This window comes from Furipterus horrens, unplaced genomic scaffold (assembly GCF_987537825.1).
Source record: "Furipterus horrens unplaced genomic scaffold, mFurHor1.1.pri manual_scaffold_1, whole genome shotgun sequence".
NCBI classification, from domain to species: domain Eukaryota; kingdom Metazoa; phylum Chordata; class Mammalia; order Chiroptera; family Furipteridae; genus Furipterus; species Furipterus horrens.
Window position 1 is genome coordinate 122,538,625 of NW_028327171.1, and position 144,179 is coordinate 122,682,803.

Here is a 144,179-nt window from a genome sequence, read left to right on the forward strand (position 1 = left end):
GGGTGTTCCTGTGTTGGGTGCATATATGTTTACCAGGGCTATATCTTCTTGATGGATTGTTCCCTTAAGTATTATGAAATGCCCTTCTTTGTCTCTTTTTATGGACTTTACTGTGAAATCTGTATTGTCTGATATAACTACTGCTACCTCAGCTTTTTTTTCATGTCCACTTGCTTGAAATATATTTTTTTCCATCCCTTCACTTTCAGTCTGTGTAGTTCTTTTGTTCTGAGGTGGATCTCTTGAAGACAGCATATATGTGGGCCATGCTTTCTAATCCATTCAGCTACCCTATGTCTTTTGATTGGTGCATTTAACCCATTTACACTTAAGGTTATTATTGATAGGTACTTATTCATTGTCATTTTTCCCTTTGTACCTGTGTTCTTCTCTGTCTCTCTCTGTTTCTCCATCCTCTTAAAGCAGACCCTTTAGCATCTCTCGCAATGCTGGTTTGGTGGAGATGTATTCTCTTAGCTTTCTTATGTCTGGGAAACTCCTTATTTCACCTTCTATTTTGAATGAGAGCCTTGCTGGGTAGAGTCGTCTTGATTGTAGGCCTTTGTTTTTCATTTCTTGGAATATTTTTTACCATTCGCTTTTGGCTTGTAGTGTTTCTGTTGAGAAATCTGATGATAACCTTATCGGAGTTTCCTTGTATGTTATTAGCTATTTCTCTCTTGCTGCTTTTAGGATTCTCTCTTTGTCTTTGAGTTTTGCCATTTTAATTATGATGTGTCTTGAAGTGGGCCTGTTTGGGCTCATCTTAATTGGGACACTCTGTGCTTCCTGGACTTGTGTGACTTTTTCTCTCATCAAGTTAGGGAAGATTTCTGTTGTTACCTTTTCAAGCATGTGTTCTATATCTTGCTCCTCTTCTTCTCCTTCTGGTATCCCTATGATACAGATATTATTACATTTTATGTTGTCCTGCAGCTCTGTTAAAACCTCTTCATTTTTTTTCAGTCTTTTTTCATTTTGTTGCACTCTCTGGTAATTTTTTTCTATGTTGTCCTCCAGCTCACTGATCTGCTCATCTGCTTCCTCTAGCCTGATTTTAATTCCTTCTACTGTGTTCTTCAATTCAGAAATTTATTCTTTATTTCCTCCTGGCTTGTACTGATAACTTCTACATCCTTTTTAATGCTGGTATAATTTCCAGTAAGTTCATTGTAGTTTCCCTGGAGTTCTTCATAGTTTTCTTTGAGCTCGCTGAGCTCATTGAGCTCCCCTATAATTGATATTTTGAATTTCATTTCTGATAGTTTGCTTTCCTCTATTTCATTTAGCACTCTTTATGGGGATTAATTCTTTCCTTTTGATGGGGTGTTGTTTCTCTGTCTCCCTCCCCCCCCCTTTTTTTGTGATGCTTCTTGTTTGTTTCTGGTTCTTAGATTTATATGCACTTTCTGGGTCTGCCCCTGGTGGCATCAGATTGTGTCCCAGTCTGGGCCTATGCAGCCTATTGGAGACTTCCAGGGATCTCCTGCTTTTGTCTGTCTCTTTTAGTTGTTAATCTATTCAATCTGTGATTAGCTGTGGGGCTTAAGTACTGAAGGTGGGGCAGATTAATTCCGGTGGGAGGGGCTATTGCTTCCCCTCATGCTGATGCCCCTTGGAGGGGAGTGGTCTGCTTGCAGTATGGGGAATGAGTCAGCACTGGAACCTGGTCAACTGCTCCCTCAGTTCTCTCCTCAAAGCTACTACCCCAAACTCCTTAAACATCTCTAGTCCTCTCTGCCCTCTCTCTGCTTGAGTGCAGGGTAAGTAGGTGCCAATATATTTTTGTATGTGGTCCCTGTAAGAATTCTTTGTCTCTAGCTGTTTTAATCAGGACAGCAAAAACAAACAAACAAAGAAACAAAAAAAAACCCTGCGTTTTTTTACTTTTTAAAGCTGGATACTATCTTACTTTCTGCTCTGTTGCTATAGGCTGGGAAGCTCAGCTGGGTGTTTAAACGCTGCCCGTCTCAGAGGGAACCCCAGGCTGATAAGCTGTTTCTCAATTTCTTCAGATGCCACTAGTGGGAACCTAGCCAGCCCTTTGGTGTCTCAGCACTTCCTACCTGTCATGTTGTGATGAAGCAGCCTTTTCTGTCTCTCTGTGATTATAAGTCTTTTCTCCAGCTAGTGTTCAATTGGTTATTCCAGATGATTTCTCCACAATTAAGTTGTAATTCCAGATTGGTCCTTGGAGGAGGCTAGTGTAGCTTCCACTTACTCCTCCGCCATCTTAGATCTCCTCTTCTTTCTTTTTGATGGGGATCAGTCTTGGTATTTTTCTTCATACACACATGGCTGTAGAAATTCCAGGACCTGTGAACTGTGCTTTAATATAGGTGGTTCAAAACCCCAACTCTTAGCTTTCTCTAAGTCTGCAGTCAAATATTCAGGGTCAGATTGTGACAAGTCTAGCATAGGTACCAAAGGCATTATAAGTGTTCCTTTAGAAGCCTCTTTTGCTGCTCAATCAGCCAGATGGTTTCCTTAAACCACTCCAGTGTCCTCTTCCTGATGCCCAGGGCAGTGCATAGCTGCCACCTGTAAAGTACCTGAATAGCTTCTAAGAATTTTAAATTTTTGTTGCATGCCTAGTTTCCTTGTTTTGGACGTTAATAGTGCTCTTTCCTTTCGGATCAAGCCATATGCATACAAAATTAGAACAGCGTACCTAAAGTCAATATACATATTCACTCTCTTTTCACGTGTCAATTTCAGTACCCTCATCAATGCAATCAGTTCAGCTTTCTAAGCAGAGGTTCCTGGTGGTAAGGACTTGGCCTCTACTATTTCTTAAAGAGTCACAACTGCATATGCAGCCTTTCTATTTCCTTTGTTCACATAACTGCTTCCATCTGCATATGGAGTCCAGTGTACCTCTTCTAGAGGATGGCCCTGTCAAAAATTCCCTGCTTAGAAGAGGAAAACCATATCTCCCATATCACATTCTAATGGTTTCAAGAAAAACTGGCTTTCAGGGCTCCCAGAAATTCCAGTTACAGTTTAGTTAGCGGTCTATTGACCACAGGATATGTCACTCTGGTATCAATCAAAAAGATCTACAATTTGTCTCCCACTGTTAGTTTTACCTGAGTTCTCAGACTCTGACCTCCTTTTCCCTTATTTGGGTCACTCATTTTTTCCAGTATCCTTTTCCCTTGAAGTATGATTGCCCTGCCTCAATAGGGGCTTGTGGTCCACCAAATCTGGTCTCCTGATGGGTTCAGGCTCACCTTCTTTGCTCCCTCAGCCAAGTCAGGAGGGTCCCCCAGGGCTTGAGGGGCCATGGTAAACCTGACCATGCTCACAGCAGCCATCCTGATCTTTCTGGTCCCTCTCTTCTGAGCTTCTGCTATCTACCACAGGAAAATTTCCTTTTCTCTTGACCATTTTCACATTCCTCTGATCTTTGACAAAACAACTCTAATTGCAGTATAGTATAGTAGTTTAAAGACCCATTCAGTGTCCTGCATTCTCCTGAGTCCAGATTATACATAAGTCAAGCAGTATTACAATAATTAAAAAAAAATTTTTTTTCTTAGGTTCATAAGCATAGGTTGGTCAATTAGCCAGGATTTACCCAAAAGGGCTGTTTCCCATAATGGAGGCTCCCCCCATTCTACCAGACAGAACTCTGTAATATAGACTAAACCAGAAGGAATTCATCCCCCAAAGCACTTCCTGGAACAGCTCCTCCTCCTCACAGCTCCAGACACCATTCTATCAGACACAGCTCTGTAATATACCAGACAGAGCTCTGAAAACCAGAAGACACCAGAATTCATCTTTTAAAACCTGGGACTGCAATCCTGAACCAGAAATCATAGTAATTTAATTAAAGTGAAAATGATGGAGAGTGCTGAGAAACAGAGAAGGGGAGTACCCAAGTGAAATCACTTGGCAGTTGCTATAAAGTTTCCAAATACACACACCAGGGCCTCTCCATTCAGGCAGCCAATGGGACTCCCTGACAAATACTTAGACTTACCAGAGAGTCCTGAACATATCCCACTAGAGTTGCTAGAATAGGTCAGTGTTTGTGCTGTCTGTCACTACCAGAATCATTAAGTAGAGACAAAGCTTGAATCTTTATGGGCATTTAATTCAGATGGCTGGTGATTTGGGGAAGACAGCAGGTTATGCATCCTCAAAAGCTATCTTAACATCTCATTTCAAGCTGACATTTTCATAAGGAGAAGAAAAGGTATGTAAGGGGTTGGAAAAAAAGTTAATTGGGTAAGCGTTGCAGTCCAGCAGTGATTTTCCTACTACTTTATCTGTTGATCAACAATTTTTTATCTGCATCACAGAGTGTTCCCTCCCTGGAACACAGTGGCTCAGATACCATATCCATGGCTTGCAGACATACCTGGGGCACAAAGGTTGAATTTATTTTTGACCTGATGGAGTTATGGGTGGTCATGCATTCCAGTTCCTGGAATAACAGATTTCCACATGTGTTAATCACTTAAGGTTATCAACTAAGGCTGAAATATTTAACTCTTGAGTTCCACTATCAGATGTGGCTTAGAGGAAGAGTGAGCATGACATTTGAAACCATTCTTATAACATGGGTAAGCCTATTCTACCAGGAAGCCCACACTGAATGTCTGAGTTATGCTCCTGGGTGTCTGTGGCCATTTCCTTGTCCAGTCAAACAGGGCTTGTCTTTGAACTTTTCAGGAAGTCTCAGTTTCGAGATTCAATCCCTTTGGCAAAACCCAATTTCTGATTTTTGAATTTAATAATAGGGCACTGAGAAGTGGGAAAATTTTCCAATTTCATTCTTCTAGATGGTAAAATAGAAACAGGACAAGGAAAACCAGAAGGGGAGAGTGGGGAGGGAGGGGTGAAGTGTTAGGATAATGGGAGGAGAAAGAGAGACCAATGTGAACCTGGCTCTATGCCCAGGGAGAGGGGGCTGCAGCATTGTGGTCTGGCGAGCATATTTTACATAAATCAAGGAATGGGAGGAAAGAGCCAGTCAACAGAGTCTACTGAATGCTAAACCCCTATATACCTCCTTGCCTCCCACTTGCCCATACTGATACCAGCATGATGCCAGGAAAAAAAGGGAGGAACTGTAGGAGGAGGTTGCCCAAAGCAACAGTAAACAAGCTGGTGTGGCCCATGACAAATCTCCCTACCCCCAGCTAGAGATGCCACAGGCTGGTGACTCCTGGAACATGATAGCAAGGGGAGGTGCTCCTCTGCTAGAGTGCATGGAATTATGGACTGGAAGATTTACATGGAGGAAGGATGGAGACTTGCTCTCTTTCTTTTCCTTGGGGATCCACCTGGATGATCATGCTGTAGTCACCTGCATTTCCCAAGGGATGATATTTTTATTTATTTATTTTAAATATTTTATTTATTTTTAGAGGGGAAGGGAGGGAGTTTTACAGGAGGCAGAAGCCTACCATTCTTCCATTATTGTGTAGCTTTTGATTAATGACCTTTCCTTTTTCACCAGACCTTTGCCTCTGGAATTTTGCTTATGGGCAGTGGGGAATAGGACCCCATATTACTGTTGTGTAACAATGCCACTCTTTGGTTCCACCACTGGTATCCGACCTGAAGCCTTGAGGGAGATTGTGACCAGCATCTGCCAGGGACCCTGGACCTCCCACCAAGATCCTGGGGAGAGACTTACTTGGTTGAGAAGGGGTCTATGAGGGCCACGGTCAATGCATATGCCATAGTTAATTATTCTGGACACCTAAGGTGTCCCACTTTTGTTACAGAAACAGAAGTGTCCAAAAACAAACCCCAGAGTTTGCAGCTAGGGGATGGGGAAAAGGAAGCAGCTTTTAAGATGCCTTTGCATGCTTGGGGCTAGTTGCTAGTGTCTTTGTTATGCAAAATGGCTTTGATACTTCCAAGGCCCAAGAAGATGGGAGGAGTCTTGAACTGTGGGATGGTACAGAAGGAGCCTACAGAGCCTGCGTAGGGTTCTGTGAATGGTCAGAACTGGTTGCAACACCCACTGTGTCAGAGGACACAGTCAGAGATATATAAGCAGCTGTGGACATTTTAGCTGGGTCTCACGCTCTCTCTCTCTCTCTCTCTCTCTCTCTCTCTCTCTCTCTCTCTCTCGCGCGCGCGCGCGCGCCCACTCCATTCGGCTTGGTGAAGGGGCCTTCTCCATGCGGATTAAAGAAACTGAGTTCTCCATGCGGTTTTGAGAGGGCTCTCCAGGCCGCTTTAAGAAGAGGCTCTTGTTATGCGGTTTGCAGGAAGAAGGCAGTTTACAAGGAGGCTGAGAATCCAGGCAGTTCTGCATTTGAGAGCTGGAGGGCACCACAGCACAGAAAGGACCTCCCCAATCAGAATTGAGTGATTGGCATCTACCGGTAAAGCTGAACTGTGCCTAGGAAGTAGGGAAACGGTGTTTCCGACTTCTAAGACTGGCCTGGTTTGGTAGGGGGAGGCAGAACTATGTGTTTGTGGGTATTTTAAAGAACATAAAACTCAACAGCAGAAATCCGCAAATAATCTAAATCTATTTAACTGTTAAATAAACAGTTCTTATTCTTTTCACTGAACTCTAGTACTGAGAGTTGTAATTCTGGCAGCGGGCAATCGGGCCCCTAACTAAATGGCCTGTGGGTTCTGTTTCAATCAGAGCAGCCCAGAGGTTCTGTTACACTTTCACAGTGTCTCCTGTGCTTATCCACAAAGAGAACCTCAGAGGCAGATACTCTTTCCAAGAGACTTAGAAGAATCCTCCCAAGGGCAAGAATATTGTTTCCTACCTCAGCCTAGAACTTTTAAAAGAGTAAAATGAGGGTTTTGTCATTCTCAGCTTCATGCTTTCAACCCATTCCCCATTTCATCACACATCCTTACGTACTATGAAACTTGGAATATTTTAAAAATATTTCCTTCCCATTTCTGTTGTTCTGCTGTTGAACTGATTATGCAGAACTGTGTATTGATGTCTATGTGGCAACTGTCCTCTGGGGCTGGAGCTCTGCCTCCTAAACATTACCATTAGTCCTCTCATGAAGGGACACTGAACCAGCGTGCTCACCCTGTCCGTCAGGGCCTGCTGAGATGGATACTTTACAGGGGTAACTTGCAATCTAGTCACACAAAACAGGAGGTTTCAGAGGCACCAAGATTCCAAGTTTATTGCATACCCTTCTAGCGATCTGTCTCAGCTGACACTGGTTAAAAGAGACACACAAAAAAAATGACAATTAAGCCCGATCTGCCTGCAAAAGAGAGTAGAATTCAAATAGGCTATGGGTTGTCACCTGGAATCTATTGGGAAGTGTTGAGTGAACCTAAGATGAAAGGCAGAGAGGAAGCCTCACCAGCAGCACCTCGTACAATGAAACTTCAGGTCAAAGTGAAAACAGATTCTCTGCATTGGCGCCAACCTATCAGTGTAAGATTTTTCACTCTCAACTCAGGGATGCCTGTGATAAATAGATTGACACAGGAAAACCTGGTTTCATTCTTCAGTTACATGTGCTGCTCAGGACACCTCTTACTTTTCTAACTTTTTATAGCTTAATGGGCTTTCTGGAACTTTCCAAAGCATATACTCTTACTGGTACTGGAGATAATTCCAGGTGGTAGCACAGTGAGCAAGTTGTTTCAGTTCTCTTCCAGGTCTTAGAGTTGAGTGGAGGAGGTGGCCTCAACTCGCTGTTGCCCTGTCCTTAGGACTTTCTTAGCCTCATTCCCTCCTCTCATTTTTATATTTTTATTTATTTATTTTTAAAAATAACTTATTTATTTGTTTGCTTATTTATTTTATTTTTAGAGAGAGGGGAAAGGAGAAAGAGAGGGCAAGAAACATCGCTGTGTGGTTGCCTCTCACTGGCGCCCCCAACTGGGGACCCGACGTGTAACCTAGTAATGTGCCCTGACTGGGAATCGAACCAGCGACACTTGGTTCGCAGGCCGACGCTCAATCCACTGAGCCATAGCAGCCAGGTCTTTTCTATATTTTTAAACAGAGACCAGGGCTACTCCACTAAACATTTTAGCCGGTAAATATATAGCTAAAATTTAATAATGCTGTCAATGTAAGGAACTTCTAAACCCGTAAGAATTTTTATGAGTTTATTTGAAGCAAACTGATGACTATTACGAGGAAACAAAACCTCAAATGATTGAGAAAATGCTCCAGAGAACAGCAGTTTTACCTCTTACATTATACGTAACAATCAAAGCATAAGTTGGTTACATGAAATTCATTGGTGATAATTAGGGAGGTGGGAGAAAGAAAAGCTGGGAAATCTCTAAGATTGGATAAAAAGTAAAACAAATAGACACATACTACTTTTACATTTGTGGGTATAGGATAGTTAACAGTCAACAATTAACATGATAATAACAATGAGGGGTTTGGTGGTCTCTGTTCTGGTACAGTGGTTGTGCTTCGAGGGATCTGGAAAGAAGGAAATTACTTTGTTATTCCAAAGGTATGTTATCAGGTATATTATCATAGGTGGAAAAAAAAAAAAAGACAACAGGTTCAGTTAAGATTGACCTTTGTTAGGGAAAAATGCTACCTTAGGACATGATTACCTGCCATGAAGTGCTTTTAGTTAGAAAGATTAATTTCAGACCATCCTACATGGTTACTTTCAGTCTCTGAATTTGTAAATCTGCCATATAAGCCTCTGCTGAGCTTGTCAGGGTTAGTATGCGACCTTTTTTTTTTTTAAATCCACAACACCATTTTGTTTTTACTTAATGTTTTATTTGTTTTAATATTATTATGGCAAGTAATTCTGGTTTTCCATTTACATTAGAGGTGTTTGTTAGCAAATACTTATAATACTGTGGAAGGCCTGTTTCAAACACTTTACAAAAAGAAACTTCTATAATCCTCATAACCTAATTATAAACCTCTATGACAAACACTATAATCACCCTCTTTTATATATGGGGAAACTGAGGCATGAGGAGTTAGGTTAGAAGGCTGTGGAATCAGTGTTAAAGACCTGGTAATTTGGCTCTAAACTGTTCTTCACCTCTCTGCTCTGCTGCCTCTACACAAGGACACTTTAAAAATTAATGTACTCAAGGAAAAAAGTGAGTGAATTTGAAGAAAACATTGATATAAAAAATAGGTTCATGCACTATTTGAAAGTGGCAGAAATTGTGAAGGTGAACTAAAATGAGTATGGCTGGCCTACAGAATGAATGAGTGATTCACTGATTAAACATTTGACCTTGAACACAGCATACTGCACCAGAGGATCCCTGAAGCTTCAGATAAAACTGCTTACAGGTTGATTCTGTAGTAGAGGCATCTTGCAGGAGTAAAACAAGTAGAATAAAATGTTCCCAAATATTGCTCCACTGAGTCAAGCCCTACCAGAACTATGGCAGTCATCAAAAGTAGCTATAAAACAATGGTCCAGGAACTAGCCTGATTTCTTTAAAAAATTTTTTTTATTAATAATTTTTATTTTTACTTTTTAAATCAAGTACAGTTGTGATTTTTTTCCCCATTGTGCTCCCCTGCCCTTCCCACACCCTCTCCCACAGTCATCTTTTTGGTTTGTTTTTCAGATATAAAGCCAAGCCATAAATCACAGAGACAAACTCAATACCTGGTTAGGAAAGTCCCTTTCTGCACTCCATAATAAGTGCTGCACAATCCCAGAAAGTCCCTTTCTGCATTCCATAATAAGTGCTGCACAATCCCAGAATGCTTTGCTTCACTGACATATACCCGGACATCAGTGTTCTAAAAAAGGAAAAGCCTACTAACCTACTCTTGATTGGTTAATGCCAGCAAAGGCTGTGTCCCCAAGCCATCAAAGCCCAAAGCCCAAACCCCTACATTTGGGGTGCAGAAGCTGTGGCCCTATCTCAGTGTTCTCTTCCTCTGTAGAGCCTTAATATATCTGCCTTTGCTTTTATTAATGTCCCTGGTGTAAATTCTTTTATATCAGGAGACAAGAAACCAAACATATTGGTAACATTTGGCAACCCTGATGGGACAGTAATTTTGCTGCAAGTTAAAAAGGAACCTGAGGAACCAGAACCAGAAGTGGATATCTCTTCTTAGGACCAGGCTGAGAAGCCAAGGAGGGAAGATTCCTCCAGCCTCTCCTGGGGGTAAACAGACACTTGTGCCATGAGACTGGAGAGTCCTAGGCAAGATTTATTGAATTTTTTTAACTTGTTTTGGGGAATTTCTCTGACTTTATCTATTTTGGCAGTTTGGTTTTTTATTTGTTTCTTGGTTTTGTTTTTGTTTTTGTTTTCGTTTTGCCACCAGAGCAGCTTTGCCATCTGAAGTCCTGAAGTTGCATTCATGCATTGGGTTGCCCCGGTGGGCAACACTTGGTCTACATTTTCCCTTCTTCCTTCCTTCTCTTCTCTTTCTCTCTCTTCTCCACCCTTCTCTACCTCCTCATCCCTGAGGTAACACTAAATCTTTTCCTTAGACTTAGTTCCAATCAGTGTTGTGACTTGTTTCTATGATTATCTATATTATTTAGACCCTGATGTAAATTGGTGTTCTTTCTTTTTAAATCTTTGCTGCTTTATCAGATATTTATACCATGCTCAAAATGACCTAGAGGGTGCAGAACATCTATTCAATTATAAGAAAAGAATTGATTGCAAAAATTAAAAACTTGTCTAGGAATTAGCACTAGAAGAGGAAACCGCTCTTGAAACAATATTAGCCAGCCTATAGAAAATTCTAAGTAATTCATTAAAAAATTATAGGTAATAGATGACTTTGGTAAGGTTATAGGATATAACCTTAAGGCACAATGAAAAATCCAAAGGACTTGGAAAAGCAGGTGTTTATAGGCAAGGCTTAATGCCAGGTATGTGGCTCAGCTTCTGTGCCCTGAAGGGCAGACTGAAGGTCACCCTAAATGTTCCTTGCATAAGTTCCAGCAAAGCAAAACTGAAGATCATAAGTGATCATTTGCTGCTCTTGTTGTGTTTATAAAAATGAACAGGATAAATTAAAAATGGACTTAATGCAGTCCTTTTAATGACAAAAAGGGTAATCTTAGGGAGAAAAATTGTGATTCAAGGAAAATCACAATGCTCAGTGGTAGACTATAAAATAGTGCAGCTAACCATCTTTAAAGTTTCTTTTCAGTTAAAATATGTTTTCATTTGAAAGTTAAACTATGTCTGTGGTATCATCAAAGATGTTTAATTGACAGGCAAGAAGAATGTCAAATGCCTTGCAACTGGATGTCTTTCCAATAAGACAGTCTTACAGATTTAGAGACCTGTTTGTAGGTTATGTTACATAAATCAACATGTGTTTTCTGTTTTCAAAGGGCATAAGCCTATGATCTCATTACCTGAGGGATTATCTGTACATATAGGCCTCACTTAATCCTGTCTGCATCGCTGCCTCCTGAGACTCAATGGTTTGGCTGAACTAAGTGGCTGGGTTGGTGAAGTATGGGGTGGTCTGTGGGTTTTACTTTAAAACTGCTTTCTCTTTTCTGTCCTAATGGCTTGGACAGAAAGAGCCCAGAGGTCTGAGAGGGGGAAAACCTAAAATATTTCCCTCAGCCCAAACTAAGTATAATGGGCAAAAGGGTTTGGACAGGTGCGATGTGCCTGGCACACCTTCCTCCAAAGAAGCCCTGTTTTTCCCTAATGTGGGACATTAAAAAATTAATACCTGCCTTTTGTCATCTAGTGGTTTTGGATTGAATGATGTCTTTTAACTCTGTTGCCAAGTCTGTTGCCCCCAGAATACAACAAGGATGCCAGCCTGTTAAACCAAGAATGACGGGGTCCAGGGACAGTCAACTGACCTGAGTCTACATGATCCTTCCTCATGTGGGAAGGCCACCCTCCCTTCCACATCCCCACTCTTATTAGGGATTTCTGGACCCAAGGGTAGGTAGGACGATGACCATGTCCAGCTTGAAGCAGCTAGAGAAGCTTGAGACCTTCGCCCATTGTCCTTTGTAAGATTATAAAGGGTCTTAAGTCTGAGAGGGAGGGATTGTTATTTTTTATTGTTAAATTAATTAATTAAATAATTAATTATTTTTTTTTAAAAAAGAAGAAGAAGAATATATGGAAAGGTGACGCAGGAGAGCTTGTATATACGACCCATGGGCATGGACTTGGGGGAGATTGCTAGAGGAGGGGGTGTGCTGGGCGGAGGGTAGCAAAGGGGAAAAAATTGGAACTATTGTAACAATATAATCAATAATATATACTTAAAAAAGTTATAGGTAATAAATGAATTTGGTAAGGTTATAGGATATACGATTAGTAATTTCAACAGTATCATTTATAGTATTTCAATAGTATATTGTCTAACAAAGCAAAAAACCCAATGGAGAATTAAGTTATCTTCATACATATTACTGAATAGAAAATGATGGAGATGATTTTTATTAAGACAGTCAGAATTTACTAACCACAATTATGACATAGTCCAAAGAATGCAGTAACCACCTCATCATGTTAATTAATTGTTCTTTTCCCTTGAAAACCTATTGTGTTGACTGATTGAAAAATACTTCAAATAGAGTGTCCCAGAAAAAAACCACTTGGGCTCCCTCTCTGGAGTCTGGCTGGTGGCTCTGAGCATTGTCAATAATGGCCCCACTCACCCTGACTGTGTGTCCTCTCTCAGGGACCTCACGTTCCACACAGAGTTTCACTAACAGTGGCCTGAAAACAACCCAGAGTTGAGTGTTGCATTTTGCTAGGGCCTTTTGAACATTGTGTCCCAATGAAGTGCTAGATATTATATATGTAAGAATGAGCTTTTTTCTTTTTTAAAAAATAATATCCTTTCAGAAACTTCTAACTACTTTGTAACTGCATGACTTAACCTGGTGGCAAAATCAGTTAAAAATCTACCTTCAAAAAAGAGAATTTCATTAAAAATGCCATCAAAAAGACTAAAATTAGAATAAATTTAACAGAAAGGTTTACATAGACCCTTATCATTTTTAAAGCATTTTCATACCCATTGTATCATTGCCTTCATAACAAAGTTATAAATGTTTAAGCTAGTATTTTTAAAAGTATATTTTATTCATTATGCTGTTACAGTTGTCCCAAGTTCTTTTCTCTTTGCTCCCTTCTGCCCAGTATCCCACTTCCCTCCAGCAATCCCACCCCCCCTTAGTTCATGTCCATGGGTTGTGCATATAAGTTCTTTGGCTTCACCCTTTTCTATATTATTTTTAACAACCCCATCTATTCTGCACCCTCCTACTATGCTTCTTAGTCCCTTCACCATTTCCCCATTTCTCCCCCTTCCCTGTCCCAGCTGACAAGCCTCCAAATGATCCTCATACCTATGAGTCTATTCTTATTCTGGTTGTTTGCTTAGTTTGTTTTTTGTTTTTAGATTCTCTTGTTGATAGTTGTGAATGTGTTGTCATTTTAATGTTCATAGTTTTGATCTTCTTTTTTTTAAATAAATCCCTTTAACATTTCATATAATAATGACTTGGTGATGATGAACTCCTTTAGCTTTACCTTGTCTGGGAAGCACTTTACTTGCCCTTCCATTTTAAATGATAGCTTTGCCGGATAGAGTAACCTTGGTTGTAGGTCCCTGCTTTTCATCATTTTGAATACTTCTTGCCAGCCCCTTCTTGCCTGCAAAGTTTCTTTCGATAAATTAGCTGATGTCAGGGTCCCCCTGGGAAAGTATCAAGAGTTGGAGTCCCACGCAGGCCAGGTGAAGGAAACAAAGCCTGTAAGACCTGATTAGAAAACCGGGAAACCTGGGTGCATATGTGTCTCGATGCTATAGCCAGTGGGCCCCTGTGAGATTTGGGCCATGAGAAAATGCTTTATGTCCTTTGGAGCTTGCCCTGTTCTTTTACCTCACTTTATCACTTTATCGTACCAGCAGCAGTGGTTTTAACTTTAACTCAAAATGAACTCACTCTCCCTATTTTATGGCCATCTGAAGTCTTGTGTCCAACATACCCTGACCTGAGGGAGATCTCAACATTCCTTCAATTGTTATCCCTGAACAGTATCTGTTTTCTGTATTCAGCACTGTTTAACATTGATTGATGAGCTTTACGTGCATGCTATATGACCTTAAGCTTACTGCACTCAATAAAAGACCTTGAAGGAATGCAATCAAGGCATGTGTCTCTCAGACAGTTGCTGGCCTTCTCTCCCCTAACACAAACTGCCTGAGAAGTGTTCATTTCATCATGACACCAGGGGATCTCTGTGGGTCAGGGATCCTCAACAAGCTGATACTCTTATAGGCACCCCTTTGTAGGTAACTCTCTTTTCTCTTGCTGCTTTAACCTTTGGTGTTTTAGTTATGATGTGTCTCAGTGTGGTCCTTTTTGGGTCTAGCTTGTCTGGGACTCTGTGTTTCCTGGACTTGTATGTCTATTTCCTTCACCAAATTAGGGAAGTTTTCCTTCATTATTTTTTCACATAATTTTTCAATTTCTTGCTCTTCCCCTTCTCCTTCTGGCACCCTTATGATTTGGATGTTGGCACATTTAAAGTTGTCCCAGAGATTCCTAAGCCTCTCCTCATTTTTTTCAATTCTTGTTTCCTCATTCTGTACTGGTCAATTATTTATTTCTTCCTTATATTCCAAATCATTGATTTGAACCCTGGTTTCATTCCCTTGACCATTGGTTTTGTGTGGATTTTCCTTTGTTTCATTTAGCTTAGCCTTCACTTCTTTCCTTATGCATTTGCCATACTCAAGCTTATCTGTCAAGTCTGTGAGCATCTTTATCACCAGAGTTTTGAACTCTGCATTTGTTAGGTTGGCTATTTCCTCGTCTGTTAGATTGACTGTCTCCTTGTCTGTTAGGTTGGCTATCTCCCACTGGAACCTTGATCTCTTCCATCTTTGGGGCCATACTTCTCTCTCTCCTTAACTTGACAGGCTCCTGTGTTTGCCCCTTTCTCTTTGGTAGAGGTGCCGCACCTGTTATGTTGTAAGGGGCGGAGCCTTAGGTACTTGTCATTTTGGGATGACCTGTTTCACCATGTGGGGACACTGTATGTGGGGGAGGGGCCTGAGCGGGAACTATGATGCTTCCTCAGCACTCACCCCTTTTCCGGGCACTTCTCCCACCTCCCGTATGGGACTGGCGCCTCTCTGGCCATGGTTTCCACAGTGGGTGAGTCTGTGGACACTCTAGGACCATGAGGGCCCTCTAAACAAGCAGGCTCTGTTGAGAGACCAGCAGTTTCTTCCTCTTCCCCCAACCCCTACTGGTTTTCACAGTCAGAAGCAATGTGGTTTTATATTCCCCAGTGCTGGAACCATGAGCTGCCTGATCTGGTCCGGTGCTGGGAGTGCTCCCCAGGTGTCCCTCCCTACTTTTTAAAAAGGTGTTACTGTGCTTTCTGTGGGCCTGCCACTGCTGCTGCCACTGTCACCACTGCCACTGCCACTGCAACCACACTGTGTCCTCTCCACCCCAGCTCTGCCCCTCCTACTTGTCTGGTTGAGTATTTCTTCTGTATATCTTTGTTGGACTTCCATGCAGCTCGATTTTCTGAAACTTCTGGTTGTCTCAGGTTTTGAGGTAGCTGTATTCTTCTTAGTTGTGGATGAAGGCGCAGTGTGTACCTACTCCTCCATCTTGGTCAGAAGTTGCTAAGTGAGTATTTTTATTATTCCCAATTTATGTATGAGGAAATTTGGATGCCAAAATGGTAAATGACCCGTTCATAGTCTTACATCTATTAGGAACTTACTCCAAGTCTCATACCCCGGTTCTCTGATTACAATTACCAAGCTGTCTTCTTAGTTGTGTAAACTGATATCTGGAGAAATTTTAGGCATTCCATCCACAGCCCATACTGCTCATAAAAATCACACATCACTCTTAGATAACAAGGATGAGATCCTATTAAGAAATAAGACCCCCCCCAAAAGAAGAAATAAGACACCCAAACAGGAGCATGCAGCACAAATAAATTTCTAAATAATTCTGGTAAGCAATTATGATTAAAAGAGCTGCTTTGAGGAATGAGAGGACAAAGCCAGTGCCATTTGCCACTGTGGTGCCTTTTGCTGAGCAAGCTGATGACCTTCTTAAACCTGACTACCATTTTACTCTTCTGAGCTTATGTCCCCAGGACTGAAAGTTTACTGGAAAAACAAGAATGGAACATGGTTAACTGCTCCCCAGAGTTGCAGGTGAAAGATAACACTGGAGCAAACTGCAGCTTATACAGAACCAAACAAAACCTCCTGCGTTGCAATGCTACTAACTGGCTAGCAGCCACACAATAGCAACCCTCACCCCCCCTTTATAACCTAATACAAGCTCACAGCTCCAACGTTTTGGCACTGGTGTATCTTTTCACACTTAAGCCCCTTTGCTCTCTTGGAAAGTAAATATAACTTTGTTTTCTGCATTTTCTTCTCTTTATGAATTCTTTCACAGTCTGTGTCACCAGCCAATTTAACATTTTGGAGGCCTGATGGGGACATTCTCTATTTCTCCCTCTCCTCCACCTCCTGAGACTTATGACTAGGGGAGCAGTGTGCAGTGGAAGTTCACCCCAGGCTTATCCCCTAACCCTGTCTCTGCAAGGTTTGGAGAGGGGATTCTAATCCTTTTCTATCTCTCTGGACTCTGCAGACAGCCTCTCTCTCACCTCCTTACATGGCCAGCAATTGGTAAGTCTCTCTGAATCTTAGGACAAAAACATTTGCTTTGGTGAAAGTGATAGCTTAGTATCCCCCTCCCCATCTCATTGTCATAAGCCCCAGCACCAGGTCTATCACTGTCCCAAGGTTTCAGCCATAAGGGATGCCTCCCAAACATTTCTCTGCTGTGTTCATTCTGCTCTTGGACTCAGGGATGCCTGACTCTGGGACAGATTTTCATGGTTCAGTCTGCTCTTGGTCTTAGGGACACCTGACTGTGGGACATATCTTTGTGATCTCAGCATGCCCTTTGGACTCAAGGACACTAAGCTCTGATGGCAAATCTCTAGGTTGTTAGAGCTGGGGATGCCCTCCTCAAATGTTTCCCTCCCTCCATTTGTTCTTGTCCCTGAGATATCCTTCCCTTTTCTTTTTCGTAGTTCTCGCCGTGAGCAATACTTAATCAACGCCACCCAAAGACTTCCCACTGGGAGGTCTACTTAAGAACTTGAAGGTTCTGAGACTTATTAACCTCAAGCCCAAGCACTTGATTTTCTATTGCAATATGGCCTGGCCCCAATATAAACTGGGTGACTAGGAAGTCTGGCCCACAAACGGATGGATCTCTTAACTACAATGCTGTCCTCCAATTTGATCTGTGCTTTAACCATCTTAAAAAATGGTCTGATGGGGCACACGCGTGGGTGGCCTGCGCCGCTCTCTGTTCTCTGCTGTCTTCTGTCTTCGCTTTCACAGTCGGGGGCTTCTGTATGAAAGGATGAATTTTGAGAATCTTTTCTCCAAACCTCTGAACCTGGCCTTGGGCAGGAAACAGCCCACGGACTCTGATGCCACGGACTCGGACGACAGAATCGATGATGAAATAGATGATACAGAAGTTGAAGAAACACAAGAAGAGAAAATAAAATGGGAAGTAAAACTGGAGTGTGTGCATATTCCAAAAAAAATTAGGCACTTTGGAAACTCTGTAACATCACCAAAGAATTTGCTACAAAGAAAATCAAGAAGGACAGACTATGATGTATATACAGTGATAATGATATCTGCAATCAGAAATCAGAAGACAACTTTGTTAAAGAGCTTCAACAGTATATAAAAGCCAAAGAAATGGCAAAAGCTGCTGAATCCTTACCACTTTTGGAAGAATCCATGAAGAAAGAGGAAGCAAAGTGTACACAGAAAGCCATTAAACAAAAAAAGAAAAACCTTAAAGCTGCCCACAAGAAAGGTAAACAGAAGAAAATGAAGCGGAAATGGCCTGGTGCTGCAGACGACGGATCCAATGCATCACTGAGGAATGGTGGCTCACAGGAGTAGGATGATAAACCTAAAGAGAAGCAGCACATGTGAATGAGTCAGGGGTTCATAAACCAACACACTGTGAAATGCAAGGGAAAACAAGTTTGTAAATATTTCCTTGAAAGGAAATGCATTAAGGGAGATGACTGTAAATTTGATCATGATGCAGAGATAGAGAAGAAAAAGGAAGTGTGTAAGTTTTATGTACAAGGATATTGTACCAGAGGTGAAAACTGCCTGTATTTGCATAATGAATATCCTTGCAAGTTTTACCATACAGGTGCTAAATGTTATCAGGGAGAGTACTGCAAGTTTTCCCATGCTCCTCTGACTGCTGAGACACAGGAGCTGTTGGCTAAAGTTTTCAATACTGAAAAGGCCATGAAAATAAAACACATTTAAAAAGCTTTGTATAGATGAAGAATGCTTATGCATATGTTCAGGACTATTCAAGACTGGTGATTTGGAGTGATTTATGGGATTCCTCATTTAAAGCACCTTGTATCATTATGATGACATGAAGCTTCTTTAATTGATGGCGCCCCTTGTAAGGATATAATCTACTGTATGAGTGAAGGGGTTGTCTTCATCCAGCTGTTCAACTGTTGGAACAGGAGAGGAGATAGATGGTACAGCTCTTGCTGCTGGGTAAATGTTATGATAGGAAATTGCAGAAGTCTGTTTTGATTCACCTAGTTTTCTCAATAAAATAGGAAGAAGGGTTAGACCAAGTGAGGATGAGTGAAGAGGTGAAAGACTGGAGAAAACTTGGGTTTCTCTAGGAAGACATGGGGTAATAGAAGATGGATATACAGTTAGTTTTCATATTGTTAAATACTTGTACAGTATTTTTAATAGTTGCTCAGAATTCTATTTTATGACTTAAATTATGGTTCTGTGATTTTTTTTGGAACCAGTTTCCTGTCATTGCACATTTAAGTTGTTTCCAGTTTCTTATTATTAAAAATAAAAGTGGAACAAAGTCTCTTACTATTAAAAAAATAATGGTCTGATGTTCTTTATGTTCAGGACTCTCTATCATCCTGATCACCACAACTCCTGTTGCATACTCTTACTTACACTTACTTCCTTCCTCCTCCATCTTCCCAAGATTTGGACAAGCTCCCAGTCTTCACACCTCTTCCTCCTCCTCCATATCCCCCTTCTGCCCCTTCACCTGACTGTTTAACAACTCCATTTCTTCTTTCTACTTCTCCTCCTCAGACCTCTCCCCCTCCTCCCACTTCAGATTTGGTTTATTTCAGCCATACCTGTTCCATCCATCTCTTTCAGGAATCCCCTAAGCCTGTGCCCCAGCTCACTCTCCATGAGATTGCTGGATTAGAGGGCATAATTCATGTCTAGGCTCCTTTTTCAATGTTAGAACTCTCCCAAATTGAGGTCAGACGTGACAGTTTTTCAGAAAATTTGGCTAAATTTACAAATGAGTTTGAATATCTCACCCTCTCATGTGAACCCTCCTGGAGAGATATTTACATTATCTTTTCTATATGTACCAATTCAGGTAGGAGGGGCCATATTTGGTCCAAGGCACCTGAGTGTGGGGATAACCTAATTCGGAGGCAGCCTGATACTTATGCCCCCATCATTATGGCTGTCCCTGACCAGAACCCCAAATGGGACAAGCAAGCTAATTCCCCTGACTGCTGTAAACAGGATCAAATGCTCTCCTGCCTCATAGAGGGAATGAAGTAGGCCATTACTAAGCCTGTTAACTATGACAAGGTTAAAGAAATCACTCAAGGGCCAGATGAGAATCCTGCTCTTTTCTCCTCTAGGCTTTCAGAGGCTTTTCACTTCTATACTAACCTAGATCCCCATTCTAGGGAGGGTCAGTCTATCCTAGCTATGCATTTCATCTCCCAGGCTGCTCCTGAGATTCAGTGAAAACTCCAAAAGCTAGAAAAGGGACCTCAGGCTGCACAATCAGAGTTGGTCAGTCTGGCTTTCAAAGTCTTTAACAATGTTGATGAGGATAAATGAGAGGAGAAAAGGGAATGAGACCGACAACAATCCTGACAGCAAGAAAAAGGTTTTTCAAATGGTAATCTCAGCAATTGAGGGGCTCTTCAGGGAGGGACTTATCTGAGGCCCTTGACACAGCAGCAAGGACAGCTATTAGTGTCGCCGGGCCCCAAACCTGCTTCAACTACAAACAAAATGCCCTAAGAAAAAGCAGCAGCTGCCAGGATCAGGCCCATGTTGCAAAAAGTTGGGGCACTGAAAGAGGGAGTGCCCTCTCCTCAAGAGAGGAAATTGAACTTCCCTTCTGGAACCAGCAGGTGCTCCTAGAGGGGCTCCCTCCATACCCATGAACCTCCTTAGCCTTCTCCAGACATCAGACTGATGGCCCCAGCATCGTACCAAGCTCTGCTTCACACCATCGAACTGACTGGGTCTCTGGTAACTCTCTGTTGCAGGAAAGCTCATCAAATCCTTTATCAATACTGGAGCCATTTACTCTGCTCTCCCCTAGTTTTCAGGCCCTTTGTCTCCCTCTCCTACCTCCATCATAGAGATTAAGGGAAGGCCTCAGGCCCTTCTGCAGGAGTAGTCCTACAAAACAGGTGGGCCCTAGACTGGCTAACACAGTCTTTAGAATTAGAAGACTTAATATTGCTGAGGTGACAATATTCCTCAAATTCATTTATAGATTCAATACAATCTCAATCAAAATTCCATCTGGGAAAACTTCCGGCCAAGATAGAGGCTTAGACTGACATGCTTGGCCTCCCTCTACAACTAAGTAGGAATACAACTACCACAAAACAAAAGATAACAAGAAGTTCCAGAAAATAAAACTACATGGAAGCCCAGCGTATGAAGTTATAAACCAGCGGTGCTCGTCTGGATGGGTAGGAGGAGCGAGAAACCGTGGTCCTGTCTGTGGTAGTGGTGGGATTAGTGGTGGGGTTAGCAGCAGGACTGCGAGAAACTCCAGGGGAGTAATTCCGGTTGCAGTCAAGACCCCGCAGCTCGCGATTCCAACGCTGGGAAAGGCAGCCCCCCCCCCCCCATTGCCTCAGACAGTGAGGCCCAGAGGGCGTGGGGATGGATCCAAGTCTCTCAGCAGAGAGTAATGGCAGGAATCCATCTTGGACCCCCACCCCCACACAAAGCGTCACAGTGCAGTGGAAAAGGTTACTGGTCGCCGGGTAGTGATGAGTGCACAGAGCTCCGCCCCCCACAGCCTGCCCAGGAAACAAAGCAAAACACAGTACTGTCAGAATGAAGCAGACAATGATTGAAATCCCAGTTACACAGCTCATCAGGCAGCAGATGCGGGACCTGACAGACAAACAAATAGGAAACCTTTCTGAGGCACAGTTCAAAGCTATAGTCATAAGGCGGCTTACAGAATTAACAAAAGATTTAGAACAAGACAGGGAAGGAATGAAAGCTACTCATACTGAAACGAACAAAAACACATACAAGACAAGTGGTGAGGAAATAAAATCCAGAAATCAAATCAACAAACCAGAACATAAGGAAGAAACGAACAGTCAACCAGTGCAGAAAGAGGAAACAAAAAGTAAGGAAAGTGAGGAGAGGCTCAGAAACCTCTGGGACAGCTATAAGCGAACAAACATTCAAATAATAGGACTGCCAGAGGGTGAAGAAGAAGAACTAGAAATTAAAAAATTATGTGAAAAATAATGAAGCAGAACTTCCTGAACTTGGGGAAGGAAATAGACTTACAGGTCTAGGAAGCACAGAGAGTTCCAGAAAAACTGGACCCAGGGAGAACCACTCCAATACACATTATAATCAAATTGTCAAAAGTTAAAAATAAAGAGAGAACCTTAAAAGCAGCAAGAGAGAAGAAAAGAATCATGTACAAAGGGGTCCCAATTAGACTATCAGATGATTTTTCAAAGGAGATCCTGCAGGCAAGAAGGGACTGGCAAGAAATATTCAAAGTAATGAAAATCAAAAACCTACAGGCATGAAGCTGTGCAGCGAAGCTGTCATTCAGAATAGAAGGGCAGAGAAAGTGCTTCCAGGACAAAACAAATCTGAAAGGGTTCATTAGATCCAAACCACTATTACATGAGATGTTAAAGGGACTGGATTAGAAGAAGGAGGATCAAAACTATGAACATTAAAATGAAAACTGTATCACAACAACCAACAACAGAAGCTAGGGAATCGAAACAAAGGCAAACTAAGTAGGCAACGAGAGTGGAAAAAGAACTATAGGTATGGGGAACATATTGGGGGGAGGTCAGCAGAGAGGGGGAAGGGGGAAAGGGAGGGAGATGGTACAAGAATTAAGAAGCATAGTAGGAGGGAATGGAATAGGCAGGAAGAGGTTGAGAAGAACTATATGCACAACCAATGGACATGGACTAAAAGGGGGGGACAACTGGAGGGAGGTGGGTCACTGGGTGGAAGGGAGCAGAGGGAAAGGAAATTGAGACAACTGTAACAGCATAATCGTTAACACATATTAAAAAAAAATTCCATCTGGTTTTTTGTTTGTTTTTGCAGAAATTGATAAGCAAACCCTGAAATTCATAAGGAAAGGTGAACGGCACAGAATAGCCGAAATGATTTGGAAAAAGAACAAAACTCGAGGACTCACTTTCCAATTTTAAAACTAACTACAAAGCTACAGTATATAAGGAAATCCATGTAGCTATCTATGGTCAATTGATTTTTTTCAACAAGAGTGCAACTGAATGGTGAAAGAATAGTCATTTATCTTATTTCTTTGACACATTAGTATGTTAATTTCTACATATTTGCGAATTCTCAAAATTTATTGCTGTTATTGATTCCAAATTTTATTCCACTATAGCCATCCCAATTCTCTTTTAGTTATTATTTGCATAGTACATCTTTTCAATCCTTTTACTTTAAACCTATTTGTGACTTTCAATTTCAATTGTGTCTATTGCAGCCAATAGATAGTTGGATCATTTTCAAAAAGAAAATCCCATTCTACCAATCTCTGCCTTTTAATTGGAGTATTAAATCTTTTTACATTCAATGTAATTACTGATAAGGTAGGATTTATGTCTGCCACCTTGATATTTGTTTTCTTTCTTTTTTGTTCCTCATTTTCTCTATTACAGTTGTTTGTATGGAAAATAATAGAGTAATTAATAAGTAATACTACAAGAATAAACTCTGTTTCATGTACTTACAACTATAAACCTACTTTAGCCCCACCCTGTATTTCTTAGTGTACTATTTCAATTCCTTTATCATTTATTTTACTATGTATTTTAAATTATTTTCTTAGTGGTTGCCCTTGGAATTATAATTAACATATTAATTTATAACAATTTAGTTTGGGTTAATACTAACTTAATTTCAGTAATATACAAATACTTCATTCCTTTATATTCTATCCCATTCTTCCTTGTTTGTTCTGTTGTTGTTGTAGAAATGACATCTTTATATACTGTGTGCCCATCAAACAGACATATAACTTATTGTTTTATGTGTCATCTTTTAAATCAGATAGAAGTTACAAGTAAAAAATACATTTATGTGTTTACATATTTACCTCTGTAGTTACTTTTTAAAAAAAGATTTAATTTATTTTTAGAGAGAGGGTAAGGGAAGAGAAAGAGAGGGAGAGGAACATCAATGTGTGATTGCCTCTCACACACCCCCTGTTGGAGACCTGGTCTGCAACCCAAGCATGTACCCTGTCTGGGACACGAATCCACAACCCTTTAGTTTGCAGGTTGGGGTTCAATCCATTGAGCCACACTAGCTAGGGCTGTACTTACTTTTACTGGTACTATTTCTTCATGTGGATTTGAGTTACTGTCTAGTGTCCATTTAATTCAGCCAGAACTCCCTTTATGTATCCTGTATGAAAGGTCTGCTGGTGATTAATTATCTATTTTTGTTTACCTGTGAATGTCTTCATTTTTTCATCATTTTTAGACATACTTATAATGAGTTTTTGAAGTCTTTGTGAAATCTGGTATCTGGTAATTTCCATAGTCAGTTTCTATTGCCTTGTTGTGTTTTGTTTTCATGGTGTATAGGTTATATTTTCCTATTTCTTAAATGCCTAATAATTTTGTTAGGTATTTTTCTTGCAGGCCTTATAATTTTTTGTTGGAAACTGGACACTTTAGATGATATATTGTAGCAACTCTAGGTACTGGTCCCCTCCACAGGCAACACACACACTTCCATTTGTTATTTTTGCTTCTTATTGACTGGCTGGATTATTTTAGTGTCTGTTTACTCCCTCCCTTAGGTGTTAAACTTCCGTTTTTGCTCCTCAGGGAGGCTCAATCTGAGTACAACCAGCCACCTTGGGATGAGAGTGGCATCCTAGGATTAACTTTCTCTTTCCCTGACTATACCCAGCTGTTGAACCTGCACTAATTCCTAGGTAATTGTTCCAATGTTTCCAACAATGCCCTGGGGCATATATTGTTCTATAAGTGAATAGTTTCTGAGGTCTGTATTTGATATTTGTTCTGACCTCAGGAGGGTCTGAGAACACCTTCCTTCTATCTTAAGTATACTTTTAAAGAAGTTCTTTAGATAAGAACTATTAGGAAATTTCTAAATTTTTATATATCTTACCTGGTCTTCTTTCTTGAAAATCAGTTTTGCTGGAATCACAATTTTATGCAGACAATTTTCTTCACTTTCAAGATATTAGACCACTATTTTCTAATTTCCATTGATATTGTTAAGAAGTCCATTATAAGTTCACAATTGTAAATAACATATCATATTTCTCTGGCTACTTTTAGAGGCTTCTTAGGTTGTCTAAGTGTGGTTTTAATTTTCTTAATTTGCTTTCCTGCTTGATGATATGCATTGTATTTTCTGCTGTTTTGGCTCCTACTGTTTCATTACATTTGGATAATCCTCAGCCTCCTTCTTTAAAATTTGCCTCTGCCATGTTTTATTTCTAGAACTCCAGTTATTTATATATTAGACATTTTAATTTTAATTTTTAGATTGTTTAACCTCTCATATATTTTCTATCCATTTGTCTCTTTTTTGCATTCTGGGTAATTTTTTTCAGTTCCATTTTAGATTCACTAATTTTCTCTAATCTGCTGTTAAATCCATCAAATTGTTTTTTTCCAATAAATGTTCATTTCTAAAGGTTCTATTTTTTATTATGCTTGTAAGAGTTGGGGAGGGGCCCTCAAAGTTCCCACAGCTCACGGTGTTGGGGATGGGGAAAGGAGATAATATAGCTTTTAAGGTACTTTGCATATCTATGGCAAGCTGATAGCTAGATAATAGCTGTGCTACAATGAGGTGCAAAGGAGCAGATGATAGGTTTAACATACTTTTCATAACAATGACATATGGTGCTCCAGTCAGCATTTTAAATTAGGGAGAGCCAAGAGGATGTGGAGAGAAGCCACACAGTCTGAAAGGGGGTAGACAGGAGTCTGGTGTGTAAGGGGAAGCCAGGCGGTTTGGAGAGAGTCTACCATGAGGCCTGGAGTAAGAAAGAGGAGACCCACCGGGAAACCTGCCTGGAGAACTTGGCAGCATGGCTGATGAGGCTGGAATTGCAGGGATCTGCCTAACCAAGAATGGATTAGTCAGAGAGGTCTGAAATGCTGAACTGTGACAGGGGATACAGAGCTGTGGATTTCTGCTTTTCTGAAAGACGGTACCTCTGATTGGCGTATTCTGAAAGTGACCTGGTTTGACAGGGGGAGGCAGTAGTGTTTTTGAGTATTTTAAAGGGAGTGAGACATAACGGTAAAACACGCCATTATTCTGAATCTGTAAAACTTTTAAATAAACCCCCTTCCCTTTCCACCAAACTTTTGTATTGGAAGTCACACTTTTTGGTGATGGGCAATCGTGTTACAGAGCGAAAGGGGGTTCTTTTACGTGGCGCCTGGGTGTAAAACCCAACAACTAGTATTGAGGAAAACAGGTCTTTATTTACAGTATTCCAACCTGGGAAGGGCAGTGAACACTTCAGCTCAGAGCCCTGTTCTCCCACGGGACCAGCACTTCCCTTGCTCCCCAAAAGTCTAGAAGCCAAAAACATTTCTAGAAGTTCCCCATCCTGTATCTGTCAGCTGTCTCCTTCAGGATCTGGGGTACGATGTGATCAGCCTTTTCATAACAGTTCAGGAAAACATGTCCCATGTTGCATTGGATCATGCATGGTTCTCTCTTTGCCCTTTCAAAGCTGCATGGAGTTCTCCTCTGCCCTCCTTGAAAACCGTGTGGATCTCCTTTCCTCCTCTCAAAGCTGCATGGAGTTCTCCTTGCCAAAATGTCTGCTGCCTATTTTTAAATCCCTGACTGCGTCCTGTGATGCAGTGGGCGTGGTAACCAGTTCTGACCATTCACAGAACCTTGCACAGGCTCTGTATGCTCCTTCCCCACCATTCCATGGTTAAAACCCCTCCTGTCTCCTTGGGGCCTTGGAAGAAGCAAAGCCATTTGCATAACAAAGACACTAGCTACTAGCCATATTCATGCAAAGGCATCTTAAAAGCTGTTCTCTTTTCCCCATCCCCCAACCCGCAGGCTCTGGGGATTTTTGGGGACTCCCCACTCTGTAACAATCGGGCCCCACAGCTGTTCCAGAACAGCAGAGGCTGGGGTTCTGTAACATACCCACTCTACTCCTTTCATAATATCTTATGCTTACCTATATTTATGGCTTTATTTTTAATTTATTTTCTAAATTTAGTATATTTGTTCTCTATTTGATAATTCTATTGTTTGGTGTCCTTGGGAGTTGTTGTGTTTCTGCTGATTCTCAGCTATGATTTGTTGATTTTAGATTTGAGCTCCTATTTGGTTGATCTGAACTGAGGTTGTTTTTCTCCAGAAAGGACTTGAATTTGCTTCTGCCAGGAGCCAATTTGTTTGTTTGCTTATTTGTTTATTTATTTATTTATTTACTTACTTACTTATTCTGTGTGTGTTTTCCCACTTATTTTCTGCCCTGATTTCTCTTAACCTCCTGAGGGTTTGAGACAGACTAGTAAGCCATGACAAGCAGAATGAGGAAACTGAAACAGATAGACAGACAAGCAGTTTACAGTTATCTAGTAAATTGCAAAATCCTATCTTCTGTAACCAAGGATGCTTAAGAGTAAATGATTTACACTTCTCCCCATTTGAGGAGATAGACAGCAGAAATCCAATTAGGGCCATTTGCGAACCACACCCAAGGACAAACGAAGTTAAGGGAATAAATCTCACTTTGGCACATCAGCATAAAGCTGATGAATATTCTATTGAGATCCTTCCCAAGACCTCTCCTAAACCCCCAGCCTTTAAAAACTAATAAATTCTCTAGTTCAGGAGAAGTTTTAACTGTTGAGTAAAATTAGATTTTTCAAGAGTAGGCTCAGTGTTTGATGGAAATAAGCTAGGTTTCTGGTCCATTAAGTGAAATCAACACTTAAACAATGGGTTGATTATTTATATTATGGGAGGATTGTCAGTGGAAGCTTTTTAGTTGCTAAGTGCATCAAGGCTTCCATTTGTGATTATTCATTTCCGAACAGAAAAAACAAAATGAAGCTGAAGCATTTTGAGTAACTATTAGAGATCAAACTGGACTAACATCAGGTATCTGGAATGATTTAAAAAATTGGTGAAGATGGAGGCTTAGACGGACACGCTAAGTCTCCCTCTACAACTAGAAAGGAATACAACTACTTCAAAACAAAGGATAACTAGAAATTCCAGAAAATAAAACTACACGGAAGCCCAACATATGAAGTTATAAACCAGCGGTGCCATTCGGGCAGGTAAGAGTTAAAGAGGGCAAAGCTGTTTGCGGAGCGGCGGGGCGACGAAAAATCCCGGCGGCAGTCAAGCCCCTGGCAGTGCGCGACCCCAGCGCTGGGGAGAGCGGCCACCGCATCGCCTTGAACAGTGAGGCCCAGGGGGGCGGGAGGACGGATCCCGGTCTCCTAGCTGAATAACTGTGTGAATCCATTTTGGACCCCCGCCCCCAAAGAAAGAAAGCACCACAGGGCTGCGAAATAGGTCGCAGACAGGCGCCGGTCGCTGACTTGTGACGCCAAATGGCGCCGGTCGCTGGGTCATTACGAGTACACAGGCACTGCCCCCGACAGCCGGCCCAAGAAAACAAAACGCATCTGTCAAAATGTGGCAGACAACTATAGAAATACCGGTGACACAGCTCACCAGGCAGCAGATAGAGAACCTGACAGATGAACAGATAAGAAACCTGTCAGAGGCTCAGTTCTGGGCCATTGTTATCAGATGGCTTACAGAATTCACAAAAGAGCAGGAAAAAGATAAGAAAGAAGCGAAAAACTTTCATAACGAAAGGAACAAAACCGCATACCAGACAGATGCTGAGGAAAAAAAATCCAGAGTTCATTTCAACAAACTGGAATATGGAGAAGGAACAAGCAGTCAACCAATGCAGCGAGAGGAAATGGGAAGCAACAATGAGAGGATCAGAAACCTCTGGGACAGCTATAAAAGGCCCAACATAAGAATCATTGGTTTGCCAGAGAGGGAGGAAGATGAACTAGAACTTGAAAAATTGAGTGAAAATATAATAAAGGAGAACTTCCCAGACTTGGGGAAGGGAATAGACTTGCAGGTCCAGGAAGCAAGGAGAGTTCCCAAGAGACTGGACCCAAGACACATTATAATCAAAATGTCAAAAATTAAAGATAAAGAGAGAATCTTAAAAGCAGCAAGAGAGAAGAAAAGAATTATGTACAAAGGGGTCCCAATTAGACTATCAGCAGACTTCTCAAGGGAAACCCTACAGGCAAGAAGGGACTGGCAAGAAATATTCAAAGTAATGAAAATCCAAAACCTACAACCACGAATACTCTATCCAGCGAAATTGTCATTCAGAATAGAAGGACAGAGAAAGTGTTTCCAGGACAAAATAAAACTGAAAGAGTTCATTAGATCCAAACCACTGTTATATGAGATGTTAAAGGGACTGGTTTAAAAAACAGAAGCTAAGGAGATGAAACAAAGGCAAACTAAACAGGCAACGAGAGTGGAAAAGGAACTGTGGGTACGGGAAGCATATTGGGGGGAGGTCAACAGGGAGGGGGAATGGGGAAAGGGAGGGAGATGATATAGGAATTGGGGATCAAGGTAGGAGGGAATGGAATAGACGGAGAGAGGTTGGGAGGAACTGTATGCACAACTAATGGACATAATCTAAAAGGGGGGGACAACTGGAGGGAGGGGGGCCACCGGGTGGAGGGGAGCAGAGGGAAGGGAAATTGACACAAATGTAATAGTTTAATCAATAAAACACATTAAATCTGAAAAAAAAAATTGGTGGGGAAAACATAATTTAACTGAACAATAATTCCACTTTGCATACTTCCCAGGAAACACAATTAGTATGTTTCACATTAGACAAAAGAGTGTTATAAACAAGTGGGTTTTTTTTTTCTTTGCCTTTTCTTTTCTTCTTTTTTCTTCTCTTCCTCCTTCTTCTTTTTGGCTACCACTACCATGTTTCTCTGGTCAGCCCCCATTTCACTTTCTCCAGTTATTTTTAACATTTTTCTCTCTCTTCGACCCTCAGAGCCAAACCTTCTTTCTTTCCTGTCACTCTCAGCAGGTGGCACTGACTACTTTTACACAAAGGATGTAGACATCATCAGAGAACTGCCACACCGCACATCACCAAAGCTTAACCCTCCCCTCATTGGCACTTACCTTTTTCTCTTATTTTAAAAGAAAATCTGCCCCCTCCTTGCTAAAGCTACTTGTGCTCATTCTTTCTCATCTTGAACCATGTCTGTTCCTCTTCTTTCCCAGAAGCACTTAAATTATGCTCATGCCAGAACCATAGAAAAAATAACCAACCCACTTTGTATTGCCCTATAGCTTTCCTGTTACAAACTCTCTCCTCTGCTTCACAGCCAAATCTCAAGAGTTGTTCAGAATTAGTCCCCATTTCCTTACTTCTCAATCTTGATTTTACGCCCAACACTCCAGTGAAATTCTCACCATGAAGTTTCCATGTTTTCAAGTTCAGCAAACATTTTTCTTCACCCTACCTGACTTTGTTACAGAACCCCTGGGCTGCTGCAGTTGAAAACAAACCCACGGACTCTTTAGTTAGGGGCCCGATTGCCCGCCGCCAAAATTATAACTCTCAATACCAGAGTTTAGTGAAAAGAAAAAGAATTGTTTATTTAAGAGTTATATAGATTTCGTTATTTGCGGATTTCTGTTGTTAAGTCTTATGCTCTTTAAAACACCCACAAACACATATCCTTGCGTCCCCACTACCAAACCAGGCTAGTTTTAGGGAAGTCAGAGAAACCGTTTCCCTACTTTCCAAACACAGTTCAGCTTTACCAGCAGCTGCCAATCATTCAATCTGATAGGGGAGGTCCTTTCTGTGCTGTGGTGCCCTCCAGCTCTCAATGCAGAACCACCTGGATTCTCAGCCTCCTTGCAAACTGCCTTCTTCCTGCAAACCGCATGGATCTTCTCTCCTTCTCAAAACTGCATGGCGAGAGCCTCTTAAAGCAGCCTGGAGACCCCTTCTCCAAGCCACATGGAGAAGGCCCCTTCACCAAGCCATGTGGAGGGAGCACACGAGAGCGAGAGAGCGAGACCCCGAGAGCGAGCGTGCGAGCGAGAGAGAGAGCCAGCGTGCGAGCGAGAGAGAGCCAGCGCACGAGCGCGCCAGAGAGAGAGAGTCAGAGCGCCAGAGAGCTAGCACGCGAGTGAGAGAGAGAGCCAGTGCGAGAGCGAGAGCGAGAGCGAGAGAGAGAGCGCTAAAATGTCCGCAGCTGCTTATATATCCCTGACTGCGTCCTCTGACGCAGTGGGTGTTGCAAACAGTTCTGACCATTCACAGAACCCCTTGTAGGCTCTGTGTGCTTTCCATACCGTCCCCTGGTTCAAGACTCCTCCCATCTACCTGAGGCTTTGGATGCATTAAAGCCATTTTGCATAAGAAAGACATTGGCCACCAGCCTCAGGCATGTGGAGGCATTCTGAAAGCTGCTTCCTTCTCCCCATCCCCCAGCAGCAAACTCTGGGGATTTTTGGACTCCCCTGTTTCTGTAACAACTTCTCTACAGTAGTCAAGTTTCAAGCACTCACACACACTTCGTGCATACGTTCTCTCTCACACACACACGCACCAAAATTTCTTTGGCCCTTATTTTAAAATGTCAGTTATAAAAAGGATCAATAATATTTCATTGAAAATCATTGTATTTCTCTTAAAACCACTAATTTATTGTAAGATCATTACTTATAATAATTACCATTCATTTTAGTACTGTATATATTTTAGAGTAAAATAATTCATTTCTACTTAATATTTCAATGAAGATCTTAAATTGATTTTTAAAACCTATATGTATAGGTAGTTACATTATTTCTGTATTTCATTTTAAATTAGTAAAAGGGAATTTTCAATGTATTTGTTAGAAAAGGTTGGTGCTGCTATGGTGGGATTGAGTTTTTGCTCTAGTGGTGCCAACTTCCTCATTGTAAAGAGTCAGGGAAAGTGACCCAGTGCAAGGGAGCTTCTGTATTTCCAAGGGCCCACTTCATTGCTTTTGAAAAACATTCAGCTTGTCAAATAGCTGAATGATAATTTGTCTCTTTAACTAATATGAGTTAATTTGATTGCTCCTTAGTTCTTATGTGAGCTACCTGAATAGTGATTGTCATCAAAATATTTTACCACTTCTTTTCGTACTTAACTCTCCCAGTGTTGTGTGTGGGGAGACAAAGAGTAGAAAAACAAACCTCCAAACACAAGATTATATTTCCTGTTGACAATTATTTGTAGTGAAATTGTATTCTGGCCATGGTTTTCTTTAGAAAGTCATTATCACGGGCTCAAAATGGCAAGGCCATCTTTTTTTATTATTGTTCCCAGGAAATGGCTTATAGCCATTAGACTACTTTCTGCACATGGGTTTCTCTTTTTCCCCCTTGCTCAGGAAGACAATTCTGGCTGCTTCAGTTGAAAAGCTTGACTGCATGATGGGTGGTCTCTGAAGAGTTATTGTTTTCCTGAGGGACTCAGAGCCCATGTAGGCGATCACCAGGAGGAACCCTAACAGGGAGCATAGAGTACATGGCCTGGCCTCTAAGAAAACAAGGCAGTTGTGGCTGGCCGTATGGGCAGTATACAGAGTCGTAGCTTGCCAGGACAGCCAGGGCACTAGGTCCTGGGGAAGATTCATAGGGCAGAGAGAGCAGTGTGCACTAGTTTGTGGCTGCCGAATACAGCACAATAGACACAAAAGAATTCATGTAAGCCCTTGTTACTCAAGAGTGTCTGCAGATCAACACCATCCATGTCACTTGGGAGCTTATTAGAAATGGAGTCTCAGGCCTCATCCCAGACCAATGAATCAGAGCCTGCGTGTGAACAAGATCTCTAAGTGACTCTCATGAACATAATAGTTAATGGTTCTAGAAGCACCACTGCTCTAACCTACATTCAAGGCTGCAGTCTTCAGACCACAGCGCGGACACTGCTCCCTCCAGGAAGCCTTCACAGCCCGTGGGCCCTGGGTGCTCCTTTCACATTCCCCTGCACTTTGCCACCTGGATCTTGCAGGTTTCCTTACTGGCCTGTGTTGTAGATCTGCATGTCTGCCCTTCCCCAGAGGTGAGCTCTAGCCCAGGTCATTCTGTGCTCACCTTGCAAGCTGCCTAGCTGAGAGCAAGCTCCAATCACAAGGCTCATCAAGCCAGTAAACAAATTAATGAGTGGACACGTGATTAGCATGACAGAAATAAAAGCCTGAAATTCACAGAAGGGTAGATGTTTATTTTTGCTGCTTCGTAGCTCTACAAGGTAAAAATGAGACTCTTTCAATGGCATACATTTTAACATCAACCTCTGATGTGGCATTTAGGATTCCCAGAGCACATTGGTTCAGGCACTTTTATACCCAGAGGTGCATAGAATTTCCCAGGCTCTAAGAGAGTGACTGGCTCTCTTGGGGACTACTTGGTGAGATAGGGAAGAGCAGCAGCAGACACAAGGTTAAGGCCAAGTCCACAGCCCTTCCTGCCTTCTATGAGCTGGTTATCCATTTGGCAGATTGGCAGGTCCTCTGTTGGATGTTTGTTCCTGCCACCCATCTTGTCATCCTTTCCCTCCCGAGAAGCACCTGCAGCAGGATATGGGTGGGAAGGGGAGGGTGCAGGTGCATAATGGACTTTGCTCTGTGTCAGCATCTTTGGTATAAGGAATAATCCCAAAGCCTGGGGAGGCTTAGAGAAGGAAGGCAGCCAATACTGACTGGGGCTGGCGATCCTGGATGGGTTCCAGCTTGGCCATGTTCTCGCTATTACCTGTCAGCAGGAAACTGCTGGGTCCTCATTTTGTCAGCAAGTGCTGAAACCTCTGCTTCACTTGCCTCCTTTGCAGAGAGCCTCTCTAAGGCCACTGCTGTCACTCCATCAGGGGCAATTTGGGAGACACGCGCCTGCCACTCAATATTGGAGCAGATGGAAAAATATCTGCAGGAAGCAACAGATTCGTGGCACTGCCTTCCCCACACCAGTCACTAGCCTAATGAGATATTCTTGCACTTGGCTTTTCTTTTTTTCTCTTTTCAGTAAAGGACCGTGATGTGCTCCACAGACATGGATTCATGGAGCCTCCCTGGGGAGGCAGGGGCATCCTCTCCCTCCAGCATGACCTGCTCAGACTTTGCTGACTGGACTCTCTTTGTTTACCCTAACACACCCGCCCTCTGGCCCAGGAGATCTAAGAAATTTGAGCATGACCCACAGTCCCCCGTTCAGTGTAGAGTTCAGTGTGCGTCTCACCAATGTCTTCCATCAGGATCTTAACCTCTTTGTGTTCAAGGTCCCTTTTTTTGTAGAAATGACAGATCACCTTGGTTCTGCCAGGAGCTGTGCAGGGAGTGGGGTGGGGTGTTGGGGCTCAGTGGGAAACAATTGTTTGTTCACAGGGGAAGTAAAAACAGTTTCAGTATGAATCAGGGAGGATGGCATGATTCAAGGGCACATGTCCTGTGGCCCTGGCTGTGGTCCAGCCTCTTACGCTTTGAGGCAGAATTTCAAGTTTGCAGCTTTGGTGGAAAAGACACTCCCAACTATTTGAAATGTAACCCTCCTTTAAGAGGAACTTGGACCAGTGTGGTTTTCTGGGTGCTCAGAAGGCAGGCGCTCTGCCCTGTGGCTGCAGAGGACATTTGAAGAGATCCCAGTGTTTTTCCACAGGGCCAACTTAATGAAGACAAGCTGTCTTTCAGCCCCCTGGGCAGCGCTGGAGAAAGGCTCACAGTGACTAAGTGCTCTGCCTTGTGATCCCTCCCCGTGGACTGTAAGAGGGTCTGCTCTAGGCCTCCTGAACATATTCACACTAATGATATAAAAGTGAGAAGGCACAGTGGTCAAAAGAACGGTCATCACCAACTTAAAGGAAGCAAAGAAATTACACTTGTTCTCAAGATGGGGTTCATTAGTGGCTCCGGGAAAAAGGTGACTTCACACTCCCACAGGAGGATCAATTTGCAGCCGCAGTGGTAACTTCTGACTTTAAGGAAAAAAAATCTCCCAGCTTAGGGAGGGTTAGGGGAGCAGCTTCAGCCCCAACCTCCCTCCCTATCACCCTGCCTCGTAAAAGAAGGGCCTTCAATTGGTTCCCAGGGCACAGGCACCAGGAACCCCTCCCCGCCCACCCACTCAAAGGTCGTTGGTCAGGGAAGGGACTGCACCTCCTTCTCACGAGTGACTCTTCAGCCTGGTGCCAGATGGAGTCAGGCTCGAGGCAGAGCTCCTGTCCTCCCTGCCACCTCAAAGCCCCAGCTCTGCAAAAGCCTTGGGAAAGTAGCAAAAGGGAAGTGGGAGGCACAAATGGATGACTCCACCAAATGACAAGCCCCTCGTTGCCTTTTCTATGCAAAAAGTGTGTATATCTCTGTGCAAATGCCACAATAATGGGAGTTGCTGTTCTCCTAACATCTGGCACTTGCTTTTAAATCTACAAGTTGAAATCTCAGGGATTCAACATTTTAGCTAAGTAAGTATAATTGCAAATCCTGTTACATATGAGAAACATATATGAACTTATATATCACACACGTGTGTCATTCTGAATATTAATACATTGGCATCCCAGGAATTCAGACCTCAAACCGCCAATATGTGCACAATTACACCATACTGCACAATCAAGAATAAAAGTCCTGACAGGCTCAGGGCACTGTCCTGCCTGTGTCTGGTTTCCAAAGCCATGGGCAAGTTCCTCATACATGGCTTGTCTTCTGGGTCGGGGCGTGGTCCACTGGCAGCGTGAACTTGACAGCACTGGCCTTCTCCCAGCCCCTCCGGATCTTGGAGAGTCTACGGCTTAAGCAGGGCAGGAAGAGCAGGACCTTGGCCAGGATGACAACGCAGGGCACCAACAGCGTAAGTGTGAAGGTGGGAGGCAGGTAGAACTTGTAGCGGCTCTCCTCGAAGGCACGGGTCCAGCCGTAGGCGAGCGTGTGCAGGGTGCTTAGCACTAAGGCCACAAAACCCAGAGTGGACTGCAGAAGAAAGAAGGCTGGGGTGAGGGCCAGGGGATGACGGACACAGTGATTCCACCACTGGCTCACTGCCTGCCTGGCAGAGGGGAAGGAAGGGGTGTAGCTTTAGCAGGGCTCTGGGTTCAAATTCCAGCCCTGTCACTCAGTCTGTGCATGGTCTTAGCACTACCTAAGTTCCCTGAGTCTCAGTTTCCCCAAAAGAAAAATAGGAATAATGCTTCTATCCTAAAGGTATATAAGGGTTGATTGATTCATGAGGATTCAATAGAATAACTTATTTGTACCTTTGGTGGCTGTGAGTGGACTTCATTTTATTTTATTTGACTTTAAACAATTTTTTATTTTTCAATTACAGCTGACATGCAATATTATATTAGTTTCAGGTGTACAACACAGGGACTAGACACTATACAACCCACTAAGTGATCACCCAGATAAATCCAACACTCACCCTACACCACACATAGTTACTACAATATTATTGACCACATTCCCTGTGCTGTACTTTACACCCCCATGACCATTCTGTAGCTGCCAATTTGTACTTACTTCCTAATCCCTTCACCTCTGTCACCCAGCCCTCAAACCCCTTCCCATCTTACCAGAGGACTTCAGATGTTCAAAGAAGTTTAAAAATATTATATTAGTTTTGTGATGTTTTAGTGTATATTAAACAAGTGTCTACCAGCATACCAAAATCTTCATTTCACAGATGATGTTTGGCGTAAGGCCAGATAAAAAAGGGAATTGGTTTTAAGTTGATTTAGAGGTAAATAAAAAGAAAAAATGTACTTGGCACCTGGACTGGGCATCAATAGTGGCTCACTGGGGCCTGAAGGCCAGGTGACCTGACACTGTATATAAAGCCCAGGACACCTCACAGATGCTCCTTGTGGGTGCTGGTCCCGCACTTCCTGCCTACACACAGAATCGTGAATACCAGGCAAAAATTATTCGCCCAGCCAGAAGGAGCTTAAAGACCATGCGGAGATCAAAATCTTTGCAAATCCTAACAAAACAGTTCAGGTCATGTCACAGCGGAGCACCCCACCCCTTAAGCCACATACAGGTCACTTCCAGCTAAGATTATCGAGTGCCTACAGACAGGACTTTCTGTGGAACCCATATGTGAGAATAGCTGGAAAGTGCTGCTCTGTAACTCCAGCCTTGGGAACCTTTTGCATGTCAGGTTTCTCCTTCTTTTCTTTTTTTAACTGAAAGGTTTATTTGCTCAGTACACCAAATAGGATGCACCCACTGTCATGACAAATATACAGAAATATGCAGGTCAAAATAAAACAGTAATTTAGTTTAAATGAAGGGAAATCTCTTTAAATGACAACATACTCCAAGAAGAATCTTTTCTTCAGTTAAATTAATTATATATTTCAACAAAATAAAGGATAGGAATTAAGTGGAAGTTAGCTTGTGATTTTTTCTTAAAGATAAAACCCCTACTCTATTAATCCATGCCAGTTAAACACTCTAACTAAAATTTCCAAGTAAGTGCAAAAGAAGATGAAGGGGTTAGTTACATTTTTTGCTTGAAGAGCCCGGAGGAAAAGGGTTACAGCAAGTACAGCAGGCAAACAGTCAGGGCTGTCTGATCTAGAGCCGCACTAATTTCAGTCTATGCTCGCCGCTGTGCTCAGTGCTCATTATTACAAGCATAGCACATTTTGGTCCATGATATAATTTAATGTCAAGACAGATCCCAGTTTGTTACAGATACATATAGATTACTGTTCCTTGTTTTGTTTCTCTCTATGTATATGTATGTATTTTATATATATTTAAAAAGCTAGTATACTGCTACATACAAAGGTTTCTCATAGACTACAAATGACGCATTCTAGACTCTACCGCTGATGCTGGTCTTGACTGGTGCTGTGATCCCGGGGGCGAGTCACTCGGCCTCAGTGAGAAGTGGTTCCAAACTGAAGTCAGAGATGTAGGAGCAGCACTGTGTGGACCAGCATTCTTCAGACCCCAGATGAGGCAGGCAGATGGAGAGGAAAGCGCCCCAAGGGGTAGGGTTTTATGGGGGCAGGGAGAAGAGGCATGGGCAAGTCTGACTGACTCTGTAAGCACCAAGCCTCGAGGAGCCACGGAGACATTTGGGGCAGGAGAGACCTGTGTTTATTACATAATGAATGAAAATAGCAGTGATCCATCAAGCAGTGAACACATGTGTATTTTCTCCAAGGACACAATGCAAAGGTTTCATTCAGGGTCCTCCTGTTTATAGGACATTTTTGAGTTTTCCAGAGAAGCTGCAATTGGGCCTCTTGGATTTCCTTCCAGCCCAGCTTCTGTCAGCATTGTTCCAGGGGTTCAGCTGAGAGACGCTGTCTTGTTTGTGCTCCCCTCGGAACATATGTCTAAGTGGGTTTGATTCTGCGACCATGCCTCATGCTCCCTCCTCCCTAGTGTTGGGGGAGCTTTGCTGATACCTGCTCCAGTACAAATACCAGGACAGTGAACTGTGTTAAGTGGAGGAACATGCTTTGGAAGAATTCCTTATAATGCTTTTACTAAATATAATAATAACAAACATTTTCTAATGGCTATTTGCTATGTGTTCATAGACAGGTTCCCAAGTGCAACATTTCTGACTCTAAATAAAATACTAGCTTCCAAAGATCCCCAATCTCTACACTTCCTAGCCCTCTCTGGCCATTCTTGGCTTTGTGACCACATTAAGGATCTTTTTACCCCATCCTTAACAACCTCCTGGCTCAACATGGTTGGTTCTGTGCCACTACTCAATTACTTCATATGTCATATTAAAATGGTCAGCCCCCAAATTGAGATCTCCTTGACTGTGAGTCACATGTAGTCAAATTCTTGTCACTTCCAGAAAAATCTATCAAAAATTCCAAGTCTTCCAGAAAGCTGTGAACAACAACAACCTTTTCTAGGTTCTGATTCATTGATATGGAAGAAGACTGGGCTTCCCAGCTCTGAGAAGATATTTGCAAATCATGTATCTGTTAAGGGATTAATATCCAGAATATGCAGAGATCTCTTAAACTCAACAAGAAAGAAAGTGAACAGCCGAATTCAAAAACAGGCAAAGGAATTGCATAGAAATTTCTCCAAAGAAGATATATGAATGCCCAATAGCACATGAAGAGATGTTCATCACCGCTAATCATTAGGAAAAGGCAAGTCAAAACCACAATGAGGTACCCACTAGGATGGCTACCATAAAAAACAAACAAACAAACAAAAAAACAAACCCAAAACCAACAACAGAAAATTACAAGTGATGGTGAGGATGTGGAGAAATTGGAAACAAGTGCACTGTTAGTGGGAATGTAAAATGGTGCAACCACTGTGGAAAGCAGTATGGCAGTTCCTCAAATAATAAAAACAGATTACCACGTGACCCAGCAATTCCACTTCCGGGTAGATATCCAAAAGATTAAAAGCAAGGCCTTAAGAGATATGTGTATACCCATGTTCATAGCAGCATTAGTCACAGTAGCTAAAATATAGAAGTGCCCATTGACAGATGGATAAACAAAGCCTCCTCTTGTGGATTTATGGGGTTTGCTGAGATGAGATGGTTGGAAAGTGCCTGTTATCCCTGAGAGTTTATCATAATTTGAGACTGTGGTTTTCAACTCCGGCTATACATTAAAATCACCTGAGAAGGTTGGGAAAAATATTAATGCCCAAGGCTCAGGCATCAGAGGCTTCTAGAAGTTTAGTGATGATGCCAATGTGCTGCCAGGACAAAGAACCACTAATTTAGAAGATTCTCATCATGAAGGCCCCTTTAGCTTCAGGATAAGTCCTCACAGCCCCTCTGCTCAAGTCATTAGTTGGGGTGAAGCTGGACCTATCTGCTTCTTTGCTGAAGACCCAATGATATGCCTCCACTCTGCATCCTGGGACTTCCCAGATGCTGCAGCAATAAAAACCCACCCAGGCCTGGGAGCCTAGCCCTGGTGGCCCTAGTGAGGCCTTAGCACCTCCCTCAGTGACATGCTCTGGAACCACCGTCCCCAGCACCTAAGTGGAAAATGGATTGTGCTGGGCATGTGGGACATGCACAAGGAGTAATGGAGATGCTGCTCCCGTTCAGACATCCTCATCCTTTTGCCACCTCAAATCCCACAGTGAGAAATGGCAGGAAGCCCCATCTGGGGGCAATGGTTCACAAACAGTGCTGACAGCCAAAGGCCAGACAGCAACAAAAGGCCTTGTGACTTTCTAGTCCCAACGAAAACCTGTATGATTCCAACAAGTTTGTTTCCCTAAACTCCCTCTCCTTAGGAACAATTTAAAAATCCCAGAACAGTCAAAGGAGGCCAAAAGAAAGAGAGGCATTGTCATAGGGCAATTAATACCCACACCACACAATCTAGGGTCATTAAAAAAAATTATGTTACATATTATATAATTTTTTATTTTTATTTTTAAATTATAGTTTACTTTCAATATTATTGTGTATTAGTTTCAGGCATACAGCACTGGGGTTAGACAATCATATACTTAACAAAGTGGTCCTCCCAATATTTCCAGTACCCACCTGGCACCACACAGAGTTATTACAATATTACTGACTATATTCCCTATGCTGTACTTCACATCTCAGAAATTATTTTGTAACTACCAATTTGTAGTTCTTAATGCTGTCACCATTTTTACCCAGTTCCCCAACCCCCCAACCCTCTGGCAACCACCAGTCTACCCTCTATGTCTATGAGTCTGTTTTAATTTTGTTTGTTTGTTCTTTAGATTCCATATGTAAGTGAAATCATATGGAATTTGTCTCTCTAATTTATTTCATGTGAGGATGTGGAGAAAAGGGAACCCTCATGCACTATTGGTGGGAATGCAGACTGGTGCAACCACTGTGGAAAACAGTACAGAGATTCTGTAACAAATTTAAAATGAACCTAAGTTATGACCTAGAAATTCCACTTCTGAGTATTTACCTGAAGAAACCCAAAACACTAACTCAAAAGAATATATGCACCCCTATGTTCACTGAAGTGTTATTTACAATAGCCAAGCTATGGAAGAAACCCAAATGCCCATCAATAGACAAGTGGATCAAAAAGCTGTTGTACATACATGCTATGGAATATTACTCAGTCATAAAAAAGAATAAAGTCTTACTATATATTACAGCATAGATGGACCTAGAGAGTGTTAGGTACATTTTTATTATACATAAGCTTGTTAGCAAAAAGCAGCAGCCAGGTGGTTGGGTGGTTCCTACTGGTGGTCAATTACTGTGGCATCAAGGGGATTTGGACAACTGCTCCCGCAGCTGGGTTGGAGCTAGTCTCTGCCATTATTTCTGGCCAGTGGCTGGAGTGGGTGAGGCCATACTAAGTTCCTCTATATGTGGTGCTAAGAGCTGAACCCTAATTTCTCTGACCAGGTGAGCTGCACCTACTTGGGTATTTTGCAATCTAATAATTATTTTCTTTCTCTTTTTAAAATTTTACTTTTCAATTACAGTTGATGTTCAATATTATTTTATTTTAGTTTCGGGTGTAGCATAGTGGCTAGACAATTATATAATTTGCAAACCGATCTCACTGATATTTCATGTACCTATCTGGCACCATACATAGTTATTACAATATTATTGACTATGTTTCCTGTGCTGTACTTTATATCCAGTGACTATTTTGTACTACCAGTTATTTTTACTTCCTAATCTCCTCATCATTTTCACCCAGTCTCCCAATGCCCCACCACGCTGGCCACCATCAATGTGCCTTCTGCGTCTACGAGTCTGTTTCTGTTCTGCTTAGATTCCACATTTAAATGAAATCATATGGTATTTGTCATTCTCTGACTTACTTCACTTAGCATAATACACTCTAGATCCATCCATGTTGTAAATGGTAAGATTTCATTCATTTTTAAGACCCTGTAATAGTCCATTGTATACATGTACCAAAACTTTTTTATCCATGATCATCACTTGGGTTACACTTCCATATATTGGCTACTGTAAACAATGCTGCAATGAACACTGAGCTACCTGGCCAGGTCCCTCACTGTGGTTTTAATCTGCATTTCTCTGATGATTAGTGACAGAGCATCTTTTCATATGTCTATTGGCCACCTGTATGTCCTCTTCAGAAAGTGTCTATTCAGGTCCTCAGCCCATTTTTACATTGTGTTATTTGTTTTTTGGTGTTGAGATGTATGAATTTGTTATAAATTGTGGACAGTAACCACTTATCAGATGTATCATTGGTGAATACATTCTCCTATTGAGTGGCTTGTTTTTTCATTTTGTTGATGATTTCCTTTGCTGTGCAAAAATTTTTTAGTTTGATGTAGTCCCACTTAAAATTTTTTTCTTTTTTTTTCCTGGCCCGAGGACATATATCAGAATAAAAATTGCTGCCCTGGCTGGCATATATAGCCTTTAGTATGTTGAGGTGTGTTCCCTCTATTCCCACTTTGGTGAGAGTTTTAATCATAAATGGATATTTGATTTTGTCTAATACTTTTTCTGCAACTGTTGATATGATCATATGATTTTTATCCTTCACTTTATCGTAGTCCCTCTCTATATCGCTGTTCACTTATCATGGCCTCAGTGTATCGTGGGGTTTTAAAAAATATTATATTTAATTATTTATTGCGGCTTTTTCGCTATGTTGTGGGATTTTGCGGTACTGTATACATGTTGTTAAAGTTATGTAGGTTTAAGATTTTAGAATATGTTTAAGAACATAAGTAGTGTTTATAAAGTGTGGAAAAGGTTAATAAGGGAGTAGGAAAGGTTAATAAGGGACTGGGAACGGTTTATAAGTGTGTGGGAAGGGTTTATAAAGCCTTAAAAATATGTAAATACTAAAATAAATGTAAAGTTCTTACTTTGTGGATTTTCACCTATTGGGGGGTGGTGGTGGTCTAGAACATAATACCTGCAATAAGTGAGGGAATACTGTGTTTATGTGGTGTATCACATTCGTTGATTTGCAAATACTGAAACAACCTTGCATCCCATGATTAAATTCCACTTGCTCATGGTGTATGATCTTTGTAATGTATTGCTGAATTCAATTTGCTAATGTTTTGTTGAGAATTTTTGCATCTAAGTTAATCAGGTATACTGGCCTACAATTTTCCTTTTTAAAAATGTAATACCTTTGTCTTGTTTTGGAATCAGGATAATGGTGGCCCTGTTAAATGAGTTTCTCTTGAATTTTTTGGAATAGTTTGAGAAGGACAGGTGTTAATTCTTCTTTGAATGTTTGGTAAAATTCACCAGTGAAGTCATCCAGTCCAGCACATTTGCCTGTTGAGAGGTTTTGGATTACTGATTTGATTTTGTTGGCTGTAATTAGTCTGTTCAGATTTTCTGTTTCTTCTTGATACAGTCTTAGAAGATTACATATTTTCAGGAATTTATCCATATCTTCCAGATTGTCCAATTTGCTGTCATATAATTATTTATAGTACTTTTATATACTCTTCTGTATTTTTGTGGTTTCAGTTGTCACTTCTTTTTCATTTCTGACTTTATTTATTTATTTGGGTCCTCTCTCCTTTATTCTTGGTGAGTCTAGTTAAAGGTTTATCTTTTCAAAGAACCAGCTCTTGGTTTCATTGATCTTTTGTATTTTTTTAGGCTCTATTTTGTTTATTTCTGCTCTGATGTTCATTATTTCCTTCCTTCTACTCACTTTGGGCTTTGTTTGTTTTTCTTTTTCAAGTTCCTTTAAGTGTAAAGTTAGATTCTTTATTTGATATTTTTCTTGTTTTTTTCTGAGATAGACTTGTAATGCTATGAATTTTACTCTTAGGACTGCTTTCACTGTGTCCCATAGATTTTCAGTTATTGTGTTCTCATTTTCATTTGTTTCAAGACAGCTTTTGATTTCTTCCTTGATCTCATTGTTAACCCATTCATTGTTTAGTAACATGTTATTTAGCCTCATGACTTTGTGTGCTTTTCAGTTTTATACTTGTGATTGATTTCTAGCTTTGTTAACACTGTGGTCAGAGAAGATGCCTGATATGATTTCAAACTTCTTAAATTTATTGATACTTGTTTTGTATCCTAATTTGTGGTCTGTCCCCATGATGCAGATGTTGTTAAACTTGAGGCTGTCCCACAGGTCCCTTAAATTATCCTCATTTTTAAAATTATTTTTTCTTTTGCTGTTCTGATTGGGTGTTTTCTGCTACCTTGTCTTCCAAATTGCTGATTCAATCCTTTGCTTCATTTAATCCATTGTTGATTCTTTCTAGTGTATTCTTTATTTCAGTTTTTGAATTATTCATTTCTGACTGGTTCTTTTTGAGGGGAGGGGGGTTTCTATGTCCTTTTTATGTTTGCTCTTTGTTGATGTTCTCACTAAGTTCCTTGAGCATCCTTATAACCAGCATTTTGAACTCTGTATCTGGTAGATTGCTTGCCTCCATTTTGTTTAGTTTTTTTTCTCGAGTTTTGTCATCTTTCATTTGGGCCATGTTTATTTGTCTCCTCATTTTGGCTGCCTCTTTATGTTTTTTTCTATGTAATAGGAATAGGCAGATCTGCTACATCTCCCAGTCTTGGCATGGTAGCCTTATGTAGTAGGTGTCCTGTAGGATCCAGTGGTGTAGTCTTCCTGATCCCCTGAGCTGGGCACTCCGGGAGTCTCCCTTGTGTGTGTTATGTGTGCTCTCCTGTTGTAGCTGAACCTTGATTGCTGTTAGCATATCTGTAGGTGGGTTTGACCCTCAGGTTGGTGGGCTGTGAGGATAGGCCATGATCGCAGTGTATGAGCTACCATGCAGGAGCTGACCCGATGAAGTGCAATTTGCCCCTGTAGGGTCTGGTGCCTGCTGAGATCTCCCTCTGGGTGTGCCGCTTGTGGAACAATTGGGCGGTGCTTTGATATGGTCTGAGGCCAGCCACCAGGTGTGTTGGTGCTGGAGCCTTTTGGGAGGGCCTAGCGTGAGTCTGAGACCCCTCACTGCTTAGTGGGGACCTTTGCAGCTGAGACATCCCTTCGGGTTCTCAACTGGCACACATGGGTGTGGGGCCAACCTGTGTCATGTCTCCACCCCTCCTACCAGTCTCAATATGGCTTCTTTGTATCTTTAGTTATACGACTTCTGTTCAGCCAGTCTTCAGATGGTTCTTCAGGCTGACTGTTACAATTTAATTGTAATTTTGATGGGATCATGAGATGGGGTCATGCAGCTCCTACCTACTCCACCACCTTTGATCCTGTCCTGCAATCTAATGATGTTTAACTGGCTTAATTAGGAGCAGTTAGCACGGCCCAAACCAAAATCAAAATAATACCACTCCACCCAAACAAATAAAAACCAGAATTGAATACTTTGAAAGCAGCCATGGAAACAAAAAGATAAATGTAAGCACAAGTCCCCTCTATGGAATTAACGTATTGTTTTGATGGCTTTTAACTAAATAAGTCAGTAAAAACTCAGGGGTCAGATGAGGCCCATTGATAACCATGGCATCTCCAGAGCCAGTTTATAAGCCCCAGTGACATGCTGCAGACAAGTGTGCCAGGGGAAGGAAATGGGATTTAAATTGCTCCTTGCTGGCAGTGCTAACTTTATGGAAGATGGCAGCTTACCTCAGAAATCATACAGCCACTACTGGGCCATGTGATTTTTACATATCCTCAACTCAAATCCTGGAGATGACCACAGGGGGTGGACACAAACAGAAGTGAGGATACAGATGCTCTGAGAGACCAAAAAACTGCCTAATGGTGCAGGGATGGAGAGTGATGATCTTGGGACTGAAACTCAGGTCTGTTGACTGCAAACCTGTGTTCCCCCAGAGTTTGCCACACAATGACTGCATCGTACACACCTATGAGTCACCCAAGGAGCTGGGAAAAACCTACTTCCAGAGCAATCCCAAGCCCCCCAACCAGGCATATGAGTCCATAGGTCAAGAGAACTATGTGACTTCAAACATTTTTGATGGTGGCTCAGAGTAAGAATCACATTTGGCACTACTGCCCAGTACGTTCCAGGCATAGCACATATGTATATATAACATCTAAAGCAACATAATTTAAAAAATATTTATCCTTACAACATGCTAAGCATTATGATGTTTTCTTTCCCATTCTACTCTATTTCATGTTTTAAAAAGCTGGCTGTGAGCACTAAATTGATTTCATGACCACCAACGAGTATCAATCACAGTTTGCAAACAGTGACGTGGACCATTCTCACCCTGGGGCTGGAGTTCCCTGGTCTCTCTCTTGCTGCCTCCTGGTAACTCAGAAATAACTGACTGGCAGCTTAGTCAGGGGTAATGGAAATGTGGCCACATGTCCTAAGCATAAGAGCAAAATACTTTTTATCTTTCTTTCACACATAATCTCTCACAGCGGCTCACAGCATCTTTGTAGGGCACTAACTCCATTTTACAAGAGGCTCAGGAGTAGATGAGATCCGTCTGTGGTTACAAAGCCAGGCCCAGGCCCCAGGGCTCTCAGACCCTCCACCCATCAGCACTCCTGGGGGACACACAGAGTATTTGTCTTTGTGGACAGAATGCAGGCAATTGATTTCCAGAGTAAAGCCCTGCCTTTCTCCCATCTCCCGGCCTGCCAAACCTCTGCTCTTGCAGTGGCAGGACTTTCATATTTGCCTTTTCAGCTCTTCAATATGTAAAGCAGAGTGTGGCTGCTGAAGTCCCAGTCAGCTTGGCTAAGAAAACAAATCCTCTGGCTTTCCCAGGCAGCCAGAGAGCCTGGCTTGTAATCTGTGGCTGCTTAAGTGAGCAACTTTCTGGTGAGATGGACAACGTGCAGTCTGTATAATTGTGGATAAACCATGCACCCTGGGATACTCCAGGCAGAAACAGGAAAATCTTAGATTTGGGTGTGCGACACATGAGGATTAGTGGCCAAGAAATACAATTCTCTTTGCCTCTTCTAATGCTGGCATGTGTCAGCCCTGAGCACTTGTCCAGGGACCTTCCCGAATGAGCAAAGCCAGTGAGATTCAGAAACAGACACACTTAAAAAAACAAGCAACACAGTTCTGTTGTACTCTAAGGCAGCGGTTCTCAACCTGTGGGTCGCAACCCCTTTGGGGGTCGAACGACCCTTTCATAGGGGTCGCTTAGGACCATTGGAAAACACATATATAATTACATATTGTTTTTGTGATTAATCACTATGCTTTAATTATGTTCAATTTGTAACAATGAAAATACATCCTGCATATCAGATATTTACATTACGATTCATAACAGTAGCAAAATTACAGTTATGAAGTAGCAACGAAAATAATTTTATGGTTGGGGGTCACCACAACATGAGGAACTGTATTAAAGGGTTGCAGCATTAGGAAGGTTGAGAACCACTGCTCTGAGGTATGTAAGTGGTCCCAATCAGGGACAATTAATTTGGATTACATAAGAGCACTACACCGTCCATGTTCCCCTTTGAATCCTGTACTCTGTCTTCGCTGCAAAGAGAAGATTGCAACAGATTTTTTGTTGACAGTGGGGGTGGCTATGATAACTGTTCTCTTCCCTGATAAGATAGCAGGGGCAGAATCCAGTGCTAGTCAGCACCCACCCATGGGAGGGCATGAGTTAATCCACCAGCACTGGGGAGCTGACCCCATAATCTGTATTGGAACAATGGCAGATGCCAAAGAAATGTAGAAAAGTCCATCCCGATTGTCCTTATAATTGAAATGTAGCTATGCCTGTTTTGTTCCCTGTCACATCTCAGGCCTAGCACTATGGCTGGCATGCAGTAAGTGCTCAGTAAAGTTATTGAATGAATAAATGCATGAAGAACCTTTTGTCACTAGCAGTATTCCCAAAGCATATTCTGTGGAATGCAGAGAATGCTAATGCTCAAAGAAGTCTGGTTAACAAGGTTTGTTGTTGAAGACAAAAGTGCATTGTGTCTCTCTCTCGGGAAACAAACTTTTTCTCAAATCCATTTGCCTACAGACCTCCTTTCCTCTGGATTCTTCACAGGAATGGTGTCATGTGGAAATGTTGTGTTTCAGCCCCTATGAACTGGTGATTCCAGGGCTCACCTCCCTCGTGTACTGTCCAAAGCAGGGGTGACAGGGAACAATAGGGCCAGGGGTCGCCGAGGCTTGCTCCCTGGCTCACGGACTCCCAGATAGATCAGTGAGATGTCCAATGACTGCCCGTCATGAGATTTTGTTTGGGAAGCTCAAAAACTGTACAAATTGATAATTGTTTAACCCAGGGTTCAGTCTTCTGTTGTCTTAATTTTTTTGGCATGTTTATATCTGGCTTCCAAGGTTCCAGGAAGATGAGCTTGTCCCAGGCAGCCCCTTTATGGGAGACCCAGAAGGGTCCTCAGGACCTGGAAACCCCTGGCATCTGCCCTAGCAGTGCTGTTGTACGGATGGATCATCACCACAGGCAGTTTGCAAAGGGGAGGCACTGGCCCACGAGAGGTTAGGCGAGGCTAGGCTGTGGCTCACTAACAGAGGCAGACCTACTTTACCTGAATGAAGCTGAACTCCCTCCAGTTGAGCGAGTTGGCAATGGATGGCAGTGAGGTAACAGCCAGTAGGGACAGCACGCCGAGGGCCAGCACTCCCAGGGAGAGATATATCTCCATCCGCCAAACATTTTCCTCAACCCAGAGGTGACTCTTGTTGGTCAAGACCTGATATGGATGGAAGGAAAATCATGAAGTGGTTGGTACTCTGGGATACGGACAAGCGAATACTTTCAGATGTAAGACACAGAGTAATGACTAATATTTCTACCACATGTAGCACATGCCTGGCTCTGTTCCAAGCTCTTTTCAGGTATCAGATCATCTAATCCTCACCCCACAAGGTAGAGGCCCCTCTTATGCCTGTTTTACAGAACAGGGAAAGAGGCAAAAAGATGAAGTACCTTTCCCATGGTCACACCCAGCTGGGAGAAGGCAGAGCTTGGATCAGGACCTAGGCAGTCCAGCTCCAATGGCATGGGCTCCCTCCCTGTGGCTTTCACAGATCTATCTGGGGCCAGTCAACCAGACAGGTTACCAGAGCTGGGTAAGAGTCAGAGAATTCAACAAGATGTACAGACCCTTCAAACATGACCATATCATCAGTTTTCTGGTCCCCAAATCCCCAAAAGAAGGGAGGGAGAAGCTCTCCTGTCTCAGAATCCTGTCAGCCAGATGGGATCACGTTTCTGCTGCCTGCTGGCTTCCCGGACCCTTTGCCTTCCATGTCCCCCAATCAGCCCCCATCACTGCCTTGCACTCAGGGCACACAAAGACACACAGACACTAAACCCATCAACATTTCCTGAGTCAAAGCCCCTGGCTCCCACTTTCCCACTCAGATCCCCATTGCTGTCTGATGCATGTAGCTTTGGCTTACCACTGCCAGGCAACAGAGACCGACATCCGCTCACCAAGCACACCCGTGAGCACTTATAAAGTATCTCCTGTGTGCCAGGCCCTGGGCCGCAGAGAGCAAGGATACCTGCCCTCACACAGCTTTGGGACCCCTCACTGAGCTCCAAGGACACGCAGATCCGGGATCCATGTGGGCCTGGAGATTTCTACCCAGTCCTTCTCCACCTAGAGTGTCTCTGCAGCTGAGCCCCACCCCAGCCCGGCGGACACTCATGCGTATGGCGCACACATGAGGAAAACCTTATCAAGGTCCTTCCATTAGAGCAATCATTTCCAAACTAGACCAGGCAGCAGAGTTCCTGGAAGTCAAGGTGTTCTCTGAGAAACAGCATGAAATGCTGGTACTTGAATCCTACCAGCAGAACAAGAAAGAGTATTTTCATTAGGAAATAAGACAATGTTTTAGTAGGCAGGCCTCTGCTTTGCAAAACAGAATGGCTCATACAGGCTTTTGAGGAAGTATTTCAGCAGGAAAAAAATAACCAAGCCCAGTTATCAGATATAATATTGAAAATGAATCTAGTGGCTAAGCAAACTGGTTGAAAGCTTAGGATAAAGTTTAAAAAACTGAGAAAATGCCATCCATTGAGTATTTTTCCTGAAATTTGAGAAAAATGATTGCCTCTGACAGGCTGGCTTACTTTGATGTCTTGAAGCCTCAGAAGAGCCAGGAGTCCAGGGACCCAGTTCTCAGCCTGACCATGAGTCAGTCACCTGTGACTCCGGGCTTCCTTTTCTCTGCCTGAGAGAGCTGGGTGAGGTCATGTCTAAAATCGTATGACTGCTAGTGTACCAAGCAAATGTCAGTAGCAGCTAGAAAGGTGGCTGATATTACCCCACAGAGGGAAGATGGCTCCTGTGTAACTGAGCCCAAAGAAGTCACACACCTTTGCAGCATTAACAACCACTAAGTAAGTCATTTCCTTGTTGCAAGTTGTTTGTTCTTCAAGTATACTTCATTAGTCACTGCTTCCTGCATTTTGGTAAAATCAGGCAGTTAATGTCACAAGTCAGAGTTTGGATGATTACACACACCACACAGTTGCTTGCAAAATGTCTTGTTTTTTTCCTCTCATATTTCCACTCTGCAGGGATTCTGGGAAGGGGTGGGAGGAGGGGGCGGCAAGAGAGCAATGGATGGTGTGGAGCCTGCCTGAGGATCTGGATCCAGCTCCCTTCAATAGCCTGAGATTCTTGCCCAACCTACTGAACCCCAGTGCTGTACTCAGGGCCCCCCAGTGCCCAGTGTCACACATGGCTGGAACACAGATCCAGCAGCTCTCCATTCCCCTCGTAATTCCCCTATGTTTAGAGCTAACCAAGGTGGCCACCTTGATAATAATGAGAATGTTGTTCACCAATGGAAGATGAAATGGTAGCTGGCATTCACATGGGATTTGCTTTTCCTGTAGGTTGCAGGTTAGATGTTGAAGGACCCAGGGCCAGGAGGACCAGCAGGGCTCCAGCGTCAGACTCTCTCCATATCTCAAGGGTGGGTGATGGGTGGGAAGAGAGGGGTGCTGGCCCAGAGAAGGGGGAGGCAGGATGTAGAAGGGGAAGCCTGTAGTGGCCGGCAGGGAAGGGAAGGATTGCCTTGTAGTCCCAAGTCCTGGAGTCCAATGCCAATTGCCTGGAGAGCAGTCATGGGGCCCCAGCTAATGGCAACACTGTCTTTTTCTCACTGTGTTAGTGCAAGGACTAAAAGGAGGACGTTCGTGGAACAAATAGCATGTGACTGGCACACATTAGGTGATTAATGTAAGTGGCTGATGGTGTTGTTCCTAATGAAAACAGGGTAGTTAGACTAGTCTTTGCTCCAAGTTCTATATGTATGCCTCTAAAGAGATGCCTGGTATTGGCTTTGTGGTGGCCAAGTTCACAATCAGCCACTCAGTGAACATGTAGTGGGGATCTGTGTTATAAACTGAGCCTCAAGGGGTGAAGACACAGTCACAAAACTGAGTCAGGAGGAAGACAGACATGCAAATGAGTGATTAAAAAGTGTCACATAAGAAAAATCCTAGAAGTGTAGACAACGTACATTTCATGAAGGTGAGCATGGAGAATGGGGAGTAGACTGAGGGACCTTAACAGAAGCAGGGTTTTGAAGGAAGAACAGGAGTTTGTCAAGCTGTCAAGGTGTCTCGGGGGGGAGGGGGGAGCTCACTCACAAGACAGTATGGGACCCAGTGTGACATGTCACAGGAGCAATGGGAGATGTGGCTGCAGAGAGAGGGAGGCTGTGCCATGGAGAGTCTATCATTACCCCAAGGGCGGTGGGGCATCACAGTACTTTTTAGCCGTGACATGGTCAAATGTGAATTTTAGGCAGTTCTCTCTGACAGCCTAGACTGTTAAACATTTTCTTTGATCTTGATTTGAAATACATTTCTAGGGAACCATACAAGCAAATCAGAAATCACTGTGAAAATGCTAGTTATTTTCCATAATAATACAGTCAATAAACATGGTCAGAGATAGCTCTGCCTCCAAGTCTGCAGATTCAGGGGCCTGAAGGAAACCTTGTAGTCTCTTGGCCCTGGCTACTGTGATCTCTTTCCCCAAAGACCCAGCAGGGCAGCCAGGACGGTGAGCACGGACCCACCAGGAGGCCCTGAGAGGGTGGCACAAGGGCAGGATGAGAGAGTCACACGTCAGGCACCCAGAGGCCTGGCTGTTTGGGGCTGAATGCAGAATAGCCTCGGATGCCCAGTCTCAGAGCCTGAGGACAAGGCTGAACTGCAGACTACCCAGCACCTGCTTGAACACCTGCAGGTCAGGCAACCCGCCACTTCTGGGCTGTTCTCTCTGCTCTGTGTTAATCCTCCATCTTCCTCTAACCCCCCACCCCTCACTCCCCAACATATCCAATCAGGCTTGGCTCTGCCCTCCAGAAATCTGCAGGACAAGCTTAAGCCCCTTGCGAGGCAGGCCTTTGCTGTCTCTGTGATCCAGTTCTGTGGGAAGGATGGTTGCCTGGCAACCTTCACGGGAGCCTCCAGCCCTAAGAGGCTTTGGAACTGGGAAAAACTACCTGGCATGTGCCCCTCTGTGCCCTGGTATTTGCATCAGGACAACACTGGGTTCACATACTATCAAGAAGAGCCTCGGCAAGGGAGAGAATTTAGAAAAAGGCAATCAGAGGGTGGGGATGGCGTGTGAGTTTGCCTTGGGCTCTGTGGGAGAGGGGCATCATCTTCTTCCCCACCCACTGCCTGAAATGCCTGCTGCCCTGATCTGTCACCTTCTGGGCAGCAAACACTGAGCCAGTCCCAGAGAAACCATACAGAGCTGCCCTTTATAGAAGAAAATATCATCAAAGAGCAACAAAACATTAGCACTAGGAGAGACCTTGATCTATACATTAGGGCCCTGAGGACAAAAGAGGGGCTGTGACTTGTTCAAGGTCAAGGTCTTTGTTCTAATCGGTGATGATTGAGAATAGGAGCTCAGGGTTCTTGCCTTCAGACCTCTAGGGCTCCCTACCTCAGCCAAGGAAAAGAACAAGACTGTCTAGTCTTATTCCCTCCTGTGACCCCAAAGTCTGGGAGTGTAGGTGCTCAGTGAATTAATGAGATAATGACCCGAGTTCTGTGATCATTTACTCAGTTGTTCACCTGCACTTGTTTCCCCTAGAGAAAGCGGTATGGATATGAGCATGGCTCTGGAGAAGGGCTAGATCTGAATCCCAGTTCTGCCACTTGCTGGTTATATGGTCTGGTCAAGTTAAGCTCTCTGTAGCTCAATTTTCTTCTATGTAATACAAATAAGGCTAGGGCAGCATCTGGCTTATAGGCAAGAAATACAGGTTAAACAAATTCACACTGAGGATGTAAAGTCCTTAGAATAGTACCTGGGACACAGCAAGCTCTTTTGAAAGGTTTGTGATTATTATTTTTTCCTTTCCTCTCATTGCCAGCAGGCATCTCGCTTCTCTGCCTGAAGTTTGGGGTTCTCCCATTCGCTTATGAAAGCCTAAGCCCACAGATGCATGATGTCAGGTGTCCGTGGGTGGGAAAGAACAAGTGCATTTGAGAAGCTGCTGGCAGGGAAGCTGAGAATGAGTAGGGGCTGAGGTCTGTGGTTCACAGGCAATGCCCCAACCTCGCCTCCTGGTCCTGCTCTGGGATGTGGCCCAGCCACTGAGGGGACAGCTGCATGGTGGGTGCACCTGGGGAGGGTGCAGCCCCACCAGAATCCCTGCATGCCCCCAAGCTGGAACAGAAACTGCAGGGACCATCTGGGCTGGAAAGAGGGGTGGACGAGAAGTATCTTATTGGTACCTGGGCCAAACTCTGTTGGTTGGCTAGAGTCCTGGAGCTACACGAGTCCAGGGGCTGGGGGCTGGGGACTGGAGGAATTAAGCAGGTTGCAGGAACTACAGAAAGGCAGCATCACTTGCAGACCTGAGTTCGGGACTCAGAATTGGGCCCTAGCGCTTGTAAACCAGGAGAGTGCACCAGGGGTCTGTTTCTGTGGGTACAGTTGCCAGCTGATGCTGCCTGTGTTGCCACCTGGCTTGGCCTGAAAGCCCCCTCATTTCACAGAAATCCTGTTGGCAAAAGAGCAGCACGCAGGTTTCTTAAATGAATGAATAATTACTTGCCCTCTCTCCCCCCCAAAATAATCTTGCTCTCTTGCAACCTTTCCCATCTCAGCTGAAGGCAATACCATTCCTCAAGGTGTTCAGGCCAAAAACGCAGAGTCATCTTTGAGCACCCCCATATCCATCAGCAATTCTGTGTACTCTGGTTTCAATACCGCCCTGCCCCTCTGCTGCTTCCACTCTGCTCTAAAGCTCCATGGCCTCATGTCCAGGTTTCTGCACCCTCAACTGCTCTCTCGGCATCTGCCTCTGACTCTCTACTCTCCACCAACAGCCAGAGGGAGCCAGTGAAAGCATCAGATGGATCATTACGCCTCTACTCAAATGCTTTGTCGACGCCCTGTTTTACTGAGTCTAAGGCCAAAGCCCGTCCTCAGCCTTCAAGGCTTCCCTGGTCTGGCTTCAACCTGTCAGGGCACACTCCTCTCCCCCTTGCTTGGTTCCAGCCACAGGGTCTCCTGGCTGATCCTCATGTGTGCCAGGCAGCCCCCAGCCAAGGCCTCTGCTGCTTCCCTGCTAGCTGTGGGCTCACTCTCACCTCCTTCCTGCCTTTGCTTACCTAACACCCCTCAGCATGGCCTCCCTTGACCACCCTTTAAAACTGTACCCATCTGCTCTCCCCTGCTTTTCTCCTTAGCACTCATAACTTTCTGAAAACCTGTATAACTTACTGCTGTATTTGGTTAAGTCTCCCCTGCCTGGGCTGTGCTCATGAGCACAGGAATTTTCTATTTTGTTCACTGATACTCAAAGTCTTTGACAGCAGGACATGGGCACTGCCCAGTCAGGGCAGAATCACAGATGACTAGTGACACAGATGAGACAGTGACTGGCAGGCTGCAGCCACAGGCATGGCTAGCCTTGGTACTGGGCAATGACACGGGCTGTACCTGCTTGATGGCGAGGTTGACCAGGTCATAGCGGTAGGAGAGACGCACTGGCAGACAGACGCTGTAGACAGCATGCAAGGCGGCACAGAAGAAGCTGAGCAGGCCAATCTGCTTGCGGTGCTGTAGCCAGTGGTCCAGCCAGTCAGGGAAGCGGCGGTACTTGGTGCCGCGCCACAGCTGCAGGGTGGCTGCCAGCATGCCGGGCAGGTAGACCAGCGACAGCAACACATAGGCCACACACGGCAGCGTCATGTTGACCACAGACAGGGGGAGCTTGTAGAACTTGTTCTTGCCCTCTTGCACGTAGGGCTGCAGCACATCCCGGATGAAGTTGTAGGCATAGAAGAAGATGAAAAGCCACAGGGCCAGGACGGTAGGCACCTTCCAGCTTGGAAGGAGGTGCAGAGGCATGGCTTCCACCTCCCGGGCTGAAGCCAAGGACCCCATGTCCATAGGCATGAAGCCCATGGCATGTGCCATCTCTGAGACAATGCGCTTGGCTTCTGGCTGGTCACTACAAATGGGTACCTGGAGGAGGAAAGAAAAGGGGAATCAGACAGGCCACTGGGGTGGGCAAGGCCTCAGAGAGCATCAGGGCCAAACTCCCTAATGAGCAGCTGAAAAATCAAGGCCCAGCATGCCAGTTAATGGGATAGCGGAGAGCAGAGGTGGCTCTGATTCCTAGTCCAGGGGTACTTTCTTGCCCTCTTGTGGCCTCCCAGACTCAGCCCAGCAATGCTCACTACTCAAGAAGAGGATCCGGGGCTCACTTAGCAGTGAACATTTTGCCAAGTTCATTACCATCAGCCTCCACAAGCAAAATGCCCACCTAGGTAGCCCCCATGGGCCTTTGGGATAGGTGTTTCAAGGACTGTCGTCTGCCCTGGGGGTCACTCAACAATTGGGCTTTACATGTAGCCATGAGCGCAGTTCTATCCCTCATACCAGAAGTGACCCTTTTGATCATGTTCCTCGGCCCCCTGTGACCCTCAACCAACACACAACGTCTTCTACGAGTCAGCACCAGCCTCATAGTCAGTCCACTGCTTCCTACCATGGGCCTTGCTGACACTGCTATGGTCAGTCTGGTTTATCAATACTGACCCAACAAGTACTGTGTACTAGGCTTTACATCTGTGATCCCTCAGCCTCACCACAGGCCTATAGATAGGTACTATTATCCCCATTTTTCAGGTGAGAAAACTGAGATCTGTGCCTTTGTGGTTTGTCTCCTTAACCTGGAATGCCCTGCTGCTCCCTGTGTATAACAACATGATGTGGGCCAAGGCCAAGGCCAAGGTTGACCTCAAGTCTTCCCCAGCCAGCTGCTAGTTCTGTTCCCTCCAGGCCCTTTCACCTAACATTTGCCCACTGTTCCTGGCCTGTCCACACATGGGAAACCCTATAATGCAAGCTGCATATAGGGCCCTGCAGACAGGGATGACCAAGCACCTGTGTGCTCAGCCTGGCATGGAGCTATGCAGAGGAGGCATCTGGGTTGAACTCATTGGAAGTTCTCACACACATGTGGATCCTGGCTCCCTCCTCCAGAAAAATGCTTGGCCTCTTGATATTAAAAACGACCTTGTTCTGGTAAGAGTTCCTGCCAAGGACCGTATGTGGCTCTGGCTATTCTCTGGTACCATTTTCCACCCTCAGAGAAACTTGCTATTGACTATTTTGAGCAATCTACTCAGTTCTTGGAAGCTGTTGGAATAAATGGATGAAAGTTTGGGACATACACGCTTCCTCAGGGCTTGGCACTTAAACTTGTTACTTTCCTTCCTCTGAGTCCAATTCTAAAAGCAAAGTTTCTTCTCTTCTTGACTCTAACGATAAAAAAAGTCATCAACCTTTTTTTTCCTCCTTGCCCACCAGGTAATCAAGTTACCATAGAACAAAGAATATGAACTTCAGATTCATAGGCATTGGTTTCAAATCCCAACTCACTAACTGTAGGACTTGGTGTAACTTCATCAACATCAGATTTCTCCATAAAAAGAACTTTGCAGTGATGTGAAATGAGCTGAGACAATGAGCACAATAGGCTTGGTATTCTGAAGTCCCTCAAGGAAAATTAGCCATTTATACTTATTATGATGGTGGTTGTTATTTTCCCAGCACCTACCTGCCTGTTCCCATCCCTTGGGCCAGCCTGCAGGGTCCAAGCAGAGATGACATTGAAGGCCTTGACCACTGTGCAGGTGGGAAAAAGGGAGGCCAGGTACTCAGCATTGGACTCACGGTGATGAAGGTGCTCTTCCTCTGTGGGGTTGCTCACATCCACCAAGATCTTGCCAGCCAGCTGGTCACTGAGAACACACAGTGAGGAGTAGTGTTCCCGGAACATGGCCACAAAGATGACATCAGGGGAGCCTACAGCTTCTGCCTGGAAAGTCACTTGTGCTGCTGATGGGAACAGCCCAACCATGCGTTTGGGGTTGCGGCTTCCCACCACCACGCTGAAGCCAGAGCCCACCAGGCGTGTGGCCAGGGAGCGGGCAAAGTCCCCACTGCCCAGGATGCCCACTCTGAGGGTCTCAGAGGAGGCCACGGCTAGGCTGCCATCACTGTCCACCAGGTTGCAGCTGATCAGCGGCTTGTCCATCTCTCCTGATATTTTGGTGGCTAAAAGAGAAAAGAGGAACCTGGTCAATGCAGGGCTCCTGGGCTGTCCTTCCCATCACTGCTGTCTTGTTGGCTGTAATTGCATAGTGGTCAACCACTCACCCAATAGGCCTTCATGAGTGTTAACATGTACCAGAATGGGGGGACAAGCTGAATGAGACCCAGCCCCTTCCTGAGGAGGGCACACATTCAGGAAGAAGAGGGGGAAGGACCTCTGCCCTCTACCCTTTGTCCTTCCTGCTAAATTATTTATTTGGGACAAATCTGCAAGAGTGAGAGTGCTGAGAAAGGAGAGTATGGAATTTCCATGATCATGCTATGCAATTCCTTGCTTATTTTCAAAAGAATTATGTGGTAGACAGTGTTACTATCCATAGTGACTGTAAAACCCCAACCTCACCATCTCTGGGTGTTAGCTTTGATTACCAGGAAGGGTAGACATGTTCCTCTACTTATTTATACTGTACATTTTGGAATAGTATCTCTGATGTTCTTCCTTAAGTAGATATTGAGCAGCTGGAAGACAAGGACCTTATCTTATCTGACTTTGGATCTCACCATTTGTCACAGGGCTGGTGCTCAATATTTGCAGAATGAATGAATAAATAATGAAATCCACCCTGGCTGATTTGGCTCAGTAGGTTGAGTGCTGGCCTGTGAACTAAAAAGTCACTGGTTCAATTCCCGGTCAGGGCACATGCCTGGGTTGTGGGCCAGGTCCCTGTTGGGGGTGTGCGGGAGGAAGCCAATCGATGTTTCTCTTGGTCTGTTTCTCCTTCCCTTTCCCTCCCTCTAAAAATAAATAAAAATAAAATCTTAAAAAAAAAATCCCACTCTTTGGGGGTAAGGTGGGAGTGGGTCATGACATTGAATGGGATCCTGAGATTGGGTGGGTGCCCTGGGATCTCCTTCACTGAACCTGAGGTATGAGTGGACATGGAGAAAACCCTGGACTTTGACCAGGAGCTTATAGTAAACTTACTGGGGAAAATTTTATTTTAATTGTTACCAAGTTCTAAATAAAATTTGCTATTTCCTTTATGCACAATTGTAAGCAACAAATCACAGCAGTAGTCAGGGTGAGTTTGTCACCCATACTGACCAATGTGGTAGCGCAAAGTTAATTGTGAAAGTTTTCCAAATATGTACTGCTTAAACTCATCACTAATTTAAAATCACTGTAAATAGGATCATCTAAATATATAAAACATCTAAATATAAAATATATAGATATATAAATATACAAAGGCAGAAAATCAGCATGGAAACATTAGATAGCCCTGTAGCCTCCTCATGTAAACATGGACAATTTCTTCAGGATAGATCATATGTTAGGTCATAAAACAAATCTTAACAAATTCAAGAAGTCTGAAATAAGGACTTCTGGTCAAAATGGAGGCATAGGTAGACACGCTTTGCCTCTTTTGTACAATAATAGAAATAATTACAACTGGATCTAAAAAAGTAATAATAATGACACAGAGAACTGTCAGGAAATTGAGCTGTATGGAAGTCCAACAACCAAGGATTTAAAGAAGCCACATTCATACAGACAGGTAGGAGGGGTGGACAGGCATGGAGACACAGAGTGGTGTGGAGAGGCAGCAGAGCCAAATGGATGATCCCAGATTCACGTATTGTGGATAAAAATCAGGAGAGATACCTTGGGAGTGAGTGATCCCAGCCCCAGGTCAGACTGCACAGACCAGGTTCTAGCACTGGGAAGATAAATTCCCATAACTTCTGGCTGTAAAAACCAGTGGGGGTTGAGGTAGCAGAAGAAACTGCCAGATTTTTTTTGAAGACTCAGCTTAAAGGGCCCTCATGGAGTCAAAACATAGGCAAATACACCCACTGTAGGAATCACCACCAGGGCAACAGCTGGGAGGCTGCTGGTCACATACAGGAAGAGGGTAAAGTGACTGAAAATGAAGTGAGTGCCAGGCAAACATCCAGAAGCCAGGGAGCAGCACTGTCCCCTCTCAACACCCTCCACTCCCCTGCTGTCCACATACAGAGCCACAAAGTAGCAAAGAAGGTTGCCCCACCCTGGCAATTACCTAAGGCTCTGCCCCACACAATTTATAGATGTCTTTTCTACAACAGGCCATGTTACTAAGACAAGGAGTCAAAATAGCTCTACCTATTACACAGAAACAAATACAAGGAGGCTGCCAAATTGAGGAGACAAAGAAATATGGCCCAAATGAAAGAACAGAACAAAACCCCACAAAAAGAATTAGATGAAATGGAGATAACCAACCTATCAGATGAAGAGTTCAAAACACTGGTAGTCAGGATGCTCAAGGAACTCACTGAATATAGCAACAACATAAAGGAAGAAATGAAGGTTACAGTAAGTGAAATAAAGAAAAATGTACAGGGAGCTATCAGTGGAGGGGAGGAAGCCAGGATTTAAATCAACTATTTGGAACACAAGAAAGAAATAAGCATTTGACCAGAAGAGCAAGAAGAAAAAATTTTTTAAAAAAATATGAGGATAGTATAAGGAGCCTCTGGGACATACCAACATCCAAATCATAGGGGTGTCAGAAGGAGAAGAGGGAGAGCAAGAAATTGATAACTTACTTGAAAAAATAATGAAGGAAAACTTTCCTAATTTTGTGAAGGAAATAGACATACAAGTCCAGGAAGCACAGAGAGAGTCCCAAACAAGTTGGACCCAAAGAGGACCACACCAAGACACATCGTAATTAAAATGCCAAAGGTTAAAGACAAAGAGAGAATCTTAAAAGCATCAAGAGAGAAAATGAGCTATCTACAAAGGATTCCCTTAAAACTGTCAGTTGAATTCTCAAAAGAAACTTTGCAGGCAAGAAGGGACTGGTAAGAAGTATTCAAACTGATGAAAAGCAAGGACCTACAACCAACACTACTTTATCCAGCAAAGCTATCATTTAGAATGGAAGGGCAGATAAAGTGCTTCCCAGACAACGTAAAGCTAAAGGAGTTAATCATCTCTTAGCCATTATTACATGAAATGTTAAAGGGATTTATTTAAGAAAAAGAAGATCAAAACTAGGAATATTAAAAGGGCAACAAATTCACAACTATCAACACCTGAATCTAAAGAAAAAAAAAAAAAACCTAAGCAAACAACTGGAACAGAAACAGAATGATAGATATGGAGATCATATGGAGGATTATCAGCTGGGAGGGTAAAGAGGGAGAATGGGGGAAAAGGTGCAGGGATTAAGAAGCATATACAAAATAAACAGGGGGATGTCAAGAACAGCATAGGAAATGGAGAAGCCAAAGAACTTATATGCATGACCCATGGACATGAACTAAGGGGAAAGGGATTGCTGGAGGGAATAGGGGTACTGGTGAAGGGGGGTAAGGGGGAAAAACTGGGACAACTGTAAGAGCATAATCAATAAAAAATACATATTTTTTAAAAGTTTGAAATCACGTCAACTATCTTTTCTGACCACAACAGTATGAAACTAGAAATCAGTCTCAGGGGGAAAACTGAAAATTTCACAAATATGTGGAAATTAAACAACATACCCTGAACAACCAATGAGTCCAATATGAAAATGAAGGGAAGTAAAAATAATATCTTGAAACAAATGAAAATAGAAACCAAAACTTTTGTGATGCAGCAAAAGCAGTTCTGAGAGGGATATTAATAGCTTAATTAAGAAAAAAAGATCTCAAACGACCTAACTTTACACCTCATGGAGCTAGAAAAAGAACAACAAACTCAATCCAAAGTTAGCTGAAGAAAGAAACAAAAGGATCAGAGTGGAAATAAATGGAATATAGGCTAGAATAACAATAGAAGAAAATCAACAAAGATCTGTTTTATTGAAAAGTAAACAAAATTGACAAATCTTTAGAAACTAAAGAAAGGAAATAAATTGTGGGGAACTAAAAAGTTCCTCGGCTAAAGTCTTGCTGACCGACATCCTAAAGTTCTGCTTGGCGTGGCCTCATTATCCCATAATAGTTGTCTGCTCCTAATTAAGGGCAACTTCCCTCTTTCTCTTCTTGGGAGTTGCTGTCCTTCATCTTAACTCTTATCCGTTAGATAACGCCCCAGCTGCGGCTGCGCTCCTCCCTAATGAAAACTTCCTCTTCTCCTGAGCTACAAAAATGCTGTTGTGACGAAGAATAAACGAGACTTGATCAGAGCACTGTCTTGTCTCCATTCTTTGTGCCTCTTGCCCCTTTCTCATCCTCACTCCCCCTCTAGGGTCCTCGTTGCTCGACCTGCGGGACGGGTCAAGTGGCGCCCAACGTGGGGCCCGAGAACGGGGGGACTCAGTGAAGGACGTCGTTCGAGGAGCCGGCCAAGTAGAGAAGAGGAAAAGGCTACGCGGGAACCTGCCGCGCTGACCTCACCTCGGTAAGTGAACGGCGATCATGGGGCAAGAAATGAGCCGACATGAGCTTTTTGTTGAACAGCTCGGACATGCATTAAAGGCACGAGGAGTAAAGGTTAAAGTAAAACAGTTGCTGAAATATTTTGATTATGTCCCTGGTTTCCCACTGAAGGGAACATTGATCCACAACGGTGGAAAAGAGTAGGGGATGCCTTAAAAGACTTTTATGATACGTTTGGTCCGGAGAAGATTCCTGTAACCGCCTTCTCTTATTGGAATCTAATAGATGAACTCTTATCTCAAAGACATAGTGATCTGGTAGTAGCTAATGTAGTAAAAAAGGGTCAAAATATCTTAAAGACAAATCATAAGGAGGAAAGTAGAAAAAATAAAATAAATGACAGCCGAGAGGAGGATAATTTAATATCTCTTGAAAATGACGGTGAGGACGAAGTAGTTAAACCGAAAGAAAAACAGGACAGTCCGAAGTGTAAGCCGTCAGAGTTTCAGATTACAGAAGGGGGAGCTGCGGCACCTAAAGAAGTGTCGGTGAAATCAAAAAAGAAGTCATATCCAGACCTATCAGAATATACTGCAAATCATTCTGACGAGGGAGAGGTTAATTGGGATCGCTTGGCAGAAGAGGCAGCCAAATACCATAACCCTGAACGGCCACCTCTGAAAACAAGGCCACCGCCCTATATCTCACCCTCCGCTCCCCCTTCTGCATACCCTGTTATTAATCCTCGAGAAGAACTGAGGAATAAAATTGAATATTTAAAAGAACAAATACAATTAGAAAAGGAGCATCAGGAATTAATAAGACAATTAGAGGGGCTAAAAATAGGAAAGCAAAGAAAAGAACTTGAACCCTCTGTAGAGGGCCCCCAAAGCCAGAGGCCCCCAGTCAGAGGAGCGGCCCCCAAACTTCCCCTTCAGTCAGGACTAATACCAGGCTTGGAGGAAATAGAGGCATTTCCAGTGTCGGAAACAGTAGATGCCCAGGGACAGGCCTGGCGACATCACACTGGATTTGATTTCAAAGTCATAAAGGAATTAAAAACTGCAGTAGCTCAATACGGAGCCACGGCTCCTTACACTATGGCCATTTTAGAATCGGTCACAGATCAGTGGCTCACTCCAAGTGATTGGCAAGCATTGGCTCGAGCGACTCTAGCTGGAGGGGACTATCTCCTATGGAAATCAGAATATGTAGAAATCTGTAAGGATACTGCTAGATGCAATATGCAGGCAAATAATGGGTGGAATTTTGATATGTTAATTGGAGAAGGCAACTATGGAATTAGTGACAATCAAATGCAATATGATCCAGGACTTTTTGCTCAAATTCAAGCAGCAGGTACAAGAGCATGGAGGAAGCTCCCCACTAAGGGTGATATGAGCTCCTCTCTCACCAACATTAAACAAGGACCAGATGAGCCTTTTGCAGATTTTGTCCATAGACTCATTACTGCAGCTGGTGGGATTTTTGGTAGCACTGACGCTGGCACAGACTTTGTTAAACAATTAGCTTTCGAAAATGCGAATGCTGCCTGCCAGGCAGCTATTAGGCCATACAAAAAGAAAACTGATTTAAGCGGATATATACGCTTGTGCTCTGACATCGGAGCAGCCTACCAACAAGGCCTCGCCATGGCTGCAGCAATGCAGGGTTTTACTGTTAAGCAGTTTCTAGCTCAACAAGGGAAGAAAAAATGCTTTAGTTGTGGAGAAACTGGTCATTTTGCAAGAAATTGCAAAGGGAAAAAGGAATCTAATAATAAAACTCCAGCTCCAGGGTTATGTCCCAGATGCAAAAGGGGAAATCATTGGGCAAATGAATGCAAATCTAAAATGGATGCCCAGGGCAACAGTTTGCCACCTATACAGGGAAACGGGAAAAGGGGCCAGCCCCAGGCCCCCAAACCCAAACAAATCTATGGGGCAGTAAGCTTTGTTCCGTCAACCAGCAATCCGTTTCAAGCCTCCTCAGAGCCACAGCAGGAAGCGCAGGATTGGACCTCAGTTCCTCCACCCATACGGTATTAACCCCAGAAATGGGGGTTCAGGCTCTTCCCACGGGAATATTTGGCCCTCTTCCCGATAATACCTTTGGTTTAATAATAGGCTGCAGTAGTTCGACCATGAACGGTCTGCAGGTCCCCCCAGGAGTCATAGATAATGATTTTGCCGGAGAAATCAAGGTCATGGTTTCCTCCCCTAAACATATTAACACCATTGCTTCAGGCCAAAGATTTGCACAATTACTGCTCCTGCCTTTACTCTCTACTGTCAATACTGCCGTCTCGCAGTACAGAGGTGATCGTGGATTTGGGTCCTCTGACGTTTTTTGGACTAAAATTATTTCAGCACAAAAGCCCACTATGCTACTATGGCTAGACGGCAAGGAGTTCTCTGGCCTAATAGACACTGGGGCAGATGTTACAATTATAAAAAGAGAAGATTGGCCTGAAGCCTGGCCCTTAGACACAACCATGACTCATTTAAAGGGAATAGGACAAAGTCAGAATCCTGAGAGAAGCTCTAAATTATTAACTTGGAAAGATCAGGAGGGAAATCAAGGTACCATCCAACCATATGTTATAGCCGGTCTACCTATAAATCTTTGGGGAAGGGACCTCCTATCTCAAATAGGGCTAATAATAGGAAGTCCCAACACCACGGTCACCGCCCAAATGTTAAGAGCAGGATACATTCCAGGTCAGGGACTAGGAAAGAATAGCACAGGTATAACGGCACCTATAAACACTCCTCCAAAAAATGACAGAGCAGGTTTAGGCCATTTTTCTTAGGGGCCATTGACACTCCTGTGGCCCATGCTGAAAAAATTACTTGGCTCTCCGATGAGCCGGTATGGGTCGATCAATGGCCTCTTACTAGTAAAAAATTGCTAGCTGCACAACAGTTGGTACAGGAGCAACTCAAGGCTGGCCATATTGTCCCCAGTAACTCTCCATGGAACACCCCTATTTTTGTTATCAAAAAGAAATCAGGCAAGTGGCGATTACTACAAGATCTAAGAGTAGTGAATCGGACTATGGTGCTCATGGGAGCCCTACAGCCAGGGCTCCCTTCACCCATTGCCATACCATTAGGCTATTTCAAAATAGTCATAGATTTAAAAGACTGTTTTTTCACCATTCCCTTGCATCCGGAAGATCAAAAGCGCTTTGCGTTCAGCCTGCCAGAAACAAATTTTAGGGCACCCATGAAAAGATTTCAGTGGCGTGTCTTGCCCCAAGGGATGGCAAATAGTCCTACTTTGTGTCAACCTTTTGTAGCCACAGCTCTACAATCTATAAGAAACCGCTGGCCTAACATGTATATAATACATTATATGGATGATATATTAATTGCAAGCAAGACAGGAACTGAAGTTTTAAAATGCTATGATGAAATGCGCATTGCTCTGCAAAACAATGGTTTAGAAATAGCTCCTGACAAGGTACAACTCACTGACCCGTACAATTATCTAGGTTTCCAATTAAGGGGGTCCCAAGTTTCTTCTCAAAAATTAGAATTAAGATTAGACAAACTTAAGACACTGAATGACTTCCAAAAACTTCTAGGTGACATCAATTGGCTAATGCCTTATTTGAAAATCAGCAAAGGGGAACTTAAGCCACTATATGATATCCTTCACGGGGACGCTAATCCCACATCCCCCCGTGAACTCTCCCCTGAAGGGAGACAGGCTATACACAAGGTTGAACATGCTATTCATTCCCAGGCTACTACTTTTATAAATTATGACAAACCTCTAAAATTTATTATATGTAAAACAACACTCTCCCCTACAGCTGTATTTTGGCAAACAGCACCTCTTATGTGGATCCATCTACCGGCCACTCCTAAAAAGGTCATTGAACCATATTATCAATCTGTAGCTGAGCTCATTATAAAAGGCCGTGATCAGGGTAAATGCTATTTTGGCAAGGAGCCAGACATAATAATCCAACCCTATAACCTTGATCAAATTAATTGGCTCATGCAATCTACTGATTCTTGGCCCATTTCTCTGGCTTCCTTTAAGGGGACGTTAGATAATCACTATCCTCCAGACAAACTCGTTAATTTCGCTAACAGGCATGAGTTTGTTTTTCCCCTACGCACGGCATCACAGCCAATAGCAAGTGCCTTGTTAGTATTCACTGACGGGTCGTCCACTGGCAAAGCAGCTTATACATATCTAAATAAAGAGGTATCATTTATGACCAAAAGCACCTCTGCTTAAATAACAGAGCTGCAAGCAGTACTGGCGGTTTTTTCTGCTTTCCCTGACCGTCCGCTTAACATATACACTGATAGTGCTTACATTGCACACTCTGTACCCTTACTAGAGACGGCTGGCCAAATAAAGAGCACCTCCAATGCTGGAGAACTGTTTAGACAATTACAAAAATTAATCATTCAAAGGTTACATTCATTTTACATTGGACACTTACGTGCTCATTCCGGATTACCGGGTCCCCTAGCTGAAGGGAACCAAAAAGCTGATCTTGCCACCCGAACTCCCCAGGTCTCTCAATTATTTGTGGCCAATAACAGCATTCAGGACAAACTCGCTGCTGCACAAAATAGCCATCAACTACATCACCTTAATGCAAAAACATTACGTCTTATGCATCACATCACAAAAGAACAAGCTAGGCAAATAGTAAAGAATTGCCCATCATGTGCTATCCATTTACCAACCCCTCATCTAGGAGTAAATCCTAGAGGGCTAATTCCTAACGCTCTATGGCAAATGGATGTTACCCATTTTTCTGACTTTGGCAATCTTAAATACATACATGTTACTATAGATACCTATAGTGGATTCATTTTTGCTTCCCTTCAAACGGGCGAAGCCACCAAACATGTCATTAGCCATATGCTGGCCACCTTTGCAGTATTAGGATGTCCCCAACAACTAAAAACAGATAATGGGCCAGGATACATTAGCTCTAATTTCTCTCAGTTTTGCAAACGTCTCAACATCCAACACATTACAGGTATCCCTTATAATCCACAAGGGCAAGGAATAGTAGAAAGGGCAAATCAAACTCTTAATATTACTTTAAATAAAATAAAAAAGGGGGAATGGTATCCCACGAGGGGGTCACCAAGAAACATCCTTTCCCATGCCCTCTTTATACTCAATTTTTTAAATTTAGATGCTAGTGGCCAGTCTGCAGCCACTCGCTTTTGGCAAACCGAAACTGAAAAGCAATTCGCTTCGGTCTTGTGGAAAGATCCACTAACTAATTCCTGGCATGGCCCAGACCCAGTACTTATCTGGGGCCGAGGATCAGTGTGCATCTACTCTAAAGAAATGAAGTCCGCCAGATGGCTACCGGAACGTCTGGTTAAACAAATAAATAGCAAGTCTGACACAATAAATAACCACAACTAAACCCAGGGATAAGGATTTACCCTGAGGAAAATTTCCTTATTTTCTATTTCAGGACATGTTCAAGAAGAACGTAATCCTGCTGCTCGGGGTACTACTGCATTTTTGCCCGGACATAGAAGGTGGCCTTGGGGGGGCCGCAACATGGAGATCCCTACCTTGCATTATTCGGGCCCCCCTGCAGCTGTGGGGGAGGTATTGCCACCAATTACGCCACACCCAGTCACTATACCAAAATTGTAGATTGTGGCACAAAAAAGGCCTATCTCATATATGACATGACCTTTGCAGGGGTCTCTGAACAGAGGTGGTATTGTGTAAATAAGCCTCCTGTCATACCCGCTACCAATGACAAACCAGGAGCATGTCCCAAGGAATGCACCACCATCTATAATCAGATGCATTCTACCTGTTATGAGTCAGTACAGGAATGTACCTCCTCTAATGTCATTTATTTTACTGCCATACTGCAAAAAGTGCAAAATGCTATTGACCAAGGAGATTGGGGGTCCAACCCTTCACCAATTGGGTCTACTAAGTATCTGCAGGCCTCTTGCCAAGGCACTGTTGGAAAGCCAGTATGCTGGCATAAGAAGGCCCCTGTACATGTTTCTGATGGTGGTGGTCCTCAAGATAGAATAAGAGAAATTGAAGTGCAAAAACAAATAGAATACCTCATAACAAACCTGCATCCAAAAATCAATTACCACCCTCTGGCATTACCTAAACCACGGGGAATAGATTTAGATACCCAAACCACTGACATCTTGACGGCCACCCACCGAGCCCTTATCATCTCCAACCCCCAACTAGCTGCAGACTGCTGGCTATGCATGACTTTAGGCACGCCTATGCCTCTAGCCATTCCTGCGGATATCATCACCTTTAATAAGTCTCATCAAAATTGTAGCCCCAGCTTGCCCTTTAGAGTACAGCCCATGTATTTTCCTGCTTCCCTCTGCCTCCAAGGTAAGTCTCAAAATAATAGCTTTGATATTCATGTTGGATTTGTTGAATTTGCTAACTGTAGTAGCATAGTGAACCATAGCAACTCCCTCTGCCCAGGCAAAGGGCAGGTGTTTGTTTGTGGAGGAAATTTAGCATTTTCATCCTTGCCCAACAATTGAACAGGAATATGTGTCCTAGCTACCTTATTGCCAGACATAGATATAGTTTCCGGAGATGACCCTGTTCCCATTCCCAGTTTTGACTACATTGCAGGTCGCCACAAAAGAGCCGTTATCTTTTATCCCCCTATTAGTAGGGTTAGGTGTTTCAGGGGCATTGGCCACAGGGACAACGGGGTTAGGAATTGCAGTTCATTCCTACACAAAGCTCTCTAATCAGCTAATTGACGATGTTCAAGCTTTGTCCAGCACCATTAATGACATCCAAGATCAATTAGACTCCCTAGCTGAAGTAGTTCTCCAAAATAGGCGGGGACTAGACCTACTTACAGCAGAACAGGGAGGAATATGCTTGGCTTTGCAGGAACGTTGCTGCTTCTACGCCAACAAATCAGGCATCGTCCGAGACAAAATAAAGAAGCTACAGGAAGACCTAGTGAGAAGAAGAAAAGAACTCTTCGAAAATCCCCTGTGGAGCGGACTTAATGGAGTCCTTCCCTATCTCCTTCCACTGTTAGGACCTCTCATAGGGCTACTCCTGCTTCTATCCTTAAGACCTTTCCTTTTCAATAAGGTGATGGCCTTTATCAAGCAACAAATAGATGCCATAAAAATGCAGCCAATACAGGTCCATTATCATAAATTGGAACAGGCTGAGACTGCAACTTACTATGATGCTCATACACGTAACTAATGCCTTGGTGAGCTGGACTGGACAGTCAATGACAGGCAACCGGAGACCACACGCATTGCCAGCCGCCGCCTAAGACAGGTATCTGGCCAAAAAAGGAAGCTGCCCTAGATAACCAATGACGGGTAGGGCAAGGTTAGCTCCGTGTGGCAATCTCCCGACCTAAGACAGGCGCAGTCCCCACAAGGCTCTCAGCTTAAATAAAATAAAAGAGGGGGACCTGTGGGGAACTAAAAAGTTCCTCGGCTAAAGTCTTGCTGACCGGCATCCTAAAGTTCTGCTTGGCGTGGCCTCATTATCCCATAATAGTTGTCTGCTCCTAATTAAGGGCAACTTCCCTCTTTCTCTTCTTGGGAGTTGCTGTCCTTCATCTTAACTCTTATCCGTTAGATAACGCCCCAGCTGCGGCTGCGCTCCTCCCTAATGAAAACTTCCTCTTCTCCTGAGCTACAAAAATGCTGTTGTGACGAAGAATAAACGAGACTTGATCAGAGCACTGTCTTGTCTCCATTCTTTGTGCCTCTTGCCCCTTTCTCATCCTCACTCCCCCTCTAGGGTCCTCGTTGCTCGACCTGCGGGACGGGTCAATAAATAAAATAAAAAATAAAATAGGAGAAATTACTACTGCTGCTACAGAAATACAATGAATTATCAGAGACTATCATGAATAATTATATGGAACAAATTGGAAAACCTAAAAGAAATAGATAAATTCCTAAAAAACATACAATCTACCAAGGCTACATCAGGAAGAAATAGAAAATCTGATGACAAATAATGAATACGGATATCGAATGAGTAATTTAAAATCTCCCTAAGAAAAAGCCCAGGACTGGAAGGCTCACTGTTAAATTCTACAAAACATTTAAAGAAGAATTAATGCCAGTCATTTTCAAACTAGTCCAAAAAACTGAACAGGAGAGAACACTTTCAAGCTCATTTTATGAGGCCAAAAGTACCTTGATGCCCAAAATAAGAAGACTGCAATAAAAGAAAATTACAGGACAATATCTCTGATGAACAGAGATGCAAAAATCCTCAACAAAATACTAGCAAACAGAATTCAACAGCACATTAAAAGAATTCTACGCCATGATCAAGTGGGATTTATCCCTGGAATGCAATGATGTTTCAACATATGCAAACCAATAAATGTTATACACCACATTAATAGAATTAGGGATAAAAGTCATATGACCATCTGAATAGATGCAGGAAAAAAGCATTTGATAAAACATCCTTTCACAATAAAAACTCTCAAGAAAATAGGTATAGAAGAAATGTTCCTCAATATAAAAGAGGTCATATATGCCAAGTCCACACCTCACACCATACTCAATGGTAAAAAGCTAAAAGCTTTTACTTTAAGATAGGAACAAGACAAGGATACCCACTCCTGTCACTTCTATTCAACAGAGTATTAAAAGTCCTAGCCAGAGAAATCTGATAAGAAAAAAAATAAAAAAGGCATCCAAATGGAAAAAGAAGTCAAGTTGTCACTATTTTTAAATGACATGATCTTACATATAGAAAACCCTAAAGAATCCAACAAAAAATTGTTAAACCTAAGAAACTAATTCAGAAAGTCACAGGATACAAAGATCAATATACAAAAATCAGTTTTAGTTCTAGACACTAACAATGAACTATCTGAAAAAAGAAATTTTAAGAAATCTCATTTACAATATCATAAAAAAGAAAAAAAAACTTAGGAATCAGAAGAATATTGTAAAAATGTCCACACTACCCAAAGTGATCTACAAATTCAAAGCAAATTCTATCAAAATTCCAATGACATTTTTCACAAATATAGAGAAAATAACCCTAAGATTATACAAAAAGACTGCAAATAGCTAAAGCTTTCTTGAGCAAGAACAAATCACACTTCCTCATTTTAAACTATATTACAAAATGGTACTGGCATAAAAACAGACACATAGACTAATGGAATAGAATACACAGCTCAGAAATAAACACACACTTTGAAGTAAACAAATTTTTGACAAAAGTGCCAAGAATACACAATAGGGAAATGACAATCTCTAATAAATGGTGTTGGGAAAACTGCATATCCTCATGCAAAAGAATGAAATTGAACCTTTATTTTACACCATACACAAATATCAACTCAAAATGGATTAAAAACTTAAATAATAGACAAAAGTAGAAATTGTATAAGTCCTTGAAGAAAACATAGGGAAAGTATCCTTGACATTGGTCTTGATAAAAATTTTTTGGATTTGATACCAAAAGCACAGACAACAAAAGCAAAAATAAACAACTGGGACTACATCAATCAAAAAGGTTTTGAATAACAAGGTAAACAACCAACAAAATGAAAAGACAACCTATGGGATGGGAGAAAATATTTGTAAATCATTTATTTGATAAGCATGTCTGATATACCCAGCTATATATGTCTGATAATATCCAAAAAAATATGAGAAACTCATACAACAGTTTTTTAAAAAGGACAAATAATCTAATTAAAAATGGGCAAAGGATGTGAAAAGACATTTTTCCAGAGGAGAAATACAAATTGCCAATAGGTACATGAAAAGATGCTCAACATCACAAATCATTAGGGAAATGTAAGTCAAAACCACAATAAATAACACTTCATACTTGTAAGGATGACTATTATCAAAAAACCAAAAGTTAATAAATGTTGGCAAAGATGTGTATGCTGTTGGTAGGAATGTAAATTTATACAACCACTACAGAAAACAGTATGGAGGCCCCTCAAAAATTAAAAATAAAACTATCACATGATCCAACAATCCCTCTTCTGGGTATTTATCCAAAAGAAATAAAATCACTATTTTGACGAGAATTCTGCACCCTATGTTTATTGTAGCATTATTCACAGCAGCCAAAGACATGGGAACAACTTGAACGTCTGTTGATGGATACTTAAAGAAAATGTGGTATGTGTATACAGTGGATTATTCAACCTTAAAAGAGAAGAAAATCCTGTGGGAAATTACACTGTGTGAAATAAGCCAAACACAGAAAGACATATATTACACGATCTCGCTCATATATGGAATCTAAAAAGTCAAACTTACAGAAGCACAGAGTAGAATGGTCACCAGAGGCTGAGGCATGGGGGAGATGGAGGTATGTTGGTCAAACGGTACAAACTTTCACTTATAAGATGAGAAAGTTCTAGAGATCTAATGTACATCATGGTGACTAGAGCTAATAATACTGTATTGTACACTTGAAATTTGCTTAGAGAGGAGACAGATCTCCAGTGTTCCCAACACACACAAATGGTTCCTATGTGTGAGGTAATTAATATGTTATTAGATTGACTGTGGTAATTATTTCATAATATATATGTATATCTAAACATCACACTGAATATCTTAAATACAAATGATTTTATTTTTCAATCGTTACTCCTTAAAGGCAGGGAAAATTTTTAAAAAATAAAACAAAATCTTAGTAGATATTAGACCAGCCACTAGATCTTGTTATTTAATATACTAGTAAAGGAGTATACATATTACTACAGCATATCCTTTTTAAAAACATTTTATAAGTTATTTTTCTATATAATTGGTTTCCTTTTTAACCCTGTGTTATTTTATTTTATGCATTTACGAGCATTTTTCTGAGAAGTCCAGGGCTTCACCAGCTGATGGGTACACAGGGGTCACTGGCACAAAGGGTTCAGAACCGTCGCCTGGAACCAGTGGAGCAGCAGGGATGACTTTTCTGCACAGATGTCTGCCTCTTCCCACTTTCCACAGGAGTCTCCTGGGCCCCACTCAACACAGGTAAAGCGGGTGGTGGGCGACGGTTACAGGGTCTAATACAGGAGGGAGAAAGGGCACCAGGAGGCTGTGGCAAGCTCTGCCATGGACCAGCTCTGGGTCCTTGGACAAGCCCCTGTGCCTCTCTGGGCACCCACCTCTGTAAATGAAACCACAATCTCTGCTTGGAGACGGTAGACAATGCAATCCTAGAATACTTTGAAAGCTGTGACACGGACACTTTACAAGGCAGCAGCAACTCCTATTTAGGAAATGTTCACTGTGTGCTGGATGCTGCCTTTCTACAAGTGACAGTCATCCAGTCTGCACAAGAGCTCCACGAAATAGGTACCATTATGATCCCCAAGTTAAAGAGGAGGAAACTGATTCTCAGAGAGGCTAAGGAACTTGCTCCAGGCAGCACAGAGGGTAAGTGGGGAAGGGACCTGGATGCCGGTCTCTCTGCCTCTCCCATTTGAGCTTCACCAATAGGCTTACCGCTCAGACAGAGAATCGGGACTGGTCCAAAGACACCCCAGTGAGTGGCAGAGCTAGGACCACACTGGCCGAGAAGAGGGGTCAGAGTGAAAGGGGACACATTGACCATTCTGAGTGTCAGGGAACATGCACTGCCATCCTGCTTCTGCCATGTATGGGAAACTCCCTCAGCCTCTCACAGTTTATATTGATAGTTTCAAAGTATTACCCTGTGTGTCTCACAGTATACCAGGGACCAGCTGAGCTAAGCCTTTTCAGGGTTATTTGTACGGGGACCCACAGACGGAGAGGCCACGCTCACAGACATGCACCTACCAGCCAGGACCACAACCCTGCTCATAGCCCCTCTCTGAAAAATGGGAGAGAGTGTTTTCTGCCTAGTTCTGGAGGCATTTTCCCAAGTGATAATGAGCTACCCTTGTACATGCAGGGAGGCCTCTTGACTTTCCTTAGTGCACAAGCTAGGAGCTGTGGTCCATGGGTACAGAGAGGGGGCTAGGCCCCCACCTTAATGTTGCCTGGATCAAGAGCCAAGCTCCAAAACCAGACTGCCTGGGTTCCAATTCTGGCTGCCACCTGCGGCTATATGACCTTGGGCTTGTCGGTGCCTCAGTTTCCCCAGTTATAAAAAGGAGACAACCATAATACAATCCTTATGGGGAAATTGTAGGAATAAGTAAATCAATATTTGTAAAGCACTTACAACAGTGCTTACCCAGCACATAATAAGCGCTCAGTAGATGTTGGACAGTAATTATGACACCAATACTGGCTGCCAGCACTGTACCAGTGGAAGGGACAGGCAGAGGAAAGATGCACAAGACTCTAGCAGTACAGTTTCAGCCATGGGGAAGAGGGCCACATCGTGACTGGGGCTTTGCAGCCTGTCTCAGGCTCCAGGCCAGCTTAGGGGATCTGGGTAAAGGCTGAGTTCCTGGGGACTCCAGCATTCCCTGCGATCAGTCAAGGCTGGAACAGATACACTGGCACCCTTCATAGTCACTACCTCAAGCCACCTGGAGACACCAGCCCTGGGGCGAGCTTTGCTCTTATGGAGAAGGAAAGTAACCACACCGAGACCTCCAGACCGTCTCCACATTTGCTAGTAATTTGGAGGAACCCAAGAAGGTCCCCTCCTGGATAGAAGCCTCTCCTCCATCTTTGCTCGCTTTCTCCTCTCTCCTTCCCATCTCCCGAGCAACTACTGTGTGAACATTCTCAGAGCATAAAGATGAGTAAGACATGGTCCCTACTTCAGATAGTCTACAGTCTGGTTTTCAATGGTGTGTGCATGTAAATGGTGAGATAAGATGCAACTGCCCAGGACTGAACATGGGGCACATGGGATGGGCGCAGGAGGCAGATATCACTTCTGGAGGGGAAGCTGGCTGGGCTTCATGGCACACATGGCATCTGCTGGTCCTTGAAGAACCCCAGTGGTTTATAGACTCAAAGCAAAACCCAACCCACCGAAAGGAAGAAAGACAATGAGGCTGAAATTCTGAATGCTCCATGCAAGTGGGAAGGAACTATTTGGGGCTGGCTCTCAAGGCTCAATACTCAGAACCCAAATAGGGATTTGCTTCCTTTTGGGAAGCTGAGATGGGGGCAATTGCACAGAGGGAAGCCACAGGCAGGGGTTTGGGGGACCTGGGACTGGTCCCAGCTTTGCTCCAAACTGGCCTTGAGACATCAGAGCATCACTGAGCCTCTCTGAGCTCCACCTACCCTGGCAGTTCAGGGCTCTATTCAAAGTTCCAGACTTATGGTCCTAAGGGGCCCTATCGCAGGATGGATGGAAAGGAAACATCAAGCACCTCTAATGCACTTCTTGCCATCAAAATTCAGTTCTTAGGACAGGAACCAGCCAGGTGGTAATGCCTCCTGGGAGACCTCCACCCCAGGGGTGCATTTCCCTCTGCAGTTCTGATACAGGGACAGCCACTGTTGGGCCATGAGCTGAGCTCAAATCATAGCCACGCCCATCACTTACTAGCTGGGTGCACATGCATGCTCTACTCTGAGGCGCTTCCTGGGCAGTGGTCCCGTCTCACAATTCTTCTGCCTTCCCAATGCCCAGAACAAGGCCTGTTGTTGGGGTAAAGGCCAGCAAGGGTAGGACAGGTGGGGCAAGTCTAGGAGGCCTCAGAGGACCAGCAGAGCCCCTGTTGCCCAAAGATGAGCATGACTAAGCCTGGCTTTGCCCTGGCTCCCTGCTTGTTCTATTTCCAGATCTGGGGGTGGGAGAAGGGAGAGGATCAAGTTGCTGATGCTGGACTGAGGCCTGCCACCTTCAAACAGACCTGCTGCCCCCTCCCAAGCTTCCAGCAAAAACCACTGAGACTCAGGCATGCAGGAGCTCACACAAACCACAGGTTCTAGCCCATCTGGGTCTCTGCCCAGGCTCAGGAATCCCCTTCCCCTTCCCAGCAGAGCCAAGCATGTGCTGCTTGTGGCTGGGAGCCACACCTGGTCCTTGTGCCTGCCCGCCTGCCAGCTGAGGAGGGGGTGGGGCATTCATGAGGCAGGCAGCCCTGCAGCCTGCATAGCAGCAAACAACTCTCAGGACCAAGAGGTGGGGACAGGAGCAGCCACAAAGGGGTCACCATGAGGTCAGGTGTGGGTGAGGGGGATGTGGGTAGCTGTGGCACCCTGCAGCTAGATGGAGAGAAGGCCTGCAGGCTCCCAGGGGTACCTCCCACACCCTCCCGGGCAGAGGCCGAGCTGACATTTCTGGCCTGCTGGCCTTAGGGACTGAGAGGAATATGGCACAGTTCTTGTCCTCACGCAGCCCACAGATATCTTCAAGCTTAAAATTTTATCTGATAGTAAAATTAAAATTGGGGGAATACATTCATTTCTATTATTGTTATATACATTTATGTTAAAATATATTTAAAATGTAATTTGTGCACTATAATGTTATATTCAGAATAAATCATATGTAAACAAATATAAATGTTAAGGGATAAAGCTAAAATTTAAATATAAATAGAAGCTCTAAATTTTCTTAGCCTCTGGGGAGTTCACCCCCATTCTGGAGACCTGTGCTCAAATAGAATGCCAGACATAGAGGGAAACTGAACAAGGTCTCCTGAGAAGAGGGCACTGATTTTGAAAGGGGGAGTTGGGAGGCTTCTTGCAGGGGTTGGGCTTGAGCTGAGCCTTGAAGGGTATGAGAATAAGCCAGAAAAAAGCATTCTGGAGAGAGGGGCCTGTGGGCTGGAAACGGCAGTGTGCAGGGTCCCCTGTGCAAGCTGGTGTGTACCCAGAGCCAGCACCAGCGGCTTAGCAAGCTGTAACTGAAAACACACGTTCTTGCACAGAACTTTTTTTAAGCCTAAAATGTGTAGAGATGGAAGGCGTACCCTGAGAGGCTGTAACTCTGGGCTCTGTCCTGATGATTTCCTCACCTGGAGGCACCACAATCATATCCTCTTGCTAGCCACAGTTTCCTCAACTGTAAAATAAGGACGCCAATAGCTGCCCAGCTACCCTCAGTGGGCACAGGTAGTTGAGGGCTGCACACACCCAGGGCATCTGGAAGTCCTTGCCTGGTGGCTTCCATGCTTGTCTGCCTTTCCTACCCTCCTGTCAATTTTGGGAGGGCAAGAGGGCACCATGTTTTGTTCCAGGGCTGTACCTTTAGCATCCAGCACTGTCCTGGCACCCAATAGGGCTTCCACGCATATTTCTGACCAAAGGGCACACATCCCTGGAAACTTAGAGCTTCAAAACATACTCTATCCTTAGGGGGCAGAAATCCTTTCAAAATACAGTGTATATTTCAAGAGAAGGCAAAGTAGATTCGGGGTTTTCAGGGAATATGGGGAATGAGTACTCACTGGTACAGGGTTTCTTTTTCAGAGTGATGATGATGTTCTAAAATTGATTGTGGTGATGGTTGTACAACTTTGAAATACTAAAAATCACTGGGTTGTGTGGTTTAAATGGCTGAATTCTATGGTATATGAATTATAACTCAATAAAGTTGTTATATAAGAGAAAATTGAGATACCCCAGCCTGTTACTAATGTGTGTAAACGAAGAACAAACATGCTTTGAGTGAGAACTTAAGGGCTCTTTATGAGCTTAATGCATGAATTTTGGACATCAATGTTGGTGGTTCTACAATCTTTCTAACTTATTTCCTAGCTGTTCTTTGCATATGTGAGGTTTCTAAGCCCCATGACCTCCAGGAAAGGGTGGTGCATGTAATCAGCACCATTAACTGCTGTCATGGAGACACAGTGCCATAGGCTCAGCAGTCCTCCGGGCAGCATTTGTGTGCACACAGAACTTCTCTGTACTTCCCCTCACAGAGGCAGAACATTCCAGGCCCACATGGCATGGCTGGCAGAGGAGGGTGCTGCTGTCTGAGGCCAACCCAACCAACTGCCAGGGTGGGTCAGTGAATATGGCAGATGCGTTCTGGTGAGAGGGTGAGTGAAGGCATCATTTGCTAATTATCCAATGGCTGAAGATTTACAGAGAACACACATATGCAAATCTGGAAACTAGCACACAGCTGCAAGGTTGCTAGGCTGGGCACATTCATTCCCCTTTCCCCACCCAACTCACCCCTCCTTAATTAGGCAGAGAATCAGTCCCCTAGAGCTGGCCAGGCTGGCTCCCCACAGTGCAGCCACAGAATGTGAGCTCAGGAAAACATCTGGATGTTCTGGATTTATTCAGCATCCATCACCTTAGTGAACTGTAGAATAAGACAGCGACAACACAGGCTTGGAGGCAGCCGGGGTCATATTTCAGCCCTACCACTTATTAGCTGGGTGGCCTCACCCAGTCACTTTACCTCTCTGAGCCTCAGTCTTCTCATGTGCACAACAGAGTGATGTTACTTACTTTAAGGAGCTATAGTAAGGATTATACGAGATAAGCCGAGTGCTATGGTATGAGCCTATAAAATTCACTCATATTTCATTTTGTTCCTTTCTGCCTAGAATTTTTAAAAACCTTTTTGTCTGTGTAAAAGCAGAAATAGATGCTCTTAAATCAATACATAGTGTTCTCGGCTGAATGGAAAAACTCTAAAAATTTTCTAAAAATGTGCTCTGAGATAATGGCCCAGAGGTTTGCATACATTTCCCACCAAAACAATGGAAGGAAATGACTTGCTGCTGTTTGGGACTTGGGGACTGGGAAGACTGGGTGGGCAGAACAGGTAGGGGGCTATAGTACCGAGAGGCTAGTGGTCAGGGGTTGGGAACCAGGGTAGATCAGGATTAGGTGATGGGCACCGTGAGTCCTCTAGGGGCTGCTAGTCTCAACCTCTGGCTCCTTGCCAAAAACTCTCCGCAGGCCAAGGGGGTCTCCAGGCCCCCTCTCCTTGCCAGCATCCCCAACTCCTGGATGAAACCTATGCCAGCGGCCGCTCTGCCTCCTTTGAGAGCAGCCTCTTTCCTGCTGATAGTATTTCTCTTTCATGTCTGCCTCCTACCTGGACTCCAAGCTCCACCAGCAAGGAAGCGATGGAGTTGAGCTCCCTTTTGCAAGCCCAGCATCTATGGCACACATTAGGTCAAACCTGAGCTACAGTGGAGGGCTTGTTAAAATATGTTGCTGGGCTCCATCTCGAGAATCTCTGATGCTGTTGGTCCCAGGACCACACTCTGAAGTAGACGCTCAATAAAGGTCTGTGTGGGAAGTGAAATAACAAATTACTTGCAAGCACCACTCCATATTCAACTCTTCTTCTGGGTCCTTACACTCAGGCTTCTCCCAGCCCACCTCCACTAAAGCCTTCCCTGACCCCCCAGGATCCCCCGGCACCAGTGCTCTCTAGGTCTTCAGGGTCAGAACAGAATTTTTTCCAGGGAGGAGAAGGCAGTTGGGGCCATGGTGGCCTTCTTTTGCTGAACCAGTTAGGTAAACACCATAAGGATGCTCCATAGCCCTCTCCCCTCCTGGGCATAGGTCATCAGGCCTACTATGGGCTGATGGAGAACAGAGAAGTGGTACAGGGAGGCTACAGATCCTGGGGACCCAGGAGGCCCTAACACCCCAACTAGGGAGATATTTGTGGAAGACAGAGTTTCCTGGATGACCAAGAATTCAGATAGCCTGACTCTCCATCCAGGGCTCTTTTACCACCATGATTTCACAGCTGGGCCTAGAAAAACTGCTCACTGGAACAGGTCATTACTTCCCACTGCCAGCACATAGGCAGGCTGGTGGTCAGTGCTGGTTGGGAGGGGGAAGGAGGAAGGCCCAGTGGTCAGGACCAAGGTCAGCAGCTCGGAGTGAAGATGCTTATGCCCATAGTCCCCATGCTGCACAACCCCAGGGAGTGCTGTTTACCTCACAACCCACGTGAGTGGTACCCTGTGGAGTTGTGCAGTGTAGCCTGTGCAGTTTTATGCAATAGTTGGTCTTGAAAATCCACATTTGAAACACTTCCTCATTTGTTATTCTCTGTAAACCTACTGTGTACCCAGCATGGAGCAAGGCACTAGGGCTATGCAGGTGGCCAGAAGGAAGCCCCGCCTCTTGGGGCTCTTAGCGGAAAGGTCTTCAACACACTGCAGCAAGGACTGAAGTGCTTGACTGATGGCAATGCCCAGCATTGCGGGAGCCAGGGAGGAGTGGCTGACCTCTGGTCAGTGACCTCTGCAGAATCAGTGAGGTCAGGGAGCTGGCAGGAAGGGGCTGGGGGGCAGCCTAATCCTTCTGCGCTGGTTAATTCAGCCATGCTGGAGGCTGTCAGGCAGCAGCAGCTGAATCTGCAGCCTCAGTGTCTGGGGTTGCCTGGTTTCTTGCCTTCCAGGGACACTTGAAGCTGCAGACCCTGGGACCAGATAGGTTTTGTGGGCAGTGACTGCCCCCTAGTCCCTCCCCTTGCCATAGTGCAGGTCTACAGAATCAGGGATGGATGCCCTGCTCCTGGGAGGGGGAGGCAGCCACGACACACTGGGGCAGCTCCAGGGGCTTCTGCCAAGGAGCTCGGCTGGCTCCTGCGAGCCAGTTCCTGGGCTTGGGGATGCATGCTTACTCTGCTTTGCCCAGCTGATGGACCACCTATTTCAAGAAGCCTCTGAGAGGGGAAGGAGGGTCCTCCCCTGACCATCTGCAGCCTTTGGACTCCTATGGTTGCTGAAAGTCAGCCTCTATTCTAACTGCTGTGTGGGGAGGGTCATTCAACTACTTCCCAATCGTGACCAGTTTTGTCATGGGCCAGGCCTATGCATAACTCCGACCTGTTAAAAGAGTCCCCAAGAGCTCAAAATGCTGGTCTAGGTAGCTTGGGGAGTACCTCCTGGCTTCCTCCTGGGCCCTCAAACTCTGGGACTCACTTTGCACTCTGTCACAATACCACTGACTGAACACCCTTGACTATTACCCCAGCAAATTAGGGGCCACTTCTTACTCATTTCCGTCTCTCACAACTAACCTGGGCCTGGCACCAAGTGGTGTTCAATGAATGTTTTCAAATAAATAGAAAAATACAAATGACTCATTCAGCTCTGGCCCGAGTGGAAAATCAAACACATCTGAGGCGCATCAGACTGGCATGCAGGTTCCCGTGGAGGGAGGCTTCAGGGATGCTGGGTCAATGGCTCCTGGGCCAGGGGGCTTCTGAGACAGGTGGTGGCAGTCATTTGGAGCAGTCTGCCCAGTCTCCATTAGCCAGGGTATCCAGGGGCAGGCAAGGCCCAGCTGTGGCCACTGGCAGGTGGCCTTCTTGGCCTTTCCTGTCTGAGTCCTGCCTGGTCTATGGGCTCCTCAGTGGCCAGCACACCCAAACCTTACATTTTTCCTGCTAAAGTCATAGACTTTATCATTTTTCCTGCAAAGTCCCTTCCCTCCAACTCATGAAATTCATGGTCCATCGGAAAGGCCACCCATCTCCTCTCTGAGATAGGATTAATTCTCTCTCCTGCAGTCCCCGTTCCCTCAGAGATCCAAGGGGTGTATGGTGGTGGGGTCCCTGCCCCCATAATTCCATCACCCCTTCCCACATGCCCAGGTTAATATTAAAATTAATACCTTTTGATATAATAATTCACAATTCCGAGTCAGGTAAAATGACTAACAGTTTCTACAAAATCTTTCCCATTTTATAGATCTTAAATAAGCACTCTAAAGTAAAAAAGCTGGCCATTTGCTCTGTAAATAGAAGTCACTTTTAGGGAAGTCCCTTAGTTCCCTCTTCCCTGCAGGAACTCCAGGCCTCCCTGGGCTGTGAAGGTCAGCCTTCCCCTACAAAGAGGCAGCAGGGCAACCACACCCCAGCACCCAGCAAGTGTCTGGCACCACGTAGTCCTGCAGCAACCAGGAGTCACGTGAGGAAGTTACTGTGAGGCGAGGCCAGACTCACACATGTAGAAATCCCTGACTGTAGACTTACACTCGGTTTAATGTATAGAAAGCTATCATTACTTCTGTTTTGCAGATGAGAGAACTAAGGCCCAGGGAGGACTTCTCTAAGGTCCCACCCAGTCTCTGTGTTCAAGCTGCCTCCAGGATGGTGAAGGCGGGCAGCTCATTGTCATGGGTATGAGGAATAGCTGGTCAGTTCAGTTTGTTCATTAGATTCCACACATGAGTGAGATCATATGGTACTTGTCCTTATCTCTGACAGGCTTATTTCACTCAGCATAATGCTCTCCAGGTCCATCCATGCTGTCCCAAAGGGTAAGATTTTCTTTTTTACAACCAAATAATATTCCATTATTATCCCCTCATCTACTGATGGACACTTAGTGTTTTGGGTTTCTTCAGATAAATCCCAGAAGTGGGATCGCTGGGTCATAAGGCAGTTCCATTTTTAATTTTTTGAGGTATCTCCATACTGCTTTCCACAGTGGCTGCCCCAATCTACATTCCCACCAACACGAGACGGACTCATAGAGAGTAGGCTGACAGCTCTGGGTAGCAGTTAAGGGATGGAGGGATTGAGCAAAAAGGAAAAGGACTCATGGACATGGACAACAGAGTGTTGACTGTTGTGGGGGACAGGGGCATAAGGGAGTTAAATAATAATAGAAAAAAATACTATAAAAAAAAAAGAAAAAGAAATAGCCAGAGTCCCTCTAAGGTGGTCTTCTCCCTTCCTCTCAGCTATCCCTCATCCTGCTGAGCTGCCCCAACCCATACTGTTTAGCCTCTCATCCTCAGGTTGTTTCTGCAAATCCGGGGCCATCCTCTGTCCCAGATTCCAAACTATGCATGACAGGCCCAAGGTCCTCCCTCCCTCTTAGTCTGAGGGGTTTAGGAGGCCAGAGGAGGCTCCATCTGAGACCCCCTCCCCACCCTTATCTCCACAACTGACCTGAGTGGAGAGGAGAGTGGAGAGAGGATGCCAGTCTCAAATCAAGGCTTAAAAGCTGGGTTATAGCCACACACATCTCTATCAGTGCATTTCTATTTTCTCTGTGGGTATGTTCCCTTTCTGATGGACTCTCACAAACATTTTATTGTTATATTTCTTGTAATGCTGCCTGGAATTGTTATTTAGACATCATTAAAAAATCATTATATTTTTAAAGAAAAGGCTGAGAAATTTCTACAAAAGAGAATACAAAAAGCTGGGGCACACACACAAACACATACTTATAAGCTGATCCACACACAATGCACATATGTGCAAAATTGGTCTGATGGAAAAGAGAAGTTTACCACACCACTTTGCAAAAAGGAAGTGAATGAATAATTTATAGGGCCTTTTACAAACATCTAGATTTTCTAATCATTCTAGAAAAATCCAGTTCAATTACTTACAGCAGCAGTTCTGTGATAAACCAACTGAGAAATGGTTACCAGTAAATAAAATTTACAATTCCCAGTGGGCCTTCCTTCCACAGAAATGCATCATAAACATTAACATTGTTTTTCTTTAACACACCAAACCCCACAATGCCGTGGCTCTCACTACTCAAGGCACTCTATGTAATAAATCCTTGAACCCTTTACTTTGAAAAGGCTCCTGACTTAATGTTTAGATGATACTATTTCCTGTTTTATTTTGGCAAGAACTCCATTATATTGCGCTCTTTGCTGCCAGTCCCAAAACAACTGCACCCAAACTGAAGCTGTGCAGCTCTGGACTGTGGGACCCCGAGATGACAAGGTACAGTTAGCAGGCCAGGGGGCTGGTAGGGCTGTTGGGAGACTGCACATGCCCATCTGGGATCTGTGCCCTAACCAGGCTTACCAACAACAGGCTGGCCCAACATCTAGCCGATGCATGGGTCTGAAGCGCCAGCCCTTGACAGCTCCACTGCAATCCAGGCCACCCTTCTTGCCTAGCTCTCCCTCCAACCTGTGGACAGCCTGACTTTTGTTTGGAAGGCAGGGCCCCAGCTGACCTTCAGAAGGTGAGGTACCTCCCAGGGGCTTGGACAGCTGGGTGGTGGTCCCCTCACCCTGTACTCTGGCTCCTGGCCACAGGACTGGCTGGGGAGTGGTGACTGATGATCGGTTGCAGAGCGTATATGAGACAGCAGTTCTGGCTTGAGACTTCCTGTTTGGGGAAGAAACCTCACTGGCGATAAGTAATGGCTCAGGCTCAAGTCTGTTCTCTACAGGAATTAGGGTAGGACAACCAGCAGAACCCAGGATGCATAAAATGAATAAATGGCATCCTAGGCAGGACAGACTGCCTCACTGTGTGTGTGTGTGTGGGTGTGTGTGTTTGTGTGAGAGATAGAGAGAGAGAGAGAGAGAGAGAGAGAGAGAGAAACCCTGGCTGGTGTGGCTCAGGGGATGGAAAACCAGCCTTCGATTCAATTCCAAGTCAGGACACATGCCTGAGTTGCAAGCCAGATCCTCAGTTGGGGGTGTGTGAGAGGCAACCACACCAATGTTTTTCTCCCCCTCCTTCTCCCTCTCTTCCCCTGCCTCTAAAAATAAATAAATAAAATCTTTTAAAAAAAGAGAGAAAGGAGGTGTGTTTACACTTTGGGATACAAAGCCGAATATAATGGCTGCAGAAAGTGTAGGGATAATTTAATGCAATCACTGTGGCTGTCACAGGCTTAGTGATAATTCTCTCTGCGTTTTGTGCCAACAAAGTCTTCCTGGCTGTCTTTACTTGCTAGTCAATGCTCATGGTGGGGAGAAAGACAGAGAGAAGGACCCAAAGACAGAAGCCAGCACTGTCACAGGGGAAAGCATGATGGCTGTGTGCCTGCCTGCTGCTGAGGGCTTTCCCAGTTGATTGCAGGCCACACCAACAGCACAAAGGGAGGCCAGAGGTTTGGAGGCTTCTCTATCATTATAGTAAATTATGCCAAGTTTAGTCTTAGGACAAATATATTCAGTTTTCAACTTGTTTGAATACTAGTGATCTTGAGAAATGGTAGTTCTGAATAACCCTGGGCATTTAATAACCAGAATATACACCACAGGCTCCAGGAGGGTTTATTCTGTTATTAAAACAGAACAGGGCCCATATGACTCTGCTGTGGCCCTTGTGCCTTGTCTCTTCTGCTAAACAGAAATCTTCTGTGAGCAGAGGTATTCTTGACTCTCCCCAGAGTCCAATACAGTCCAGCATGCACAGACTGACTCCTCCTTAGCTCATTTCCACTCCCCCTCCTTCCAATTCCTCCTGGTCCCCACTTCTGCCAACCCTGTTGCCTCTACCTGAAGTCTTGACATCCTCCTGGCCATCCAAATCCCCCTTCCTTGAAGTGCCAGCCTGAGCCCTTGGGCACTTAGGCACTTCCCAGCCCTCATAGCACCACCACCAGCTCTCCCTGCTCTGAATTCAGAGAAGCAACTGTGTTCGTTGGTGGATCTATTTAGATGGAGCTGGGTATGAATTCAGGTTCAGCCATGTACCAGCTCTGTGACCTTGGGGAGGTTACTTTCCTTCTCTGTTGTGATGATTAAATAAAACAGTGAACTTGAAAGCTTTCAAATCCACACCTCAGAACTGCTCTTGGTTACACATTTCCTGTGCTCTGCTCTGAGACCAAACTCTTCTTTGCTGCCTGGTCACATTTTTTTATTGTCACGCAGCTTCCAAGTTAGACTCTAAGCTCCCAAAGCGAAGGGACCTGCATGCCCTCCACACCTGTGTGTCCATACAGGACTCCTTTGCTCACTGGGAGGCTGGTAGTTGCCTGCTGGGCCTACAGGGCTCAGTCAGTGAACACTGGATCACTTTCTATACCTATCAAAGCTTCTGGAGGGTCTGATCCCCTTGAAGAAACTGTCCTGTCAGGAAACCACACTTCCTTCTGAAAGCAAACCTTCCAAGCATGGGGGAACAGGACCTCCAAGAGCACCTCCATGATTCCTGGAGTCATCCAAGTCAGCTATGATTCCCTGTCCCCTAGGGTTCTCACTGAGCCTTTTGCTGTGCTCTGACCTTTACCCAATCCTGGGAACCCACTCCCCTCACCACAAACAGCCATGCCAAATCAGAATGTCAAGACTTGTAGAAAGGCTATAGGACAAAAAGCAGCCATGCCAGAGCTCACCAGAGCGGAGCACTGTCAGGTCTGCAACCTTCAGCCCTCCAATCCAGGAAGGCCAGAAGGCGGGACTTTCCCAAAGGAAGCACCCGACACCCATCATAGTCCTCAGCTGCCCATGCCCGGCACTGTTCTGTTTCCTTCCCTTCCAGTTCTGGCTACCACCATATTCTTGGCCAGCCTGGAGCCAGCTCCATGGACCAGCCACAGAGGGCCTGGTCTTACCTCCTGCAATGCTCAGCCCCATACCCAGGTTGTGGTAGATTAGCTGGAAGTGGTGATTGACCCCCCACCCCCACCCTGCTATGTCCAATGCACTACTACTAACCCTTGTGCAAACCTGGTGGTCATCCAGAAAGCCTCAGCACAGGCTCCTCGAACCGCCAAAGGCCCACTCTGGTGACGGCCACACCACAAATGTCAGATGCTATAGTAACAGGAAGGGTCATTTCATCACAAATGCCAGCACACTGGCTTTGGGAAATCTGCTGTCTACACATAAACTGAGCTGGCCCACTCCACCATGGAAAACTGAGCAGGTCCATTCGCCAGTCCCCACATTACATTTACCTGTAACTGACTTTATAATCTTGGGGCTGCTCTTTTTTTTAGTTTAATCTAATCTGATAGCTCCAGAAGGCTTAACAATGTGCTGTTTACTTAGATTCCACCTGGCTCTCATGAAGCAGAAGATGGAGACAAGAGTTAAGTGTCTGCGTGATTCCAGAACAATTAGTGCTCACCTGTTGCATGTTCTGCCAGGTGATGATTTATGAGGACAGACTGATTGGGAAGAGCTGAGCTTCAGGTAATTCTCCAGTCACAGGGTTCCACACCTGTGCCCTGGGTTGAAGTGACAATTCAGGAGTTCATGGCCTCACATAAATTAGCAGTCACCAATCAAGCCCTGATAGCAGGAACAGTGGTTAATCCCTCCAGCTCATCAGAGAGCTGTTTCTGGTTTTGAATCCTGGCTCCCATCAGCTGCGGGACCTGGACTTCAGTGATGCCTAGTTCCCTCACCTGTATTCAGAAATAAGTGAAGGGTGTGTGTTTTCTGTAGGGTTATAAATGATGACCAACACCCATCCTGCCAGAAGTGGGACTCAGCCAGGTCTTGAGTGCCTACCACCAAACTGGTGCTCAGTAAATGTTTGTTGAATGAATAAATGAAGCAGAATTTGGACAAGCATATATAATTAGTAGTTAGAAGCTGCAAGTTTGGGGTTGAAAGAATGGATTGGAGTCTCATGTGTTCTTGCAAAAGTTAAATTGTTGAGAGAACATTATCCACATCTTAAGAGCTGCAAGGTTCAAATGTACTCTCACGTATAACTTGCCTGGCACATGGGAAACTGATTGTTCTGCGATGATGATGATGATAATCACTTCAGGTGTGATGGAAGTGATGCCCAAGGCATGCCTAGGATGTAAAGGGCTGACAGACAGAGGCCTGACATTGGTAGGAAGTCAGGTAGGACAGGTAGGTGGGTCCGGTTGCAGGAGGAAGTGCAACTTGTGCAGCCAAACCTCTGAAAACCACTCAGAGTGGCCTGTCCCCACCCCTCTCCAAGTGCTATACTCTCCACAGCCTCTTGGAATGGGATGGGGTTGGCGAGAATAGTGCGAGTGAGCAAAAGAAGCATTCACCCCTCCAACTCCTAGGAGGGAGCGAAAAAGCCAGTTTGGTCTTAGGTTTTAAAAGCTGTGTTAAACTGGCAAGCTTCTTTGTTTTAAATCAAGAGGCCCATTCCTGGTCCAGATGCTACCAAGCAATTTCATGAAGTGCTTAACTTACAGAGCTCTCTGACCCAGCCCAGGAAGATTTGGCCACTATGCTTGATGGGGAGGACAGAAAAGGTGGATCCAGACTCAGGTGGGGTCCAGGAAGCCTGCATATCACTGCACAGCCTGCTTCCCCTTACCTCAGCCTACCTGAACATCACCCAGCCTGCTGAGGTTTTATGAAGCAGGAGGCACAGACCCCTCCCAGTGTGGGAGTCAGAGGCCAGGACACTGAGCAGGGAGTCCTGAGGCTGGGCCTGAGGCCAGCCCTGCAACAGAGAAGGGGACAATGGAGACCACTCTCTGGGCCTTAGTTACCTTCTCTAGTGAACTGAGGGGTTCAGACTAGGAGAGTAATGAGCCTGGAAGATTCCCAGCTAATTAACACCCAAACCCCAGGGGAAGGAGGAGGAATCTGATATTTATTGCACTCCTAAAAGCACTGCCCTTCACATAATTAATCTCCCAGGCCAGCATTATTGTCCCCTATTTATAGCAATATCAGGTGCAAAGCCCTTAGCAAGATTTTACAGATGAAGAAACAAGTTCAGAGAGCTGATGACTCTGCCAAGCTCATCACAAGGCAAAGAACTTTGAGGATTCAGACTTGGATCTGACTCCAAAGCCAGGCACTCTTCCCTACAATCAGTTCAGCTGTTTCACCCCTCTACCACTGAGGTGTGCAGCTCTGGACTTTGGTCATTCATTTTCACTTTCAAACTACCTGAAGCCCTGCTCAATACTCTGATAGATCCAAGGAGGGAAGAGCAATGAAGCAAGGACAGGAAATGTGAACGGGAGAGGAATTCATCAGTTTGGCATCTCCAGGCAGAAGTGGTCCCAGTATGACCAGGCCAGGTCCTAGGAAACTCAGCAGGCTTGGCCTGGCTGTCCAACCTCCTAACTCCCTGATGGTTCTGAGGTCAGTGTTACCCCATGCCAACTCCAGGGCTTCTTCCCACACTGCCTGGCTGGGCCACTTGTCCAATCACGGCCTCCCTCGGGAAACCTTCTCTACCCCAGTGATGAACCCCTACCCCCACTAAGTCCACTCATACATCAGACTGATTAAGCACATGCTCCATCCCAGCCCCTCTGCAGGCCACTGGGTAGAGAGATGAGTAAAACATGTCCCAGCCGCCCAGGTGATCTTGGCTTGGTGTAGGGCTGGGGGTTCATGCTGCAGACTCGGATTCCATCAGCTGTGGATGGGCCCTACGCATCTAGTTTTAACAAACCATGCAGGTGTCTGAAGGGGCACACCCAGCTGAGACCCTTTGGCCTTGTGAATATTTTGGCCTCCAGCACTTGCATTCCTGGCCTGCCACAATCCTAAGAAAATGCTTTCCCAGTGGTAAGCTCCTCTGGGCTTCCCAATCAGACTCTGTACAAATCCTCTTCTACAGCTTGCTACCTGTGTACCTTTACAAAATGCCAGTGCTTTCTGAAGCTCCATTTCTCCATCTTTAACTAGATAATGATGCTGCCTTCCTGTCCTGAGGATTAACTGGAATACTGTGTGCAAAGCAAGCTGCCTGGCACAGATAAATGCATAATAAATGTCTGCTATTATTATTACATCATCACTGCACTCTGATGGACAGAAATACTTCCCTGGGGGTATTTCTGAGAACCCCTGCTTCTGGAGCCCCTACTTGTGACACCTGGGGGGTTCTCTCTCTGCCCTCTGTCAGGGCTCCAGCAGGACCTGCCTTCCTATTCCACGTGGATACTGCCCCCGAGCCCCTGAACATAGAGGTGGTCAAAAGTAACTTTACAGTTGTGAGAACAAGGCAGTTTATTCTTTATTAATTATTGAATTATTCATGCTCTTGTATTGTTTATTATCTGTATTATAACTGTAAACCTACGTTTTGCCCACCCCCGTATTAGCTTAGTGTACCCTTCCTTTCATTTACCCAGAGTGACCAAAGTTCCAACCATACGTCTTTGGGCAGCCTACCCCAAATTTCAGGGAAATGAACAGGAGAGGTAAGTTTGCCAGGCAAGAGCATCGCGGACAGAGGCCGACACTGGTCAGTCCGGTCTCTTCCGGACCAAGGTCGGGTCGCCTAGGAAGATCCCTCCAGCTGCCCTCAGCCCGAACCCCGAGAGCACCGAGCCAGTCAATACCGCGCGGGTGCGCGTGAGAAGCGCCTGGGCTGCCTCGAGGGATTCCGACGCCGGCTCCCCCACAGTCCCTCCCCAGGGCAAGGCGCACCGGACTCTGCCTCCCCCGAAGGCGTACGCGGCTTAAGTCTCTGAGGCTGAAGGACACGCGGAGTGGGAACCAGGACCCGGCTCTCTGCCGCCGGGCGCACGTGGCGGCCGTGGTCGCCTGCAGACTTGTGGCCTCCGCGCGGCGATTGCGCAAGGAGGCAATCGGGCAGCGACGGGTCGAGGGGTCCCGGGGCAGAGCGCAGCCTACAGCGTCGCGAGGATGCGGAGGACGGGTCACTCACCTCTCCTGCCCGCCGCTCGGAAAAGCCGCGGAGGCTGAAGGTTCCGTGGCGGCGGCGGCGGCGGGACCCCCGAGGCTCCTCCTTCTCCTGCGCCCCGCCCTCCCGCTGGGCCTGCCCTGCTGGGGAGGTGGCCCTCCGCTTGCCAGCTGCGGCTTATCCGGCCTTATCCGGCTCGGCCACTTTTCCCGGGGCAGCAATCGGGGAGCTGCGCAGTCCTCAATCCCGCCAGGCGGGGGAGGTGGCAAGTAAGGACCCTCCTCCCCTAGCCTAATATTTGGAGCCAGTCCCGCAGTTTCCAGAACTTCGCTCTCCCCAACCCTACCCGGGTTAAAGTGCTCAGAAGTCCTGTTAAGCAGGACAAGAAGGGCATGGAGGCCAGGATCACTTCTGAGACCAGCTCCCTTACTCTGAGGGACACCTCAAGTCCACGTCTATTTCATAACCTACTTTAAATGACAGGCACAGATGGTAAGAGGCCAAGGTGTCAGATTGGATCTGTCATCCTTCTTTTCTGACGCGGAAGCAGGCAGCAGAAGCCCTCAACAAGGCTGCATCCAGGCCTGTGTAGCCCGTTATATCTCTGTTCCTTGTCCAACCTTAGGGCAGACCTTTGACCCTTTCCTGTTGTTCTCAGGTTCCAAGTACTTGGGCTTCCAGGAGCTGCTGGGGACTCTGGAGCTTGACTACGGATCAAGACCTCGAGGTCTCCAAACCACCACCCTGCCCCCACGAGACAGATGGCCTCCAGCACTGCTGGCTGCTCCCCTGTCCCCCATGCAGATGGCATCACAGCACAGCAGTGAGGGGAGAGTATCTTTTGGGTAGCTTCCTAGAGGTATGTGCCTTCACCTGAAGCCCTGCCTCACCCAAGACCTCACACCGGGGTGCTCCTAACAGTTATTCCTCTCTTTTTCCAGGTGAAGACATTGGGCTCTGATCGCTAAGTTACACACCAACCTAACTCATCTTCTGGGAGGCTGACAGGGAGTTAGCTGACCGGTAGGGCTCTTTCTGGAATATTGCTGGAGGGCATATTCCACCAACCCCTGTTAAAGAACTTCAGATTACTCCAGGAAGCCAACCTGCGCTGGAGAGATAAGCCCAAACAAGGGTTATCTGAACCCTGATGCCAGAGGTGGGGTGGGGGTGGGGCGCTGGGCCTCAGGAGTGGGGCCCCACACGTTGGCCCTCAGAGAGCACAGTGGGGATGAAGAGGCAGAATTCTGACATCCCTGTGGTGGGAATGCTGCTATGAGGGGCCTTTCCTCCACCTTCCAGCCCCACTAAGACCCAGCCATGAGTATCTTCTGCTTTCTCACCTCCATGGGTTTTCTCCTGTTTAAAATATTGTCCCTTCCCAGCTTTCTGTTCTGCCTGGCCCCAAGGGCCTGATCCTCTCACATCTTCCTCACGAACCCTTCTGGCCCACCCTGTACCAGAGCATCACCCTTTCTGAGCTCCTGTGGAAGTTCTCATAAGTCCTTTACTAATTCAGCACCCAAGAAGCCCCACAATATTCCAAGTGCTCAGGACACAGGTGCCCATTGCCTGAATCTACCTTTGGATGATGAGTTTCCTCTATCAATGGTGCCCTGCACAGAGTAGATGCTGTCCAAATATCTGCTGTAGCCTGGTGGAGATTTACTAAGCACCCTTCCTGTAACTACAATGGGTGGTGTCAAGCTATCTTTGCTCTGAGAAATCACCCAGAGAACAGTCTGGGACTTTACAGCAGGTTTATTGAGGGAAGAGGATGAAGGGGGAATGGAGATAAAAGGAAACTCACAGGCCAATTCAAGGGCCTATAGGAGCAAGTGAAAGGGGGAGGAAGGAGGAATAGAAACTCCTGATCACTGGCAAGGGCCCATAAGAATTACCTGCCTGTGACCCTACAGGTGCTGTTTCCACACCTTTCTGAACATACTTTTCCAGTAGGGTGAGTTTACCCATCTCTCTGCTTTCCCCTCACCAGGCCAGTCAATATATCATGCTAGGTCCATCAACATTTCTTCTGGGAATGAGCAAAGTCCATTTTTATTTCCTATGGGAGAGGCTAAGTGCAGGTTAATTTGCATATGGTTCATTCGCATAGTCAAAAGTCTGGGAAGGCAGTCCCATTGCCACCATGTTCTGACAGGTGGCCGCCCAGGAAATAGAACTTTGAAAAGAGAGGTAGTAAGGTCTTCCAGCATTCTTGGAAGGATCCTTGGATTTAGACAGCATTCTGCCCAAGAAACATGCTGGGCATCTTTGTGGGGTTCACCATGAGCTGGAGCGAGAGACAGAGAGAGAGAGAGAGAGAGAGAGAGAGAGAGAGAGGGAAATCTAAAAGTTGGACCGGCAGGGGTCTTTCTGCAAAAAAGTAACCTCACAAGGTGATCTGATCATAAATCCCTAACTGGGCAGGTCATGTGGGTAATGACACCCGTAGAAATGTGAGTTCCTGCAGGGCAGGAAGTGTTTTTCTATCTCATTCACTTTTGTATTCCCAGCGCCTAGCATATAGTAGGTGCTTATTAACTAGTTGTTGAATTAATGCACCCCCATCCTCACCCTCTTCACCTCCTTCAGCATCTCTGGGAAGCTTTCCCCATGGGTCCTGCCCCTCTTTCATCTCCTCCCTTGCTTGCCCCAGAGCTATCAGGGTGCTGGTACAGGGGAGGTGTTCAGTGCGCCCACCGATGCATATCTGCACCTGGAGTTGCTGAATATTCTCTTAATGGAGCCTGTGGCTGTCAGCCTCCTGAGATTTCCCCTTTTCCTGAAGACAAAACTGGCCTTTTAAGAGGACAGAGCATCCAGGATGAAAATCTAGAGTCATCTCCTACTTGGGTCAGAGAGGAGAGGGCTGCTGTTCCCTCTTGCCTTCTGGGATTGATGCAACATTTATAGGCTGGAGCAGAGCACATCCATTTCACAAAATAAATACTCTAATTGATTGTTAAAACGAGGTGGCCAGAAGGAGCTGTGTGCCCTGATATACTCTGACAGCACTGGCTGGGAGCTAGGCCACACAGATCCTGTCCTGCCTGACTGGGGCAGGAGCCCCAGGGAAGGTGATTTTCACCTGTGTCCACCTCTCCTCTCACCCAGGCTTGCTGAGACTCCTCCAGACATAGGCACAAGGAACTGCTTCCCTATGTGAGAGAGGGAGTGAGGCTATAATTTCTCAATATAAGAAATGTCCAAACCTGTAGACAATTTTTATGAGATTATTTGAGTCAAACTGATGACAATTGCTAGGAAAAAAAAAGAAACTCAATGGGCTGAGAAAATGCCCTGGAGAATGGCAGTTTAGCAGTTTATTTTATACACTAGAATCAAAGGAAGAGATGTAAGGGGTTACATGAAATACATTGGTAGTAGATTAAGGGGGCAGGAGAAAGCAAAGCGGGGAATCTCTGGGTTGGACAAAAAGTCAAACAGAGACACCTACTTCTTTGACATTGGTGGGTATAAGACAGTTAACATTTATAGCACAGAGAGATGGTATGTAGAGAACACGATAACAACGAGGGGTTGTGTGGTCTCCTGCTTTGGCGGGGGGTTATGTCCAAAGGAGTCTGGAAAAAAGATTACTCTGACATTTCTTAGCTCTGGCCAGCTAGCTCAGTTGGTTAGAGCATTGTCCCCATACACCAAGGCTGTAGGTTTGATCCCCAGTCAGGGCACATAGAAGAATCAACCAATGAATGCATAAATAAGTGGCACAACAAATTGATGTCTCTCTTTCTCTCTCTCTCTCCCCACTTCCTCTCACTCTAAAAATCAATTAATCAATCAATAAAGGTATGTTATCTTAGATGCAAAAACATGTGAGGTCATCGATCCCCGATTGTGACGTCACCGTGATGTTATCGGACCAGGTCTGACTCCAGAGGGTCTAGCACTGAAAGGCCCTCTCCATTGTCATCACCAAGTATTTTGGCGTCGTTGATGTGACCTGTGACATCATTATGAAGTCATGTACCCCTCTGACTACGTGGGGGACGGGAACAAAGGATTGTTCAATGCCACTGGTCGCTATGACGACAGTGATTGTAAGGTCATTGATTCCCGCTAGTGACGTCACCGTGATGTCATCAGACCAGATCTGACTCCAGTGGTTCTAGCACTGTGATGTCGTCACCTTCCTGATCTCCATGGAATGTGATGTCATTGAGGTTTCTTGTGACGTAATCATTAAGTCATGTACCCCACTGTCTACGTAAGGGACGGGCACGAATGGTTCTTCAATGCCACTGATCGCCATGCCGACTGAAATTGTGAGGTCATCAATCCCTGATTGTGACATCACTGTAATGTCATCGAACCAGATCTGACTCCAGAGGGTCCAGCACTGCGAGGCCGTCGCCTTCACGCTCACTGCCCTCCCCAGGTTGGAATATTGTAAATAAAGACCTGTTTTCCTCAACACTAGTTGTTGGGTTTTACACCATGGTGCCACGTGAAAGAACCCCCTTTTGCTCTGTAACCTACAGGAGAAATACATGTTATTAAACTTTCATCTGTTTTTCTACTGTAATCTTTCCAGTGTTAATTTGATATTAGTCCAGCCAGAAGAATCTTGAAGGTTTCCTCCCCAAAAGAGGTGAGGATAGGGAAGTGACATTTGTTGAAGTCCCACCTTGAGGCAGCACTATGCTGCCATGTTTAGACTACCTTCTTTCAGTCCCACCCAGACCCTGCCATGGGAATGGGATCCACCCCATTTTCAGATAAGGTTAAGTGCTTGCTTAGCATCATGCAGAGAGAAAGTAGCAGAGCTGGGATTTGAACCAGGTCCTCCTGACTTCTATATCTTTTTCTTCCTCTGACTTTCTAAGTGAAGGGCTCCTGTGGGTAGTGGCCAACACACCTTCAGTGACGCCCCTCTCAGTGCCAAGGACTGGAGCCAGCTTGGTGCAGAGGCAGAGCAGGGGCAGTCGGTGTGTGTGACCAGATGGACCAGAGGGAACTTATCCCCAAACACTTCTCACAATGCATCCCTGCCCTGCCTTGGTGAGACCTCACTGGCTGTCCCCACTGTCTCACGGGTTTGCCCACCTGATATTTTGATAGCCTGCAAGCAGGTCTGTGGAATGTTGGGTAGGTCTTCAAAAGTCTGGTTCTATCTGCTGTGATGGCTGATTCCACTGACACGCACACAAGTGGACCATCTTTAGGTGTTTGCTGGTCACAGGCAGCATGTGAGAGGCCAGGTACCTGCAGGAAAAGATAAGGGAGATCATGGCCAAAGACCCGCTATAAATGCCGAGGGCTACGCACTACAGTCAGCCAGGTGAGGAGCCTCCACAGAGGAGGATGGTCCAGGGCTTGGTCTCTAGAGGCAACTGTAGGGTAAGGAGACAGACTGCCCTGGGTTCCAAGGTGGTCTCTCCACTGAACCTTGGCTTCCTCAGCTGTAAGACGAGAGTATATACCTCCTCAGGTTGGTGTTAGAATTAAGTGAGAAATTATCAGGAAAGTGCTGGGTGTTTGTAAGTGTTCATTAAGGGACAATCAGCCAATCTAAGCAGAAAAGGAATGGTGTTCAGGGAGAGGAAGGCAAACCATTGACTGAAAAAGCCAGTTCCATAAAACTACACCTCCAGCCCTTTTCCCCTTTGGAAACGTCTTTTTCACCCTGTGTCCTGACCTAAATAAACTCTCTGAGAAGCCCTTAGGGAAGGAGCTTTGCTCCGACCTCCCATGTTTCCTGGCAAGGAACTCCAGGTGTGCGACGAATGCCAGCTACCCCTCCTTTCTCTCCTCCCTGGTCCCAGTGGTCATGCGGCTCTGTGGACACCCTGGTCTGGGAACCAGAGGGCCTGGCCATGCCCTACCTCAGGAGCGACCATGGAATCTTCTTGTTGGGCCTCTGCCCTTGCCGGCTCGAGGTGTCTGAGGTCTCAGCGTTTGCAACTAGCTGCTTTGGGAGTCACTGGGAGCAGGCCCTGTGGGGCCCTGGAGGGTGCTGCAGCTGATGGGGCTGGGAGGGAAGAGTAAGTGAAAAAAGGCCTGGTTTGCCTTGGGGTGAGAAGCGAGACTATCTCCTGGCGGCGGGGAAAGGATGATTTTAAGAGGCCGAGTGTGTGTGATGGTAATGGCTAACATTTGTTGAGGGCTTGCTGTATACCAGGCACTGTTCTAAGCATTTTAATGATATTAATTTATTTAATCCTCAAAGCATGTTTTCGTCCATTTTCAAATAAGGAAACTGAGGTACAGGGAGGTTAAGTCACCTCCGAGATGTGACACAGCTCAGAAAGTGGTAGGGCCAGGTTTGAAACCCCACAGGTCCATTTGGTGCCCAGCCCTCCCACTGTTTCTATTGCCTGGATGCCATTCATTTCTGAAGAACCTCTCCCTGGCTGCCATGGGGAGGGTGGATTAAAAATGAATGTGATGGCTGGGATTGGCTGTGGTTTAAGGTCTACTTAGGCAACATTGAAAGTCTGTAAATCTTGTGTGTCAGGAACCCCTTGCCCAAGCTCAGGGCCTACACAGTTAATCAGAGTTCAAGACAACTGCCTTTGGGCTTCTCTGACCTGGGGTGAAAAAGCTGCAGAAAGGTCCATTATCCAAGGTCAAATCTCTTGCCTGTGAAATCCAGGAAGGGGAGCAAATGCAGGACCTTAGGCTACCTACTGACTGACACTTGGAAAGAAGGCTTTTGAAGTTACAAGAACCTAGGTTTGAATTCTGAGCCTCAGTTTTCTTATCTTTGAAATGGGGATGATAACAGCCGGATTTAGCTAAGTGCTGATGATAAAACTGGGCCTTGAATGCATGTTAATCCCCCACCTCCCCTGGCTCCACAACCAATCGTCGTCGTCGGCAGCCGTCCGTCTAGAAAGACAATGGCGTAGCTTCTTGAGAGACTATCTGCACCGCCGAGAATGGCTGTGCAGTCCGATTCGGGAGTGACAATCCCTGGCACACTTGTTACAGGTGAAGGCAGATGGCTGTTGTTGCTGCTGTTGACGCTGCTTCCGCCTCGATCTTTTCTGGACCGCCTCATCGTTGCGCGCAGCCTCTGCACGTGACGTACCTTGCCTGACCGCGAGCCTCCAGGCTAGGCGGTCGTCTGCTTGAACTTCCCATGTGTTGAGATTGATGGAGCATTGTGTCATGTCCTTTTTGCAGATGTCTTTGAACCGCAGTTTTGGGCGCCCTGTCATCCTCTTGCCTTCTGCTAGCTCGCCGTAGAGGAGGTCTTTGGGGATACGGCCTGCATCCATTCTTTTGACATGGCCGAGCCACCTGAGGCGTCTCTCGCTAAGAACTGCATGCAAACTGCTCATATTGGCTCGCTTCAGCACCTCGGTGTTGGGGACCTTATCCTGCCAGGCGACATGCAGGACGCGTCGTAGGCACCTCATGTGAAAGCTGTTGAGTTTCCTTTCGTGCCTTGTGTAAGTGGTCCACGTCTCGCTGCCATAGAGGAGAGTGCTGAGTACGCAGGCTTGGTAGATGCGCAGTCTGGTTTTCTCAGTGAGGCTGGAATTGTTCCACGCTCGCCGGTTCAGTCTGGCCATAACTGTGGCTGCCCTGGCGATTCTCCGGTTGACCTCCAAGTCGACTGACAGAGAGCTCGAGATGGTGGACCCGAGGTAAGTGAAGTCGTTGACAACCTCCAGGGTGTATCCGTCGATGGTGATGCATGGGGGAGTCCCCGTGCCTTGAGCCATAACATTTGTCTTCGTCAGGCTGATGGCTAGTCCGAACTCCTTGCATGCGTGGGAAAGGCAAGTGACTAGCTGCTGGAGTCCCTCTTCGGAGTGTGATGTCAAGGCTGCGTCGTCGGCGAAGAGCATCTCACGGATGAGCACCTCTTTGACTTTGGTCTTGGCTCGTAGACGGGCCAGGTTGTAGAGCTTGCCATCGGATCTGGTGTGAATGAAGACACCCTCGCTGCAGTCCTTAAAGGCGTATTGGAGGAGCATGGAGAAGAAGATTCCGAACAGCGTAGGCGCGAGGACGCAGCCCTGCTTTACTCCGCTGCTGACTGGGAAGGCCTCAGAGGTTGCGCCGTTGTAGGACACCGTGCTGTGCATGTTGTCATGAAAGGACATGACCACAGCAAGCAGATGTGGTGGACAGCCAATCTTCCGTAGCAAGCTGAAGAGACCGCTTCGACTGACCAGATCGAACGCCTTCGTAAGGTCGATAAAGGCGAGGTAGAGTGGTTTATGCTGCTCGTGACACTTCTCCTGCAGCTAGCTGGCGTAGGGAGAAGATCATGTCCACTGTTGATCGGCCAGCTCTGAAGCCACACTGGGACTCTGGGTAGGCGCGGGAAGCAAGGGTCTGCAGGCGGGCAAGAGCGACCCGGGCGAATACTTTGCCGACGACGCTGAGGAGAGAGATGCCCCGGTAGTTGTTGCAGTCGCTGCGGTCTCCTTTGTTCTTGTACATGGTGATAATGTTGGCGTCTCTCATATCCTGGGGCATGTAACCCTCCTTCCAGCAGAGACAGAGTAGATGGTGGAGCGGCTGTAGCAGGACTGGTTTCCCGCTCTTTAGGATTTCTGGAGGGATTCCGTCGCTTCCTGGTGCTTTCCCGCAAGCGAGGCGGTCGATGGCTTTGCTGAGCTCTGCTGCAGTAGGTGGGGTGTCTAGCTCCTCCATGACTGGTAGGTCTGGGATGGCATTAAGAGCAGTGTCTGTTACGGTGTTCTTCGTTGCGTACAGCTCGAGGTAGTGCTCGGTCCACCGCCGCATTTGCTGTTCCTGGTCAGTGATGACCTTACCTGTCTTGGACTTAAGGGGGGCGATCTTGGAGGGGATTGGGCCTGTTGCCTTCTTGATACCCTCATACATTCCTCGTGCGTTGCCTATATCGGCGGCTTCCTGAATGCTTCTGCACAGGTTTAGCCAATAGGTGTTGGCACAGTGGCGGGCGGTCTTCTGGACTTTGTTCCTGGCAGCCCGTAGAGCTTGAAGTGTACTGGGAGTACACTTCTCGCCATGGCTCGCCTGCCCCACTGGGTGCGTGGGGATCAGAGAGGCGCCTCTCGAAAAGTGGGCCACAAAACACCCGCACCAGTTAATTCCAAGCAAACAACAAGAAAGAAGCCTCCAGCTCTTCGCCTCGCTAGCTGGAACATCAGGACCATGTGCCCTGGACTTACTGCAGACCTTCCGTGGATCAACGGTGCCAGGAAAACCGCTGTCATCGATAGGGAACTGGCACGACTAAACATTGACATTGCGGCTCTACAGGAGACCCGGTTGGCCGACAACGGAACTATCAGAGAAACCAACTACACCTTCTACTGGCAAGGGAAGTCTCCGGACCAACCAAGACAGCACGGTGTTGGGTTCGCTGTGAAGAACACGCTTGTTAACTCCATAGAGCCACCCACAGGAGGCACAGAGAGATTACTTACCCTCCGATTGTCAACAACTTTCGGCCCAGTCAGCATTCTTAGCACGTACGCCCCAACCCTCTGCGCCACCATCGAAGAGAAAGAACAGTTCTACCATGCACTGGACGAAGCGTTATCCAAGATCCCCAGAAGTAACGCTCTCTATCTCCTTGGAGACTTCAACGCAAGAGTAGGAGCCGACCACATGGCCTGGCCCACCTGCCTTGGAAACTTTGGGAGAGGAAAGATCAATGAGAATGGTCAGCGACTGCTTGAGCTTTCGTGTCACCACGGCCTGTGCGTGACAAACACATTCTTCAAGTGCAAAGAGATCCACCAGGTGTCATGGAGGCACCCCCGCTCCTGCCATTGGCACCAGCTTGACCTCGTCATCACCAGAAGAACGGATATTGGCAGCACCCTCCTCACCCGCAGCACCACAGTGCAGACTGCGACACGGACCATGCCCTCGTGGTAAGCAAGGTGCGCATAATGCCGAAGAGGTTGCACCACTCCAAGATGAAGGGTCGCCCACGCATCAACACCAGTTGTGCCAGCAACCCAGTTAAGACCCAGCAATTCATCAACAGGATGGAAGATGCACTCGGCGAGGGAGTGGCGGCAGATGACATTATCGAATCTAATTGGCTACGTCTCCGCGACGCCATATACAACCCCGCCATTATTGCTTACGGGAAGAAAGAGCGGAAGAACGCTGACTGGTACGAGGCTCACTGGGAAGAAATGGAACCCGTGATCGAGGCTAAGAGGAAGGCCCTACTGGCTTACAAGGTCACGCCCACTCCCAGTACACTTCAAGCTCTACGGGCTGCCAGGAACAAAGTCCAGAAGACCGCCCGCCACTGTGCCAACAACCAATCACAGCCCATAGATTCCAGAAGCTTGAGGGGATGGAAGGAGAGTGCTAGCACCCAGAGTGCGCTCTGCCCTTGGCCCCAGCCTTGGCTTGAGGGCCTGATTTAGGTGACTGGCAAGTACCCAGTCTTCCATCAGCATTCTGCCTCACAATCTTTCTGGGAGTTCTAGAAACCCTCTTCCTCCCAGGAAGGGGGAACGGGACCCCTCTTTTCCCCCTTTCTGCTCCAGGCCCATCTGGCTACTCTGATTCTGGAAGTTGCTCTGTGAGGGAGGTCTGGAGCTTCCTGGGCATGTTCTGCACCCCTGCTGGGTGCAGAGGCACACCAGCTCCTCTGGGGTCTGGTTCCAGCTGTGCTGCAGTCCTGTGACCTTGACTGAGACCCTTTTCCTCCTTGGGCCTTCATTTCCCCAATGTGGAGTTTCAAATGCTCTGAGGAGTCTGAAGTCCCTGCAGATACCTTTGTGGTGTGAGGGCCTAGACCAACAGTGGGACCCCACCCACCTCTTATCTAAAGCTTGGTGTCTCTTACCTGTCTATGGGGGGACCAGGTTGAACACCTCTGAGTTAGAAATCCTAAAAGTTGCCTCCACATCTAAGACTCTAATCAGGCTAAATTAGGGAGCTCAGGAGTAGGGGAGGATTGGAGTTGCTGAGATCCTGTCTTCTCCAGGTAATAGAAACTTCTGGTGGCCACAGTCAAAGGCAATGGGTAGTAGCTCTTTAAGAGGGGCATCAGGTGTCCGTGGGGTGTGGGGAGGTGCTGGCCCAGGGGAGACCATTTTCTGCTGGGGGTCAGGTAGGGGCTCTTGGGTGCTCTCTTGACACCAAGCCTGGGGGCCCACATCTCTGCTGGTTCCCTTTCCTGGGTGCAGAGGTGCCTGAATAAAATAATTGACAACAAGACACAGGAATACAGTGATCACGCAAATTTATGCAAATAGATGCAAATACAGCTGGCCTTAGGCTGGGTGCCCTGAGATGGTAGCTGGTTGGGATGAGGTGCACGGGCCCCCATCCCCCTGCCCCTTTTACCTCTGACTTTGCTGACTTTGCTTTCTGTCTCTGCCTGCCGCCTTACCTGGGCATAATCATTCTCAGCGGGCTTAAGCAGGAGACAAGCAACTATGGATGTCCCACTGCAGGTAGGTCTCACTCTGCTAGGGGCACTGAGGGGACACTGGAGAGGAATATTTCAGGTACAGACCCTCTTATTCGGGACAATATTCTCATTCCATAGAAAAGAACAGTGAGACTTGGTGAGGTGTGGTGAATTTTCCCACCACACAGCTAGAGGCGACAGAACTGGAATTCAGTCCAAAGCTGCAAGATTATGATTCCATGCACCTTTGCCATTGCTGCTGTCTATAGTGCTATGCAACCTGAGAAGTAAACACCATGGCATGTGTGCACATGTGGGTGTGGAGTTGCCTAGAGCCTCCAGCCCCCTGCAGTGGGACTTGGGCCCTCCTAAACGTGCTACCTCTGGGCCATCTTCCTTCCCAGACCCCGGGGCCTGGCACTTAGAAAGTATGAATGCATGAAAACACCTTTTTAAAGGTCATACATAAAGTCTATTTATGCTACTAGGGGTATTTGTTGCTCTTTCCCTCAGTTGGCCTTGTCTAGGTCAGACCATACTTGGTGGGTAGCTGGGGTAGAGATTTTTTTTCAGGAAATGGATGTTCTATTGACACTAATCCTGGGCAAGGAGGTCCCCTCTGGGCCTCACTGCTCAGGTGTGGAGGGGCAGAGGTCCCATTGATGGGGGCTGAGCTGTGTCTTCCTTCTTCCTCCTCCTTGTCTCTACCTGGTCTACCCACCAGTTCTGGGGAGCCAGGGGGCACAGGCAAGAACTGCGTGGTGTCGTAAGGTCAGGTTGAGGTCTGTGTGAGCTAATCATGCTGGATATGAGTTAATTTCAAGCTTTGAGGGAAATTTTGCTCAGAGTCATAGTTGCTCTGCTCATGCTGTGGGCAACCAGGGATCCCATTCCCTCTCCAGAGCAAGTGGAGGCATTCATGGTCCCCAGTGGAAAGAGCTATGGCCACATAATTAGGCATGTGGCTGTCTCAGGTGATCATTGGTAATGTGGTAGCCAGACTAGAGGCTGGACAAAGGACCTCACCTGGGAGCTCTTGGAGAGAGTTTTCTGGGAAATACTCAGAAATAATCGTGTTGGGGGGACAGGTATACTTTGAGAGGTGATAACTTTCTGGGTAGCTGGTGGTAGTGTTACAGAGCGAAAGGGGCTTCTTCCATGTGTCACCTTGGTGTAAAACCCAACAATTAATGTTGAAGAAAACAGGTGAGGGCTGTGAGCATTCTTGCTTAGGGCCCCGTTCTCCCACGGGACTCAGCACTTCCTTTGCTCCCCAAAAAGCTATAAGCCAAAAACATGCCCAGAAGTTCTCTATTCCTCTCTCTCTTTTTTTAAGTGAATTTTTGACATTAAAAAAAATTTATTTGTTTGTTTGTTTATTTATTTATTTTTAGAGAGAGGGAAAAGGAGAAAGAGAGAAAGAGAAACATCACTGTGTGGTTGCCTCTCACTTGCGCCCCCAACTGGGGACCTAGCATGCAACCCAGTCATGTGCCCTGACTGGGAATCGAACCAGAAACACTTGGCTCGCAGGCCAACGCTCAGTTCACTGAGCCACAGCAGCCAGGGCCCAGAAGTTCCCTATCTCTTATCTGTCAGCTGTCTCCTTCAGGATCTGGGGTACAATGTCATCAGCCTCTGTATAACAGTCCAGGAAAACATGTGCCATGTTGCACTGGATCAGGCATGGTTCTCTTCTCTTCCTTTTCAAATCTGCATGGTCCTCTCTTTCCTTCTAAAACCAGGTGGTGCTCTCTTTCTACCTCCTTGCTAACTGCATGGGTCACTCTACTCCCCCAAATGGCTGCTGCCTTATTTTTAAATCCCTGACCTTAGCCTGTTACCCAGTGGGCAGGGTAACCAGTTCTGACCATCCACAGAACCTTGCGCAGACCCTGTATGCTCTTTCCTCACCATTCTATGGTCAAAACCTCTCCCATTTCCTTGGGGCCTTGGGAGAACCAAACCATTTGCATAACTAAGACATTAGCTACCAGCCATAGATATGGAAAGGCATCTTGAAAGCTGTCTCCTTCCCCCATCCTCCAACCACAGGTTCTGGGGAATTTTGGGGACCCCACTCTGTAACAGTAGGGGCTTGTGTTATGATGATTTCTGCCTCAAAAGCAAAGGCACCCTTTTGGGGGGGGTGACAGGATGATGGGCTCAAAGACCCACATTTCCCAGCCTGGTCTCTGGCCTGAGGACTGGCTAGACATAATGTGGCCTGTGTGGTGGTAACTGAAGGAATGGCTGGAGCTGGCAGGGACCAGGGAATCTGGTGGCACCAGTGGCAGTGCAGGGTCTCCAGGCCCAGCAGCCAGTCTCCTTCTACCCTCAATCTCAGAGCAGTGGTGTTTCTTCCTAAGTAATATTTACTTCGGAACTTGAGTGGTTCCCCAAGTGAAAGATGTCACAACTTTTCACTTCCCTAGGCTTATCACACAGGGACCAGGTACAATTAGGGATAAAATAAGATGCTGAACCACAGCAGAGGCCCACGTCCTTGGCAGAGGGCAAATGGAAGCTGATGGCAGCATGGTGAGCCTGGCTGTGGGGGAAGTGCCAGGCATCTTGCCTGAGCCAGGCAGAGGTAGGGGCGCTGGAGCACTTAGCTGGGGTGGAGGCCCAGGCCTTACCCTGAACATTAGTGAGGTGAGTGGCTACTGAAAAATTCACCACAGGCCTGTGTAATGCACTTTGAAGAGGAGCGTCCCTCAGGTTCTCAAATGCATAACGTGGATCTGAGTAATAGGTGGGAGTTGGGCAGGGCTCTCTGGTCTTTGGAAGAGGAGAAAGGCACTGGAACCTGCCCCATACAGCCTTTCTCAAAAGTGTATTTGAGCTCCAACCGATGTGACTTAGTTGGTTGGGCATCCTCCCACAAAGCGAAAGGTCGCTGGTTCGATTCCTGGTCCGGGCACACTCCTAGGTTGTGGGTTCGGTCCCCGGTTAAGACATATGAGAGGCAACCAACTGATGTTTCTCACATTGATGTTTCTCGCCCTTTCTTTCTCCCTCCCTTCCCCTCACTCTAAAAATAAACAAATAAAATCTTGAAATAAAAGAGTGTCGTTTGATACAGTGACCCTGAAGCATGGTCCCTTCTTGAGTCTCAGGTCTGGGAAGTCATCGTTGACACTCCTCTAAGGCTCTGCCTTCTCACCTCAAGGGTGTTCCACCATGGCACATACTCTGAAGACAGGCCCACATTCTCCAGTCTCTTTCTTGAGGAAGAAACCTTGTCACAAACACTCTTGGGCAGAGGTCCTATGAAAGCAGGGGCAGCGTGGCTCTCCCTTTGCCCTACACTGGCCATCCCACAGCTGCTGTGTAGCTCCTGTCTGCTTGGTGCTTCACTTTCATGATCTCTAAGGTCTTCAGCACCCTTCTAGGAAGACAATCCCTATGCCCATTTCTCAGCTGAGAACACTGATTCTCCAGCAGTGGGTATGGAGTAAAGTCCTGTCGATAAAGGAACTCCAGAGTTAAAGATTTTAGCCTTAGTTGATAGACTTAAGTAATTAATACATGTGGAAAACTGTTATTCCAGGAACTGGAATGCATGATCAAGTGACTCCAGGAGGTCACAAGCAACTCAACCTTTGTCCCCCAGAAGGTCTGCAAGCCATGGAGGTGGTATCTAAGGCATTATGTTCCAGGGAGGGAATGCCCATGACTCAGATAAAGAATTGTTGATCAACAGATAAAAAAGAACTAAGAAAATCACTGGCTGGACTGCAGCTCTTATACAATTAACCTTTTACCTACCCTTTTTTGTCCTTAGAAAAGGTCAGGCTTGAAATGAGATGTTAAGATGGTTTTTGAGGGTACATACCCTACCGTCTTCTCAGATTGCTGGCTAACTGAATAAAGTTAGCTCTAGTCCAATATTCTGACTTGGAGATGAAAAAGTTGAAGTTTATTTAATTCATTCATTCAACAACTATGCCCATTTTATTATAGTAAAAAGTAAGTTCTAAAGGTGATCTATGTCATTACTAAGTCCTAGGGAAGTTCGGTGTAGGACTTCTAGAGGACTAAAAGGGCCAGGAGTGGAGGTGTGCAAGGCCAGCATCTAGCATCTCCACTAACTTATGGTACCATCTGGAGGGTGCTTCTCTGCTATGTTGGAGACATCTAGGAATACCTGGGACCTTTACTAGAGTCACTGTTCATCCCTCCCAATTATTAATGGGTATTGACCTGCAAAAAATGCTTATATGCAGGAAATGAGCCCTCTGGTTAAAGAATAGGTACCAATTCTTGAAGAATGGGAGTTCTACACAATATGAATACCCCTTCCCTTCCCAGCACTGGTTATGTCTTACCTCAGACAAGTCATCTTTCCTCTCTCTGGGCCTCACTTTCCCCATGTTTTTCACACAGCTGGAGCTTTCCAGAAAGGCATGCTTGATGACTAACTAATTAGTCGAATGCATGAACCAACCCATAGAACAATCAGTGGAAGCAGCCTTAGAGACAATTTTACCTAATTTCTTGTTTAAAGAGGGGAGAACTGAGGCCCAGAGAGAGGAAGTACAAATTACCATCCAGACATACACAAGCAAATGAAGAAGGCAAATGTTTAATCAACACAAGGTGATTAAGTGTTAGAACAAGTGTGCCAGGAACAGAACATTAACCAGAGAGGCATGGGGAAGTCTGTCTAGGCTGCTTCAGACCATGGGAACTGGGACAGAAATAGCCTTAAATTCCCCCAGCTTCTGCAGAGGGGTCTCCAGTAGCATATTTTCTTCTTCTTCCCTCCTACCTCCTACCCTCTGCCCATCCCTGTCTTCTCTTCTGTGGCCATCAGGATTCTGGGTTGCTCCCAGCAGACCTGGGCTCTGACCATCTGGGGTAGTATAAGGGCCCACACAGAATCTGGGGAGACCAAAGGGAAATAGGCAGGAACCACAGGCCACCAAAAGGACTGCTGAGCCCTGACTGTGTGGCTCATTGGATTGAGCAATGGCCTGTGAAACAAAGGGTCACTGGTTTGATTCCCAGTCAGGGCACATGCCTGGGTTGTGGGCCAGGTCCCTAGTTGGGGGCATGTGAGAGGCAACCACACACTGTGTTTCCCTCTCTCTCTTTCTCCCTCCCCTCCCCTCTCTATAAAAATAAATAAATAAAATCTTAAATTAAAAAAAAAGAAAAAGACTGCTGAGGGTATGTACCAGGGCACCATGACCGTCATTGTGGACACCAGATGCCACCACTAGCCCTGCTGCTTCTGCCGCCAATGGCAGCAATACCACCTTAGCCAGCAGGACTGCTGCCCCGCCCTGATCTGAGCATCTCTGCCTCTAGGGTTAAGTCGCTGATGGGAGTCTACCATCCTCTAAACCCATGGCTGTCTAGCTGCCCAGGCCAAGGAGAGCAAATCAGGGCCTTTTAAACTTTCAAGGAGGAGGCAGGGGCAACCCCACCCCAAGTGTCACCCAGTGGCCCATTTCTGAAACATGCAGAGGTTGTTGGGATACTAGGTCCATCTACCATGTGTGTTGTTCTTGCCTGGCCTCCCATACCCACCCCAGTGGGACATGGTCCAGAGCTCAAAGGGCTCACAGTTCATGAGAAAGCAGCTTGAGACTGAGTCCCCAGGAGACCTAGCCTGGGCTCAGTGATAGCTCTTCCATTCCAGGAGTGCTGGAGAAGTGGCCCAGTGCCACCCAGCATCTCCAGAGAGCATCTCAGTGGGCATTCTGACCTTTGTGTTCTGAGGCCTCCCAAAGAGACCAGGACCAAAAAGAACTTCATCAGGAGAGAAGCATGTGGCTGCACAGTGGCCAGGGGCTCATTCCACCCATAAACTATAAATTACAGACACAAAACCAAAAAGGGACTTGAACAAGTCAGTCCTCTCCCTCCCCTCTCCCTCCATAAGCTGGATTCAGTAAGTGATGGCATGAGTGCATCTCCTCCCTTCCCTCTGTGCTAGATAAGATTGGCACACAGGGTAGCGGAGGAGGCCCGCAGATTGGCACCTTGCTTCCCACCTCAGCAAAGTATCTGAAGATCACTCCACATTAGAGCATGGAGAGCTCTCATTCTTGGTGATGGCTGCATAATATGCCATCTTAATTAATTTATCTCCCTTTTGATAGAGAGTTTGATGGCTTCTATGCTTTGCTTTTACAGTGTTGATGAGTTTTTGTACACACACGTGACTGTATTTGCAGGATAAATTCCTAGGGCTGAAGTGCTTGGATCGAATGGTATGCCATTTAAAATGTTACCCTATATTGCTAAATTTTTCTTGAGTACAGGCTGTGTCAGTGTGCACTACCTTGAGCACCAGATGGGAATAAGAGTGTCTGCTCTGTGTGCCAGGATATTTAAAATTGGGGGAAGGTAGAAAAGGTCGAACAAGTTGGTCAGTGCTAATCAGAACCACTAAGATGGCATTGCCTGGTGCTTGGCTGGGGCTCTGGTTGTGTCATAAATGTTAATTTTCTGAATGCAAAGTGTTCTGTCATAATTCTTCTTGATGGCAGAATTGGTGGAGGGCCTCTGTTAGCCCTTAGGGTGACGGCTGTCAGGGTGAAGGAGAGAGAGCAGGAACTTTCCTCTGGCTACAAACTCTCTTGCATTGAAAGCTGATTGGCCCCGTGGCATGCTCATTGCTCAGTCAACAGGAAGTGGCTGTGGCCCAGATAGTCAGATCACTCTGGAGTAAGCACTCCTTCACTTGCTTACTGAACCCAAATCTCAGTCTGTCCATCCATCTATCCATCCATCCATCCACCCATTTGCTTCTTTCATAAAACTCTTATGAGAACTTGCTCTTGGCTAGGCACACTGTTCTATGAGCTAAGGAGAAAGGGGAGGAGATGTAGAAAGGCAAATAATTAACAACACTGATGTCCTATGTGCTGATGTAGAGGAAGGTTGGTTACAATAGAGCCCAGATTTTTGCTGACCTTCAGAAATGATGAAAAACCATTTCCTCTCCTCTACAGAGCCAGGATCTCCTAAGGAAGAACAGTCATGCAAAGAACCAATATTAGGGAAGTGTATTCTGCACTGTATTCTTGCTGGCGGTGAAAAAATGTCACATTATTTTCTTTGCTGTATATCAAATTAAACTGGCTGCAAGCCCTCATTTGCCAAGATAGGCGAGAAATCCATATCTGTCATGTTTTGGGTGCACTTCACCCAGGGAATGTTCAAGGAAAAGCTCTCTGGTCTTCTGCTGTCATTGGTTGCTCTGATAAGGCATGGTCCTTCTGCTTCCATGCCGGGCTGAAGCTGAGGGTCTTTACGAAGGTTGGGAGAGCTTCAGGGTTTAAGGCTAGCCTCTGCAGGCAACTCCTGTATGAAATTTTCTGTCTGCTTGGGAAGGTGTTAAAAGGAAGGCCCAGAATCCTGCCATATCAGTGAACCCATTCCCAGAATCCCTAAATTTTAATTTCTAGGCCCTGGGAAAGAGTAAATCTTCCTTTCCTCCCTTGATTTCAATCTTTGAAAGCATTAATGTCTTTTTCTTCTAGAAAATTCCATTCTTTCAATGTCAGGAACCCAGATTTTGAAAACAAAGGCCTTCATGGTCATTGTCTCCTCTGGGTCTGAGCAGCTTCTGATTTTCACTGGTTGTGCAACACAGAATGGTTAGTGACCCAGGAACTGAAGGCTTGTTACCCTCCACAAAGGGGAGGCAAAATACCTAAGTAGTATATGGGACCCCTTTTATTGTGTCTGTGTACCCAGGCCCTGATTTCTGAGGGCTTAGTGTCTAATCTGTACCTGTAATTCACTTCAGCTGGCAGCCTTCAGGCTGCAAGAGCCACCTTGTTGCACACATGTATGGAGGATCCAGGCCTATGGGGTGCATGGCTCCCTCGTAGAATAGCCCTGAGACAGTGACTGACTAGGGCTGGGACAGGTAGGCCCAAATTGCTCTCCTGAGCCAGGGCAGCTGGATGGCCACAGGTAACCTAAGTTCAAATGATGGGCGGCTTCCATCAGGGATTTGGGGCTAAGAGGAAGGGATACCCAGAAGCAGGGCAGGCCAGAATTCCTGCTGGCTGAGGTGGCATTATTGCCCCCAGCAGCAGAAACAGCAGGGCCAGTGGTGGCATCTGGTTATCTATGGTGATGGTCACAATACCCTGTCATACTCCCTCAGCACCATCTTCTTAGTTTCTTCCCTTTCTCTGTCCTACACCCCCACTCCTTACCCTCTTCTCCTTAATCATTCACATGAATCCTCATCTCAGGGTCTGCTTCTGGAGAACCTGACCTATAATAACCAATGAGGACAAAAAACACATTACAGCCTATTCCTGATACTTTTCTAACAAACGCGATGAATGTGTTGTTTCAAAACTGAGTTTCACAGCAGAAAGGACCCTGAAGCCCACCCAGTTTCTTTTGTCTCAGCTGGGTTAACCAAATGAGCAGCACAGGCCAAGGAGAGGTGGCTTTCCAGGGCACAGGTGAGAACAACATCATGCTTTTTGCTGACCACAAGCTCAGGGCGTCCCTAGTGCAGCTCAGCTGCCTTACGTTAATGAATGCCGTCATACAGGGTGCTAGCAAAGCTGGAGCCCAGAGAAAGGGAAGTAAAATCCTACTTAAACCAGTAAGGCCATATGTTCCTGAAGTTGTGGGCTTTAGCTGGAGGCTGCAGTTAAAGAGTGACCTTAATCCTCCGGATGGAACCTCCAAGGTGACCTTGTCCTAGACAGCGACGGGGCTAGAAGTCAAGGAGTGTGGCCAAGGACAGCTTGCTCTCTCAAGACAAGGTGCAAGGAGTGATCTCTCTAAGAAGAATGAAGAAGTCTGTATAGAGCAAGTGAGGTTTGAGCTTTGAAGGATGAAAGGGAAGCCATTAGAGGCAGAAGAAACTTGCCTTGGACTTGTTCTGTGACTTTGGACAAGTCATTTTACCTCTTTAAGCCTTGCTTTTCTTTTATGTAAGATGAGGGCAATAATAGTATAGTAAGTCCTCACTTGATGTCATTGATAGGTTCTTGGAGCTGCAGCAAAATGACATATAATGAACCAGTTTTACCATAGGTTAACTACAGCATCTCATCAACATTATAACAAAATAACATTGAACTCAACAATGTTATTTGAGGATATACTTAATTCCTAGAGTATTGCAAAGAATAAATAAGCTATGCAAGTGGAGAGCTTAACACAGGGCCTGGTGGATAGTAAATGCAGAGAAAACATTAGCCATTATCATAATATTTATATGAGGAAGAAATGACAGAAATGAAGATGTTTGGATTATCTACTTGACAAGCACCTATAGGTGTATTGCAAGAACTAGACTAAACAGAAACATCTATTTCTTTTCCCTTCATCTTGGAACTGGCCAGCACCTCTTTAGGCATCCTGGTATGGTATGCACCCTGGAGTGGGTGCCACAGTATGCCATATAAACCTTCCTTCTGGACAGAGGCCCTCATGCCCCCAGCTGCCTAGGGTATTGCTGCAATGGTGCAATGGCTGCAAGCCTTCTCTGGGAGTGCCATTTTTTGAAGGCAGATGCCTTGTCGAAGTCCATGCCCTTGCTGGGAGCAGCTCACATTCCAGGGGATGGGAAGGGGGAAAGGCCAGTCTTCCTGCCTCAATTTGAGTCAAATCTGAAAGGCCATCCAGCTCAGAGCTCCTCACAGGATCAACTGAGAACTCTGGTGTGACTGCGTCTTCATTTATCTTCACCTCTGCCCCATCTTGCTTCTATCGTTCCCTTACCAGTGTCAGCCTCCTGCATGTGGACCCAGCATTAGATACATCCCTCACATTTTCTCCATGTCTGTTTTTTCCAATAAAAATAGTGAACTTTAGGAGGGCAGGCAAATATGTTCTCACCAGTGTCCCAGCACCTAGAACAGAACAACACAGCATATTAAGGTTAGTCTAGGTGCTGTCAGAACCCAGAGGAGAAGGTGCCCAGATAAGAGGTGCAGCTTCCAGGTGGAGGTGGCTTCTGAGTTAAGTTCATTGCCTAGCCCTGGGTGTGCCAACTTGAGTGGCCAGCTAAGTTCAGAGCACTCTGCTCAGGTGCGGGACTCCAGGACTAGTACCCATCGAGAGGCTGCAGGGACTTCCCATCAAGATGGAGGCATATTTAGATACTTTTTACCTCCTCACACAACCACAGAGAGAACTACAACTACTTCTCAAAACAATAACAACCAGAACCTTCAGAAAACCAAGCTATATGGAAATCTGACAACCAAGAATTTAAGAAGCCACATTCATCCAGATGGGTAGGAGGGGTGGAGTTGTGAAGACAGGCAGAGAGGTGTGGAGATGCCATGTGGCATGGAAAGGCAGTGTAGGCAGAACAAGTGGTGACACATTCTTGTGTGGTGGATAAAAATTGGGAGGGATACCTTGGGAGCAAGCAATCCCAGCCCCATGTCAGACCACACAGCCCAGAGTTACAGTGCCAGGAAGATAAATACCCATAACCTCTGGTTGTAAAAACAAGTGGGGGTTGGGGCAGTGGAAGAAAATTCCAGACTTTCAGGAGACTCAGCTTAAAGGGCCCTCATAGACTTAGAACGTACTCAAATCTACCCACTCTGGGAATCACCACCAGGGCAACAGCTGGAAGGGCACCAGTCACATACAGGAAGTGGATGCAGTAACTGGAAACAGAGTGAGTGCTGGGAAAACCTCCAGAAGGCAGGCAGCGGCATTGTTCCCTCTCTGAGTCCTCCCCACACACAGAGCCACAGAGTGGTGGAGCAGTTCACCCCACCCTGGAGATTACCTAAGGCTCCGTCCCATACAATTTACAGGTGCCTTTTACAGGAAGTCAAAGCAGAACAAACACACAGAAACAAGCACAGGAGGCTGCCAAATTGAGTAAACAAAGAAATATGGTCCAACTGAAAGAATAGAATAAACTACCCCCCCCCCCCAAAGAACTAAACAAATCAGAGATTACCAACCTGTCAGATACAGAGTTGAAAGCACTGGTAATCAGGTTGCTCAAAGAACTCATTGAGTATAGCAGAAACATAAGGAAAGAAATGAAGGTTATAAAAAGTGAAATAAAGAAAAATATACAGGGGACCATCAGTGAAAGAGAGGAAGCCAAGAATCAAACCAACAATTTGGAACACAAGGAAGGAAAAACATTCAATCAGAACAGAAGGAAGAAAAAAATAATTCAAAAACAAACAAACAAACAAACAAAAATGAGGATAGGTTTAGGAACCTCTGGGACAACTTTAAACATACCAACATCTGAATCATAGGGGTGCCAGAAGGAGAACAAGAAGAATAAGAAATTGAAAACTTATTTGAAAAAATAATGAAGGAAAACTTCCCTAAATTGGTGAAGGAAATAGACATATAGGTCCAGAAAGCACGGAGTCCCAAACAAGTTGGACCCAAAGATGACCACACATCATAATTAAAATGCCAAAGGGTAAAGATAAAGAGAGAATCTTAAAAGCAGCAAGAGAAAAATAGAGAGTTACCTACAAAAGGATTCTCATAAGACTATCAGCTGATTTCTCAAAAGAAGCTTTGCAGGCGAGAAGGGACTGGCAAGAAATATTCAAAGTGATAGAAAGCAAGGACCTACAACCTACATTACTCTATCCAGCAAAGCCATCATTTAGAATGGAAGGGCAGATAAAGTGCTTCCCAGACAAGGTAAAGCTAAAGGAGTTAATCATTCCCAAGCCATTATTACATGAAATGTTAAAGGGATTATTTAAGAAAAAGTAGAAGATCAAAACTATGAACATTAAAAGGGCCACAAGTTCACAACTATCAACAACTGAATCTAAAAGAACAAACTAAGCAAACAGCCAGAAGAGGAACAGAATGATAGAGATGGAGATAATTTGGACAGTTATCAGCTGGGAGGAGGAATGGAGAGAATGGGGGAAAAGTTGCAGGGATTAAGAAGTAAAGTTGGTATATATAAAATAGGCAGGGGATGTCAAGAACAGTATAGGAAATGGAGAAGCCAAAGAACTTATATGCATGACCCATGGACATGAACTAAGGGGGCGATCACTGGAGGGAGGGTGGGTATGGGTAGAGGAGAGCGAAGAGAAAATTTGGGATAACTGTAATAGCATAATCAATAAAATGTATTTTTTTAAAAAGAGGCTGCAAATTCCCGAAGAGCTCTCAGTGCCCTCTAATGACGCGTGGCCTAAGCTGTAGTGTGAAGAATGAGATTCACAGGGAGAGGCATGTGGGCAGCCATTTCCATCAGAACAGCAAGGTGGAAGGAAGCAAAATTGACCCTGTAGTCTCCAGCCTGAGTGGATAGGGAGATTTGTGTGTAGTTATCTCTGACACAGCTTCTGTTGGTGGGAGTATGGAGAGAGTGGGTAAAGCCTTCGCAAACACATATCTGGAGCTGAGGAGAAGTTTGGGGAAAGCTCTACACACAAACTGGACAGGTATAGGGATGGAGATAAGAGCTGAAACTCAGAAAGCCAGCTGAATAAAGTATTGTAGAGTGAGAGAAGAGGCTCAAGATCTGATCTGGGGCAGGGGAGGTGGAGGGGAAGTGAGGCAGAAGAGAGCCAAGGAGGTATCAGAAACCAGAAGTGTCAAATGTTGCTTGTATATCAAGGAGACTGAGGCTAAGGGGACCCATGGGGTTGGTTTGGGGATGCCCTGATGGCCTTCGGGAATTGACAAGGGCAGGGATTGAGAGCATGGGGTTTGGAATTAGAGCTTGGTTTGGGCTGTAGCTCTTTTACTTGCTGCCTGTGTGTCCTTGGGAAAATCACTTAACCTCTTTGGTCTCTGTATCTGGATCTGTAAAATATGATTGTCACAGGAACTAGAGGACATGATAGTTGAGAATGTGGCTGGCACAGTGTCTTGCTGTGGTGAGTGAGAGTCACCAGAAGCTGTCATTACTGCTGGATAGAGTGGCTTTTGTGGAGGGTAAGGAGCAGGGAGGTGGAGATACTTAAGAGGGGACCAGGGTGAGAAGGATTTGTAAGGCTAGGGCTGAGGTTCACTAGAAGGTGAGGGGCACAGCAGTGGGCAGACTGAAGATTCCAATGTGGGAAAGGGAAACTAATCTTGGAGGTGTGGCAGGTGCACAGGTGCAGAGAGGAGAGAGCATGAAAGCATTTCTGTGTCCCTCCAGGCACAGAAGAGGCAGGGCCCCTTGTTAGCAGTGGCGTGAAGCCATTTCCCCTAATCATGATTCTGCTCATGGTCATAAAATATGAAATGACACTAGATTTGGTCATTAAGTAAATGGGATAAAGAAATAATTGAGAAATGAATCCCTGCCAGGAAGGAGTGTAATTGTTCCCTGTGCTATTGTCCACATCCTGCTCCCTGAGTAATAGGCAGAACCAGGCTAGTATGGACATCAGACTTAGGTGAGTTGAGAAACTCCACCTCAGAAAGAACTAGAAATAACCCATGACTAGGAGAATCTTTGTCTCCTGGACAAAAGGAGGAAAAATACCCTAAGTGTTCCTTGGGGGTGGGAGGAGAGGGAAGGAAGGGCATAGTCACATGAGTCCCTGAAGGTCACACTAAACTCAAGGCAGTGCCGGCAGCCCACCTGGAGTGGCCAAGGGGCTGGGATAGGGGTGGATTTAGGCTGAGAGAGGGTGGAGGAGGTGGCCTGTGTGAGGAGTACAGTGCTTTTGTCTTCAAGTCAATTCATCTGTCCCTTGACCCCTGAAATTCTCATCGTTATGCTCGGCCGTCAGCACAGCCACCAAACCAGAGCTCCTTCTTGAGCTCTCCCTGGTGGGCAGAAAGTTGGGGTTATGGTTATCCAAGACAAAGCCCTGGGAGGAAGAACTGGTTTTCTGGTGGATAAGGGGTGTGGGAGAGAATGAATGGGAACTGCCCCTTTCCCATATCCCCTCCACAATCTTCACAAAGAACTAATTGTATCAAAATGCCACTCTGATGTGCCACTGGGCTGCTTCAGACCTGGCCTTGGCCTCCAGCCCCACTCTCACTGAGGAGCTCACAGCCTAGACTCCCATTCTTCACCCCTCCCCACTTTTGATGGTTAAATGCGACAAAGAGAAATGGTGCTCTTTCCTTCCGTTGTGTCTTCCTGTCCACAAGCACTGTATCAGGCATCCACTGGTGGTCACAATGTTTAATCAGACTCCCTCTAAAAATAAGCTAGGGGCAGCCCCAGGCAGAACTTCCCAACTTCCGTCAAACATATAGGACTGTTTACCCACTTTTCCATCCCTAGGTTAGAACAGCGTGTCCACGGGCTCTCAGACGGCTGTACTATCAGGCTCACTTCATGCATTTGTTTGAAATACAGATTCCTGAGCCTCACTCCAGAGCCACAGAACCAGAATCCCAGCATCAGAACTGTATTTAAATAACCAGGTGCTTGGCTTGAAGGGGAAGTTTCTACTTAGAGTGCAGTGTCCCCATGTAAGGACAGATTCCTCTGCATGGAACAGCTGGATGCAAAGAAGTTACAGAATGGTTCTTTGTTTTACAAAAAGTAAAAACATTGAAATTCTCCGAATAAGATATGCAAAATGTGCAAGGATTTGTTTTGATAAGCATTGAGAGCAAAAATATTTATTAGAAGATAAGGATGAAAGTGGAATGAGAAAGCCAGTAATGGAGAAAGGGGAAATTTTTACCAAAACAGTTTTTCCTCACCCCATCTCCATTTGATGTTCATAAAAACAAATCATTGGTCATGTAGCAAAAAATAAATTTAAAAGAATCTGATATGCCTGTGCACACGCATTAGTGGCTTTCTGTACAATGAAGGAAATGGAAGGAGAGAGGAAACTGTAGTAGAGTCATCAGGATGTGGTCGACCCCTCCTGCCTGCTGCTGGAACCCAGCATTCTCTGCTCGACCTCCATGGACACCTGTGTAAGCTGTTTCCTTTGCTGGCGCTGCCCATGAGTCCCAATCTGTGATCACTAAAGGTTTTACTGAGTAATCCATCTCTCTTAATTGAAAACCTTGCCGTGGGACCATCCTGCCCTGCCCCATTCACATTAATGTGGAAATTGTTCTCAGACATGACCCGGTCCTTTGGTTTCTCAGGGGCATGGTCAGTTGTCTTCATAAGAGGTACCCACTCTGCCCCAAGGGAATACTTGAGCAGTACCAGTAGGAATCTGTCTTTCTAATGTGTTCTCTAAGGGATTCAAGACATATCAAGTTGTGAGGGGCAGACCCATGGATGAGATGTTGAAAGTCTGTTGCCGTCTTTTATGTTTCTATTGCCTTTCTGATTGAAGCCCTTATGGGCCCTTCTTCCCATTTCTTGCCCACCCTCAGCCCCATCCCCAGAGCTCCTGCTAGAGCTGCTCCATAACATAAACCTTAACTTTGGCTCTAATTCCAAATCTAAATCCAGTCACAGCCCTGACTCCGTGCCTGCCCATTTGCTCTCAGGTTCCATATTTCTTTTATTCATTTTAAAACACTTACTGATATACAGAAAAATTCACATTTTTTTTCTGGTGCATGAATTTTGAGAAATATAGTTATGTAATCATTTCTGTAAGCAAGACATAGAACAGGTCAAATTCCCCCACAATGACCTCTTACTGTCCCTTTGCAGTCATTTTCTTCCCTTGCCTTTAGCTCCTAAAAGCTACTGATTTGTTCCTATAATTTTGCATTTTCCAGAATGTCATAAAAAGTCTATGATATTTTCCAGAACCTCATAGAATCATACAGTATGTAGCCCTTTGATTCTGGCTTCTGTTACTCAGCGCAGTGCATTTGAGATTCATTGTGTTGTTGCATATGTATCAGTAGTTCATTTCTTTTTGTTGTTGAGTAGTATTTCTTTGTATGGATATACTGGTTTGCTTATTCATTCACCAGTTAAAGGACATGTTGGGTTATTTCTAGTTTAGGGTGATTGTGAATAAAGCCACTATAAACACTTGTGTACAGGTTTTTGTGTGCACGGTATGTTTTCTTTTCTTTAGGTTAGTCGGATTTCAGGGTCATATGATAAATTTGACCTTGTGAGAAACTGCCAAGCTCTCTTCCAAAGTGGCTGAACCATTTTTGTATGTATGAGTACACAAACAATGTATGAGATTTATGCATGTATGTATATACAGGTTTTATACACACATGTTCATACATGGTATGTATACACAGCAATGAGAAAATTTGTTTGTGTGTATGCATGTATGTACATACATATGTATACATGAGCAATGTATGAGAATTCCAGTTTCTCCACATTCTGTTCAGAATTTGTATTTTTTTTTAGTCATTCTATTAGGAGTATAGTCATATTTCACTGTGGTCTAGTTTGCATTTCCCTAAAGACTAATAATGTTTAGCATCTTTTTATCTGCTTATTTACCATCCATATATTTTCTTTCATGAAGTGTCTAAATTTTTTGTCCATTTTTATTTGGATTGTTGTGTTTTCTTGCTATTGAGCTTTCAGAGTTCTTTTTTATTCTGACATAATTTTCAGCAATGTGTTTTGCAAACATTTTTTCACATTCTGTGAACAATGTCTTTCACTGAGCAGTTCTATATAGAAATCGTCGCCTACTCCAAGATCAGAAATATTTTCCCTTAGGTTTTCTTCTAGTAATTTTATAGTTTTAGGTCTATGTTCAATTTTCCTTGGGGTTTTCTATACAATTAGATCATCTGACAATAAGATAGCTTTATTTCAACTTTTTCAATCTCTAGGTCTTCTATTTCTTTTTCTCACCTTATTGTACTAGCTAGGACCTCCAAAACAATGTTAAATAGGAGTTGTGAGACTGGACATTTTTTCTTTGTCTTCATCTCAGGAGAAAGCTTTCAATCTTTCACCATTAAGCACACTGTCAATTGTATGTTTTTTTAAAAAGATTTAATTTATTTATTTTTAGAGAGAGGGGAAGGGAGGAAGAAAGAGAGGAAGCGAAACATCAATGTGCAGGAGACACATCAATCATTTGCCTCTTGCACACCCCCAACCGGGAACCTGGCCTGCAACCCAGGCATATGCCCTGACTGGGTATTGAACCTGCAACCTTTTCCTTTACATGACAACGTCCAACAAATTGAGCCACAGCAGTCAGGGTAGTTGTATGTTTTTTGTAGCTAAAGGATGTTTCTTTCTATTACTAGTTTGCTGAGAGTTTTGTTTTTATCATGAATGGATGTTGAAATTTGTTACATGCTTGTCCTGTATCTATTTTGATTATCTTATGTTGTTTTTTGTTTGCTTGTTTTTTGATTTTTGTGAATTACTTTGATTTTTTAGTGTTGAACAAACCTTGCATTTCTTGGATAAATCCTTAATGGTCATGATACATTATCCTTTTTATATTGTGCTGGATTCAATTTACTAGTATTTCATGGAAGACTTTTGCATATGTTCATATTTTTATTCCTGATACTAGATTTTGTGTCTTTTCTCTTATTTTCTTGGTCAGTTTAATTAGAGAGTTATCAATTTTATTGATCTTCTCAAAGAACATGATTTTAATTTCATTGACTCTATATTTTCAATTTTTTATCTTATTGTAACAATTTGATTGTTTTCTTTTGTTATTGTTTATTCTACTACAGTTGTCCCAATTTTTTCCCTTTTGCCCCCTCCACCCAGCCCACCCCTCTCTCCCATAGTCAATCCTCTCTCTGTTGCCAATGTCCATGAGTCATTCACACATGTTCTTTGACTAATCCCTTCCCTCTCCTTCCTCCACCCCCTCCTCCCCTCCTACAGCTATTAGTCTGTTCCATGTCTCCATGTCTCTGGTTCTATTTTTCTCATACATTTATTTTGTGTGGGAGACCAGCATGTACGATGCAAAGGGCTGCAGCCACTGTGCCCCACATACCATGCTGCCAGTCCCACGCTCTGGGGATTTTAGAAGTAGAATAGGAATGCAATGTGCTCTTTGAAGTGGATGAAGCCTGCTTGCTTTGTGTAGCCCCAAATTCTTATCAGTAGGATGTGGAAACAAAATGTTTAAGTAACAAGAGGCATCTGGAATTCCATGATATGCCTTGGCACCTCACAGCCTTGCTACCTATCTCCTTATACTGATTTATGCCTTCCCTTTATTCTTACTCCCAACCATTTGATGGAGGTCTGCATCCTTAACCTGTGCATTTCTGCATGTAGCAAACTCAATAAAAACCCCAACTGAGAAAGGAATGACCGGTGATCTCCTATGAGAGGCGCTCACCCTTCTCTGTCCTTAGACATTTTGTTTCTGCATCAGTTCTTTCATCCACGCTGAGGGAGCTGTGGGGCAGGGAACCTCGCTAGCGGCACACTGAACAGGGACCAGGGAGAAGGACTCACTGGGGAATCTAACAATTTTGTTCATTAGATTTCAGTTATAAGTGAGCTCATATGGTATTTGTCTTTTGCCACCTGGATCATTTCACTTAGCATAATAATCTTCAGTTCCATCCATGCTGTCACAAAATGTAGAAATTCCTTTTTTCTTTCTACTGTGTAGTACTCCACTGTGCAAATGTACCACAGTTTTTTAAATATATAATTTTATTTATTTCTTTTTAGAGAAGGACTAAGAGAGGGAGAGAAACATCGATAAATATCGATGTGAGAGAGATACATCGATCAGTTGCCTCTAGCACAACTTCAGGCCATAACCCAGGCATGTGCCCTGACTGGGAATCAAACCAGCAACCTTTTGGTTCAAAGGCTGGCACTCGATCCACTGAACGACACCAGCCAGGGCTGTATCACAATTCTTTAATCCACTCATCTTCTGATAGATACATGGGCAGTGAAACAATTTAATTGTGTTCTAATCTTTATTATTTCCTTTCTTCTGTTTGCCTCATGAGTTCTAAATTTTCTAGTTTCTTAAGGTGGAAACTTTGTTAATTGATTTGAAACCTTTCTTTTTTCTAATATAACTACTTAATGCTATAAATTTCCTTTATGATGTTACTTTAGCTGCATCTCACAAGTTTTGGTATATTGTGTTTTCATTCAATTCAGAATATTTTCAAATTTCCCTAGTGAGATTGTCTATGACCTATGTATCACTTCGGAATTTTGTTGTTCAATTTCCAAGTATTTGGGGATTATCCATATATTTTTCTGCTATTGATTTCTAATTTAACTTTGTTATATCTGAGAAAATATTTTGTGTGATTTCAACTCTTCAACATTTTAAAACTATTTTCCTTCAAGTGGTTTGGAAAATATTCTTTGTGGAGAGTGTTCTATATGCAGACAAAGAGAATGTATATTTTGCTATTGTTAGTTAAGTTAGGGTAAGCTTGTTAATAGTGTTATTTAGGACTTCTATATCCTTACCAATTTTCTGTGTAATTTTTCTGTTAATTACTGGGAGAAGAGTAAGGAAGTCTCCAAGTATAACTGTGTATTTCTCTGTTTAGGTTAGCTTTCCTTGGATGTGTTTTGCAAATCTGTTTTTAGGTGCATATATTTAAGATCGAATTGACCCTTTCATTATTATGTAATGTCATTCTTTTTATTTTTTAAAGATTTTATTTATTTATTTTTAGAGAGAGGGGAAGGGAAGGAGAAAGAGAGGGAGAGAAACATCAATGTTTGGTTGCCTCTCATGGCCCACAACTGGGGACCTGGCCTGTGATCAAGGTATGTGCACTGACTGGGAATCAAACCAGTGACTCTTTGGTTCTCAGGCTGGTGCTCTATCCCCTGAGCCACAACAGGCAGGGTTGTAATGTCATCCTTTATGCCTAATAATATTCCTTGTCCTGAAGATTACTTTGATATTAATATAGTCACTCTTGTTTTATTTTTAATTATATTTTATTGTTTATACTATTACAGTTATCCTAATTTTTCACCTTGGCCCTCCACCACCCAGCCCCCCTACCCCCACTCCCCCAGGCAATCCCCACACCACTGTCCATATGCATGGATCATGTATATATGTTCCTTGGCTGCTCTATTCTCTATGTTGTATTTTACATCCCCATGAATATTCTGTAGCTACCAATTTGTACTTCTTAATCCCTTCACCTTTTTCACCCATCCCCCTAACACCCCACATATCTGGAAACCATCAAAATACTCTCAGTATCGATGATCCTGTTTCTGATCTGCTTGTTTATTTTGTTCTTTATTTATTTTTAGAGAGAGATGAAGGGAGGAAGAAAGAGAGGGAGAGAAACATCAATGTGTGGTTGCTTCTTGCATGCCCCCAACTGAGGACCTGGCCTGTAACCCAAGCATGTGCCCTGACTGGGAATCAAACCAGCTGGCACTCAATCCACTGAATCACACCAGCCAAGGCTATTTTGTTTTTTAGATTCAATTGTTTATAGATATGTATTTATTGCTTATTGTTCATATCTTTTTATCTTTCTTTTGGAAAAGACTTCGGGGGACAGACAGGCATGGGGAGATGTGGGAAGCAGACAGGCTTGGTTTAAAAGACTCTGACTGCTGTGTGGAGCCTCCCCCTGCTGGGCCCTTAGCCAGCAGGTTGTCTTCCAGGTCTGCTCTGAATCCTACCTTCTGGGGGGTTTTAAAGATAGAATAGATACAAAATAGCTTTTAAGGAAAAGGGAACCTGCTCTGTTTTTCTCTGTAAAGCCTCAAATCATTGTCAGTAAAATGTGAAGAACAGAACGATTAAGTAAGAGGAAGTGCTTTTGACCTTGTGTAAAATACCTGGATGTTTCAACCCTGTATTGATCTGCATTTCCATTTCACTCCCTACCATTTGGGGAAGGGCTGCATATTTTTTCTTATGTATTTCTGCATGTAGAAAGTGGATAAAAACTCTGGCTAATAAAGAAATGTGGGCAATTTTCCACTAGAGAAAACCCCTTCCCTTCCTTCTTCAGATGGAGAGTGTCTGAGTAGTTTCTCTATACACTCCGAGGGACCCAGAGTCTCTCTAAGGTGGCACCAAACGTGGGGCAGAGGACTCACTGAAGTGCCACCGGTTACGAGCCAAGGACTGTGGACAGTACGCCTAGAAAGAGGGAAAAATTGGCCAAATCATCCCAAACGGAGGGACAGAGGCATCGTCTTCACTGGTAAGGCCACCGGCATGTTTAGTTAAAGGAAGGGAGCTTTCTTTTCTTTTCTAAAATTTCTCCTTTCTTTTCTAAAAATTTCTCACCTGTTCTTTTACTTTCTGTTTACTCACATTCATTTTTACTCTCTCTTCTCTCAAAAAATCGCCACAACACTGCGGGCACGCGATGAGTAGTTAACACGCTCGCTAGGGGTACTCGCCGATATACAAGACTCCTGTGACAGGATAAGCTGGAACGTGGACTGCGACAGAAACACTAGGTTTCCCTCCAGCTGGAAGACAAAGTCCATGCAATGCTAGGCACACTGTAAGAACAATCACAGCCCCATCCCCGTGGCGCTTCTCAACTTAGGATTTATATATGAGAGAGAGAGAGACCTTAATAACTTTCTTTCATAAAAATTCTCTTTCTATTTTCTTTCTATCATGGGGAGGGTCTTTCTAAAGAACAGGATGTTTATTTCCGCTGGCTCTTCGCATTTTTAAAAGCTGCAGGATGTCAGGTGGAAAAGAAGAATTTTACTCAATCTATTACCAGCAGTGAATCTACACTGCCCCTGGTTCCCAGATAAAGGGTTGTATGATTTAGAGGTTTGGGAAACAGTAGGACAGAAACTTAAATGTCTCCAGGAGAACGGGATCCCCATAGCTCATCAGAATTTAGTTACTTGGGGTATAATTTGTACAGCTTTAACTCCCCTGTATATTTCTTCAGTAAAAACTAAAAGTAAAATAAGTGAGGAGGAAATTTTCAGTTTGGAGGATGACCTCACCATCTCAAATATTCAGGAGGAGAAAAAGGAGAGATTAAATATCTATGATGAGAACTTTGTCAAGAAAGTATTGAATCCACCACCCATAGGGGTGGAAGCTAGGACCACCCTGCCCACGGTGCCTCTTCGGCCTTGGGACAAAGAACCTGAAAGCTAGCCCGTGCCAGCTCCAGTGCCACCACCCCTGCCACTGCCTCCACCGATTATCAATGAGACCCCCACGGCTATGCACAGCTGCCTGTGGGAAGCAGCAAAAGCTGGTGATTAGAAAGCTATTTCAGCTTTTTCTGTAATTGTGAGTCAAGGCCAGAGAAGACAAGTAACTTCTGAGTCCTTACCTTTTGAAATATTCAAATAACTAAGAAAGAGTGTTCAAGAGAAGGGGCTCCAGTCCCCTTTTACATCTGGAATAATTGAAGCAATAACAGAGGGGTACACTATGACTCCCTGTGGCTGCAAGAGCTTAGTTTGGAATGGAAGGGCAGATAAAGTGCTTCCCAGACAAGGTGAAGCTAAAGGAACTCATCATCACCGAGCATTTATTATATGAAATTTCAAAGCGACTTACTTAAGGAAAAGAAGATCAAAACTATGAACACTAAAATGACAACAAACTCACAACTATCAACAACTGAATCTAAAAAATACAAACAAAATACAACTAAGCAAACCTGAGTAGGAACAGAATCATAGGTATGGGGATCATTTGGAGGGTTATCAGCTGGGAGGGGTGAGGGGGAGAAATGGGGAAAGGCTGCAGGGATTGAGAAACATAATCAGTTCGTACAAAATAGACAGGGGGATGTTAAGAATAATATAGGAAAGGGTGAAGCCAAAGAACTTATATGCACAATCCATGGAGGGAAGGGGGGTACTGGGCAGAGGGGAGCAAAGCGGAAAACAATTGAAACTACTGTAACAACATAATCAATAAAATATACTTAAAAAAAGAATTACAAATTGTTAGTTAAAGAATAGTCATGGAAATGTAAAGTACAGCATAGGGAATACAGTCAATAATATTGTAATAACTATGTATGGTGTCAGATGGATACTAGTTTTATTGGGGTAATCACTTTGTAGGTTATATAAATGTCTAATCACTGGGTTGTACACCTCAACTAATAAAATATTGCATGTCAACTATAATTGAAAAATAAAAATATTAAACAAAACAAAACAAACAAACAAAAAAGTACACTTTGCTTGAGATAATAGAAAAATGCAGCTAGTTACGCATAAACTGATGATAACTTAAACAGTAACAATGGTTACAGGATGTTTAATTTCTGCCTTTTGCTGTAAAGGTAATGTCACTGACACAAAATCATGATATACTCTTGCAGAATTTTGGTTCCTCAACCTGGTTATGTCACAGAGTGGGGTCCCCCAGAAAACCCCAGAGCCTGTGGTTTGGAGGATGAGGGAAGGGAAACAGCTTTCAAGATTCCTTTGCATATCTATGGCTGGTAGCTAGTGTTAGGGATAAAGAAGCAAGCCTGTGACTTTCAAACCAGTAGGAAATAATTAACAGATGAATCATGGAAAAGGGGCAAGGAAATGACATTCCGAAGCTCCTCACACATATCTCTGGGATCAAAAGGAGGAAGATTGTTGTCACCAAGGACAGAGAAATGGGAAGATATAACTAGATAACTTTGCAAATAAGTTGGAGATAGATTTATGACTAGATTCATCGGCAGCCGTCCGTCTCGAGAGACGATGGCGTAGCTTCTTGAGAGTCTATCTGCACCGCCGAGAATGGCTGTGCAGTCCGACTCGGGAGTGACACGGTATCTGTCTCCTCCCGTGTTGAATCGACATCTTGCGATGATGCTGGAGTGTCCTCTCCAGTGAAGCTGAAGCTACAGAGCCTGGGCAGGGTGATATGGAGGGTCTGCTGTTGCCCATGCAGCAGACCCCCCCTCTCTTCGCAGCTGAAGGGTCCAAGGGAAAGACGGAGTCAATACAGCTTGGCTTCAGGTGCGCCGCAGGAGTTGCCGGTGTTGACTACAACGTCAAACCGCCTTAGGGAATCCGACTCCGGATTTTCTGTCGGGGTTTACTCCCTTAGCCTTTCCCCTGAAGAGGTATGCCGCAAGGCAGCGGAGGTTTTTTAGAGTCAGAGTTTTCCTTCTCTGAAATCGAGTTAGTATAAAACCTGTTTTCTTTGTTTACTTGGCTCGCACATTCTCCTGGCTGGTGGTGTGCCCGACTCTGCAGACTTGTGAATAAACGCCTTGCTTTGCTGCTCAAGTCCTGTGTCTTGGATTTTATTGTAAGCATTTCTCACACTAGTGTCTTAATTATGTAAATAGCTTCGGTTCTTCCACAGCTCCAAGGAATAATGAGCAGTGAATAAGCAAGGCCTCTAGAAGTTTCTGTGAATCGTCAGAACCGGTTACCATGCCTACTGTGTCACAGGCCACAGTCAGGGATTTAAGGAGAGGGTGGCAGACATTTGGGGAGGAAGAAAAAAGAGGAAGAAAAGAAGAGAGTTCCACACAACTGGCAGAGAAGGAGAATTAGGTGGTTTACAAAGAGAAAGGGAGAGAAAGAGAATCACACGATATTGCAGAGAGGTAGAGGAGAGATTCATGCTTTCTTTGCGAGGAAGCTGGGAACTCCACAGATCTAAATCCACATAATCTTTAAATAAGCAATCCTTTTTTTATCACCAAACTCTGGTGCTGAGAGTTATGCTTCTGGCGGTGGGCAATCAGGCCCCTCATAACTGAACAGTGCATAGGGTTCTGTAACAATTAGATGACCTGACCAGTTAGGAAAGCTCCAGACAAGATGACATCAGGAACTAAATTAATCATACTAAGAAAAACCTCTGAAGAACTAACCTATCAGCTTTGTTTGTGACCCCCTAATCTTTAATCTTCAATCTTTGCCTTTAAAATCATTTTATTAAAAACCACTGGGGAATTTGGCATTTAAGTGATAGCTTCCTGTTTTCCTGGCTTGATGCTCTGCCAACAAACTGCTTTAATAAACTTGGTGTTCAGTGCTTGGTCTGCTGCCCATTAGGTGGGTGGACCCTCTTAAGTTTAGTAGCAAATATATAATGATGAGGGACTCAGATGTTGGAAAATTTTAGTTTCAGGTAACAGTTAATAAGATTAATAATCAATGTATGTAAAAAGCTGTTGTTTCAGGAACTGGAGGTACGACCCACCTTGATTCCAGGAAACCATAAGTAGTTCTACCTTCGTTCCTCAGGAGGACTGCAAGTAATCAGGATGGTATCTGAGCCATTGTACTCCAGGGTGAGGTGACCACCACCCAGGGCACAAGGGCCACCACCCAGGATACAGAAGGAAGAATGATGAAGCTTTTATCTAATTAACTTTTTCCCTGAATTCCAAACCCCTTACCTACTCTTCTCCTTCTAAGAAGAGCCCGTTTATAATAGAATTTAAGTTAGTCTGTTAGGGTACAAACTTGCTGTCTTCTCAGATGGCCGACCATCTGAATAAAGCGCCCATAAAGATTCAATCCCTGTCTCTGCTTATGCAGTCTGGTAGATGACAAGCAGCATGAACACTGGCTTTTTCAGTTTCAATAGGACAACTTCACTTTAAAAAAAGATTTTATTTATTCTTAGAGAGAGTGGAAGGAAGGGAGAAAGAGAGTGCAAGAAACATCAATGTGCGAGAGAAACAGAGATTGGTTGCCTCTTACAGGCCCCCAACCGGGGACCTGGCCTGCAACCCAGGCATGTGCCCTGGCTGAGAACCAAACCAGCGACCTTTCAGTTCACAGGCAGGTATTCAATCCACTGAGCCACACCAGCCTGGACACAACTTTACTTTTACGACTAAAATATTTATATCCCTTGGCTCAGTACAGTATTCCCTCACTTATCATGAGTATTACATTCTAGACATCCCCCCGCCCCCCACGATAGGTGAAAATCCACGAAGTAGGAACCTTACATTTATTTTAGTATTTATATATATTTTAAAGCTTTATAAACCCTTCCACACACTTATAAACTGTTCCCAGTCCCTTAATAACCTTTTCCACTCCCTTATTAACCTTTTCCACACTTTTATAAACTCTACTTATGTTCTTAAACATATTCTACACTCTTAAACCTACATAACTTTAACAACATATGTATACATTGGTGCAAAATCCCATGATATAACAAAAAATCCGTGACAAATAATTAAATATAATATTTTTAAAAATCCCGCGATACAGTGAGCCTGCGATAAGTGAACCACTGTGTAGAGAGGAACTACTGTATTCTATTTCTAGAAAGGTAGAAAGATACCATCAAGAAATATTTGCATCCATGTGCAAGAAGCAGCTTCAGGGATGTTTGATCTCTGACCAAAGGAAGTTAAGTAACCTAAATAAATACTTTTCAGGAAAAAAGCAGATGCATAGGGCACATACATGGATAACATGCATTCAGTAGACTTAGAAGTTAAAAGCAATGAACTAGATCAGTGGCTCTCCAACTTTTTGGTTTCAGGTCCTCTTTACATCTTAAAAATTGAGGCCCTTGAAAAACTTTTTTTTATGTGGTTTATATCTACTGATACCTATAGCATTAGAAACAGATATTTTAAGAATATTAATTTAAAAGTAATAAACCCATTACATGTAAACATTATATTTATATTACTATAAATAACACTTAAATTTTTAAAAAAGGCATATCTTCCAAAACAAAACAATTTAGTGGTGTTGATATAAGAACATCCAAATATGTGGAGAATTTTTATAAAAATTTGTTTGAGCCAAACAGAAGATATGCTTGGAATTAAGACCTAAACAGACTAAGAGTCCTGGCCTGGGGGCCCAGTTGATTGGAACATCAAAAGGTTATAGATTCCATTCCCAGTCTAGAGACAACTGATATTTATTTTTCCCAAAAATCAATAAACATATCCTTGGGTGAGGATTGAAAAAAAAGGAGGAAAAAGAAAACTCTATAAACAGACTGAGAAAAATACATCCTAGAGTAAAAGTTTGCAGTTTTTTATGCATTTGGAATTAAATGAAGGTGGGAAAAAGCTAGGTGTGGATTGGATAATAGAATAGTTAAGAAGATCTGTACTCCCTTGAGGACTGTTATGCCTTCAAGGTGTCTGAAAAAGAGAATTACTTTGGCATGTGAAAGATGTGTTAACCTAGATGCTTGAGAACACTCCACAGGGCTTGCTTAAGGCAAAGATAAACCTTTTATTAAAGAAGTTATACGCCTGGGGTATGATAAAAATCACTATGATCTGCCCAGTTAGAACTTTACGATCAGACCACCTGTGAGGTTACTTGCCCTTTTTCATCCACAGTGAGAACAATGGTATCATTTTAGTTCTTCTGTTTTTTTTTTTTTCCAAATCTCCTTAACTGTTGACTTAGTAGAAGATGCCTGAATTCTCATATATGCTTCTGCATTCAGACTATTGCACATTTAATATAGTTTTTTGAAAACTTCATTGTAGACTTGTGAGAGAGTAAGAGTGAAAAAGACAAATAATCTCTTAGTGAGACTGTGAAACCAGAAAAGTCAGTATTGGTGCTGCCTGTCACTACCAGAACCAATGAGAAGAGGCAAGGGTAGGATCTTTATGGGCATTTTATTCAGATGCCAGTGATCTGAGAAGGTAGTGTGTTATGTACCCTCAAAAACCATCTTTACATCTCATTTCAAGTTGGCCTTTTTATAAAGAGAAGAAAGGGTAGGTAAGAGGTTTGGAAAAAAGGTTAATCGGATAAGAGTTGCTATCCAGGGTGATTTTCCTAGTACTTCTTTATCTGTTGATCAAAAATTTAGATACCACCCCCACCGCTTGCAGATCTTCTGGGGCACAAAGGTTAAATTGCTTGTCAACTTCTTGGAGTCAAGGTGGTCATGCATTCTAATTCCTAGAATAAGAGCTTTTCACATGCATTAATCACTTAAAGCTATCAACTAAGGCTAACATCTTTAACTCTTGAGCTCACCTATAAATTATGAAAATCATTTTGACTTTGTGGACCCCCAGAAATGGTCTCTGAGACTAAGTTTCTAGTCCACGTTTTGAGAACTACTAAAGTAGATCAATACAGATTTATTTAAACAATATTTTTAATTCACTGTTTCAGCTTGAGTTTCACCAGAAATGTGAGACGAGGGATTGCATTCAAGAAATTTATCTTAGAAAGTTATCTCTGGAATTAGGAGTTGGGGCACTGAGAAGTAGGGAAAGCCATTCCACTGGTGTGTTATTAAGCCAATGAGTGCTGTGGCAATTGGGATGCAGTTTAATTGGGGACCCTTATAAACCATGTAGAGCAGTGATTTTCAACCCTTTTCATCTCATAGCACATAGAAGCTAATTACTAAAATTCTGCAGCATACCAAAATTATATTTTTTGCCAATATGACAAAAATTAGGTATCATTTCGATTCTTTCATACTGAATGGCTATTGTTGTTTTGGATGTTGTCATTTTTTAATTTCACAATCTAAGGGAAAAGAGGTTGGTGCTCCTGACTAAACAGTCTGGTATTAAACATTTTAAGAATTCTTGCGGCATGCCAGTGTGCCTTTTGTGGCACACTGGTTAAAAATTGCTGAGGTAGAGTATGCCAGATAATTGAGTGCCTGAGCCTGGAAGTGTAAAATATTGATTCATTGGCTTCCATCTTCTAGTGGTCAGGTACTACTCCAGGAAAGGTTAACTTCTTGGCACATCTGGGTTTACTGGTATACCAGAATACCTATGGCAGAAAGGAAGACTTACAAAGTGCAGCTGAGGTAAAGCTGTCTGGCTACACCTGGGAGCAGCTGGTTGCCACAGCAACAGTTGTGCAAAAGGCAAGCGAAGAGAATGTGAGACAGTGTTACAGAGCGAAAGAGGGTTCTTTCATGTGGTGCCTTGGTGTAAAACCCAACAACTAGGGTGGAGGAAAACAGGTCTTTTTTTACAATATTCCAAGCTGGGGAGGACAGTGAGCACTTCAGCTCAGAGCCCTATTCTTTCACGGGACCCAGCACTTTCCTTGCTCCCCAAAAACTAAAAGCCAAAAACATTCCGAGAAGTTCCCCATCCCTTATCTGTCAGCTGTCTCCTTCAGCCTCCGTATAACAGTTCAGGAAAACATGTGTTATGTTGCACTGAATCATGCATGGTTCTCTCTTTGCCCTTTCAAAGCCGCATTGAATTCTCCTCTGTCCTCCTTGCAAACCATGTGGATCTCCTTTCCTCCTCTCAAAGCTGCATGGAGATCACCTCTTCTCAAAACCACATGAAGAACCTTGCTAAAATGTCTGCCACATTTTTTAAAGCCCCTGACTGCATCCTCTGATGCAGTAGGTGTGGTAACCAGTTCTGACCACTCACAGAACTTTGCGCAGGCTCTGTATGCTCTTTCCATACCATTCCATGGTCAAAACCCCTCCCATCTTCTTGGGGCCTTGGAAGTATCAAAGTCATTTGCGTAACAAAGACACTAGCCACTAGCTGCAAGCCATTAGCCACAGGCATGTGAAGGCATCTTAAAAGTTGTTTCCTTTCCCCATCCCCCAACCTGCAGGCTCTGGGGATTTTTGGAGAACCCCACTCAACAGGGTCTAAAAATCGTCACATTATGTGGGAAAACTAAGTTACAGAATAATGTATACAGTAAGATACAATTTGTGCAAATGAATGATGGGGGACTCAAATGTTGGAAAATTTTAGTTTCGGGTATAGCTAATAAGCTTTGTAATTAATGTATGTAAAAAGCTATTGTTTCAAAAGGTGGAGATATGACCCACCTTGACTCCATAAATAGTTCTACCTTTGTGTCTCAGGAGGACTGCAAGCAATGAAGATTGTACAATGGAGCCATTGTACTCCAGGGTGACCACTGCCCAGAACACAAAGACCACAGCCCAGGGCACAAAGACCCTCACCTAGGACACAGATGAAAAAATGCTGAAGCTTTTATCCGATTAACCTTTTCCGTTAATGCCAAACCCCTTATCTACACTTTGCTTCTTCTTATAAAAAGGGTCCGTTTATAATGGAATTTAAGACAGTCTGTTATAGTACAAACCTGCTGTCTTCTCAGATCACCAACCCTCTGAATAAAGAGCCCATAAAGATTCAGTCCCTGTCTCTGCTTATTGGGTCAGATAGATGACAGGCAGCACAATCACTGGCTTTTCAGATTTTACAAACAACAAAAGCACAAAAATGATGGTATATATATTTTAGGATGCATATATATGTGTATGTGTATATATGTATATATAGCTCCTTTGTAATAGGTGTATGCATATATACACATATGTATACATGTAAATGTGTGTATGGATTTGTGCACAACTAATCTCAAAGATCTGGATTGGGGTCAGGGGTCAGCTAAAAGAATGTTAGCGAGACTTCTGGTCAAGATGGCAGGGTAGGAAGATATGGCTCACATCTTTGCAAACCACACCAAAATTACAACTAAAATATAGAGTAACCATCACTCAGAACTGTCAGAAATTGAGTTGAATGGAAGTTTGACAACTATAGAATTAAAGAAACCACATCCATGCAGACTGGTAGGAAGGGTGCAAATGAGGAATGGGCTGGTCTCTCACCCATGTGTAGTGGATAAAAATTCAGGAGGGATATCTCAGGTGCAAGGAGTCCCAGGCCCTCACAAAGCACCCCACTCAGAGTTAGAGTGCCAGGAACAGAAGTCCCCACAACTCCTGGCTGAAAAAACCAGTGTGGATTGAATCAGTGGAAGAAACTTCTGGAGCCCCAAGCAGTTCTTCTTGAAGAACTCCCACATGGACTTACTCAGACTCACTCCCTCTGAGCTCCAGCAATGGAGTAGCAGTTGAAAGACACCAGTGACATACAGGGAGAAACTGAAGTGTCTAGCGTCAAGGCAAGAGCTGGGGGACAGCTTTATCCTAGACAAAAATGTGAGCAGAGGCTATTTTCCCTTTTCTGAACCCTCCCCTCAGAGAGCCACTGAGCTGTCAGGCTAGTGCAGTATCTGAGGCTCCATCAACCTGGCTAACACTGTTTGCCCTGCTCTGGAGATTCCCAGAGATAGGCCACCCAAGCTACTCTTCTATGTGAATGGGTGGTCTTGGCCCATGCTTGACAACTTCCTAAATCCTCTTAAATAAGCAACAGCTGGCCTCAGAGTGTTCCCAGTCCCCATACCTCTTGCTAAGTTGCCTCAGGCTGAGCACTATCAGCAACCAGTCTAGATTCACAGCTTGGATTTGCCTGGGACTCTCCAAGCCCAGCACAAGTAGCAGCCATCTTACATTGCTTTATAGCTCAGGCAGGGTGGCCCTGGGCAAAGCACAGGTTGGAACTAAACTTGGTCTGCACCACCCAAGAAACTCTAGGGTCAGTCCACAGAGTGGACAGCTATAGACCACATCAGAGCACCACCAACCTGTCCCTGTACTACTGGGGGCAGAGGTTGGTGGTCAGTGGTTGCAGCCAGTCCTTGCAGCTAACTGGCTGGGGTAGATCCCTACCATTGACCTGCCAGTAGCAAGCAAGTCTCGATTACAAGAGTAGGGTGTACTCAGCCCACAAAAACGGTGCACTTTGAGTATCCAGCTTGGGTGATAGGGGATGCTGTGCCATTGGGCCCTATAGGACACCTACTATATTAGGTCACACTACCAAGACAGGGAGTCAAAGCAGCTCTACCTAATACATAGAAACAAACACAGGGAGGCTACCAAAATGAGACAAAGAAACATGGCCCAAATGAAAGAACAGATCAAAACTCTAGATAAGGAACTAAGCAAAATGGAGATAAGCAATCTATCAGAGGCAGAGCTCAAAACACTGGTTATAAGGATGTTCAAGGAACTTAGTGAGGACCTCAACAGCATAACAAAGGTCCAGTCAGAAACAAATGATACACTAATTGAAATAAAGAACAATTTACAGGGAAACAATGGTACAATGGATGAAGCCAAGAATCAAGTCAATGATTTGGAACATAAGGAAGCAAAAAACAAGCAATCAGAACAAGAAGAAAAAAGGATCCCCCCTCCCCCAACAAATGAGGCTAATATAAGCAGCCTCTGGGACAACTTCAAGCAATCCAACATTCACATCACAGGGGTGCCAGAAGCAGAAAAGAAAGAGCAAGAAATTAGAAATCTATTTGAAAGGTGAAAGAAACTTCCCTAATTTGGTGAAGGAAATAGACATACAAGTCCAGGAAGCACAGAGAGTCCCAAACAAGATGGATGCAAAGAGACCCACTCCAAGACACATCATAATTAAAATGCCAAAGGTTACAGATAAAGAGAGAATCTTAAAAACAGCAAGAGAAAAGAAGTTAGTTAACTACTGAGGAGTACCCATAAAACTGTCATCTGATTTCTCTAAAGAAACTGTTCAGGCTAGAAAAGATTGACAAGAAATATTTAAAGTTATGAAAAGCAGAGACCTACAGCCAATATTGTTCTATCAAGCACAGCTATCATTCAGAATGGAAGGGCAGATAAAGAGCTGCCCAGACAAGAAAAAACTAAAGGAATTTATCATTACCAAACCATTATTATATGAAATGTTAAAGGGACTTACTTAAGAAGAAGAAGATCAAAACTATGAAGAATAAAATGGCAATAAATACATATCTATCAACAACTGAATCTAAAAAACAAAGTAAGCAAACAAGAAGAACATAAACAGAAGCATGGATATGGAGAGCATATTGATGGTTGCCAGATGGGAGAGATTGTGGGGAATGGGTTAACAGGTGAGGGGATAAGAAGTACAAAAAGGTAGTTATAGAATAGCCATGGGGATGTAAAATATAATATAGGAAGTGGAGTAGCCAAAGAACTTATACACATGATCCATGGACATGAACAATGGTGGGGGATTGCCTGAGGAAGTGAGGGGTGCTGGGTTGAGTGGGCTGTGGGAGAGGGAGAATATCAGGGCAACTGTAATAGCATAATCAATCAAATATAATTAAAAAGTAAATTAAATTTAAAAAGAATATTAGCTTTTTCTGTGATTTCCCCTTCTTTCTCAACTCTCCAAGCTTTATAGATGGATGATTAGAAACTTAGATTCAGTGAAATTAATTCATAGATTTTTTTTTTCTGTTTGTCCCCTTTCTTCAGGTGGGACAGGATTGTGAGTTCACAGACAAGACAAGTAAGGGACTCCAAGAGAATAGGTTGTGGAGTGTGGGTGCCCAGAAGGAGATGTCTTACATCTCTGAGCTGAATGCTTGCCCCAGGGCACAAGAGGACTGGCCAGTGAGGAAATCTTGGAAATGGCATGGCAAGGTTCTCTGAGAATTTGAGATTAAAGATGAGTAGAGAAGGGCTTTTGCTTCCTCGGTGTAGAATTCTCAAGGTGAGAGACTGACTTGGAGCAGCCATGATGTCAGGTGAGAACAGAGGGTCAGTCATTGGGAAGTTGCACTTCCATGCTTGGGCAAGGCAGAGATGCATGCATTTCCTAGGAGCCAAATAGACCTCTTGGAAGTTGGGCTTAAGCTGTCTTGAAAGAAGTCCACTCAAGAGGACTGCCTGCTGTGGGGAGGGTGTCCCCCAGGGAAAAGCTGTGAAGGGTGAACCACTAGGGGAACCTCTTGTGCAGTATGGAGACCATCCAGGGAGGGGGTTCCTCAAAGCCCACATGGAAGCTCAAAACAGAACTGATGTGTGTAACAGATTTTCCATCATGTTCCTCCAAGACAGCCGCTTTCCTATCACCCTCTCCTGCACTCCCCTAGATTTGGAAGAGTGGGGAACAGAAAGGGAGGAAGGTAGAGAAGGAATGAGAGATGGGTCCACCCCTCCTCCTTTGCTGCAGGGCATGTTACTGGAGGGACCTGGGTCCAGAGCGGGTCTGTCTTGGGCCCACCTGTAATATTTGGATTCTTGAGTTTGTGTAGGAAGGATTTCACAACACAAGTTCAGGTGATTTTGAGAGCAAAACCGGAAAAGCCAGTGTACATGCTGCCTGTCATTTACCAGACCCAATAAGCAGAGCCAGGGATTGAATCTTTATGGGTGCTTTATTTAGATGGTTGGCCACAGACTCTGGGGATTTGGGGGGTGGGGGAGGACCTGCTCAGTAAGACATTGAATTCTGCCCATTTGATAAATCAGCTATTCTTATTTATATTTAAAAAATAATACACATATATAGGAAAAGCTAGAAGCAAATATGTCCAAATTTTACCTATGATTAGCAGGTTGCTGATTCCCTTTTCAGCCTCCAGTCACCTCTGCATTGCCTTTAGAGCCCCAGTTTTGTTTGGGCACCCACCCAGCTCTGTGAAGTCCCATGGTCAGGAGAGCTGTTGGTCTAAGTCAGTAGTTCTCAAAAGAGGCAGTACCATTCCTTAAGTGTTCTGGAAATTGGTGGGGGCTTTTGGGGGGACATTGAATGAGTGGGGTCTAGGAATGCTAACTATCCTTCAGTGTGTGGGGCAGTCCTTCTTGAGAGAATAGCCCCATATTGCACTCAACTTTCTGATGTCCTTTTCACACATTCATGCGGGTGAAAAGCCCATTTCTAAGCCTAACACTTTATTCCATTTGACATATAAACTCTGAGTATCTTTTTGCATGTTTTTAAATATGCCCTGGCTTTAATAAGAAAGCAACTACTGCATAAATCAAGGGACAAAAATTCACTGTGTTTTGTTTGAAAGTTTATCAAGTGTTGCTCACCATTTTGGAAGATCGTACTGTCAGTGGCAATGGCCTTGTGCTAGTTGAGTCATCTCCGGCATCTGCCTGCATTTCTGGCTGCTGAGGCCTTGGCATTTCCATGTGTAGCTGCCAGCATCTCACTGATTCATTACGTCCTATAGAGTATAATGCCTGCACATTTGATTATTAAAAGATTGATTAATTTATTTTAAATTATGTTTACTTTCTCCCTATATTAGAGCTAAAGCATCATTTTGGTTCTCTTTCAAAATGTATATTTATAGGTAAATTATGTTATCTTGAATTTGGTTTCTGAAGTGAAGGAGGGTTGTTATGAAAATAAATGTCTTTAAGAGGGGTAGCTGGGCCTGATGGGTTGAGGAGCAGTGCTTGCTCTAAGACATTCAAGGCATCCCTTTCCCTTGCCAGTGATAGGTTTGGGTGTGGACATGGGCTGTAATCTAGACAGTGAGCTACATCTGCCAGAGGGCTTTGGGGAAATGTTTTTTGCTCCTCAAAAGAGACCCAAGGAAGACATGGCCTTTCTACTTCTGGGCATTGTCCTGTTTTATCGCTTACCTGTCTCTTGTAGCCATGAGATTAGGAAGTCTGAGGACAAAGTCCACATGCTGAGGAGGCAATGCAGAAGGATGGGAAGGACCTGGTTTTTGGTCACATTGTTGAGTGGCTAAATAACCAACCCCAGAGCTACCCTCACTTGCACTTAATCTACCTGTAAATCAGTTGGTATCAGCTAAGACTATGACTGAATGTCATTGCCACCTTTTTTCTTATTAATAAAATTTGCCTCCCAGAAAAAGCAAAACAAAGACAGAATCTCTTGCAAAGGAGAGAAGTAATAATGCACATGATAAAAAAAAGTAAAGCACTGTGAAAGTGTTTGTCAGTCTCTTTCTATCAGTCTTCCCAATTCCTCCACCAGTCAGTCAATCTTTCCCAGAGACAACAAATGTTACCAGTTTTTTACGCATTCAAGAAATATTACATGCACATACAAAAATATATGTATATGTACACACATACACATTTCATTTTCAAATTATCTGGAAAGTTCAGATGTTGGTCGCACCTTCGCAGGCAGGGTTTGAATGTGCTCGCAAGTTGTGTGGGTAAATTACCTGCCCTACCAGTCCTCCTCCAGCACTTCCTCTGGTGGCCTCTAGGGGATGAATGGTCTTGCTCAGTTTCCTCCCAGAACATTAGCTCAGCCTCTTTTAGTGCAGCAACCTGGGGAGGACAGTGAGGTCGCTGCAGAGGAGCAGGACATGAGAAGGAAAGATGACAGCTGGGTGTAGTCAGGGCTTGAAGACATCTGATGGTGGTGGCTAGAGACCAGACTTACAAGGTGACAAAAGCCATGGTCATGTTGTACAACTAAGTGGCAGGCCAGTTCCCAGAGAGCTGAGAGCTGCACCCAACCATGAAGGGGCAATAAGGAGGAGGACCTAGAAGCTAGCAGAAATGAGGACCTTGGTGGGGGCACAGGCCACAAAGCAAGGTCAAGCATGGTGGACCACCAAAAAGGTATGTCAGCAGTCTAGAGCATGGGTGTAGATGGCATTTCTGTGTGGAGCAGGATGAAGGCTAATGGTGGCCCAAAGAGATGGTGAGATGGGCAGCCCCATAGCAGGGCAAGGGTAGGAATTTGGAAGAAAGGAAGAGTGGAGTTCCTTCTATTTGGCTTTTGGGGCCAAATAATTCAGTGGACTTAGAAAATTACTCTTCTAGGTTTGACAGATGCAAGTGTATTGTGGAATGTTGGAGGGGCTGTGGATGTGAAGGTGGGGGCTGTGAGGAGAGGAACGTGGGTTGCCACCTGTGAGAAATGCTGAATGGTCTGTGTCCCAATGCATGACTCTCCCTTATGCTCTTTCATGAGGTGAATACATAGGATATACTGAATGTGTGGGTGTCTGGAGAGATATGTGGAGGACATCATTGATCTTTGTGTGTTGGTTATAAGAGAGGGCTGGGGCCTGGAACATCTTGTCATATCACCCCAAAACGATGTTCCTAAATACTACCAGGACCTGGTCACAGTGATTCAGGAGCCCCTCTGACCAAAGATGGGAGCATTTGAATATGATTAGCACTAATAAATACCATGAATTGAAAACCACCAGATAGACTTAAATTCACAAGTTCAAAAGGATAGGGCTAAAACAAAACAAAACAAACAAATAAAACTCCCCAAAAAACCAAATCTAACTGCTGTTAGAAAACAAATGTATTATTAGAAAACTGGTAATTAAAGAGAAAGAATGAAACATTCCACCTCTCCCATATAAATGTTACCACTGAGTAACCAAATACTATAGTAGATGAAAGTATCTCTTTATAAAAATCAATAAAGATGGAACGATAGTATTTGAATATCCATATTGTAACCTGTGGTTAATAAGGAGCCTAAGCATTGAACACCAACCACTGCTATCATCAAAAAAAGAGAGGCAATTAAATATAATGTGCTTTCCCATGAATATCATGAAGTAGTCTTGCAAAACATCTAACCTGGACCTGAACAAGGTCCAACTACTAATTTATAGAAATATAGAGAACAGAGAAATGAGTAATTTACACCATGGGGTTGCAATCAACAAAATTCAGACAGTAGAAAATTTAAGAGGAAAATCAATCCAGCTTTTTCAGTAATTAAATCAGAGGAGGGAGAGAAGGAGGAGAGAGGAGAGAGAGAGAGAAGAGAGAGTTAAGAGAGAAGAGAGAGAGAGAGAGAAAGAGAGAGAATTGAGGCCTGTGGGAACCCATAGACTAAAAGAAGCTTAAAAATATAGATGTGGCAGCAATGAACAGATCTTAGTATTATTTTGCTCGAAACAAACAAACTGTAATAATGTGGCATTTGTGAGACAATTGGAAATTTGAACAGTGACTAAATATTTGATGATATCAAGCAATTATTGTTAATTTTTTTTAAGGCAAGATAATGATATTGTGGCTATGTTTTTTTTTTTAAAGTTCTTATCTTTCAGCAAATTCTCCTGAAGTATTCATGAATGAAATAATATAATATCTGGGATTTACTTGAAAATAACAGAGGAAGAGTAAAGTGGATGGCAGTATATATGAAACAAGATTGGCCATGCGTTGATAATTGCTGACACTGGGTGAAGGGTACAGGAGATTTTATTACATTATTTTATTTTTGTATATATTCCATTTTTTTTTCATAAAAAAAGTTTAAAAAATTAAAAAGTGATAGCTCAGGCCCAAATTGACTGGGTTCATATCCTGGTTCTGCCACCCCACTCACACAACTTTGGGCAAGTTCCTTAACCTTTCTGAACCACAGTTTATTGAAATGGTGATAACAACAGTGTCTATCTCACAGTGTTATTAGGGAAAATTAAGCAAGTAAATATTTATAAAGCATGTAGAATTGCCTGAAACATAGTAAGAACTTAATAAATGTTAGTTTTATTGCTGTTACTATTATTATTATTTTGCTACTCCCCCTCTCTTGTAGTCTTTAGCAGGGGCTTAGTTGAATGCTCCAGCTTACTTACCTGTGTGTAGGTATAATGGGAAGGCTGGGGCATCCAGTTTGGCCATCGCACCTGAGGAAGGCACTGTCCCCACCAAGAGGCCCTGTGGTCATGTCAGCGGGAATAACCTTGGGGTGGAAAAGAAAAATTCACTACAGCTTCTGGCCACCAGATCCAGCTGGTCCTCCCTGGTGGCAGCCCCCCCTCTCCGCAGGCAGAGCCAGATCCTTCCTTGCACTACAGTGGGTTTTGTGCACATTCTCTGGTTGCATCATCAACTAATCTGGAATCCTTGTGGCAGGGGACAGATGTTCTCTGTGGTCTTGTGCTCGCTGCTCTGTGAAAGTGCTTTACTGCAGGTGTGCTTCAATCCTCAGGGGAGCAGAGGAAGTGAATCTAGGGATGGGAGGTTTCAGGGGTACTGTGGGGAAAAAATAGAGGGCACTCCACTCAGAAGGAAGAGCACGACCCACAAGCAGCTCCCGCAGCTGGAGAGTACTCAGTATGTATGTGTCCATGAACAATGGGGAAGGGAGACCATTGGTTCTGGGAGATAGCACTGGGGGTGAGCCAAGGGCAGGACATAGGCTCAGACTCATAGGTGGATGAGCATTGAGAACCCGATAGGACCTTAGTCCTCTCTTAACTTCCTGGGGGATGCATGCTTGAACCAGGTGTAGCTATACCACAACAGGGCTGTGCTCTGGGAGAGACCGACCCCTGCTGCTCCTCTTTTGTAGAGTGACCTGAGTGCTGCCCAGTGTCTGGCATGCAGGAGGCCATTTGAGTCACCTGGGTCATGGTGGGGAGCCTCCAGTCCAAGCTAGCTCCTTGATGGGCAGTCAGGAGAGCATTCAGGGTCACTGGCAGCAGCTAACCCTGTCCTCTGCCCACACGTGGAGGGACTTGAAGCTTGCCCTTAACCTTAGGGGCACCATTTTAAGCAGAGTGCTGGGATCAGATTTCCATTTTGGAAAGCCACTCTAGAAGACAGATAGGAGAGGAGAGTCAGACAGTCGGGGTGTGGAGGCTGAGAGTTTGGCCAGGGAATGACAACTGTGTGGAAGACCACAGAGGCCCAGGGAATGGCAACATCAAGCAAACATCGGGACAACTGCACCAAGCACTCCCGCTCCCTGATTCGTCACACTCTGGCATTGGCAGGCAGCACTAGGCAGATCCAGGCTGGTGGGACTCTCTCCATCACCCTAGCATGGCTCCTGGGAACAAAAGCTGAGGACAAAGGGCCACCAACATCTCCATACTCTACACAGAACGAAACAACAGGAGAGCCAGACAGACCTCTCCCATGGCGTATAAACAGAAAGCCTCCCTCAAAGTCTGTAAACAGAGAGGGAGTTAGAGTAAGGGCAGGTGGTGAGTGGTTGGCCTGGGGCAAGCAGGACAGCAGTCCCTTCTTTGGGACAGAGTCAGGGAGCACCAGCCTCTCTGAAGCCAGGAAGGGGCTGAGGAGAGGACTCTCAGTGACTGGGGTGCCTGCAAGAGGGCAGGCTGGTGCCTCCTTCCTGGTAGGCAACAGACAGGGAAAGGTGTTGGTAGAGCCTGCAAGTTTGTCCTGGCCATGGTGTTATAGAGAGGATCATTGCTGGTGCCCACCCTGCAGTGCAGAATAGGGGGTGGCAGCCTAAGGAACAAGATGGGGGTCACCCATGAGAGCCACATAGCTCTCAGAAAACCTCAGCAGATGATCCATTCATGCCGCGAAGAGTGGCATGCACTCCACTCTCTGGGCATTAGCCATACAGATAGCCTCCCCAGAGAGACAGTGACAGCTGAGAGAGGCCAGAGCAGCACCTGTCAGTGAGTGATTGTCACTCCTACCCACCCTTCTAGTCCACCCTCCACTGTTCCCAGAGGGAGAAAGTATTTCAGCAGAGGGAAGGTGGGGGAATGAAATGCAGACTTGGGGCTCTGCCTCCCTGCAGGCCAAGAGGCCTGGCCCAGGCTGGCTGTGCACAGAGGAAGTAAGTTAGCTGGATATAAGACTATGATTATAAACAAGGCTGGACCTGCCTGAGATGTCCTTAAGAGACAAAAAAGGAGTTTTGACAGCCCAAGTGAAGACAGAGACTGAGAACACAAAGCCATTTTATGCCTCTACCCAGTGACGTTGAGGCTACCATTGCTCTCATTTCATAGGCAAGGACAAGGCCCAGTGTGGTGGAGAAAGCGCTCTGAGCTCACACTGCTGATAAGGGCTGTGGGAGGCAGCCTCTGAGAGGGCCTCAGTGCCCCTCGCCTCCTGGAATCACCCACATTTCTGTCTCTTCCCACAACCAATCAGAAGCACTCTGGGGCCACCAAAGCATGGCAAAAGTGGTGGTGGTACCTTACCAGGCCAGGTCACATAAGGCCTTGCCACCACTGTGCCATGAGGTCTCTCAAAGAGCCCGTGGTGAGGAAATGAGACCCTCAGCCAATTAGCAGGCACCAAGTTGCCAGTCATGAAGGTGAGTGAGGTGCCGTGTAAATAGATCTTCAATCCTGATGGAGCACTGCGACCGGTACAGCCCCCTGACATCCACTACAGCCTATGACAGACTCCACATCAGAACTGCCTTGCCCAGCCATGCTGGAATTACCAACACACAGAACCTGTGGGAGACAACCCATGATAATGGTTGTTCTGAGACAGTTTGGGGGCAACATGTTGCACAGCGTTAGAACACTAACATAGTGACAGAGCTAGGATTTGAACCCAGGTAGTCCAAGTCAAGAGTCCAAGCTCTTAATCACTTCACTAGTGGGGTGCACACTTCATGGGGGTGTGTGAGAAAGCAACTGGGGGCATAGAAAAATATTAGACTTTTTATTTTTATATATATTTTAATTAAAATGAGAAAAGAATCGTTTCATTAACATGTAGTGTACAGATGGACCAGGCATCCTGCATGGTCAAGGGACATGCACATTGTTCCCCCCAGGTGTCCTCAGGGAAGGGGCTCCCCAGTCTGAGGAGAATGGGCCCCTTGCTAGCTCCCCTCCCAGCCTGCTGGGATATGTGTGTCCCAGGCAGGTACATTCACCAAGCAAACCTCCCAAAGCAGACACAGCTTAGCCAGATGCCTGCCAAGTCACCCAGGGCTGACCAGGATACTGCGAGGGGGAGTCCAAGTGATTGAAAAGAAAGGGTGGAGCTGACACCCTGTTCCTAGGAGGAACTCTTTGCCAGGCACAAGAAGGGGGGAAAGAAGTAACTTACTAATTAGATCTGACAGTATCAATCACCTTTCTCTCACTAACAGTGCTGTTATTAATGTCTTCTAGTGAGAACATGAAAAGGCTTTTACTGGGTACCATTAACAAGTAAAATTACATTATCTTGAAAAATCTTTATTTAATTGTTATATCATCCTCTCTAAATGTGTAATTTTGGATATGTTTTATAATATATGTAATTATTAATGTTCTATTCCATATATTAAAAAAATAAGCAAATATGTATATCTTGAGGGGGCTGAGAAGTGTGCATAATCATGAAAGGCTGGGGATCATGACACCATTTTGCCTGCCTGGAGAAAGGGCACCGGGCCACCACCATCCCAGAGAGAAGCACTTTAGAAAGGAGGTGGCGGTGAGCACCTGGGATGCTGCAGAGCAGAGCTTCCCACTGGGGGCCCCAGGGGTGCTGATAGAGTCTGATAGATGAGACGTCGGTACTCTCTGACCTTGAAGGATGGGCCAGGCACCTACAGACCCCTGGTCACCTCCAGGGGTGAGCAGTCTCATCCTGTCATCTCAGTGTGCCGTGAAATGTAAGGTGGGCATGCCACCTGGAAACTTGAAGGTCTAGACATATGTGCGGGTTTGGTTTACTTACAAGTCTCCAGGACCTTGGTGGGAGCCATTTCCATGGTGTCAAGGGGCAGAAGCCACGTGGTGGGCTGAGAGCAGGAGTGAAGTCGAGTTTCTCCTCCCTAACACTCATTGAGTCAGAGCCTTCACCACTTTGGAGGGTGTCACACTGGGAATGCTGCAGACATGTGCTGGGCTGAGCAGTGGCAGAAAAGCAGCCCACCAGAAGCCTCACAAAGGGTTCTTGTCCCAAATCTAATGTGAGCAGATATCAGAAAAGAAATTAGGCATATTTTGGAAGTTATATTCAAGAAAGAGGAGATAGCTGGTGGGGAGGGGTAGATCATGAAGCTAAGAAGCTTCTTGTGGGGCTCAAAGAAGACTTGAGGTAAGAGTGACAAATGGTGGCTTTCTGGCTGTGCTGGGAGTGCCCTGGGTTGTTCCACATGGGGTGGCTGGTGAAGGCCAAGGCTTCATGCTTCATAGTGAGCTTCATGTCTTCCTCCTTTATCCCCATCCCAGAGAAATGCTGGTAGCCTATTAGATGTGGACTAGAAACTACAGAACCCCCATTTTCCTTTGTACTCTACTCTCTCTTCTTTTTTCTGTATACAAAGAATTCTGGGTTCAGGAATGAAGAGAAAATTTCTCTATTTGACTTCTTTTTGCAGAGGTGTTCCAGTATGTCTGCCATTTTGATCCAGAAGCTTTTTTACCATGTTCATTGATTCTTTAGAAGAAACTGTTCCTTTACAGGTGTGGAAATGAGGCTGGAGACGTTAACACCTGCACAGGGGCACAGAGCTCACTGGTGGTGAACCCCAACCTGCTGAATTCCAAGCCCCTTCCTGTACTTCTAGTTCATGAGTAATTCCCAAAGCTTGGGACCCCAGCCACTTGGAGGCATGTGAGAAGATTATGGGAGAACATTTTCTTTTTTAATAGTTATGCATTGATTATCCATTTATAACTGATATCTTTGAAAAAACCACAAGTATTTAGTTAAAAAGGATGTAGATCTAAACATTATGTAAACACTAGTTTGGTGGTATAAAGGCATGGCAAAACTTGGGAAACTTCTCGGAGAACCCTTCACTGCTCTCCTGCTGCCTCTCCTTTCCAGAACACCTGGCCTGGAATTAGCCCACTCCCATCATTTTTGACTGCCTCTGCCTCAGGAAGTGCAGCCTGCTTCTTGGATTCCTCAGGTCACCTGAATACCTTGTTTCTGCTAACAGTGAAGGGAACCCTTGCCATCTGGGTGTGGGGAGGGAGGTGGTTCATGAGTGAAGGGAAAATCCTAGCCACCCCGCTCTATCCTCCAAAAGCCCAGCTAAGTTAAATGACCTTCTCCCCACTATGACAAAGATGCTCTCAGAGTGGGGAGGATTCTCCCCTTGCTTCCCATCCCAAGCCATACTCCAGGCTTTGAAAACAATGCAGAGAGATACTTTTGGGCAAAGGCTTGTGGTTACAGGTCCTGGACAAGACCTCAGAGGGCTGAGGGCCCCTGGAGATGCTTGTTTGAATCAAAAAGGAAGCTCAGGCAGAGCAAAAATTATACCCACTCTTACACAACCATTATATTTCTCCTTTCCTGTTCTTGTCCACATGTGCATCTTCAAAGAGGTTAAATCAAGTTATATACCATTTTGTATTC

General features: G+C 44.6%; 1 protein-coding gene, 1 long non-coding RNA gene and 1 pseudogene across 3 annotated transcripts; 2 read left to right on the forward strand and 1 right to left on the reverse strand.

The window, feature by feature from the left end:
- The first annotated feature begins 17,360 nt into the window (after window positions 1-17,360).
- LOC150021869 (zinc finger CCCH domain-containing protein 8 pseudogene) lies at window positions 17,361-18,304 on the forward strand (annotated as a pseudogene).
- Window positions 18,305-32,654: 14,350 nt separating this feature from the next.
- Window positions 32,655-89,584, reverse strand: STEAP3 (STEAP3 metalloreductase). Its single transcript, XM_090279372.1, has 5 exons — window positions 89,451-89,584; window positions 56,425-56,924; window positions 54,297-54,824; window positions 47,886-48,050; window positions 32,655-35,412 (listed from the first exon to the last, which is right to left on the reverse strand). Exons 2-5 carry the CDS (start codon window positions 56,902-56,904, stop codon window positions 35,131-35,133), a joined length of 1,455 nt encoding a protein of 484 aa, XP_090135498.1. The 5' UTR covers window positions 56,905-56,924; window positions 89,451-89,584; the 3' UTR covers window positions 32,655-35,130.
- Window positions 61,211-68,997, forward strand: LOC150021871 (uncharacterized). Of its 2 annotated transcripts, XR_016511383.1 has the most exons (3): window positions 61,211-61,296; window positions 66,742-66,808; window positions 68,178-68,997. It is a non-coding gene; the product is annotated as an uncharacterized LOC150021871 (long non-coding RNA). The 2 variants fall into 2 exon arrangements; XR_016511382.1 differs by lacking the exon at window positions 61,211-61,296 and having other exon boundaries at window positions 65,584-66,808.
- Window positions 89,585-144,179: the final 54,595 nt, after the last annotated feature.

Excerpts from the sequence above, each read along its gene's own strand:
- STEAP3 (XM_090279372.1), bottom strand. The coding sequence starts at position 56,904 with ATGGACAAGCCGCTGATCAGCTGCAACCTGGTGGACAGTGATGGCAGC. Across the intron at positions 48,051-54,296 it reads TCAACCTCGCCATCAAGCAG|GTCTTGACCAACAAGAGTCA; the intron begins GTACAGCCCGTG and ends CATCCATATCAG. Across the intron at positions 35,413-47,885 it reads GGGAGTTCAGCTTCATTCAG|TCCACTCTGGGTTTTGTGGC; the intron begins GTAAAGTAGGTC and ends TTTCTTCTGCAG.